The sequence below is a fragment of the Bidens hawaiensis genome, unplaced genomic scaffold, assembly GCF_021521415.1.
Source record: "Bidens hawaiensis isolate Kalapana, Puna unplaced genomic scaffold, B.hawaiensis_p1.1 tig00000904_1, whole genome shotgun sequence".
NCBI lineage: Eukaryota > Viridiplantae > Streptophyta > Magnoliopsida > Asterales > Asteraceae > Bidens > Bidens hawaiensis.
This window is the reverse complement of record NW_027491052.1, coordinates 5,016,149-5,160,327: the sequence shown is the minus strand read 5'-3', so window position 1 is coordinate 5,160,327 and position 144,179 is coordinate 5,016,149. Positions and strand designations below refer to the sequence as shown.

At 38.0% G+C, this 144,179-nt stretch overlaps 1 protein-coding gene and 2 pseudogenes across 1 annotated transcript; 1 reads left to right on the top strand and 2 right to left on the bottom strand.

The window, feature by feature from the left end:
- The first annotated feature begins 57,752 nt into the window (after positions 1-57,752).
- On the top strand, positions 57,753-58,528 carry LOC143545787 (elongation factor 1-alpha pseudogene; annotated as a pseudogene).
- A 24,726-nt stretch (positions 58,529-83,254) lies between these two features.
- LOC143545778 (uncharacterized) lies at positions 83,255-84,031 on the bottom strand. The gene is made up of 3 exons (XM_077037600.1): positions 83,805-84,031; positions 83,439-83,572; positions 83,255-83,347 (listed from the first exon to the last, which is right to left on the bottom strand). Exons 1-3 carry the CDS (start codon positions 84,002-84,004, stop codon positions 83,274-83,276), a joined length of 408 nt encoding a protein of 135 aa, XP_076893715.1. The 5' UTR covers positions 84,005-84,031; the 3' UTR covers positions 83,255-83,273.
- Positions 84,032-85,451: 1,420 nt separating this feature from the next.
- Positions 85,452-113,385, bottom strand: LOC143546315 (alpha-glucosidase-like; annotated as a pseudogene).
- Between the last annotated feature and the right edge of the window lie 30,794 nt (positions 113,386-144,179).

Here is a 144,179-nt window from a genome sequence, read left to right as displayed (position 1 = left end):
TATCGGTATGGCCCCATTTGAAGCACTTTACGGTCGTAAGTGCCGCTCCCCGATTTGTTGGAGCGAAGTGGGTGAAACTCAAATCACAGGACCCGAACTTGTTCAAGAGACAACCGATAAAATCGCCAAGATCCGTGATCATCTGCTGACTGCCAGAAGCCGACAGAAGAGTTACGCAGATCGCAGGCGAAAGCCTCTCGAATTTCAAGTTGGTGATCTTGTTCTCCTCAAAGTGTCGCCCTGGAAAGGTGTTGTCCGCTTTGGGAAGAAAGGTAAGCTTGCTCCTCGTTATGTTGGACCATTTAAGATTCTCGCGCGTGTGGGAAAAGTTGCCTACAGACTTGACCTGCCGCCCGCGCTCAGTAATGTGCATCCAACGTTCCATGTATCCAATCTCAAGAAGTGTTTAGCTGACGAGAACCTTCACATTCCACTGGATGAAGTTCAAGTTGATGAATCTATGCATTTCGTTGAGAAGCCTGTTGAGATTATGGATCGCGAGGTTAAGCAAACCAAGCGCAGTCGTATCCCTATCGTGAAAGTTCGCTGGGAGTCCAAGCACGGAGCCGAGTTTACATGGGAAAGGGAAGATCAAATGAAGATCAAGTACCCGCACTTGTTCTCTGCGCAACCTACTTCGAGATAAATTTCGGGACGAAATTTCTTAAAGTAGGGGAGACTGTGACATCTGCCCGATCCGACCCGACCCAGGTACCCGTTTCTCTGACCCGATCTCTCTCTTTTATGATTTAATATTTATTTATACTTATATTTTACTTTTAATAATAATATATATTTTCCTTCCCGCCTCTTCCTTCTCTCTTTCCGCCTTCTTTTCCCTCTTGTCGCCGTCCCGCCCTTACGCCTTGATTCCCTCTTTTTCTTCTAACTATTTGCTTGTCCTTTGTTCCTTCCCGCCTAAGGTTGTCTGCGCAGCTCCACGCGCCAGACCCCTTACAAGGAATCCTGCGTGAAGACCACCTGTTTCAGCGATACGCGAGACGAACTCTTCTCGCAGCGCGCTAAGAATTGTAATTCTTCTCGCAGCGCGCTAAGAACGGTAGTTCTTCCCGCGACGCGCTAAGGATTGTAGTTCTTCTCGCAGCGCGCTAAGAATCGTAGTTCATCCCTCGACGCGCGAAGAATTATAGTTCTTCCCGCGGCGCGCTAGGAATTTTAGTTCCTCCCGCGGCGCGCTAAGAAATGTGATTCTTCCCGCGGCGCGCTTAGAAATGTAGTTCTTTCCGCGACGCGTTAAGGTTGGTTCTGTCTGCCTTCGCGCTCGCGCTCTCTTGACCTTCTGTGTCTGCCTTCGCGCTCAAACCTTCTCGCGCTAAACCCTTTTGAGTTTTCTTCTGTTTAATCTAGCCGTTGCTTTTGAGTTGTCTTATCTTTTGAGCTGTTGACCTAATCTGCGTTATGTCTGAAAAGTTACTTTCGGCGCAGCATGCGCACCAACCCCATTGGTTGACAGATAAAGTGACTGACATAATCTTTTGAGAATCTGCTTTTGCCATGCTTGACCAGTAACTTTATCTGTCCTCTCCCATGCCTTTTTCTGAATCCTGTCAGCCTTTTTCTCTTTTTCCCTGCTACCATATCTTTTGATATCTTTACTTTTCAGAACTTTTTACTGTTGATATCTTTTCTTTTACTTTTGGAGATCTTTTCTAGGGTTTGTGTCCCCTAGGGTTTGCCTATATATAGTATTATTTTTCTTAACACTACACACACAAACACTTACTCTCTCCTGTTTTCCTTGCTCTCTACCGCCTCCCTCCTCTTTTGCCTCCGTCTTCCTCCCTGTTCTGCCCTGCTTTTCCGGTAATATATATATATATATAATAATTTACTTATTAATTATGCTAACTTATAATCAAGACTTAAAACCGATCGTTAAAACAATAATCTTTACTTATAGGTTAACTTGCTTGGTTCTTGCTTTATCTATCATCACATCTTTATCAAGTGAGTAATCTCGTACCTAATCCCTTTTTGCTTTTAATGTTTTGGGATGTTCATGTGTTCATACAAACTTAGAGTCTTAAACTTGTTTATGAGCTTTAGTCGCGCAGTATCCCATGTGTTGAGGACGTTTACTTGGCTGTTTATTTGTATGTGTGTATCATTAACCGCTTTGTTCGGCCTATTCCGCAGTTTTCATGGATCCATTTGATGAACACGGGAGACCTATCGTTTACGGTTTTCTTTGTTTACACTTGCACAGATGTTTTCTCGTTTTTGTGCTCAATTGGGAGCACGGATTGAACTATGAACTATGAGCTATGATCTATCTAGGCTTGATCACAATCTGATTGCACCCTTGTTAAACACCAGACATACACGTGTTGCGCGCAGATTTATTGTTATCTATGTATTGTATTAAACTTGATTTCTCACCAACACGCAAGTGTTTGACGTTTATTTTAACACATGTTCAGGTTTGCAGTAGCTGTTTTGGAGCTTGTGGACACGTAGGAAGTTTTCTTTATTTTTGACCTAGATTAAAATGTATCAAGACAAGTTATTGCTGTTCGGATATTATGATTTATAATATATTGATTTATGTTGATTTATATTATTTGTGTTTGCTTTGCGCGTGCGCGAATGAATGTATTTATTAAATATTGACACCCAATAGTGTCACGAGTAATGAAACAATATGTGGCGCCCCGATGTATAATCCGCCTTTGGTCGGGGTGTTACAGTTGACTGGTCTATTGCTTTAAAACCTGATAAAGGGTAAAACAGTCAACAAGTTTGACTTTGCGTTTTCTCATGCTTTTGGTCGAATTCAACGTTCGGTCCAGAAGACTTTTATTCTCGTAACATGATTTTAATGCTACTGCCCAAAACCAGACTTCCGACTCGCTGTTCGGATTCTGGTCAGTACCAGCTCGCTTAAACGTTTAATTCAACATAACTAGAGTTCTGCTCATCCGTTTGGATTGATTCCAGCGGCATTAAGTTCGTTTTTATTTATAGTTTCATATCATAAAGTTTCAGGTTCTGATCATTAATCTCGTTTGACGCGTATTGGACGACTCGCTTATCCGTTGACTCGTTTATTCTTAATTGTACTCACTTGCCTTTAATCTAATGTGAGTTTGATCATTCCCCTTTTTATACACTGTTTTCTAACGTTTTGGGGACATATGCGTACTTACTCATATTTTCTATTATATATATATATATACTCAAAATCGCAAACATAATTATTGTGTGAAGATCAGTTGAATGCTATTTGCTAATTGCTATATGTTTAATTGTTTACTTGATAACTTTTGAAGAGGTCCAACATATCCCCTTGTAGAGGGTTCTTGTTGGTATGATCATACGACCGTCTTAGTAACCGGAGCCCGATTCGCTTGGCGAAGGTAAATCGACAATTTAGTCATTGAAATCAATGCCCGATTCGCTTGGCAACGATTCATTGGCACACGAGTACAACTTGGTTTTGGTTTGTTAAGGTTTAATTGATTATTACCACATAGATTGGTTTACTCATTTAACACTTATTATTTATTATTTATTTATTATATAACTATTTGTTGTGTCAAAATTGGTGATCATCTCACTCAACATATTTGTTGACAAAACTCCATTTTCTACGCATATGCAGGTTACTTGAAGTGGAAGTATGGACACTTAGAAAGACCTTAGGGTTATATTGAAGACAAACTTGAATTTAAATGGTTGTAAATATTTATTTGAAGTATATTGTTGTTGTGACATCTGCCCCGATCCGACCCGACCCAGGTACCCGTTTCTCTTATCCGATCTCTTTCTTTTATGATCTAGTATTTATTTATACTTATATTTTTACTTTTAATAATAATATATATTTTCCTTCCCGCCTCTTTCTCTCTCTTTCTTTCCGCCGTCCCGTCCCTCTCCTTCTCTCTTTCCGCCTTCTTTTCCCTCTTGTCGCCGTCCCGCCCTTACGCCTTGTTTCCCTCTTTTTCTTCTAACTCTTTGCTTGTCCTTTGTTCCTTCCCGCCTAAGGTTGTCTGCGCAGCTCCACGCGCCAGACCCCTTACAAGGAATCCTGCGTGAAGACCACCTGTTTCAGCGATACGCGAGACGAACTCTTCTCGCAGCGCGCTAAGAATTGTAATTCTTCTCGCAGCGCGCTAAGAACGGTAGTTCTTCCCGCGACGCGCTAAGGATTGTAGTTCTTCTCGCAGCGCGCTAAGAATCGTAGTTCATCCCTCGACGCGCTAGGAATTTTAGTTCCTCCCGCGGCGCGCTAAGAAATGTGATTCTTCCCGCGACGCGCTTAGAAATGTAGTTCTTCCCGCGACGCGTTAAGGTTGGTTCTGTCTGCCTTCGCGCTCGCGCTTTCTTGACCTGTGTCTGCCTGTGCGCTCGAGCCTTCTCGCGCTAAACCCTTTGAGTTTTCTTCTGTTGAATCTAGCCGTTTGCTTTTGTGTTGTCTTATCTTTTGAGCTGTTGACCTAATCTGCTTTATGTCTGAAAAGTTACTTTCGGCGCAGCATGCGCACCAACCCCATTGGTTGACAGAAAAAGTGACTGACATTATCTTTTGAGATCTGCTTTTTCCATGCTTGACCAGTACCTTTATCTGACCGCCCATGCCTTTTTACTGTTCCCTGTCAGCTTTATCTTGCCCCCTGCAGCTGCCATATCTTTTGAAATCTTTTACTTTTTGGAGATCTTTTCCCCTTTTCTAGGGATTGTGTTCCCTAGGGTTTCCCTATAAATAATAATCTTATTTTTCCTAACACTACACACACAAAACACTTATTATCTCTCTTCCTTTGCTCTCTGCCGATTGTCCTTCTGCCGCCTCCTCTCTTGCCTCCGTTTTCTCCTCTCCTCTGCCCTGATTTTCGGTAATATATATATAATAATTTACTTATGCAAACTTATAATCAAGACTTAAAACAAATCATTAAAACAATAATCTTATTTATAGGTTAACTTGTGCTTGTTTAAAGTTGGTTCTTGCTTTATCTTACACCGCATCGTTTATCAAGTGAGTAATCTCGTACCTAATCCCTTTTTGCTTTTAATGTTTTGGGATGTTCATGTGTTCATACAAACTTAGAGTCTTAAACTTGTTTATGAAATTTAGTCGCGCAGTATCCCATGTGTTGAGGACGTAGACTTGGCTGTTTATTTGTATGTGTGGATCATTAACCGTCTTGTCGGTCTATTCCGCAGTTCTCATGGTACCATTAGATGAACACGGGAGAACTATCGTTTATGATTTTCTCTTTTGTTTGCACATGCACAGTTTGTCTTGTTTGTGAGCTCAATTGTGAGCACTGGCAGTCTATGAATCTTAGAGTTGGTCCCGATCAGATTACACCCTTGTTGAAAACCAGACATACACATGTTGCGCGCAGATTTATTGTTATCTATGTATTGTATTAAACTTGATTTCTCACCAACACGCAAGTGTTTGACGTTTATTTTAACACATGTTCAGGTTTGCAGTAGCTGTTTTGGAGCTTGTGGACACGTAGGACGTTTTTACTTTTGGACCTAGATTAAAATGTATCAAGACAAGTTATTGCTGTTCGAATATTATGATTTATAATATATTGATTTTTAATGATCTATGTTATCTTGTGTTTACCCTGCGCGTGCGCGAATGAATGTATTTATTAAATATTGACACCCAATAGTGTCACGAGTAATGAAACAATATGTGGCGCCCCGATGTATAATCCGCCTTTGGTCGGGGTGTTACAGTTGTATCTGATTATTGTGTATATTATTTGAACAAAATAATTAATTAGATATTGCCATTTATATTTATGATAGTATATTCGAGCTGTGAGCAATTGGATCACGCCCCGGCATTTCCGCCTTAGGTTGGGGTATGACAGATTGGTATCAGAGCCGAAGGTTATAAGATAGGTCGTTAGAAATTGTCCTATACATATGTTAGGAACCCTATACGTGCTTATCTGAACTGCCTTATGTGCTATTTAATAAATTGTTTATAGCTTGCTTAGATTAATTATTTTATTGTATTTATATTGTTTATTTGTTGCACACACACAAAATTCCGAGGTTATGCCTCAACTTTCAAAATATTTTTAAATCCTCTTAATTTTTGGTAGATTATATTTTATTGTGGGAAATTCCCTAAGAATTCCCGTGTTTTGCTCTTTCACCTTGAGCGTGGGGGTATGACAAATCTCGTACAACCACATAACTTCAAGTGGTACCCGTAATCGGCTAAACGCTTACGTGGTAAACATAACCGGCTAAATGGTTATACTTTCAAATTATGTTTTTAAATTATTTTAAATGCTTAGTTGGGTGAAAAATCCATGGAAATCCATGGGCACTCCAACTATTCAAAAACCATTTTCGATTTGATTTTTTTTGGGTTGGAATGTATCTTCCGGGGTGGTTCCCGAGATACACCAACTACTTATATTTGATTCGTTGATTTGATATTTAGTTGGGTCAGTTAAATTCCATGTAACGCTCATGGTCCGAACAACTCCATTGATTCGATAATTCGTTAATTAGTTGGGTCAATTAAATGTCATGTACACGCTCATGGGCTGAACAACTCAATTCTTTATTACTCGTTATTTGAATTGGGCCAACAAATTGCCATGGAATGCTCATGGGAGGCCAATTCACAAACTTTATGTTGTTTATTTAGTTGAGCCATTCAAATTGCCATGGAAAGCTCATGGGAGGTCAACTCGTTTGATATGCTTGGTTATTTTATTTTTGGAAAAATTTTATAAAACATTATTTACTTAAATTCTCCAAACTCATACTTATTATTTTAATTCTCGACTCGTCCTAGAGTCCTCACTAATACTAATGCATATATATACGCATCCCCATAATTTCATATCAACTCATTCCCACAACTTACCTATCATTTCATTAAAATTTCATCCTTGGTACTCGTAGAATGTCTTCCCTAGGAAATCATCATAATCAGCGCCGTTTACCTGCTTCTCGTGATTGCTGTTCGACTACTAGAATCGACGAAGAGGTTGCTGCTGTATTCCGTTAACCAAATGACCGCCAATCTCGACAAAACTAAAATACGCCGAACAAGAAATCTTATACTGACTCATATCCGTTAAAATATTATTTAAATTATATTATCTTATTTATATCCTCCTCGAACTATAAATATCTAAGTACATTTAAATCCGTATCCTCAACTTTAAACTATAAATATTTTATTATCTCTTGTTTTCTTCAATATTATGATGTTTTCACAACTTTCCTTATTATTAAAATTCAATTATTGTAAATTTTATTATTATTAAACTAAATTATGTATTCTCTAAATTTAATTTTCATTTTTAAATTAAAAATTTCCATTAATTAATTTAACGTTTATTATTAAATTGACTTTTTGATTGAACCTTCATAGTAAATATTTCAACTCTCTAATTTTTTGCTTCTTCATGTAACTAAATTTCCACCAACTAATTTTTTTTTGCTTCGGCACTCGATAATGCTACGACCTTCTGTTTTTTGCTTCTCCATGTAACTAAATTTTCACCAACTAGAGTAAAATAACCTGATGTTGATCTTCCATCATCTTTGTCTCCTGCCTAGTCTGCATCAGTATACAATTGAACTTTTAGGTGTTTATTTTGTTGGAAGAGAACCCCGTGGCCCGTTGTCCCTTTAAGATATCTGATAATTCTCCATACTGCTTCCATGTGAGTGTCTTGGGATTGATGCATAAATTTGCTGACTACCCCCACTGCATATGCGATGTCCGGACGAGTATGTGAGAGATATATTAATTTTACTACCAAACGTTGGTATCTTCCTTTGTTTTCCAGTTTCCCTCCTTCTTCCATACGAAGTTTATGATTAACCATCATTGGCGTGTCTGCCGGACTGCAGTCGATCATTCCTGTCTCGACTAAAAGGTCAAAAATATATATTTTTTGACATATAAAAATACCCTTTTTAGATCTTAGTACTTCAATTCCAAGAAAGTACTTAAGCCTTCCTAGGTCCTTCATTTCAAATTCTTTAAACAGATTTGCTTTCAACTTCTTCATTTCTTTATCATTGTTTCCTGTAATGATCATGTCATCAACATATATAATTAAACAAGTTACAAGGTTACCTCTGTTTTTAAGGAAGAGCGTATGATCAGAATTGCTTTGTCGAAATCCATATCCCTTCATTGCTAGGGTGAATCTTCCAAACCAGGCTCTAGGAGATTGTTTCAGTCCATATGTAGTTTTTTTAAAACGACAAACTTCCTTTGCTTTGAAATTTTCTGTGAATCCGGGTGGGGCTTCCATGTATACTTCTTCCTTTAACTCTCCATGCAGAAAGGCATTCTTAACATCAAATTGATGAAGAGGCCATCCTTCATTTGCGGCGATCGAAAAAAGGACTATGATTGTGTTGAACTTGGCAACCGGAGAGAATGTCTCTGAGTAGTCAATCCCATATGTTTGGGTATAGCCTTTAGCTACCAATCGTGCTTTATATCTTTCAATTGATCCATCTGGTTTATGCTTAATTGTGAAGACCCATCGACATCCAACAGGTTTCTTTCTGGGCGGATGATCACACTTCTCCCATGTGTCATTTTTAATAGTGCCTTCATCTCTGTTTCCATTGCGTCCTTCCAATTCTTTGATTCTAAGGCTTGTTCCACAGATGTTGGGACTTGTTCAGCGTAAAGGGAAGCATTAAAGGCTTTAGCTTATTCGGATAAGTTCCCTTCGGCTATACTTGCTATAGGGTATTTGGATGATCGAGCTTGTTTCTCTGGAGAGTATCGTTTAGGTGGGACTCCTCTGTTGGATCTTGGTGGTAACACATATCCCTCGGACGTTTCGTCTGGTGTTTCGTTTTGAATTTGTTCCTCCTGCACTGTTTGTTCTACTTCTATCTCATGGTTATTAATATTTTGATTTTCATGAGATTCTATATTTATATTTTGTATATCTTCATGAGCTTGAGAATTACTAACCTCGGGCGTCAGGGTGAGAGGATTTTGGTTACATGGAACACTGTTTATTGGGCCATCAGATTGTTGTGAAGCTCGTGACTCATCTTGGGTACTGTGATTGACTTCTTCGGACGATGAAGCCCACTTCGGAACGCATTTTAACCAACTCAGTGTGTCGTAGTCTGTCTCCCCCTGACCACTGTGTTGGGAGGTATAGAAGAATTCGGTTTCAAGGAAGTCACAATTCATAGTAATGTACATCTGACGTCTTTTTGGGCTATAGCACCGATATCCTTTTTGATTTACACCATAGCCTAAAAAAACACATTTTTCAGCACATGGATCGAGTTTGGTTCGATGAATTTTGGGTATGTGAACAAAAATAGAGCACCCAAATATTCGTGGTTGTAATGTAAGAGCTTGTGGGAGTTTCATGAATTCTGAAAGTGTTTGAAGGGGTGTTTTTAGATCAAGAGCTTTGGTTGGTAGCCGATTTATGAGGTATGTGGCAGTAGCAACGGCTTCAGGCCAAAAAGATTTGGGAACTTGAGAGTCAATTAGAAGAGCTCGAGTAATTTCTAAAAATATGCGATTTTTTCATTCAACGGTGCCATTTTGTTCGGACGTGTATGGACACGACGTTTGGTGAATTATACCTTTTGTTTGACAAAATTGCTTCATTGAATCATTTATGAACTCTCCCCCATTATCGGACCGAAGAGTTTGGATGTTGGTTTTATATTGTGTTTGTATCATGGCATAAAACATAATAAGTTTATCAAAAACATCATATTTGTTTTTAAGAAAATAAATCCAAGTCATACGAGTGTAGTCATCAACAAAAAGAACAAAAAAACGAAAATTTTGTCCACCAATAACTTCTGCGGGTCCCCATACATCGGAATGGATAAGGGAAAAAGGTGAATCAACTTTGTGTTATTTGGCTTAAACGTATGTCTATGATTTTAGCCAAAACACATGTTTCATAATTTAGTGGTTCATTGAAATAAAATAATTTTGGAAATAAAATATGCAAATAACCGATAGAGGGGTGCCCCAGTCTTCTGTGTCATAACCAAGCTTCTCTATGTGTAGTTCCGTGAGCCAGCATCACAGTACCGTGTTGAGTCACTTCTTCCACATAGTACAACCCTTGGCGTTCAGTGCCACACCCAATGATCGCTCCCGTCCTGATGTCCTGTAAGATACAAAAGGTGGGATGCATTAAAACAGTACCATTTAATTCTTTTGTTACATGACTAATAGACAATAATTTATGTGATAAAGAAGGAACATAAAGACAATTTGATAGTTTTAATGTTGGAGAAATTTCAATAGTTCCTCCTCCTTTTACGGGAACTATTCCCCCATTAGAGGTTTTGATGTGGTTAATTTTGGGTTTACTACTAAAGACTAGGTCAGATAATTCAAAAGTCATGGTATCAGTAGCATCACAATCAAATATCCATAATTTATCGATATTTTCACAAGTTTTAGCTATGTTAGCTTGTCTAACAGGTTCGGCGTTTTCATCTTCCAAAACTTTATTTTGGTTAGATTCAAAATTAAAATCTTTTGAGGTTTCAATTTTTTGGTTTTTAAGACTTTGGCCAGTATCAAAAATATTAGTATTTTTTGAGAGATTATTTAACGTTTCAAAGGAATTAAAACATTCAACTTTATTTTGATTAGAAACATAAACATGAGGGGCATGTTTGAAATTTTCAAAAACATTATTTATCAATTCAAGTTTACCTTGACTAAGTACAGAACCTTGAAGGTCATTGTCATTGCCTTTTAAAAAAGGAGTTTTGTGGTCATGAGTTATTTGGTTGTTATCAATGTTCTATACTTTGGGGTTTTCATTGATTAGTTCCAAATCAAAAAAGTTTGAGAATACAGAGGGGTTTGAGAATAGTTTCTTAACCCCGTTACCTCAATCGCTATTTTCCCCTCCATCTCCGGCTGATGCGACGCCACCAAATCCGCCGTTCCTTGCTCCGATATCGTGCTGGTTGCCGCCTGTGTTGGTGGTCTCTGAGTTGCCTACAGAAGCGGCTGTCTTTCCCCCTTCTTTTCCTTTTTTGTGGTTGTCGGTCCACCACTCGGGAAAACCAACAAGTTTGAAGCATTGGTCTTTGGTATGTTTGGTCATACCATAATGACTGCATTTCAGTTTTGATTTATCGACCAGGGATGATGAACTATTGAAGGAGTTTTTTCGCCCTTTCGACAGAAACCCTAGACCTTCGGCTTCGTGTGACCCGTTGGCAGCCAAGCCTGCCGCCACACCGTTTTGAGAGGATTCGATGGTTCCTAATATGCCTTACTATAAAACGATTACAATAAAGTGGCAGGCAAACGGGCAACAAGCTGCGCCGCAACCCCCTTTTGAACAGCAAAGCCAATCCTGCTAAAAACGAAGCTTTGAGACCTAGAAGCTGAAGAGGTTCCGTGTACGACGCGCTGAACCCTACTCAAAAATTTCACAGCCTCTGGAGCCAGAAAACCAAATGTATCAAAGGCAAATGGTAGAAAGACATGTTGATTATCTAAACAAGCTTTCTCGTGTTTAACAACTTTGCCCGATTCAGCCTTAAACGCAGCCTGACCCACAACAAACCCACGGTCCCTGAGCCCAACAAGATGAGACACTCCTGTAAGATCCACACAGGCGTGTTGTCTGTCAAGGGCGTTGAGGAATTGAAAGAGCCTTTGTTCTGACCGGATTTTGTTGTATGTTGTTATATCGTTTGAATAAGTCATTGGGTTCGGGTCTCGTCTTTCAATTTCTCCCCATACCCCTTACATAATGATCCAGAAATCTTCAAGAGGCGAGCCGTTTTGTTTGATTCCATTTGCTTTAACATGTAAGTCAAAAGTTTGTAGTTATCCTCCCCGCTACTATAAGTAACCACCAACGCATCCTACAATGCTTTAGCCGTGGGAAATTCGATTAGGTTACTTGCAAGAGCGGGTTCAATGTTTTGTATCAACCACGAGAACACGACTAAGTCGTCTTGTTCCCATTGCTCATACTTTTCGTCGCTTGGTTCCGGTGGTGCCGGGTTTCCCGATAAGTGATTCAGAATATTTTTTGATTTACCCCCGATGGCCACTCGAATCATTCGAGCCCATAGGGCGTAATTTTGACTATTAAGCTTGAGACTAATTTTCAAGCTATCCGAAAGGCTTTGTTTTTGAGTTTGGTTTTGGTTGTTGAGGCTGTGTTTGAGGAAATTGGAGATTTGTATAGCAAGATCATCATTGCTATAGTTATTATCTTCTGCCATGGAATATGGATTTGAAAGGCTTGAACAAATGGGTTTATGGGTTTGAAAGGTTGATCGGATTATTGAGTAGATAAAGAAGAAACATGCATGTAGATCCTAAGATCATGTACCATGCTTTGATACCATGTTAACAAAGAGATATGAAATTAGTTTTCTTCTCTGTAACTACTTTTTTTGATAAATTACAATAGGAAAAGGAATACAATATAAAGAAACAATCAAGCCTATACAAGGAATGCTATTAAAAATAAAAAAGGAAATCCCTTTGATCATGCTCCAACGACTCTTTGATTTATTTGCTGTCATGAATCTTCTAATATGGGAAATATATTAATTATAATCCTATAATATTTTTATTTATTTTATTTTCTAACTACAATTCTCTCTTACATTGATTTCAACCAGTTTGATTTAAATGTAATAATAATGTACCTCAGGTGGTGAGGTTCATGTTTGCGTCTACGGATTCTTAACAATGGAACTTTCCAAACCACCTTGGCTTTTGTCAAAGTTAACCTTTAGCCCAGACGCCAGTAAAAACACTAAAGGATTCTAGGGAGACTTTGAAGATTTAAACGTGACCACTCTTTCAAGCAGATCACATTGCCCACATAAAATAAATGGGAACATGGAACTCGTATGAGGAAAACACTAAATTAACCATTGATACCTTGCTCTATAGCCCTTTTTAACCCGTTTACGTTCCAAAATGGCCACCGATTGATGACAAAACTGAGGTTCTGTAAGAATAGAGATAATTTCAGTGGGAGAACCCTTTGCTTGTTTCAATAGAGAGACGAGAAATATAGGGCTTGTTTCAATAGAGAGACGAGAAATATAGGGTGAATATTGACTTTCCTGGTAAGTCGAGCTTATATGCTACGTCAATTTTAAAAGAGTCGTGAAATGTAAGGTGAATGTCTTTCTCATTTCTTTTTATGCGAACATGATCAGTGGCAATCCAAGAATTTTTTTTCTAGGGTTCACGTTTTTTAAGTGTTTGGATTTCTCAAAGCCAAACGTTAAAATTGAATCAGGTCGGGTCGTTGGTTCGGGTTGGCGGCTCATCATTTTTGGGAACCCATTTGTTAGAACTTTCGGTCAGGTCTTTGAATTCAGTTTTGATTAAAATGTTGATGATTTTCTTTGCAACAATATGTTCCATTAGCCCAAAAATTAAAGTTCTAAGAACACCAAAATCACAAATTCATATTCACAAGATTCACAAAAACAAAATTCATATTCATAAATTCAAATTCATAACCACATTCTTAGAATTCATATTCGCAATATGTTCAAGTTTACTTTAGGAAGTATATCAATATCAGGTGTGCTGAAAAATAATTAAACAAAAAATAAGTAAACATATACTGAGAAAATATTGAGAATGAGGAAAGCCTCGAGACGACTTGTCAAAAATAGAGATTTAATCGAAGAATGCAGAACTAGCGATAAAACGGTGATAGAAATCTTTATTAATTAAAATATTAAACCCAAACCAAAAATCCACCAAACCCTAGAAGATCTCACACAAAACTATTGAGTTCTTCAATGTTACAAATCAAAACTGATAACATACAAAACAAAACAAATTAAAACAAACCAGTGAACAATGTTTATTGTGTCCATCTTTTTAGTGAATTATTTCGATGGAATGATTCGTGCAAAATATGGTATAGTGACACCCAATCACAAAGGGTGCGTTCTAAAAAAATCTCCTTCCACTTAAGAGTTCGATCAATTTACGTGACATTTGTCGATTTTGTATTCATATTTGTATTTGTATTTGAAACCATTGGGTCGTTTTGTTATTATTAATTTTTTTTATAAAGTATTTCCCGACGTTCGACGTTCCTTGTTCATTCGTTTTATGTTACTTTCAATAAATCATTAAAACTTTGGGTTTAAACGCTCAAGCAAATCACGATTCTAATTGAATAAAACTCGAAAACCATTCAAGTATAATAATCCATGTCCAATCATAAAACATTCAAAGCTAAAGGTTCATTTTGTAATTATAGTTTATTATATATTTAATATGAGTTCAAAGTTGAGGGACCAAAAGTAAAATTTCAATTTAAAATATAATATTTAAAAAAAATATAACACAACCCACCCACCAGCCCCTGTATTTCCGATCTCACCTCCAGCCGCCGGATTCGGCGCCGGAAACATTTAAATAACCCCTAAATATCGTTCTTTGACCTGATCGTTTAGCATAACAAACTTTGACGACCTTATCAATCCATATTCAACTTATTAACGGCGCCAAAACGTCAAACGAATCCCGTAACCATCACCGGATTTTCGGCCAAATGTTTTATACTCGTTCAACGCCAATACGCTCCAACTACATCAATAGGACACTAATATACGACTAAACTCACTCACACCTCTCTCTCACTCTCTAATAATAATTTTAAGGTTTAAAGTTCCATTTTTCCGGCGAACTGGTTCTCGGCCAAATCATCACACTTTCGGGTAATTAATATATGCATTTTATTAGTTTTGATCAAACAAACAAAACCCCCATGTTTATTTCATCATACATGGAACAGATTCTGCTAATTGGAAACCTAGGGTTTCCAAATGAAGAAGATGAAGTCTGGGTTTATTATATAAATAAAAGTTTCATGTATTAACTAAATATCATAGTTGGTCCCACTGGTTAACTCCTTCATCTTGTAATCGAACCCGGGTCAAGCGTATGTTTTTTAAACTGTTATTATTATTATTATTGTTAATAAAAAAACATGACTTGGTTATGTTAATATATGTAACAAATTAAAACCATGACTTTCACAAACCTCCACCTTAGAGCAACTGGTTAACCCTTAGTAAAGGTAACGTGGAGAACCGAGTTCGAAACCTGGGTTAGAACTTATATTTTTGATATATTTTTTTAACTAATTAATCATGTATTTAATTATTATAATCTTTCAAAAATCATAATAAAATCATAAAAATCCTTTTTAAATAAATAAAAATTACCTAAATTAAATATAAAATATATCTCACCTTTTCACACTTAAAACCGAACTTTCGTTTTCGTAAACTGTAACATTTGTTAAATTTCGGATCCTAAAAACCCGACCTGTTTAAAATTTTATTATTCAATTTTATTATTTATCTTTATTTTATTTCACGATGCCTGAATTAGTTTCGTACTTGGGTATTTTCGTCAATAATATCCCGCAATAATTACTTTATTCCTATCTTATTTAATAAGTTATAACAAGTTTGTGTACTATACAATAATAACCCCTAGCTAAACTTTAACCATCTTGTGCATCCAACCTCAAAGTTCAAGGACTAGATTTGCAAATATCATTTAAATCTAACTTCTTTCTTCTTCACGGCCGTCTACCCCCCGCCCCCCATATGGAAACTCGTTTAATCCCTCCTAAAACACGAAATTGATATTGCAAAAATGATTCTCCATAAAAACACGATTGCACCGATACTTTTATTATAGAAAACGAATCAAATTTACAACAAATACAATCAATGTGAACCGCGGCTTAACCGACCTCTAAACGCTATATAAACATAATCATAATACAATTAATTGTGCACGCACATTCCTCTCAATCTCGCGACATAAAGCCCTAACCTAATTGCAGCTTTCAAAGCCGGCCAGACCCTAAACCAGTTCGAGTTTGAGCCGAGGAGCATAGTTCGTCGTTCCTGCAATACATTAGTGTTTCTGGTAATTAGTACATGCATTTCAAGTCGTTTTCATCAATTAACGTAAACCCCAAATCAATTGTAACAAACATAAACCAGTTAAGTCAATTCAAGATGTAGGGTTTATAATTAATTTGTGGAAGAACACACTGTCTGTATATAAATAACTGATTCCCATGGTTTTAACAAACAAACAAACTGGCCTGGTGGCTAGTCGCATACCATGTTCGTTCGAACCGGCCTGGAGGCGTGATTTCGAACCCCTCCAGGCCCGGTTTTGTATTTTATTTATTTATTTTATTTTCTTGTTTTTTTACATTTAATCAATATATAAGTTTAAATAGGCATTGTTTTAACGAAACCGAACCTCGAAAGTATTATTTTGGACGTGGTTTCATGTCATAGTTTCCTATCTATAAGTATATATATGTATGTATGTATATATATGAATATATACACACACACACACATATGTATAAAATTATCTACATAAATAATATGAAACAAATAAATTTTCTTTTTACCTAAACCGAGCTAGCTTAAAGGTCCGAATAAATTCTCCCATGACATATATATATATATGGATATATTTTTTATATAATAATTAATATTAATGTTTCATTTAAACATATATATATATATATATATATATATTAATACTTATTATCGGTTAGTTATTTATAAAAATTCAATTAGTTGAAAATATTAATATGGATAAATCGTTTACTAAATAATAATTTTAACACTAATAATAATAATAATATTTATAATACTAATCTTAATTATAATAACAATAAATAATGCATCTAAACCCTAAATGACTCCTAAGTATTTCAAACCAATTAAAATACAATAATAACGTTGAAACTAATTATACCTCATCAAATCTCAAATCGTTATTAATTCTGATCCTCATTTATTAATACTATCGCTAAACAATTAGGGCATCCTTGTTGACGTATCTCGAAGATTTGAACGTGTTCATCCTCACTTTGTATTATTATCTCATCCTCACTAATCCACTCACTAAAGGTAAGTAATTCACACCCCCTTTTTACCGTTTTACATTTTGGGGGCGTTATGCGTTAATCATTTTTCACTACAATTCCACTATTTGCGTTATATGATATTGCTCAATTAGTTATACGTGCAAATGTGACGATGTGTTTATTTTATGTTTTGGTGGTTGGTATCTCATCCTCATTAGTATGATCATACGCCGTCGGAGTAGCTCGTTATCCATGGGATTCGAGTGAAAAGACAACTTTTATATTATTGTTATGTTATTGTTATGCTAGTTGTAGTATTTCATATTTACGCAAGGAATTGTCATTTTTAATATTATATATATTCAAAAACCGTGATTACGTGCTCAACTTTATGTTAACAAACTATGTATTTTCACGCATGGCGTAGGTAGCTTTTTGGGATGAAAAAACAAGCTAAGGAATAGTTGACCTTAGGTTGCATGATGAATTAAAGACTTATTTATTTCTTTTTATTTAATTTAATATTTATTTGCATGAGACAATGTTTGTGTTTTTACGTACTTGAATAATATGAAATGAATAATTTAGATATTGACACGTGTATTTACTTTAGTGTCTTTTGAGCTATAATACAATTATATCGCGCCCCGACATATTCCGCCGTAGGTTGGGGTGTGACATAAACCGTGAATTAAAAATCATTCGTTAAAATTAAATGTAACTTTAATTTGTTAAAAATTCATTTCATTAAAACACTAATTATAATTTCGATATGTTAACATTAGTTCAAGTTTTTCGAACGTATAAGCTTTGTGTCCTTGCCATTAAAATAATTATATCATAATAATAACCAGGTGTTCGTTAGAACATAAATATTAATATAATAACTAAAAGCTATAAAATTAGTAAAATATTAACCAACTCTCAAGATAAGTTTACACGATAAATAACCTTGTTAGAATTTTCATTAAGTTTTGTATTTATTATTATTATTATAGCTTGGTTGATCGTTTACTCGGGTATATTTGACGCTTTCGTTTATTCAGTCTTTCGCTTCAAACTTCTAAGGTGAGTTTTCATAACCCCTTTTTAAACGCTTTCATATTTTGGGGTGGCATATGTATTTATTATCAAACTTCAAGATTTACAATTTTGCTTACAAACTACAATTCTTATCATGGACTTGTGTGCTTACGAGCTTTTTTGTTATATACGTGGAATTCAAGTGGTTGTCTCAATAAGTATGATCGTACGCCCCCCTTTGCACTTAGGTCCATTTGTATCCAGTGAAAAAGGGACCTCATATTCGAGCACGTTGGTAGCCCCAGCCGGAAAGGACCTTCGTTTGTTCTTTACACTCAGGTCCATTGCATCGAGTGTAAAGAACCCTTACTTGCGCATTATACGAGTTCATGGAATTGTATGGTTTTTACGTAGTATTTCAAAATGTGGAAATCTCACAAGCTATATTTATAGCTGACCGTATTTTATACATATGTTACAGGTACCGTGATTAGAGGATGAAGTAATGGAAGACATTTAGTTTCTAGGTTATTCAAATAAGCAAACTATTATTATGATTGCGATTTTGATTTGGATTTGTATTATTTCATTTGAACTAGTGTTACATGATGTTTTGAAATAAATTAATGTTATTATGGTAACCTAATAGTGTCACGTGTGTTTGAGCAATCTGTACGTTGCACTCAGACGTTTCCGCTTTAGCCGGGGTGTTACAATTTAATTTTTAAATTGTAAAAAAAATGGTATAACGATTTATCCTTAAAATGTTTATATGTGTTATGATAGGTTGTAAATTATATATAAAAAAAAAAGAATCAGAAAATGTGACTTGTAGATCGTGATTGCCCAGCAAAATATCCATCCACCAAGTTAGGTTAGGCTTTATCAATCGAAGATGACAAATCATCAACTATCATTGACAAGGTAAACGTTCTCAATAAAATTTAATTGCGCGCAACGAATTAATAAAGAGTTTTGATAACAACCAGCCTAAACTATAATTAAATATGTAATTTTAAATAATTAGAAGAATATGATTTATTAATAATCTTTTTTAACATACCTATAACTACTAGTAAATGGGTTTTCATCGAAGGACAAATCTTTGTTGGATTAGCAACGGAAAAACACAAATTAAAAAAATAACTTTCAAGGTTCGTCAGTAATTATTGACGGGTTACCAACATGAAGAAAAAAATAGTCCAAGTATAAGAAAAAAATGGAATTTTACGAGCAGTAATTTGTCATTGATTACCCATAGATTATTGATGACGGATTACCAATGTCAGTTACAGATTAGACTTTAGATAAGATTTCGCACCGGACGTTTCATTTGTTGTCCAGTGAGTTCAAATGTGTAACAAATATATCTTCGATGAATCGTTTCACTATTTGAAGATGAAATATCAAATCGTTTTCCTTCTTGGACTTTTACGTTGTCGGGAACTATCTTAATTAGATGGATGGTCCATCGGTGAACCTATAGGAAATTTTTATTGTACATATTCCTAATAATGTTATGTGTTAATTAGGGGTGTTCATGGTTTGGTTCGAAACCGTGAAACCGCCCAAACCGTTCATCGATTTGGTTTCACGGTTGGTTTTTTTCATTAACTATCGGTCAGTCGGTTTCAAAAAATTCAAACCGTAACGAACGAATTGGTTTACGGTTTACAACGCAAACCAACCGTATAAAACCGGACCGGACGAGGTGATTTAATTATTTTAAATTTTTAAATATTTATATGTATATATATGTTCAAATTTATTACTATGTATTGCTAAATTGAACAATAATGGTTAAGAAAAAGATGGGAATAGCCCAAATCCATAGGTTTTCTAATTGACAATTTGTGGCTTAAACTTTGTGTTTTGCTTATTTCTTAATGACTTGTTTATGTTTGTTAAATTATACAAACATATGACAACATTACTAAAAATATATTATGCATTAATTTGGTCATCTTGTATAAAAATCTAACAAGCCCAGACCGCGAAACCAAACCGGAACCAAATCGTTACTACCGGTTTGGTTCGGTTTGGTTTAGAAGTTCTACGGTTCGATTTTGGTTTACAAAAATCAAAAACCGTTACCAACGGTTCGGTTCACGGTTTGACCCAAAAACCTCGAAAACCGGACCGTGAACACCCGTACTAGTAGGGGTGCAAACGAGCCAAGCTATTCGCGAGCTACTCGAGGTCAGCTCGTGAAAAAGCTCGATCGAGCTGAACTTCATCGAGCCTGAGCCTAAACAAGCCTGCTATTTATATAATTTTTTATATATATTTCATAAGATTAATTAATATATATAGTGTTATGAAAAAATAACTATATATATATATATATTATTTTATGCATAAAATTATAATCGAAAATATATATATATAAATAATTATAAATATAAAAAAATTAATTAATAAATAGTAAACGAGCCGAGCCTGAGCCGAATTCGAGCTTGAGAATCTACTCACGAGCCGAGCTCGAGTTTTGAAAATAGAGCTCGAAACAAGCCAAGCTTGAGCTCCATATAAGTTAAATGAGCCGAGCTCGAGCCTAGTCGAGCTCGGGCTTGGCTCGGCTCGTTTGCACCCCTAAGCACTAGTGAGTATCTAAAAACTATCGAATATGAATAATATGTAATGGCAATGGATATGAGACATTCCTCCTTAGCTTATGCCACATCAGTGAGTTACTAACTCTAAGAAAAATCTACTTTCAAAAACCCATAATGCATAATCCTTGTTAAAAATGAAGGCCTTATAGAACTGAAGGCCTAAAGCGTTGGCCTGATTTAGCTTACTCACGAGACGGCTCTGTTAACATTAACACTTTGGAATAGATTGGAGGTTTGAAATGAATGCTTTCTAATATAGTGTATATACACCAAACTTGCCAAAGTAAAAAAAGGTTAAGTAAAAACAAAATGGGCAAATTGATTTTCTATCTTATAGTCCACTACTAAAAACAGCAACAATGTTCAGGGATCATAATTTCGTGTTATCTTTAACCTGGAATGTAAGAATACTTGGTTTAAATTTCAAAATATATTTCTAACATTGGTGTTATCGTATACACATGGTAAAAGCTCAAGAGCAGATAATCACTATTTGAGGTTGTTTTATAATTACTACCGTTTGTATAATCACTCATTTATATTCTCTACGCTATGTTTTTCTAGAAAGGACAGGAAATTGTGAATTGTGATATCTTTACAACTTGGAAATTAGCATACATAATCAATACACATGGGATTTATGGGTCAAAAAGCAAGCAGGCCAACCCATCCATGGAGCCCAAAAGCAAGCTCAAATGCAACGACAATGAGAAAACTAGTTAGAAAAGAGAAAGCCCAATAAACGTGTAATTTAAATTTTAAAACATAAAAATACATAACTTTTTAACGTCCACCTCAATTTGATAATTCAAGTGTAATATCTTAAGTCAGCTTGGGAGGATAACAAAACCTTTTTTATAACGAGACAGATACCTTTCCTACCAAGATGCATTTTGCCTGGGCAAGCAACTCATCCGGAGAAGCAAAACCGTGTGTTTCTGGATGTGCTGTATATCAAACATACTTGAATAAAATGAAGCTAAGTTACATATTTTGCAATACGGTTATGATGAGTAAGATTAAAAAATATTTCAAAAATAGAACTTACATGTAGGTATATCCATTTTCATGTTTTCAAAATTTTTTCATATAACTTAAGAAAAACGTTTTATGTATGAAAAGAATTGGCTTGATCACTTAAAAACAAAATTGATGATGCTCCTTTGTAGGAAAACATTTATGTATGAAAAGAAGAATCATCCCTTAAAACCTGAGGTTGGACACCATTTTCAACTTGATCATATGTGTATAAAAAACTTTTTCCATATAACTTAGTAAAAACGTTTTATGTATGAAAATAATTGGCTTGATCACATAAAAACAAAAGCGACGATACTCCTTTTTATAAAAAACTTTTTCCATTTAACTTAGGAAAAACGTCTTATAAAGTTTTATGTGTATAAAAAACTTTGCATTCACTTTTTATAAAATAAGATTATATGTCACGAGGCATATAACAACGTTCCGTGGTTGAAAGAAGCCAAGTCAAAAGTACAATATGATTAGACGATAAATCACATGATTCAATTACTATATTGGAAACATGGCTGATAAACCAAGATGAATATGATTATATAAGAATATAATAAAAACATCTCAAAAGTCTCACGATTTTATAAGACATAAGTCACACTACTTTTACAAGTTTTCTATAAGACAATAGTCACGCAAATTTTAAAAGATTTTAAGAATAAGCATAGATTTATTACCCAAAAATAGTATCGATTTTAAAGGAACTGAGTTTGAACTTGAAACACTCACTTCAAACAAATTTATCAACAGACAAAAAAAATATTCTCAATTTAACCAAAAAAAAAAATGATACTTCTAGCCCCCCGTTTATTTCACACATTTCTTATTTTTCTCTCCCGTTGTATTTTAACATTTTCCTACGTAACATTACATCATCATAAAAAGAGGGTGTTTTTAACCAAATCACAAACATATTCTAGCCCCCCCCCCCCAAATTTCTAAGCTGTCAATCGGAATAAAAAAGAAAGGGTATGGATAAATGGAAGGATGAGAGAAAGAAAGAAAAAGAATAAAGAATATTGATGATATAGGTATAGAATTCCAATATGTAAGGTCTATGAGTCATTTCAGAAAAAATCTGCGTAATAAACCATCAATATGGATTCATCATTAAATGGATTTGCTCATCGAACAAAAAATAAAGAGCTTCGAGCCAATAAAGACTAAGAATATTGACTCAAAAACTAATAGCTCCGTTGTAGAATTCGGACATAACCATTAATTAAGAAGCGATGGGAACGATGGAACCTGTGAATTCAAAAGATTTTAGTGAAAAAGAATTCGAATGATTCATTGATCGGGATGGCGGAACCGGCCAGAGACCAATTCATCTATTCGAAAAAATTTTACTGAACGATGTATTTTAACATTTTCATATGTAACATTACATCATCATAAAAAGATGGTGTTTTTTAACCAAATCACAAACATATCCTAACCCCCCCCCCCCCTTCCCCTTCTTTTTTTAATCTTCCTACTAGAATACTTGATATAAGAAAAAAAGATATTATAACCTTCTCTTAATTGTTACCGTTAGAGAAATAATCTTTTCCATATCTTTTGTATTATTTTCGACTTTAGTATTCTATTAAATAAATAAATAAATAATTGTTAGCACCGTCATATACAAGCCATTAAAATATTTATTAATATTTTCACCACTCAGGGCCAGAAGAGACGAGCGCCATTGCCGGCGTTTGAAACAATTTATTTACGGTACGCTTTCTCTCTTTTCTCTGCAAAAACCCTAATTGCGATCTGAATCCAATTGTTTCGTGTTTGTATCTCTTAATTAGGGTTTATTTACCTGTCGATAAATAATTTCGTGTTTGTATTTCTTAATTAGGGTTTGTTTACCTGTCGATTAATTATTTATTTGCTTACATGTTTTTTCTTAATTAATATTATAATATGGTTGGTTCGTAAGTTAGTTAAGTTCTTTGAATAGTAATTAGTTTGCATACTCTGCTCGCTGTTGATCTTCTTTTGCAATAATAGTGTCTACCTGCCAAGTATCACTAAAAGGTTATCTTTGTTTTTTTATAAATAATAATAATTTCAAGTACTTGCAAATGAGTAATAGTTTTACTTGTAGTTTTGTATGTATTTTATTTGATTTTTTAATACACAATTTGGATCATTGAAACTTGACTGATTGATATCCACCCACAATTATTAGCATCTGCCAAGTGGGTTAAGGAGTTCATTTAGTTATGAAAGCTTTTCAATCGCTTTTCGATTTCTTAAGTACCCTGAGATCATATTTTGATAGATACCCAATTTGGGTTATTGAAATTTGGCTCGTTTCTACGATTAGCATTCGCTAAGTGAATGGGTTCAGAATTCGTTTCGTTTTGACTTAAAGCTTCTCAATTATGAGTTTCTTGAAACCTTTTTGGATTCCACTTCATCTTTCAATGCCAAATTTGGTTTATGGATGTTTCTTTGACATAATTTCATAAACAGATTCCAGGGTAAAATGATTTATTTTTCTTGTAAACTTTTTTTATTATAAATTTCTTAAATACTCTTTTCATTATTCTACTGTCAGTTTGATCTATGTACCAAGGATTGCTTCTTTACTACTCAAGATCTTTGCATTGTTCGTTCCTTTGTGTTGATTTGGACTTTGTTGTTCTTTTTTTTTTGTGATGAGGTTTTTTTGGGTTATAATTAGATCAAAGTTTTTTTATTTTTTTTATTCCCTACTTTATCTAATTTTGGCTTTTTAGTTAATGTGCTGCATATGTTATTAATGTTTTCCATTTTCACTGTCATACTTATTTGATTTCGTAACATTTGATCCGTTTTACTGTTATCGGGAATAATATAACTAGAACACCCAGACACCCATTTCAAAGGGTATTGTACTTTGAGGCTTGTACACTGCCCTTGATGTGTGTGTTTAGGGTGTTTGAGTGATTACTTTCCTGATAATGGTGGTGTTTGTGTTGCTGTTTTTGTTGAGATCTAGATTGTTAATTTAATATTTTTATCATGATATTGAGATCTTTTTTTTTGTGATGAGGTTTTTCGAGTTATAATTTATCAAACCTTTTTTTTATTTGACATTCCCTACTTTATCTATTTTTGGCTTTTTAGTTAATGCGCTGCATATGTTATAAATGTTTTCCATTTTCACTGTCATACTTATTTGATTTTGTAACTTTTGATCCGTTTTACTGTTATCGGGAATAATATAACTAGAACACCCAGACACCCATTTCAAAGGGTATTGTACTTTGAGGTTTGTACACTGCCCTTGATGTGTGTGTTTAGGGTGTTTGAGTGATTACTTTCCTAATAATGGTGTTGTTTGTGTTGATATTTTGTTGAGATATAGATTGTTAATTTAATATTTTTATCATGATATTGAGATCTTTTTTTTTGTGACGAGGTTTTTCGAGTTATAATTTATCAAACTTTTTTTTTTTTTGACATTCTCTACTTTATCTAATTTTGGCTTTTTACTTAATGCGCTGCATATGTTATAAATGTTTTCCATTTTCACTGTCATACTTATTTGATTTTGTAACTTTTGATCCGTTTTACTGTTATCGGGAATAATATAACTAGAACACCCAGACACCCATTTCAAAGGGTATTGTACTTTGAGGCTTGTACACTGCCCTTGAAGTGTGTATTTAGGGTGTTTGAGTGATTACTTTCCTGATAATGGTGGTGTTTGTGTTGCTGTTTTTGTTGAGATCTAGATTATTAATTTAATATTTTTATCATGATATTGAGATCTTTTTTTTTGTGACGAGGTTTTTCGAGTTATAATTTATCAAACTTTTTTTTTTGACATTCCCTAGTTTATCTAATTTTGGCTTTTTAGTTAATGCGCTGCATATGTTATAAATGATTTCCATTTTCACGGTCATACTTATTTGATTTTGTAACTTTTGATCCGTTTTACTGTTATCGGGAATAATATAACTAGAACACCCAGACACCCATTTCAAAGGGTATTGTACTTTGAGGCTTGTACACTGCCCTTGATGTGTGTGTTTCGGGTGTTTGAGTGATTACTTTCCTGATAATGGTGGTGTTTGTGTTGCTGTTTATGTTGAGATGTAGATTGTTAATTTAATATTTTTATCATGATATTGAGATCTTTTTTTTTTGTGATGAGGTGTTTCGGGTGATAATTTATCAATTTTTTTTGACATTCCCTACTTTATCTAATTTTGGCTTTTTAGTTAATGCGCTGCATATGTTATAAATGATTTCCATTTTCACTGTCATACTTATTTGATTTTGTAACTTTTGATCCGTTTTAATGTTATCGGGAATAATATAACTAGAACACCCACACACCCATAGTACTTTGAGGCTTGTACACTGCCCTTGATGTGTGTGTTTAGGGTGTTTGAGTGATTACTTTCCTGATAATGGTGGTGTTTGTGTTGCTGTTTTTGTTGAGATTTAGATTGTTAATTTAATATTTTTATCATGATATTGAGATCTTTTTTTTTGTGACGAGTTTTTTCGAGTTATAATTTATCAAACCTTTTTTTTTTTTGACATTCGCTACTTTATCTAATTTTGGCTTTTTAGTTAATGCGCTGCATATGTTATAAATGATTTCCATTTTCACTGTCATACTTATTTGATTTTGTAACTTTTGATCCGTTTTACTGTTATCGGGAATGATATAACTAGAACACCCAGACACCCATTTCAAAGGGTATTGTACTTTGAGGCTTGTACACTGCCCTTGATGTGTGTGTTTCGGGTGTTTGAGTGATTACTTTCCTGATAATGGTGGTGTTTGTGTTGCTGTTTATGTTGAGATGTAGATTGTTAATTTAATATTTTTATCATGATATTGAGATCTTTTTTTTTTGTGATGAGGTGTTTCGGGTGATAATTTATCAATTTTTTTTGACATTCCCTACTTTATCTAATTTTGGCTTTTTAGTTAATGCGCTGCATATGTTATAAATGTTTTCCATTTTCACTGTTATACTTATTTGATTTTGTAACTTTTGATCCGTTTTACCATCATTGGAAATAATATAACTAAAACACCTAGGCACCCATTTCAAAGGGTATTGCACTTTGAGGCTTGTATACTGCCCTTATGCGTGTGTTTAGGGTGTTTTGAGTGATTACTTTCCTGATAATGGTGGTGTTTGTGTTATTGTTTTTGTTGAGATCTAGATTGCTAATTTAATATATTTATCATGATAATGAGATCTTTTTTTTTGTTACGAGGTTTTTCGAGTTATAATTTATCAAACTTTTTTTTTTTTTTTTTGACATTCCCTACTTTATCTAATTTTGGCTTTTTACTTAATGCGCTGCATATGTTATAAATGATATCCATTTTCACTGTCATACTTATTTGATTTTGTAACTTTTGATCCGTTTTAATGTTATCGGGAATAATATAACTAGAACACCCACACACCCATTTCAAAGGGTATTGTACTTTGAGGCTTGTACACTGCCCTTGATGTGTGTGTTTAGGGTGTTTGAGTGATTACTTTCCTAATAATGGTGTTGTTTGTGTTGGTGTTTTTGTTGAGATATAGATTGTTAATTTAATATTTTTAGTTAATGCGCTGCATATGTTATAAATGATTTCCATTTTCACTGTCATACTTATTTGATTTTGTAACTTTTGATCCGTTTTACTGTTATCTGGAATAATATAACCAGAACACCCACACACCCATTTCAAAGGGTATTGTACTTTGAGGCTTGTACACTGCCCTTGATGTGTGTGTTTAGGGTGTTTGAGTGATTACTTTCTTGATTATGGTAGTGTTAGTGTTGCTGTTTTTGTTGAGATTTAGATTGTTAATTTAATATTTTTATCATGATATTGAGATCCTTTTTATTTGTGATGAGGTGTTTCGGGTGATAATTTATCAATTTTTTTTTGACATTCCCTACTTTATCTAATTTTGGCTTTTTAGTTAATGTGCTGCATATGTTATAAATCTTTTCCATTTTCACTTTCATTCTTATTTGATTTTGTAACTTTTGATCCGTTTTACCATCATCGGGAATAATATAACTAGAACACCTAGGCACCCATTTTAAAGGGTATTGCACTTTGAGGCTTGTATACTGCCCTTGATGTGTGTGTTTAGGGTGTTTTGAGTGATTACTTTCTTGATAATGGTGGTGTTTGTGTTGCTGTTTTTGTTGAGATCTAGATTGTTAATTTAATATTTTTATCATGATATTGAGATCTTTTTTTTTTGTGACGAGGTTTTTCGAGTTATAATTTATCAAACTTTTTTTTTTTTGACATTCCCTACTTTATCTAATTTTGGCTTTTTAGTTAATGCGCTGCATATGTTATAAATGTTTTCCATTTTCACTGTCATACTTATTTGATTTTGTAACTTTTGATCCGTTTTACTGTTATCGGGAATAATATAACTAGAACACCCAGACACCCATTTCAAAGGGTATTGTACTTTGAGGCTTGTACACTGCCCTTGATGTGTGTGTTTAGGGTGTTTGAGTGATTACATTCCTAATAATGGTGTTGTTTGTGTTGTTGTTTTTGTTGAGATATAGATTGTTAATTTAATATTTTTATCATGATATTGAGATCTTTTTTTTTGTGACGAGGTTTTTCGAGTTATAATTTATCAAACTTTTTTTTTTTTGACATTCCCTACTTTATCTAATTTTGGCTTTTTAGTTAATGCGCTGCATATGTTATAAATGATTTCCATTTTCACTGTCATACTTATTTGATTTTGTAACTTTTGATCCGTTTTACTGTTATCGGGAATAATATAACTAGAACACCTAGACACCCATTTCAAAGGGTATTGTACTTTGAGGCTTGTACACTGCCCTTGATGTGTGTGTTTAGGGTGTTTGAGTGATTACTTTCCTTATAATGGTGGTGTTTGTGTTGCTGTTTTTGTTGAGATCTAGATTGTTAATTTAATATTTTTATCATGATATTGAGATCTTTTTTTTTGTGATGAGGTTTTTCGAGTTATAATTTATCAAACTTTTTTTTTTTTTTTGACATTCACTACTTTATCTAATTTTGGCTTTTTAGTTAATGCGCTGCATATGTTATAAATGATTTCCATTTTCACCGTCATACTTATTTGATTTTGTAACTTTTGATCCGTTTTACTGTTATCGGGAATAATATAACTAGAACACCCAGACACCCATTTCAAAGGGTATTGTACTTTGAGGCTTGTACACTGCCCTTGATGTGTGTGTTTAGGGTGTTTGAGTGATTACTTTCCTGAAAATGGTGGTGTTTGTGTTGCTGTTTTTGTTGAGATTTAGATTGTTAATTTAATATTTTTATCATGATATTGAGATCTTTTTTTTTGTGATGAGGTGTTTCGGGTGATAATTTATCAATTTTTTTTTGACATTCCCTACTTTATCTAATTTTGGCTTTTTAGTTAATGTGCTGCATATGTTATAAATGTTTTCCATTTTCACTTTCATTCTTATTTGATTTTGTAACTTTTGATCCGTTTTACCATCATCGGGAATAATATAACTAGAACACCTAGGCACCCATTTCAAAGGGTATTGCACTTTGAGGCTTGTACACTGCCCTTGATGTGTGTGTTTAGGGTGTTTTGAGTGACTACTTTCCTGATAATGGTGGTGTTTGTGTTGCTGTTTTTGTTGAGATCTAGATTGTTAATTTAATATTTTTATCATGATATTGAGATCTTTTTTTTTTGTGACGAGGTTTTTCGAGTTATAATTTATCAAACTTTTTTTTTTGACATTCCCTACTTTATCTAATTTTGGCTTTTTAGTTAATGCTCTGCATATGTTATAAATGTTTTCCATTTTCACTGTCATACTTATTTGATTTTGTAACTTTTGATCCGTTTAACAGTTATCGGGAATGGTATAACTAGAACACCCAGACACCCATTTCAAAGGGTATTGTACTTTGAGGCTTGTACACCGCCCTTGATGTGTGTGTTTAGGGTGTTTGAGTGATTACTTTCCTAATAATGGTGTTGTTTGTGTTGATGTTTTTGTTGAGATATAGATTGTTAATTTAATATTTTTATCATGATATTGAGATCTTTTTTTTATGACGAGGTTTTTCGAGTTATACTTTATCAAACTTTTTTTTTTTTTGACATTCCCTACTTTATCTAATTTTGGCTTTTTAGTTAATGCGCTGCATATGTTATAAATGATTTCCATTTTCACTGTCATACTTGTTTGATTTTGTAACTTTTGATCCGTTTTACTGTTATCGGGAATAATATAACTAGAACACCCAGACACCCATTTCAAAGGGTATTGTACTTTGAGGCTTGTACACCGCCCTTGATGTGTGTGTTTAGGGTGTTTGAGTGATTACTTTCCTAATAATGGTGTTGTTTGTGTTGATGTTTTTGTTGAGATATAGATTGTTAATTTAATATTTTTATCATGATATTGAGATCTTTTTTTTATGACGAGGTTTTTCGAGTTATACTTTATCAAACTTTTTTTTTTTTTGACATTCCCTACTTTATCTAATTTTGGCTTTTTAGTTAATGCGCTGCATATGTTATAAATGATTTCCATTTTCACTGTCATACTTGTTTGATTTTGTAACTTTTGATCCGTTTTACTGTTATCGGGAATAATATAACTAGAACACCCAGACACCCATTTCAAAGGGTATTGTACTTTGAGGCTTGTACACTGCCCTTGATGTGTGTGTTTAGGGTGTTTGAGTGATTACTTTCCTGATAATGGTGGTGTTTGTGTTGCTGTTTTTGTTGAGATCTAGATTGTTAATTTAATATTTTTATCATGATATTGAGATCTTTTTTTTTTGTGATGAGGTTTTTCGAGTTATAATTTATCAAACTTTTTTTTTTGACATTCCCTACTTTATCTAATTTTGGCTTTTTAGTTAATGTGCTGCATATGTTATAAAGGTTTTCCATTTTCACTGTCATACTTATTTGATTTTGTAACTTTTGATCCGTTTTAATGTTATCGGGAATAATATAACTAGAACACCCACACACCCATTTCAAAGGGTATTGTACTTTGAGGCTTGTACACTGCCCTTGATGTGTGTGTTTAGGGTGTTTGAGTGATTACTTTCCTGATAATGGTGGTGTTTGTGTTGCTGTTTTTGTTGAGATTTAGATTGTTAATTTAATATTTTTTTCATGATATTGAGATCTTTTTTTTTGTGACGAGGTTTTTCGAGTTATAATTTATCAAACCTTTTTTTTTTTTGACATTCGCTACTTTATCTAATTTTGGCTTTTTAGTTAATGCGCTGCATATGTTATAAATGATTTCCATTTTCACTGTCATACTTATTTGATTTTGTAACTTTTGATCCGTTTTACTGTTATCTGGAATAATATAACCAGAACACCCACACACCCATTTCAAAGGGTATTGTACTTTGAGGCTTGTACACTGCCCTTGATGTGTGTGTTTAGGGTGTTTGAGTGATTACTTTCCTGATTATGGTAGTGTTAGTGTTGCTGTTTTTGTTGAGATTTAGATTGTTAATTTAATATTTTTATCATGATATTGAGATCCTTTTTATTTGTGATGAGGTGTTTCGGGTGATAATTTATCAATTTTTTTTTGACATTCCCTACTTTATCTAATTTTGGCTTTTTAGTTAATGTGCTGCATATGTTATAAATCTTTTCCATTTTCACTTTCATTCTTATTTGATTTTGTAACTTTTGATCCGTTTTACCATCATCGGGAATAATATAACTAGAACACCTAGGCACCCATTTTAAAGGGTATTGCACTTTGAGGCTTGTATACTGCCCTTGATGTGTGTGTTTAGGGTGTTTTGAGTGATTACTTTCCTGATAATGGTGGTGTTTGTGTTGCTGTTTACTGTTGAGATCTAGCTTGTTAATTTAATATTTTTATCATGATATTGAGATCTTTTTTTTTTTTTTTTTTGTGAAGAGGTGTTTCGGGTTATAATTTATCAAATTTTTTTGACATTCCCTACTTTATCTAATTTTGGATTTTTAGTTAATGCGCTGCATATGTTATAAATGTTTTCCATTTTCACTGTTATACTTATTTGATTTTGTAACTTTTGATCCGTTTTACCATCATTGGAAATAATATAACTAAAACACCTAGGCACCCATTTCAAAGGGTATTGCACTTTGAGGCTTGTATACTGCCCTTATGCGTGTGTTTAGGGTGTTTTGAGTGATTACTTTCCTGATAATGGTGGTGTTTGTGTTATTGTTTTTGTTGAGATCTAGATTGTTAATTTAATATATTTATCATGATAATGAGATCTTTTTTTTTGTTACGAGGTTTTTCGAGTTATAATTTATCAAACTTTTTTTTTTTTTTTTTGACATTCCCTACTTTATCTAATTTTGGCTTTTTACTTAATGCGCTGCATATGTTATAAATGATATCCATTTTCACTGTCATACTTATTTGATTTTGTAACTTTTGATCCGTTTTAATGTTATCGGGAATAATATAACTAGAACACCCACACACCCATTTCAAAGGGTATTGTACTTTGAGGCTTGTACACTGCCCTTGATGTGTGTGTTTAGGGTGTTTGAGTGATTACTTTCCTAATAATGGTGTTGTTTGTGTTGGTGTTTTTGTTGAGATATAGATTGTTAATTTAATATTTTTAGTTAATGCGCTGCATATGTTATAAATGATTTCCATTTTCACTGTCATACTTATTTGATTTTGTAACTTTTGATCCGTTTTACTGTTATCTGGAATAATATAACCAGAACACCCACACACCCATTTCAAAGGGTATTGTACTTTGAGGCTTGTACACTGCCCTTGATGTGTGTGTTTAGGGTGTTTGAGTGATTACTTTCCTGATTATGGTAGTGTTAGTGTTGCTGTTTTTGTTGAGATTTAGATTGTTAATTTAATATTTTTATCATGATATTGAGATCCTTTTTATTTGTGATGAGGTGTTTCGGGTGATAATTTATCAATTTTTTTTTGACATTCCCTACTTTATCTAATTTTGGCTTTTTAGTTAATGTGCTGCATATGTTATAAATCTTTTCCATTTTCACTTTCATTCTTATTTGATTTTGTAACTTTTGATCCGTTTTACCATCATCGGGAATAATATAACTAGAACACCTAGGCACCCATTTTAAAGGGTATTGCACTTTGAGGCTTGTATACTGCCCTTGATGTGTGTGTTTAGGGTGTTTTGAGTGATTACTTTCTTGATAATGGTGGTGTTTGTGTTGCTGTTTTTGTTGAGATCTAGATTGTTAATTTAATATTTTTATCATGATATTGAGATCTTTTTTTTTTGTGACGAGGTTTTTCGAGTTATAATTTATCAAACTTTTTTTTTTTTGACATTCCCTACTTTATCTAATTTTGGCTTTTTAGTTAATGCGCTGCATATGTTATAAATGTTTTCCATTTTCACTGTCATACTTATTTGATTTTGTAACTTTTGATCCGTTTTACTGTTATCGGGAATAATATAACTAGAACACCCAGACACCCATTTCAAAGGGTATTGTACTTTGAGGCTTGTACACTGCCCTTGATGTGTGTGTTTAGGGTGTTTGAGTGATTACATTCCTAATAATGGTGTTGTTTGTGTTGTTGTTTTTGTTGAGATATAGATTGTTAATTTAATATTTTTATCATGATATTGAGATCTTTTTTTTTGTGACGAGGTTTTTCGAGTTATAATTTATCAAACTTTTTTTTTTTTGACATTCCCTACTTTATCTAATTTTGGCTTTTTAGTTAATGCGCTGCATATGTTATAAATGATTTCCATTTTCACTGTCATACTTATTTGATTTTGTAACTTTTGATCCGTTTTACTGTTATCGGGAATAATATAACTAGAACACCCAGACACCCATTTCAAAGGGTATTGTACTTTGAGGCTTGTACACTGCCCTTGATGTGTGTGTTTAGGGTGTTTGAGTGATTACTTTCCTTATAATGGTGGTGTTTGTGTTGCTGTTTTTGTTGAGATCTAGATTGTTAATTTAATATTTTTATCATGATATTGAGATCTTTTTTTTTGTGATGAGGTTTTTCGAGTTATAATTTATCAAACTTTTTTTTTTTTTTTGACATTCACTACTTTATCTAATTTTGGCTTTTTAGTTAATGCGCTGCATATGTTATAAATGATTTCCATTTTCACCGTCATACTTATTTGATTTTGTAACTTTTGATCCGTTTTACTGTTATCGGGAATAATATAACTAGAACACCCAGACACCCATTTCAAAGGGTATTGTACTTTGAGGCTTGTACACTGCCCTTGATGTGTGTGTTTAGGGTGTTTGAGTGATTACTTTCCTGAAAATGGTGGTGTTTGTGTTGCTGTTTTTGTTGAGATTTAGATTGTTAATTTAATATTTTTATCATGATATTGAGATCTTTTTTTTTGTGATGAGGTGTTTCGGGTGATAATTTATCAATTTTTTTTTGACATTCCCTACTTTATCTAATTTTGGCTTTTTAGTTAATGTGCTGCATATGTTATAAATGTTTTCCATTTTCACTTTCATTCTTATTTGATTTTGTAACTTTTGATCCGTTTTACCATCATCGGGAATAATATAACTAGAACACCTAGGCACCCATTTCAAAGGGTATTGCACTTTGAGGCTTGTACACTGCCCTTGATGTGTGTGTTTAGGGTGTTTTGAGTGACTACTTTCCTGATAATGGTGGTGTTTGTGTTGCTGTTTTTGTTGAGATCTAGATTGTTAATTTAATATTTTTATCATGATATTGAGATCTTTTTTTTTTGTGACGAGGTTTTTCGAGTTATAATTTATCAAACTTTTTTTTTTGACATTCCCTACTTTATCTAATTTTGGCTTTTTAGTTAATGCTCTGCATATGTTATAAATGTTTTCCATTTTCACTGTCATACTTATTTGATTTTGTAACTTTTGATCCGTTTAACAGTTATCGGGAATGGTATAACTAGAACACCCAGACACCCATTTCAAAGGGTATTGTACTTTGAGGCTTGTACACCGCCCTTGATGTGTGTGTTTAGGGTGTTTGAGTGATTACTTTCCTAATAATGGTGTTGTTTGTGTTGATGTTTTTGTTGAGATATAGATTGTTAATTTAATATTTTTATCATGATATTGAGATCTTTTCTTTATGACGAGGTTTTTCGAGTTATACTTTATCAAACTTTTTTTTTTTTTGACATTCCCTACTTTATCTAATTTTGGCTTTTTAGTTAATGCGCTGCATATGTTATAAATGATTTCCATTTTCACTGTCATACTTGTTTGATTTTGTAACTTTTGATCCGTTTTACTGTTATCGGGAATAATATAACTAGAACACCCAGACACCCATTTCAAAGGGTATTGTACTTTGAGGCTTGTACACTGCCCTTGATGTGTGTGTTTAGGGTGTTTGAGTGATTACTTTCCTGATAATGGTGGTGTTTGTGTTGCTGTTTTTGTTGAGATCTAGATTGTTAATTTAATATTTTTATCATGATATTGAGATCTTTTTTTTTTGTGATGAGGTTTTTCGAGTTATAATTTATCAAACTTTTTTTTTTGACATTCCCTACTTTATCTAATTTTGGCTTTTTAGTTAATGTGCTGCATATGTTATAAAGGTTTTCCATTTTCACTGTCATACTTATTTGATTTTGTAACTTTTGATCCGTTTTAATGTTATCGGGAATAATATAACTAGAACACCCACACACCCATTTCAAAGGGTATTGTACTTTGAGGCTTGTACACTGCCCTTGATGTGTGTGTTTAGGGTGTTTGAGTGATTACTTTCCTGATAATGGTGGTGTTTGTGTTGCTGTTTTTGTTGAGATTTAGATTGTTAATTTAATATTTTTTTCATGATATTGAGATCTTTTTTTTTGTGACGAGGTTTTTCGAGTTATAATTTATCAAACCTTTTTTTTTTTTGACATTCGCTACTTTATCTAATTTTGGCTTTTTAGTTAATGCGCTGCATATGTTATAAATGTTTTCCATTTTCACTGTCATACTTATTTGATTTTGTAACTTTTGATCCGTTTTACTGTTATCGGGAATAATATAACTAGAACTCCCAGACACCCATTTAAAAGGGTATTATACTTTGAGGCTTGTACACTGCCCTTGATGTGTGTGTTTAGGGTGTTGAGTGATTACTTTCCTAATAATGGTGGTGTTTGTGTTGCTGTTTACTGTTGAGATCTAGCTTGTTAATTTAATATTTTTATCATGATATTGAGATCTTTTTTTTTTTTTGTGATGAGGTGTTTCGGGTTATAATTTATCAATTTTTTTTGACAATCCCTACTTTTTCTAATTTTGGCTTTTTAGTTAATGCGCTGCATATGTTATAAATGTTTTCCATTTTCACTGTCATACTTATTTGATTTTGTAACTTTTGATCCGTTTTACCATCATTGGAAATAATATAACTAAAACACCTAGGCACCCATTTCAAAGGGTATTGCACTTTGAGGCTTGTATACTGCCCTTGATGTGTGTGTTTAGGTTGTTTTGAGTGATTACTTTCCTGATAATGGTGGTGTTTGTGTTACTGTTTTTGTTGAGATCTAGATTGTTAATTTAATATATTTATAATGATAATGAGATCTTTTTTTTTTGTGACGAGGTTTTTCGAGTTATAATTTATCAAACTTTTTTTTTTTGACGGACTTTATCTAATTTTCACTGTCATACTTATTTTCACTGTGATTACTTTCCTAATAATGGTGGTGTTTGTGTTGCTGTTTACTGTTGAGATCTAGCTTGTTAATTTAATATTTTTATCATGATATTGAGATCTTTTTTTTTTTTGTGATGAGGTGTTTCGGGTTATAATTTATCAATTTTTTTTGACAATCCCTACTTTTTCTAATTTTGGCTTTTTAGTTAATGCGCTGCATATGTTATAAATGTTTTCCATTTTCACTGTCATACTTATTTGATTTTGTAACTTTTGATCCGTTTTACCATCATTGGAAATAATATAACTAAAACACCTAGGCACCCATTTCAAAGGGTATTGCACTTTGAGGCTTGTATACTGCCCTTGATGTGTGTGTTTAGGTTGTTTTGAGTGATTACTTTCCTGATAATGGTGGTGTTTGTGTTACTGTTTTTGTTGAGATCTAGATTGTTAATTTAATATATTTATAATGATAATGAGATCTTTTTTTTTTGTGACGAGGTTTTTCGAGTTATAATTTATCAAACTTTTTTTTTTTGACGGACTTTATCTAATTTTGGCTTTTTAGTTAATGCGCTGCATATGTTATAAATGATTTCCATTTTCACTGTCATACTTATTTGATTTTGTAACTTTTGAACCGTTTTACTGTTATCGGGAATAATATAACTAGAACACCCAGACACCCATTTCAATGGGTATTGCACTTTGAGGCTTGTACACTGCCCTTGATGTGTGTGTTTAGGGTGTTTTGAGTGACTACTTTCCTGATAATGGTGGTGTTTGTGTTGCTGTTTTTGTTGAGATCTAGATTGTTAATTTAATATTTTTATCATGATATTGAGATCTTTTTTTTTTGTGACGAGGATTTTCGAGTTATAATTTATCAAACTTTTTTTTTTTTTTTTTTTGACATTCCCTACTTTATCTAATTTTGGCTTTTTAGTTAATGCGCTGCATATGTTATAAATGTTTTCTATTTTCACTGTCATACTTATTTGATTTTGTAACTTTTGATCCGTTTTACTGTTATCGGGAATAATATAACTAGAACACCCAGACACCCATTTCAAAGGGTATTGTACTTTGAGGCTTGTACACTGCCCTTGATGTGTGTGTTTAGGGTGTTTGAGTGATTACTTTCCTTATAATGGTGGTGTTTGTGTTGCTGTTTTTGTTGAGATCTAGATTGTTAATTTAATATTTTTATCATGATATTGAGATCTTTTTTTTTGTGATGAGGTTTTTCGAGTTATAATTTATCAAACTTTTTTTTTTTTGACATTCACTACTTTATCTAATTTTGGCTTTTTAGTTAATGTGCTGCATATGTTATAAATGTTTTCCATTTTCACTGTCATCCTTATTTGATTTTGTAACTTGTGATCCGTTTTACTGTTATCGGGAATAATATAACTAGAACACCTGGGCACCCATTTCAAAGGGTATTGTACTTTGAGGCTTGTACACTGCCCTTGATGTGTGTGTTTAGGGTGTTTTGAGTGATTACTTTCCTGATAATGGTGGTGTTGTGTGTTGCTGTTTTTGTTGAGATCTAGATTGTTAATTTAATATTTTTATCATGATATTGAGATCTTTTTTTTTTGTGACTAGGTTTCTCGAGTTATAATTTATCAAACTTTTTTTTTTTTGACATTCCCTACTTTATATAATTTTGGCTTTTTAGTTAATGCGCTGCATATGTTATAAATGTTTTCCATTTTCACTGTCATACTTATCTAATTTTGGCTTTTTAGTTAATGCGCTGCATATGTTATAAATGTTTTCTGCTGGTTTTCATTTTCATTTTGGAACCTATTTGATTTTCTTACTTTTGATCCATTTTTACTATTATCGGGAATCCTATAACTAGAACACCTAAACACCAACTTCATAGGGTATTTTACTTACATTGCCCTTGATGTGTGTGTGTGTTTAGGGTGTTCGAGTGATTGCTAACCATATAATGGTGCTTATGCTGCTGTCTTATTTTGAGATCTATTTTGTTAGCTTATATTAAGATCTTTTTTCTATGATTGATTGGTGATGAATTACCATATATTCGAGAACTTAGAATCCAGTTGCTAGAACACCTAAACCCTCATTTCAACGTGATTTGTACTTTGAGGCCTTGTACATTTCGGTTGATGAGGTGTAAATAGGTTGTCGTGTTGGGGATTACTTTCTTGATAAAGGTCTTTATCCATTGCTACTCCTTTTAAATTATTATTTTATTTGTTTACTTATCTTATTTTATGATTTTTTTTTATTTTGGCTTTTTATGTATTTGGCTATGTGCTGTGACTTCCAAATTTTTTGACTTTTGAACTTTTTGACCCGTCGTATTAATCTTTTTGTGCTTTTCTTGTTTGACGTTTTTTTTTATGCTACTTTCTAATCATGAAGTTTTTTTTTAAACAAACCTGTGTGGTTTTAGAACCAACTACTAAACCTCTTTTCCTTTGTGTTGATTCAGGCGTTCTTCTTACTGTTACATTAACTTTTTTCTCTCCTTGTGATGAAGTTTTTCTGAGGATAATATACCAGGTTTATTTGATTTTGGTCTTTTAGGTAATGTGCTGCATATGTTATAAATGGTTTTCATTGGTTTTCATTTTCACTTCAAACTTATTTGATTTTGTAACTTTTGATCCATATCGGGAATCCTGTAAGTACAACACTTGTTTCAAAGGGCATTTCACTTTGAGGCTTGTACATTGCACTTGATGGGAAGGATTTTGGTGGTTGTTACATGGATTCCTTTGTTAACGAGAGTGTTTATGCTGTTACTTTATTTGTGTTGATTTTGACGTTATTGTTCTTTAATTTAAGTTTTGTTTACTTCTGTTTAATTTCTACTTTCCTAATAATCGTCTTTTTTTACTTGGTTAACTTTTGTTTGAATTCTACTTTCTACAAATGGTATATTTTTGGCATTTGAGAACCTAATACCCGTTTCAAAATGCAATGTACATTATTGTTGATTGGGCTCATGTAGGCTGTTATGGTAACAAGGTTCCTTTTTTGAGATTTGTTTCTTTTGCTACTCTAGTTTTGTTGATTTAGAACTTTATATTTTTAATTTTTTTCTTGTTTACTAGCTATTTTGGGAATTTTCAAATTTTTTCTCCTTATTTCTCTTCATTTGATTTTGACTTATTATATAATGGCTGTGTTGATTTCAACGTTTTCCGTTTTTGTTGATTTTGAACTTTTTTAAGTACTCAAATTAGTTATTCGTATCTGAAATCTAAAATTTTTCTTATTACTTTATTTGATATTGACTTGTTATTGTTTTTTGTTTCTTCAATTGATTTTGGTAATTGGTGATCTTCATATAGAAAACATAACCCACAAAGTTGTGCTTTCACTGTTCTAAATGTTTTTGCTTAATTCTACTAATTAAATAAGAGAAAATCAGATACTTGGTTCTGGTATTAAGATTAATCTTTATGTCGCTGTATTGTGATGAACAATTTTAAAATGTTGGTTCCAGTTTACTGCTTGGAAAAGTGGATTAAAAATTGATTTTATTGAGTTGAAACCGAACCAAGCCGGTTTTCGGCCCGTGTCGTTTAGGTTGAATACTTGAATAGGTTTTCAGTTTGGTATTAGAATTGGAATTACCCCGTTTAATTAAAACTAGGTGGAAGGATTGAATGTTTAATTGAAAATGAAATGGGTGAGCGTGGAAAGTCCCCTTAATGCTTTACTTAATGCTTTCACGCCTCCTGGATTTGATTCAATCACACAAATTGGATAATGCTATCCTTGTTTTAATCCTGTTTTTGTAATAATATCATGGTTGTAAAAATTGCTCCTAGGTGCCGATTACTTAATGAGTAATCCCTGTATACTTCCCACTTAAGCCGAGTACTCGGTGATTATCCCCGAGTACTCCCCAACTTAGGCTGAGTCGGCAGCGCCTAATGACGTCTGCGATCAAGAATAATATTATATGCACTTATTGTTTATAGGAATCTAAAAGTGTTGGCAGGTCACCCGTCAAGGCAACGTGAAATAAGTACACAAAGCTTGAATTTATCTTCAGACCTGATAAGTCAATTGAAGCCCCTCACCATTTTATGTCTATCTAAGTTTCTTGATTATCGATTTTTTGAAGTCCCCCTTTCACTTCTGTGTCAGCTTAAATTTATTTTTTGAAGTCCCCCTTTCACTTTTGTGTCAGCTTAAATTTTGAATGTTTTACTACTATTAGATTTGCTATTTTTTAATTTGGTTTCTTGCTACAATTTGGATATAAGAATGCCTTAACTTATCCAATTTGGATAATTGAAATCCGACTTTTTTCCCCAATAAGCATCAGCCAAAGCTTCTCAATAATGGATATCTTAAGAACCCTTTTGGATTTGAGATCGTCATTTGATACTCAGTTTGTGGTTTTGAAATACGACTCAGTTCCACAGTTAGCATTTGCCAAGTGGGTCAACAATTCTTGTAGACATATTGTTGATAACAGGACAAATTAAGATACTGATAGTGTGGTTATGGTAATTTTTTTACACCTACTTGGCAGATTGTGTTTTTGAAAATATTCAGATTTTTTCAAAAACCAAAATAATTAATTCTTTATTCACTACCTGTTAATTTGACATGTTGACATTTTTAAATCTAACTCATCATCAGTGACATTGCATGTTTTAGTGCGTGTAGATTTGTTATAATGTATGCCGGGCCTTAATTATGTAACTGCTGATTCATTGTCATGATCGGCAGCCGAATTGATTCAGCTGACTATTTTGTGCAATCTTTTTAGATTGGGACATAGGCTATTCATGTGTGGTTTCTGCATATAAAAATAGTTATATGCAAACATGGTTATGTGTAATTTTTGTGGCAAAAATATCATTATGGTTGAAGAAAACTTGCATATTGTTGTTAATTTTGTTGCTAAATTGTTGTCATTTATTATATAAATATAGTTCTATTTGGTTTCTGTTTTAAGTAACGTATATAGAATTGCATAGTGATGCCCACTTCCATATTGGTTTACTTACTATCACATTAGTTTTTTTGTTACATGTATTGGTTTTCTTAGCTCATGTTAACATTGTTTTTTTAACAGCTGCAATACCTTTTAGATGCTAAATTATATCAGTTTATTATAGGTAGCTATGTGGCCCAATGGGCTTAAAGTTTGGCTTAGAAATGGTTCCTTCTATAAAATGATGCAAGCATAATCTGCAGTCTTTGTTGCTTTACCTTCTTATATGACTTTTTTGCTTTCTAGTTTTTAATTATTTGTAACTGTTTGTTAATATGTGTTTACATTGCTATTCTTGATGCTTATAAGTTGCATTTCATTTCGGTGATGTTATGTAGATGCTAAATTTTTTTTATGTTCATTTTGGTTTTTGGAATATGAATAAAAAGATTTCTTTTACTACTTCTTCCTTGTGTCCTTTTGATTTGTGAATATGTTTTACTACGTTTAGTTTTATATGTTCTTCAAATGATTTCTTTGGTTTCAGCTACCATTTTGGTTAACAGCTATTATTTTGGTCATTGAAATTCAACTTAGTTCCATAAGTAGCATCAGCCAAGTGGGATATATTCATTTTGTTTTGCTAGCTTCTCAATAGTTGAATTCTTAAGTACCCTTTTGGATTTGAGATCATATTTTGATAACCCGATTTGGGTGATTGAAATCTGAGTGATTTGCACAATTAGCATCCGTCAAGTGGGTCAAGAATTCATTTTGTTTTGTAAGCTTCTAAATGATGAATTTCTTAAATACCTTTTTGGATTTGAGTTCTATTTTTTATGTTCATTTTGGTTTTGAAAAGCTGACATTTTTAAGAGCAAAATCTGCCAGGCAGGTAGGGGTGAAAGGTTTTCTTTCTTTTTATTTTTTTTTTAATTTATTACTTTTATATGTTTTAGGGGTGAAAGGTTTTCTTTCTTTTTTTTAGCATACATTTAAGTTTCTTGATTTTGGATTTCATTATTGTGCCTTTTTGATTCTACTTTTATATGTTTTTCAGTTTGATTTCTTGGTTTTCTTAGTACCTATTTGGATATGATAACACCTTGGCACACCTGAATCGAATCATTGAAATTGGATATGTACCAAGGATTGCTTTCTTATTACTCAAGATCTTCGCCTTGTTTTTCCTTTCTGTTGATTTGCACTTTGTTCTTTTTTATTTTGGTGATGAGGTTTTTCTGGTTATAATTTATCTGTTTTTTCTTCTTCTTTTTCTTCTTTTTTTTTTGTTGATGACATTCCCTACTTTAACTGATTTTCGCTTTTTAGTTAATGTACTGCATATGCTATAAATGTAAATGTTTTCCATCGTTTTTTTTTTTGACATTTCCTACTTTATCCAATTTTGGCTTTTTTGACACCCCCTAAGAATGCCTTCTTATCCAATTTGGATAATTGATATCCGACTTTTTACCCCAATAAGCATCAGCCAAGCGTGGTATGGAATTCATTTTGTTTTGCAAGCTTCTCAATAATGGATATCTTAAGAACCCTTTTGGATTTGAGATCGCCGTTTGATACTCGGTTTGTGGTTTTGAAATACGACTCAGTTCCACATTTAGCATTTGCCAAGTGGGTCAAGAATTCTTGTAGACACATTGCAACTTTCATAACATGAAAAATTAAGATACTGATGGTGGGGCTATGGTAATTTTTTTACACCTACTTGGCAGATTGTATTTTTGAAAATATTCAGATTTTCAAAAACCAAAATAATAAATTCTTTATTCACTACCTGTTAACTTGACATGTTGACATCTTGGTTTTAAATCTAACTCGTCATCAGTGGCATTGCATGTTCTAGTGCGTGTAGATTTGTTATAATGTATGTCGGGCCTTAATCATGTAACTACGGTTTCATTGTCATGATCAGCAGCCGAATTGATTCAGCTGACTATGTTGTGCAATCTTTTTAGATTGGGACATAGGCTATTCATGTGTGGCTTCTGCATATAAAAATAGTTATATGCACACATGGTTATGTGTAATTTTTGTGGCAAAAATATCATTATGGTTGAAGAATAAATTGCATATGCTTGTGAAATTTGTTGCTGAATTGTTGTCATTATTTATAGTTTCTGTTTTAACTAACGTATATAGAATTGCATAGTAATGTCTACTTCCATATTGGTTTACTTACTATCATATTAATTTTTTTGTTACCTGTATTGGTTTTCTTATCTTGTATTAACATTGTTTTCTCTTTTAAAAGCTACAATACCTTTTGGATGTTAAATTATATCATACTATAGGCAGTTATGTGGCCCAATGGGCTTAGGGTTTGGCTTAGAAATGGTTCCTTCTATAAAATGATGCAAGCATAATCTGCAGTCTTTGTTGTTTTACCTTCTTATGTTACTTTTTTGCTTTCTAGTTTTTAATTATTTGTAACTGTTTGTTGCATAATCTGCAGACTTTGTTGCTTTACCTCCTTATGTTACTTTTTTGCTTTCTAGTTTTTAATTATTTGTAACTGTTTGTTAATATGCGTTTACATTGCTATTCTTGATGCTTATAAGTTGCATTTTATTTCGGTATTGGTATTATCATGTAGATGCTAAATTTTATGTTCATTTTTAGTTTTTGGAATTTTTAAGTATTATCAAAAAATAGGATTTTCCAAGTATGGATAAAAAGATTTCTTTTACAATTTCTTTGTTGTGTGTATTTGATTTGTGAATATGTTTTACTACTTTTAGTTTTATATGTTTTTCAAATGATTTCTTTGGTTTCAGCTACCATTTTGGTCATTGAAATTCAACTTAGTTCCATAAGTAGCATCAGCCAACTGGGATATATTCATTTTGTTTTTCAAGCTTCTCAATAGTTGAATTCTTAAGTACCCTTTTGGCCTTTTGGATTTGAGATCATATTTTGATAACCCGGTTTGGGTGATTGAAATCTGAGTTGTTTGCACAATTAGCATCCACCAAGTGGGTCAAGATTTCATTTGTTTTGTAAGCTTCTAAATGATGAATTTTTTGAATACCTTTGAGTTCTATTTTTTATGTTCGTTTTTTTTTTTGAAAAGCTGACATTTTTAAGAGCAAAATCTGCCAGGCAGGTAGGGGTGGTAGGTTTTCTTTTTCTTTTTAATTTATTACTTTTATATGTTTTAGGGGTGAAAGGTTTTCTTTCTTTTTTTTAGCACACATGTAAGTTTTTTGATTTCGGATTTCATTATTATGCCTTTTTTATTTTACTTTTATATGTTTTTCAGTTTGATTTCTTGGTTTTCTTGGTACCAATTTGGATATGATAACACCTTAGCATAGCTGAATCGAATCATTGAAATTGGACTTGTTTTCACAAATGTTTTGTTAGTTTCTTGATTATAGATTTCTTCAACACCCCCTTTCATGAATGTTTTACTATTTTTAGTTTCGTATAGTTTTCTTTACACCAATTTGGTAGAATTACCCTTTAGGATTTGTTTAGAATTCATTTTGTTTAGCAAGCTTCTCAATATTGGATTTTTTTAATTATCCTGAGATCGTCTTTTGATACCCAGTTTGGGTTATCGAAATCCGAGTCATTTCCACAATTAGCATCTGCCAAGTTGGGTAAAAATTCTCCTTTTGTTTTGCAAGCTTCTCAATAATGAATTTCTTGAATACCTTTTTGGCTTTGAGTTCAGTTTTCATCGTCCATTTTTGTTTTTGGATGCTTGACATATTCTCAAAAATACAATATGCCAGGTAAGTAGGTGTAAAAAAATACTATAACCACACCATCCGTATCTTAATTTCTCCTGTTATTGTTAGGATTAAACGCACACGAAACCGAACACGACACGAAAGCAATAAACGAACACGAGGATTTAACGTGGTTCGGTCTAAACTGACCTACGTCCACGGGTGGCAACTAGGTATATCTTTATTGAGTGACCAATATTACAAGTACATAATGTTGTTTATATAGAGACTGAACTAGGATTAGTAAATTATTATGCAAGAAATCTAAACCGGGCCGGGCTTGGGCCCGACCGCCCACACCCGTCTCCTCTTTTGACTTCATATAATAAACCGGGCCAACAAGGCCTACGAACCCAACAGTTATGAATGTTGCAAAACTATTTAAATATTTAGTAATGGTTTTTAATAGCAAGTTTCCTCCAAAGTTGAAACTGTTTTGGATGCTCTTCTTGACCTACCTGTTTGGATCATTGGTGAGTTGACAATTTTTGGTTATATTATCTTAACTCATCATCAGTGGCATTGCATCTTTTAGTGCTTGTAGCTTAGCTCACTAGCTTGTAGGTTTGCTATAATGTATGCTCAACCTTAATTATGTAACTGTGGGTTCATTGTCATGATCAGCAGCCGAATTTATTCAGCTAACTACTACTGTGTGCAATCTTTTTGGATTGGGACAGGTGGTTATTCATGTGTGGCTTCAGCATGTAAAAGTAGTTATATGCAACATGGTTATGTGCAATTTTTGTGGCAAAATATAATTATGGTTGAAGAATATCTGCATATTTTTGTTAAATTTGTTGTCATTATATAGTTCTATTTGGCTTCTGTAATTTAGACCTAATGTATACAGAGTTGCATAGTGATGTCTACATCCATGCTTCTTCATTGTCCTTAAAACTAAAAACAATTAAAAACTAACTGAAGCAATGGATAAGAACCTTATAATAAAGGAAGGTGGGTAGTATAGAACATGTTTGGGATTGAGTTTGAAAAATGTTTATTGGCTTATTGGCTTTTCAAGAAGCCATTTTGAAAAGCCAGGATTTGGGGCTTTTGGGAAAATGATTTTTAACCCTTTCAAAACACTAAATAAAAAAGATTTTTGTGATTGCCAAACACATTTTAACTTATTGACTTTTTGAAAACACCAATAAGCCAATAAGCATTTTTCAAACTCAATCCCAAACACCAAACATGCTCATCATATTAGTTTTTTGGTTACTTATATTGGTTTTCTTAGCTCGTGTTAACATTGTTTTTTTTTTTAAATTGAAATACCTTTTGGAAGTTGGATTATATCAGTTTATTATATTTTTGTGCTTTTTGGCTTCTGATCATAACACATTGCTACTACCTTACCTTCTTATGTGGGCCATTTTGCTTTCTGTTTATTAATTACTTGTACCTTTATGTTGGCTTTTAGTTAATATATGTTTACATTGCTGTTCTTTGATGCTTAAAAGTTGCATTTCTTTTCGGTATTGATATTATGTAATTATTATATTATTGGATTGTTCATTTAATGAGTCCAATCAGTTTCTTACAGATTTATTTAGCAAATCATATATAGACAAGGCGAGCACTTGTTGAGATTCATTTCTCGTTATGTTAACAGTGCTTCTGTTGATGCTTAAGAGTGGCTTCCCATTTTCAGGTTAGTATAAAGTTGACAATGCTTCTGTTGATGGAATCTATTATGGTGTCATAATAGATTCCATCTTATTTGGGTTTTTTTCTTAATTTTTTTATTTTCATGGCTTGGCTTGTAGATCTAGTACTAACATATGTTCAAGCTAGCTGTATAAGGCAAAGCATTTCCTGGGCTGACTGGGAAAGACCCGAAATTTCCTAACCCAGTTTGTTCCTCGATTTGTAGAAATTTGGTTTTGGGTTGGTGCCGGACTTAACAGATGGCCAACCCGAAAAGAACCGCTGAAACCCAATTCCATTTAAAAAAGCCCTATTACAAGGGTGCGCAAGGTATGAATTTATTGCAATCCATTTTCGGGTTCATTAATGAATTTGAACCATTTTTTTTATATTTATCCACTCAACTAACAAACGGTCGACTTTTCTATATTTTCAATTTGAGCATAGAAGTTGCAATCCATTTTGGATTCATTAATGAATTTGACCCGTCTGTTTTCAAACCTACGAGTATATAAAGGCCCAACTAACATTTAACTTTTCTCGTAGGTTTCTCGTAAGTGGTTGACTTTTATCTATTTTCGATGTTAGGAAGCCTTAACTTCAGTACTTATTCTATAGTTGGAAACTATGCAGCTAACTTAGTGGGTGTGCTTGCCAAAACCGAAATTTGGGTAGACAAACATGCTCACAAGGCTCGTCGCGCGGGCACAAAAACCTTGCTTAATTTAGACATAGATATTTTGATCTTCATATACTTTGGTGATCACTTATCATGTTATTTTATTCACCTACTAGGTTAATAACCCGTGTATTACACGGGCTGAAAAATGATATAATGTCAATAAAAAAATATTTACATATTTAATACAAGTCATAAGTGAAATCAAGCATATAAAACAATTATAATTATTTTAAAAAAAAATCATAATGCCAATTTCTCTTAAATTAAATTATATATTACACTAATTATAATAGTGATGGAGGATTTAAACATAAATTGTTCATATAGGAAATAATTCAATGGAAAAAGTTTCCATCGGGTTTGAAAATACCGGTTGTTTCAACAAACTATTTTGAACCATATATAAAAGAAACACATCACCAAATACAAACTGATTAATCGTCACCAAAGACAGCCCGGCCACCAACTATAAACCCCAAGTTACAAAACATTAAACCTCCACCCCTCCTCCCATCCGATAGATAAGCCTTTCGAGCACTTCACAATCAAAAAGAAACCAATGGACTTAATGTCTTCCACAACTTAGTGAGAGACATGAACTTAATGTTAAATACCAAATCTGCAAAACATTACAAGCCTTCCATAAACACCATAAAGTCGTGAAGATTATAGCATGTACATCCTTTGCCTTCTTTCGTGGAACCTTTAGGAACTTGAGTAACTTTGGTTGGTAGCTAATACAAAAACATATATTGAGGATATTTTACATTTTTAAGATATAGCATGCCAAGTAGACTAAGCAAAGAGACAATACAAAAATATGTTCCGCCTAATAACTAACTCCACATAATTTACATAAACCCGAATGTCTGATAATGTTTCTTGTTGCTCGCGAAGCCACGATAGGTAATCTTTCAAGTTATGCTCTCCAAGCAAGAATACCCACCTTCTTAAGAGCCCAATGCATTCAATTTCATCACATAAATGAATCTAAGGTATTTTAACTCTTGAATCGTTCCTTAATGCTACTAACTTAAAAAATCCCGGACCCCACCAAGGCAGGGTCCATTTTTTTCCCACTACCTTTGAGATGGGAAAATAATCAATGAAAAGAAAATAAATCATTAAACTCTGAAATCTCCTCCAAAGAGAAAGGCAATCTGGACAATCCCCATCAACATGAAGTACCAATCGCAACCAACTGAAATTAGCAGATGGCGTTTTGGGACACCAACTTACAATCCAACATTATCTAACACGGACTCAGTAACAGGTCCATCTAGGAGACAAAAGATGAGGGTAATACAGCCTTAGGAAGGTTTAGTTTCTAGATGGAAGTAAACATGAATGATGTAGAAACTACTTTTGAGGAAGAATCAGAAGAGGATCTAGAAGAAGAAACGTCTAGTTTCTAGATGGAAGTAAACATGAATGATGTAGAAACTACTTCTGAGGAAGAATCAGAAGAGGATCTAGAAGAAGAAACGTCTGAAGAGAAAAGTGATGATTATGAATGCCCCTATATCAAGAATAGCATGAAGTGTGAATTTTCTGAAGATTCTAGTTTTTCCGATCAATTTTCCATTTTACACTTGTGTCATTCTCACTATATCAGAACAAGCTGATGAGATAAGGCAATTAGAGGATGCTGTTGAATTACAATTTACCTTTTGAAGTAAGTCTCCCCACCGCCATAACCAATAAATCATTATGATATTGTTATGATGGTTTAAAGAGATTCACCACCATGGTACGGATATACCAGTTTCATACCGCAGTTACAAGAGGAGCATTTGGATCGAGACTTGCATGAAACTGACAATTTAAGGAAGAAGGTAGCTACTGACGGTAGCAAGAAAAAGAAAGAAAGAAATTACTATAGAAATGTAGTAAAATGAAGAAGATGATCAAGGATTTCATGAAGATTAGGAACCATGATCTTTTGTGTTTTTATCATTTAATGTCGGATTAAACAACCCTTCGCAAAATAGGGAAGCTTCTGATAAAAAAAGTAATCAAGACAAAAACAAATCTAAACCTGCTCAAGAAATACCTGAGCAATTGATAATGAAAATTCAAGAAATGATAACTCATGCAATGTACCCGTTGATCCAAGCAATGAGAGACGCATCAGTTCACAAAAATGAGACTAACAATCAAGTAAAACTGTTAAATCACGATCCCGACCAAATCCTTCTGTATGACAAGAGGAAAGTGTTCATATTTTGAATGTGGATGACAACTTCAACAAGAACATTAAGAAGAAACTAAGAATTGAATGTTGTCTTTTTAAAGATTTCAAGGCATACGGACCGAAAGAATTTTATGGCGACAAAAGCGCTATTGTTGCCCTTAGATGGTTGGAAGGGATGGAATAAGCAAGAGTACTGAGAAGGAAAAGATTAAGTATATGTCTCAATTGTTTAAAGGTGAAGTATTAAAGTGGTGGAACATTTAATAATGCCAAGAAGAAGGAAACCCATGTATCAGTTGACGTGGAAAGAATTAAAAATTTTGATTTTACAAAATTTCTGTCCAATACATGAGACAGACATGATTCAAACAAAGTTCCTGAACCACAAGGTGGTTAAAACAAACTTGAAAGACTACAATACGAAGTTCCAAGAGTATTGTAGGCTTGTTCCGCAGTTGGTTACACCAGAATCAAGCAAGGTAACCCACTATATTTGGGGGTTACCTAGAGAAATACGAGACATGGTGAGGTCTCACTCGCCACAAACTATCGATTCCGCAATGGAAATGGCCGGTTTTTTAATGAATTGTCTTATTCGAAACAAGGAGGAATATGAAGAAGGAAAGGACACCCCTTCTAAAGGTAAATAAGTGGAAAGAAAGAATGGCGGGTTTACCCTAACAATTCCACTTTGTAATACTTGCAAAAGACGTCATTTAAGGCGATGCATATGCATATATGAAGCTTCTAATTCAACAGCCAAAGTCTATGATTCATGTAAACGATCGGGTTATATAGCGGCAGATCGGGTTATATAGCGGCAGACTGTTGGAAAAAGAATGTGATGCCGTAACTGCAAGGAGATGATCGTGCCCTAAAAGGAATATTGTGGGAGGAGAGGTGCTGGACGAAGCAACACCAAGAATAATGAAAGAAAGGAAGTGCTTGAGTCTTTGTACTCGACACCAAACAGGCTGCAGACATACCGGACACCATCACCGGTATATTCTTAGTTAATAACGATTATGAAAGAGTTTTTATTTGATTCAGGTGTAAACCAAAGTTTTATAGATTATAATTTTGTAGTCTATTAAACAAACCTCTGACAAAATTAAATAAAACCAAATTAAATAAAACCTTAAACGTCGAAACAGCCAATGGTGTGGTAGTTAAATTTTAGAAACCTTAGAAAATGGAAAGATCTTGTTAGTAGGATATGCCATCCATGTCCAATCATTTCCTATGAGATTAGCTGGCTTTGACATAGTCCTAGGTATGGACTGATTATCCGATAACCATGCATGTATCACCTGTAACCAGAAAACCATAGAACTTCAAGCTCATGATAAACAAACAATTCAGATTGCCGGTGATAAGGATGTTGGACAAGTTAGCGTAATCTCCATGGTTAAAGCTAAAAAATGTCTAAACCAAGATTGTTTAGAATTTATGGAGTACATTACTGAAGAACCAAAGCTAAAAGAAATTAAGGATGTCCTAGAGTGGCCGAATGTCCAGACGTCTTACATAGAATTGACAACCTATTCGATCAATTGCAAGGAGCGAGTTTCTTTTCTAAAATAGACTTACACTCTGGATACCATCAACTGAAAGTTCAAGAGGAAGATATCCCAAAGATAGTTGTTTGCAAAGGTATGGAAATTACGAGTTCATCCTCATGCCATTTGGATTTACTAATGCTCCAGCCGCTTTCATGGATATGATAAACAAAATTTGCAAGCTTTATTTAAATAAATTTGTAATCGTATTCATCGATGATATACTCATTTATTCTAAATCAAAAAAACATCAAGTCTTGAGGTTCTAACAATTCAAGTCTTCCAAATACCCGACAATAAATAGGAGTGATGCCCGCTTTAAGCCTAGGCATTTCATCAAAAGTGCTCGTATGGGTAGAGGTTATGCGCGATTATTTTATTATATTTGGCTTAGACCCTAGTCGGAGGTATAGCCCATACCTTAATCAAGCTAAATATACTTTGCATAAGCCTTAGGGTATAATTATAATAATGTTTCTTTATATACTAAAAACATAAAATATTATATGTGAAAAGTATAGTCAATATCAAAATAACGTTTCTTCATGAGCAAGAAACCTAATATATACTTTTCTGTATGAAGAAGAAAAGTAGCATATAAATGGTAAATAAACAAAAGAGGATATTTATGCAAGGTAAATAAACGAAAGTTCTGAATGTTTTATAAAACAAATGATTTATCAAGGTAATGGTTATGCAAAACAAAATAAAGGTCTGAAGCTAGATCTTTTGAAAAGATCTAGATATTTATGCAAGGTTAATCTCATACTATAGGTATGAGGTAACTTCAGAATATAATCAGTGAAAGCGTGATCAAAACAAAGGTGAATACACTCATATCTATAAAACTCTTTAAGCGAGTCATTTACCCAGAAACCAAAGTTTACATGGGAAAATGTATCCCTGAAACTTTAGTATCTGCTGGCATTCAGGCTAGGCATACCCTACCACGCGTGGTACCAGGTCCCCGTCTCATTGAGTCAGTCTATAGAGCTGGACTAATGTGATATAATTGGGACTTTAGTTTAGAGGGCCACTGATTGTTTTGAGTATGAACTAAAGGTTTTCATAAATGTTTTAAATTAGCATGTTCACTATTTTATAAAACTGTTTTACAAATAATCATGAATAGATTATTTATAGATATAGTAGCCATTAGATGATCTGATGGCTCGGGTGAAGTTTTACTATTAAAATAATGTAAATTATGGTTTTACAAGTTAAAATACTTTTGTATTAATTATCGGGTGTTTAATTCCTGACCTTTCGAAATATAATAATATTTTAATCAAGACTTCTGCCTTACAACCTTAAACTATTAAACATGTACAAACTATTAGTCACACTCCCAGGCCCTAAGTTGGGGTGTGACACAGAACGCCCGCAGTGATGATCTCATCAGTTATTTAACTGGTCGAGATGGAATGCCCAAGTCTTGGGACACGATAATGCAATCGCAAAAGTTCTTACAGAAACCTAGAAAGTTTTGGGGAGAATGTCCCGCACCAGATGTATCAAGGAGAAACGAAGAACTTCAGAGCTAATAAACAAGAGAAGTCTTCTATCTAGTCGCAGATAGAGCCACTGAAAATTTCCACGAACCTATTGCACGAGCGTTGATTGGGCAAAAGAGTAAACATCAGAACCGCGAGCGTGGAGAGCGCAAGTGGACTCTTCTTAAGAAGACTCCAATTGAAATTCCGACTATTGAAAATGTCAAGTTTAAAGCTTGCTAAGCCGATGACAAGAGAAAGAACCTTAATCCCAACAAACATTGTATATTTCATGATGACATGAACATCACACATGACTGCGTTAGCTTGAAGGACGAAATTGAGTTAGCGATTTAAGTCAAGAAAGTTGGAACACTTGCTTAAAACCGTTAGGCATGGAGCCGGAAATCAACTCGTCCGCATTGACAGGGGTCCACCGAAGAGACAGATTAAAGATTTTAAGGTGCGGGAGAACTCGCAGCCATAAAAAGGTCAGTGGTAAATAATGATGATTGGCGGGGGAACCTATCATATTTCCAAAAGTAAAAGGCGGTCCCTATTTGAAAAACCCATTGATCATCACAACTTTGATTGTCATTATCGGTCCCAATACGTGTTTTTCAACACAGGAAGCACCAGCGAAGGAGCTAGAAAAATTTTTATATGGGTTCGGCATTTTCCGGTGCTTAATTTTTTTTCGACGTCACTTTTCGGGCTCAATGGGTCGGATCGGTTAATTGATGAGATAAATAAACTGCAATATCACGATAATAATAAATGTATCATAAGTATTCATTAAAATACAAAGTCATATTTAATAAAAAATACATATATTATAATTGTTCCTTACGTATTTTTATGTTTTGAAAATGATTTGTAGCATCTTCAATCGTGACTTTAAAAAAGAATCCATTTTCAATATAACAAATGTAACCATAATACATAGTCGCCATCCATCTGATTACGCAAAATCAAGAATAGATTCGTCGTGAGATCAGGATCGATTGAAGTTATGTTAAAATACAAAGTCATATGTAATAAAAAAATACATATTATAATTGTTCCTTACGTATTTTCATGTTTTGAAAATGATTTGTAGCATCTTCAATCGTGACTTTAAAAAAGAATCCATTTTCAATATAACAAATGTAAGCATAATACATAGTCGTCATCCATCTGATTACGCAAAATCAAGAATAGATTCGTCATGAGATCAGGATCGATTGAAGTCATGAAGCAAATAAAGAAAGAGTCGATCGACCATCTTAGTTGTCGTCTGGTTGATGTCCGGTAGGTAAGACGATGGTGAAGCCTTGAGGTGAACTGACAAAGACGATGGGGCGATGGCCGTCTGGTCGATAGAAACATAATTTATCGGTCGCTGAGGCGATGAATGTTATACTTGTTCTTTTATTTAATTCACTTGGGTATTATAGTTGAGAATGTTAATTGGGTTTGGTTTATTATCTACGAATAGTTTGGACTCTTTTTTTATATATGGATTACTATTGGCTCATTTTTTATGTCTGTTAGCAATTTTTAAAGTATTCATATTTTACAAAACATATATATATACACTAAAATTTTCATAACTAATGGGTTTGAATATATATTTTTTTAAAATGACATTGGGTTCGCTCACCGAAAATGAACGGGTTCACTCGTTGGTTCGACACTGTAGGTTATATATAAAACCAAAAAAAGCCCAGGTTCGACCGAACCCGGTGGCTACAATGTGGCTTCGCCACTGGATGGGTTACGATTAGACTAAGGCGATGAACGAACAAGTATAAGACCTGTTAAATGGGGGACCATCCGTGGGTAGCAAACCCAGTCATGGTGGCCAAGAGAAATGGTACCTGGAGAATGTGTATTGACTTTAAGGACTTAAACAGATAAGGCAGCCTTTTGAACAGATCAAGGCACCTTTTGTTACAAAATAATGCCATTCAACCTCAAGTACACGGGAGCTACTTATCAGCGTCTTATGGATCAAGTCGTCAAAGGAGTAGACAAGTAACAATTTGGAGGTTTACATGGATGACTTAATAATCAAAAGTGTTGAGGACAATCAAATGTTCCGGGATATCGAAGAAGCGTTCCAAAAGAAATCAAATGTTCCGGGATATCGAAGAGGCGTTCCAAAAGCTTAAACAAATTTGTATGAAACTCAATCCAAGTAAATATTCTTTTGGTTTGAAGGAAAGTTTTTGGGAGTTATGATCACACGTGATGGTTTCAAAGCTAACCAAGAAAATTCAAGCCATCGCAAGGATGCCTTCACCTTCCTCCCTTAAAGAGGTCCTATGGCAAGCTGGTTGCACTAAATCGATTTTTGGCTAATCACGCGTCAAAATCATTTCCGTTTGTGACAGCGCTTCGCAACTACCTAAAAAATCTCACTTTAAATGGACGCCAGAGGCAGAGCGGGCCTTTCAGGAAGTGAAGAATTGTCTAACGGAGCTACCAACTTTAACAGCGTCGCGCACGAGTGAACCATTAACATTGTACCTTTCTGTCTCACATGGTAATTGAGGAAATTCTTGATGGATAGGAAGTTAGTCCAAACTCCTATTTATTATATCAGTAAAACATTGGAGAACGCGGAGACCAAATAATCCATGTTGGAAAATTGGTGCTAGCACGGGTTTACGCATCTCGTCGCCTCCGCAAATATTTTCAAGGGCACCCAATTAATATTCTAACATATTACAAGTTAAAAGAATGTCCTCAGTAAGCCAGAAGACGATTGGCCAAACGGGCAATCGAATTGGGAGAACACACGTTGGAGTACAAGCCCCGACCCGCCATAAAAGGTCATATCTTGGCAGCCTTTTTGGCAAAGGTCCCAGCCAAAAAAAAAGTAAAAGAATGTCAAGTTAAGCAAGAGCCTGCCATCGCGCCAGTACATGACCAAGCTCACAGATGGCGTGTCAAGCGAGGAAGGTTTGGGCACAAGGTTAAGGCTGGTGAACCAGGAAAACATGACTTCAAAAGTACGAATAACGAAGCGGAGTATGAGGGCTTCTTGGCAGGCCTACGCTTACCCAAAATCTAGGCATTCACCATATCGAAGCGCACGTAGACTCCATGTTAGTCTCACGGACAGATCAATGGGTTGTACAAGGCAAAAAGTGAAATGTTGGCTTCCTACAACAAAGATCTCATTCATCAATTTGACTCTTGTAAAGTGATTCACATCAAGCGCGGTGAAAACAAACCGATTAATGCAGCAAGTAATATTGGCTTCTAAAAGAACATTTAGCAAAAAAAAAAAAAAAGGAGGCATTGAGGTGTTGGAGCAACCATCAGTTCCGCAGGATCGAGAACCGGCGGATGCTCCCAAAACAGACGAGCCTTTGCTCATGTTGGAGCCTCTCGTTTTTGTGGGATAGTGATGGGCAGGTTCCAGGATTGCTGGCGTCTCTTCTTGAAGAAGAGGAAGGAGTTGCCCCACCAAGTTAAGCCAACTAATGTCGATTATATTTTAAGTGTATTTTCTCATGTTGTTCAAACTAGTGTTCCAAAAGGGATGATTGAATTCTATAGTTCTGATTTGGTTATTATTAAACTATTTCTCATATTGTTAGTTTTATTGTTCAAGCTAGTATTCTAGAAGGGATGATTGAATTATGTAAAACTGATTTGGTTTTTTATTAAACTAATGTCATATTTAGGTGTATTTTCTCTAGTATTCTAGAAGGGATGATTGAATTCTATAGTTCAGATTTAGATAAATATAAATTACTTATATGTAATGTATCGTGCATATGCGGCCTATGCTAGACTCGTAGTGATTAAACTTTGCAAAATTTAATAATGTGGGAATTGACGTTAAGAAATCATGATTAAGCATCGTACTAAAAATTGACCTTTTTAGCGGGTTGTCACACGTAAGCTTCTTGAGTTCTTGTTTTAAGCCAAGAAATTTTAATCATATTTAGTCAATTATATTTAAGTATATTTTTCTCTTGTTGCTTAGGTGTAGCTTCTCATGTCGTAAGCTTCTTGAGTTCTTGTTTTAAGCCAACTAATGTCAATTGTATTTAGTCAATTATATTTAAGTATATTTTTCTCTTGTTTAAGAGAGTATAACTACTGTCAATTATATTTAGTCAATTATATTTAAGTATATTTTTCTCTTGTTTAAGAGAGTATTCTAGACGAGGCGATTTAAACAAGATGTTTTAATTATTTAGTCAATTATAAATTTAAGTATATTTTTCTCTTGTTTAGGTGTACCTTCTTATATTGTAAGCTTCTTGAGTTCTTGTTTTAAGCCAACTAATGCCAATTATATTTAGTCAATTATATTTAAGTATATTTTTCTCTTGTTTAAGCGAGTATAACTAATGCCAATTATATTTAGTTAACTATATTATACTATATATTAAAGAGAAGTGCTGCTACAGTACAAAGGGTATGTTTGTAATTTCCTTTTCTTTGTCAGGCTTATTTGGACAATTCACAGCCTTCATCGCAAATTCCTCTGCCTGAGATTCGATTAAGGCTGAAGACTTGGAATTGATGAGTGATTAGGTGATTTGTTGGCTGCCGCTACTTCCGACAGGCATGGGGAAGCGGGTGGTGGTGGTTCAGGTTGATGCTATGACGGCGAAGAGGTAGGCTGCGTTGGTTACGGCTGTTGTGAGGTTCGTTGCTACTACTTACACTGAAACGCGGAAGGTGGGCGGTGGCAATTCCTTTTTGCATTAGGTATTTTTCTTATCCCTTACTATGAATTTGATTGACTTTGTCTACTTATTGCCGATATTCTTAGGCTTTTTATGTAAATAAATTGGGATATTTTGAGTTTTCCTACTTTGTTCTTGATTGTCAAGCTGTTATTTAGGGTTACTAATTGGGGGTTCTCATGTACTAATGTAATGTTATAAAAAACATTGCAGCCTAGGTCAAGGTTTGGAAGTTGTGATCAGTAAAGATCACACCTCAGACACGCACGGTTTCGGTTTTGTTGTCTTTGTCCTGCTGTAGATGTTACAAGCGCTTTATACGAGTTCAGTTTGGGTTTATTCATGATGGTGATGCTGTGGTTAAGGTGTTTGGACTTTGTTGACTGCAGCATATGACATTTTTGTTAGTTTCTTATGATGCTTGGTATTAATTATTATGTGTCTAAATTTTGTAGGAGAATGGTTAATAAGCACGGGAGGCTTAGCAATAATTATTCTTGATGCAGATTAACATAGGTATCAATAATGGGATAATATGATTGAGAGGTCAACAAATCTAGATTGGTATAAGGGTCCAACATTGCTTGAAGCACTTGACAATGTGAGTGAACCGAAGCGGCCTTCGGCTAAGCCACTTCGTCTCCCGCTTCAGGATGTGTACAAGATAGGTGAGATTGGGACTGTGCCCGTGGGACGGGTTGAGATGGGTGTTATTAAGCCCGGAATGCTGGTGACTTTTGGCCCGTCAGGGCTTACCACTGAAGTGAAATCAGTGGAAATGCATCATGAAGCGCTTCAGGAGGCGGTTCCTGGGGATAATGTCGGGTTTAATGTGAAGAATGTTGCGGTGAAGGATCTTAAACGCGGATATTTTGCTTCTAACTCGAAAGATGATCCGGCTAAGGGTGCTGCAGGGTTCACTTCCCAGGTTATTATTATGAACCGCCCGGGACAAATTGGGAATGGGTATGCACCGGTGCTCGATTGCCATACTTCTCATATTGCTGTTAAGTTTGCTGAGCTGCAGACCAAGCTTGATAGGCGGTCGGGTAAGGAACTCGAGAAGGAGCCTAAGTTTTTGAAAAATGGTGATGCGGGTATTGTGAAGATGGTTCCAACCAAACCTATGGTGGTTGAGACGTTTTCTGAATACCCGCCTTTGGGGCGTTTTGCGGTGAGGGATATGCGCCAGACGGTTGCGGTTGGTGTGATCAAGAGTGTGGACAAGAAGGACCCGACGGGTGCGAAGATAACCAAGGCTGCAGCTAAGAAGAAATGAATCGCAATGTTTATGAACCTTGGATTTGGTGTGATATGTTTTTTTATGTTTTGTGATTATCTTTGTGCCATTGTTTATTGCTGTTCCTAGGAATGGTGGTTCTGTTGCGTTTTCATGGTGGTGATCATACATGGGTGCTTGACATACGGTGCTGTAGACCAAATGAAAGGGATGTAGCGCAGCTTGGTAGCGCTTTTGTTTTGGGTCAAATCACGGGTTCCAATCCTGTCATCCCTACCTATTCTTCTCCTCTAGGCAGTCACGAGGGATCCATTGATATCGATTCGGAAAAATAGAGTTTCTTTTTGCAAAGCGATGAAAAAGGCTATAGAATTAACTGAACAAGCAGATACAAAAGGAATTCAAATGCAAATTGCAGGACGTATCGACGGAAAAGAAATTGCGCATGTTGAATGGATCAGGGAGGGTAGGGTTCCACTACAAACCATTCGAGCTAAAATTGATTATTGTTCATATACGGTTCGAACAATCTATGGGGTATTAGGCATAAAAATTTTGATATTTATAGAAGGTGGATAATAAACCTTTATTTCCCTTTTCTATCCAGCGATGAAACAAAAAATAGTGTTTGTGTTTGTTTGTAAACTTGATGAATAAGATTTTATATTTGAGTATATATCTTGCAAAGTGGTACTGGGTGGGTTGGGCTACAGGTTAATACGAATTTGAGTTAAAATCAGTTGTTTAAAAAAGATTTTTAAACGGTTGGATTTTAGTAACTTTAAACAAGTAAATTGATTGGTGATGTGAATTATCATGTCACTAAGGAAGATATTTTTCTCTATTTCACGCATACTTAAATTTTTGAATGAAATCGAATGAAAATCAAAAGTAATTCTAATGTAAATCTATGATGATTATCCGAATGGATTACCCTTGGTAGTAAAAAATGAAAGTTCATAGTGAAAAGAAATGTTTCAACGACTATATCTATTGTAATAATATGCAAGTTCATAGTGAAAAGAAATGTTTCAACTTTGAATGACTATATCTATTGTAATAATATGCACGGGTTATATTTTATCTATAACGGGTCATTCGAAAAGTATTATATATCTAACGGGTTGGTTTGCGTTATATTTTATCTTTTAACGGGTAGATTAGAGTTATGCTTTATCTTTAACGAGCCGAACGTGTTATGTTCTCTCTCTAATAGGATGAACCCGGGTCATTTATTATCTCTTAAAGGGTCAAACTCAGGTTATGTATCATCTCTAACAGGTTGACTCGGGTTATGTTTTATTTCAAACTGATACCGACCAATTTTCCTTTGCGTACGTTTTGGACACACGATAGAAAAAAGCACACCTTGAACGGCTAAGGCGCAATGCGCCGGGGATCCTCTAGTTTAATTTATATTATATATTATTTTCTTGTTTAAGAGAGGGGGAGTTATAATTAGTCAATATTTAATTTATATTTTCTCTTGTTTGAGAGATTTAATTTAAATTTCTCTCTTGTTTAAGAGAGGGGCGATTGAATTCCGTAGGCTTTCTTGAGTTCTTGTTTTAAGCCAAGATATTTAATTATACAAACTAGGTTGTTACCCGGCGCGTTGCGCGTGGTTTACGGTATCAAAACTAAACCAAAAAAATAGGTTGTTTCCGTAAGTTTTCAAAACTAAACAAGAATTCGGTTGGTATCGGCAACGTTCTTTACGGTATCAAAACTAAACCAAAAAAATAATTCCTTAAAACTAAACCAAAAAAATAATTCCTTAAACTAACGTATTTAAAAAAAAATAAAAACCAAAATACCACATCACCTTACATTTCATTTCTTGATTAAGTATATGTAATTATACAAAACTCTATTTCTGTTTACAAAAAACAACAAAACAATACCACAACAGCAGCTTCCTTTTTTTTTTTTTTTCTTTTTATTACTTTCAAATAAAGACAATGGTCTCAAGAAGGCTCGAACTCGGAACTTGCAATTTGCAACAACAAAACAATACCACAACAGCAGCTTCCTATTTTTTTTTCTTTTTATTACTTTTAAATAAAAACAAAAACAAAAAAAAAACGCCTCAAAGAAGCTTGACCTCAAGACCTAAATCTTGCAATAAGACAACAAAACCAAACCATTTTTGTTATTTCTCTTAGTTTCAAATCATAAATTCTCAAAACAGATTTCGAAAATAAAAAAAGAATAACAAAACACATAGCAGACACTGATTGGACCACAATCCTTTTTATTGTAGCTATAGATTTCCTTTTATAATCTTACTATTCTAATAACGTATATGGACACGTGCCAGTTTGTGGTTAAAACTCATAACTTTTTTTTCCCTCCAAACTAATAAATAAATATGTTATAGATCAATAATGAATCACCTTCCTTTTGCACTCCATTTATTTTATATTTATAAAATGATTAAATTATTAATTTCCCTTTAAACTTTATCACACTATATATACTACTAGAGATGGCCAAAAAAACCGGTTGGGGAACCGGTTTACCGGTTTAAACCGGAAACCGGTTTTTACGAAAACCGGTTTTTTAAAAACCGGTTTGACCGGTTTAGAAACCGCCGGTTCGTCTTTCGGTTACAAGTTCTAGATCCAAAACCGGTTAACGAACCGGTTAATGGAAAAACCGGTTTTTTTTATTAACCGGTTATGGAAAAACCGGTTAACCGGTTTATAAAAAAACCGGTTTTTTTTATTAACCGGTTATGGAAAAACCGGTTAACCGGTTTATAAAAAAACCGGTTTATAACGGCTATATGACCGTTTTTTTTGTTTTTGGACCGTTTTTTTTTTTTACCATTTTACCCCCACAAACATCTATATATAGTTTAGGTTGGGTATTGGTTAGATCACACTCGATTATAAAACTCCAAACGCTCTAAACGTTTATTTCATACGCGATTATTTTGTTATCTCACGCTCAATTATACCACATTACCACTCCATACGCTCTTATTTCGTAGTCGTTTATTTCATACTCGAGTATACCACTCTTATTTCGTAGTCGATTATCATGGCCTCCCAAAGTGCTGCTTCATCCGTCAACATGGGTGCCTCGAATACGAGAGAAACGGTCGTTCGGGTCATCCCCACGAAACGAAACCATGATGTTTGGCAACATTTCGACCTATGCGAAATGTCTAACGGTAGCCAAAAAGCTCGATGCAAACATTGTTTGAAGTTTTATGGCAAAGATGCAAACTCCACTTTAAAAGCGCATGTACAAAGGCCCTTTTGCAAGGCCTTGAAGGACGAATCGGGAAGTAGTTAGCAGCCGGAGATGACGAATCAAGGAGCGGTGTTTACGTACGACGTTGAAGCGGTACGTCAACAGTTTTCAAACTTTGTGATTCAACAAACACTTCCTTTCAACCACTTCGACAACCCTCAATTCACGGAGATGATGCAAAACTATGTTCAACCACGCTACCAACACGTAAGTCGTTCGACCCTTAGAAGAGATTGTCTTAAAGCATGGAAAAACGCTAAATCCGAACTAACTTCATACTTTTCAAACTTACAAACTGGTGTAAACTTAACAACGGATGTGTGGTCGGTACCTCATGGTTCGCCCGACTCATACATTTGTGTGACGGCTCATTGGGTTGACCCCGAGTCGTGGCAAATGATGAAACGAACCGTTGCGTTTCAATTGTTTGATTACCCGCACACGGGTAGAAATATTTTTCAAATCTTGGATAAAGTCATTCGACAATACAAGATTGAACATAAAATCTTTTCAATTTCGTTTGATAACGCGTCCAACAATACGGCCGCGGTTGGCCATTTAAAATTAAAGTATAAACCTATTTGTGATGGAGCGTTTTTTCATAGCCGATGTATTGCACATATTATCAACTTGGCCGTGCAAGATGGGTTAAACGTGATCGAAACGCAAAGAAACAATTTTAAAAGAATGTTACGAGATGTTTTTAGCAACAATAAAACATTTTCAAGATACAAAAAATTTTGTGTAGAAGCTAATTGTCAATGGTTGGGGCCAAATTGGGATTGTCCAACAAGATGGAACTCGACTTGTAATATGTTTGAGAAAGCCATCCAACAAAAAGAATCATTAATTGGGGTTCATCAAATTTTGTCAAGTAGGGGTAAATGTGCACCGTACTGTAACATCTGCCCCGATCCGACCCGACCCAGGTACCCGTTTCTCTGACCCGATCTCTTTCTTTTATGATCTAGTATTTATTTATACTTATATTTTACTTTTAGTAATAATATATATTTTCCTTCCCGCCTCTTTCTCTCTTTTTCTTTCCGCCGTCCCGTCCCTCTTCTCTCTTTCCGCCTTCTTTTCCCTCTTGTCGCCGTCCCGCCCTTACGCCTTGTTTCCCTCTTTTTCTTCTAACTCTTTGCTTGTCCTTTGTTCCTTCCCGCCTAAGGTTGTCTGCGCAGCTCCACGCGCCAGACCCCTTACAAGGAATCCTGCGTGAAGACCACCTGTTTCAGCGATACGCGAGACGAACTCTTCTCGCAGCGCGCTAAGAATTGTAATTCTTCTCGCAGCGCGCTAAGAACGGTAGTTCTTCCCGCGACGCGCTAAGGATTGTAGTTCTTCTCGCAGCGCGCTAAGAATCGTAGTTCATCCCTCGACGCGCGAAGAATTATAGTTCTTCCCGCGGCGCGCTAGGAATTTTAGTTCCTCCCGCGGCGCGCTAAGAAATGTGATTCTTCCCGCGGCGCGCTTAGAAATGTAGTTCTTCCCGCGACGCGTTAAGGTTGGTTCTGTCTGCCTTCGCGCTCGCGCTCTCTTGACCTTCTGTGTCTGCCTTCGCGCTCGAGCTTTCTCGCTAAACCCTTTGAGTTTTCTTCTGTTTAATCTAGCCGTTTGCTTTTGTGTTGTCTTATCTTTTGTGCTGTTGACCTAATCTGCTTTATGTCTGAAAAGTTACTTTCGGCGCAGCATGCGCACCAACCCCATTGGTTGGCAGAAAAAGTGACTGACATTATCTTTTGAGATCTGCTTTTGCCATGCTTGACCAGTACCTTTAACTGACCTGCCCATGCCTTTTTACTGTTCCCTGTCAGCTTTTTTTTCTCTTTTTCCCTGCTGCCATATCTTTTGATATCTTTTGCTTTTGGAATCTTTTACTTTTTGAGATCTTTTCCCCTTTTTCTAGGGATTGTGTTCCCTAGGGTTTCTCTATAAATAATAGTATTATTTTTCCTAACACTACACACACAAAACACTTAATCTCTCCTGTTCTCCTTGCTCTCTCTGCCGCCTCCCTCTCTGCCTCCGTCTTCCTCCCTGTTCTGTCCTGCTCTTCCGGTAATATATATATATTATAATTTACTTATTAATTATGCTAACTTATAATCAAGACTTAAAACAGATCGTTAAAACAATAATCTTTAATTATAGGTTAACTTGTGCTTGTTTAAAGTTGGTTCTTGCTTTATCTTACACCGCATCGTTTATCAAGTGAGTAATCTCGTACCTAATCCCTTTTTGCTTTTAATGTTTTGGGATGTTCATGTGTTCATACAAACTTAGAGTCTTAAACTTGTTTATGAACTTTAGTCGCGCAGTATCCCATGTGTTGAGGACGTTTACTTGGCTGTTTATTTGTATGTGTGTATCATTAACCGCTTTGTTCGGCCTATTCCGCAGTTTTCATGGATCCATTATGTGACATCTGCCCGATCCGACCCGACCCAGGTACCCGTTTCTCTGACCCGATCTCTTTCTTTTGGTGATTTAATATTTATTTAGTATTTTTACTTTATTTTTAATATGTATTTTATTTAGTATTTATTTCCCTCCCGCCTTTCGTTTCCTTCCCGCTGTCCCGTCCCTCTCCTCTCTTTCCGCCTTGTTTCCCTCTTTGCTTGTCCTTTGGTCCCTCCCGCCTAAGGATGTCTGCAGCTCCACGCGCCAGACTCCTTACATGGAAGCCTGCGTGAAGACATCTTGTTCCTGCGATGCGTGAAGAGAACTCTTCTCGCAGCGCGCTAAGAATGCATGTTCTTTCCGCGATGCGCTTAGAATTCTTGTTCTTCACGCAGTACGCTAAGGAATTGTGATTCTTCCCGCAGTGCGCTAAGGAATTGTGATTCTTCCCGCAGTGCGCTAAGGATTTTTGTGCCAGCCTTCGCGCTCGCGCACTCAGCCTTCCCGCGCTTAACCCTTGTATCTTCTGTTTATTCCAGCCTGTATGCTTTGTGTTGTCTTATCTTCTGTACTGTTGACCTAACCTATCTAATGTCTGAATAGTTACTTTCGGCGCAGCATGCGTACCAACCCCATTGGTTGGTAGATAAAGTGACTGACATTATCTTTTGAGATCTGCTTTTGCCATGCTTGACCAGTACCTTTATCTGACCTGCCCATGCCTTTTTACTGTTCGCTGTCCGCTTTATCTTGCCCCCTGCAGCTGCCATATCTTTTGATATCTTTTGTTATCTTTTGTTTCGTCTTGTTCTGTTTGTCTTGGAACCTTTTCCCCTTTTTCTGGATTTATGTCTCCTAGGGTTTTCCTATAAATAATAGTATTATTTTCTTAACACTACACACACAAAACACTTAATCTCTCCTGTTCTCTTGCTCCTTGCTCTCTCTGCCGCCTCCTCTCTGCCTCCGTCTTCCTCTCCGTTCTGCCTTGCTTTTCCGGTAATATATTATATATAATAATTTACTTATTAAATTATGACTTAAAACAAATCATTAAAAACAATAATCTTTATTTATAGGTTAACTTGTGCTTATTTTAAAGTGGTTCTTGCTGTATCTTTCATCGCATCTTTATCAAGTGAGTAATCTCGTATCTAATCCCTTTTTGTTTTAATGTTTTGGGATGTTCATGTGTTCGTACAAAACTGAGTCTTAAACTGTTTATGGAGTTTTAGTCGCGCAGTATCCCATGTGTTATGGATATTTACTTGGCTGTTATTTGTATGTGTGTATCATTAACCGCTTTGTTCGGCCTATTCCGAAGTTCTCATGGATCCATTGGTAGACACGGGAGAACCTATCGTTTATGTTTTCTCTTTTGTTTACACTTGCACAGTTTTCTTGTTTTTGTGCTCAATTAGGAGTACGGATTGAACTATGAGCTATGAATCTAAGGCTTGGTCACAATCTGATTTCACCCTTGTTAGATACCAGATTAACATATGTTGCGCGCAGATTTACTGTTATTATCTATGATTAACTATGAATATCTATTAAACTTGATTTCTCACCAACACGCACGTGTTTGACGTTTTATTTTAACACATGTTCAGGTTTGCAGTAGCTGTTTTGGAGCTTGTGGACACATAGGACGTTTTTACTTTTGGACCTAGATTAAAATGTATCAAGACAAGTTATTGCTGTTCGAATATTTTGATTTATAATATATTGATTATGTTGGTTTATTTATATCTTATGTATACGTTGCGCATGCGTGAATGAATATATTTATTAAATATTGACACCCAATAGTGTCACGAGTAATGAAACAATATGTGGCGCCCCGATGTATAATCCGCCTTTGGTCGGGGTGTTACAGATTGGTATCAGAGCTCGTTGACTTTAGGATAGGTGGTTAGACGTAACGGCCTAGAATACCTAAGAGTCCCTTCTCGCGCATGAGAGAAATCTCATGTTTGCGCGCTTATTGTTAATTACTCGTTATTTATGAATATGCTCGCACTTGCGCAGTATATGATTTTATGTTTTATTTCGCGATATTTCGATTTTTGTCGAATTTCGATTTTTATTGATTTTTCTTACGTATTCGTTTGTTGGGTTTGAAAATCCGAAAAGTCATGGTGATACATGAATAGTTGATTTTCAATTTCCATTTACGATTATGTTCTGAGGTTGGAGACTTGAAAAGTCATGGTGATACATGAATTGTCAACCTCCAATACTCATTTTCTTGTATATTTTATATTGAAGATTGAAAAGTCATGGTGATACATGAATCATCAATCTCCAATACTCGTTTGCTCGTATATTTTAAATTGGGAATTCGGAAAGTCATGGTGATACATGAATTATCGATTCTTGATTCGAATTTGTTACCTTTATTAAGTCTGCATTTAGGGTCATTTATTTTACTTTAACTTTTGATAGTATCTAACTCCGTGAAACCAAGCTTTTCTTAAACTTTGTGCTAAAACTAAGATATTAACTAAAATTAAAATTTTTATAGAATGCCTCCGCTATCTCGCCGATTTCAGAGAAGAGAAGCCTCGCGCATGCGTAGACAGCAACGTTCCCAGGAAATGGCCGCCGCAATAGCCCAAGCCTTGAGCCAAAACAATGCCAATACCTCCAGTTACAACATTAAATCCTTCAACGCGGGTAACCCTCCAAAATTCACAGGTCTTGAAGGAGCCACCGTGATGCTCCAATGGCTTGAGAAGATTGAAAACACTTTCCTCCACACCCAATGCCCCTCAGACAGACGAACCCTGTATGCTTCCAGTGTCCTGGAATCCAGAGCGCTTACATGGTGGAATGGAGTAGCTCATGCGCGTGGCGCAGAGGCTGCTTCAAGCATGACATGGGAGGAATTCAAGGAAATTCTTACGCGAGAATTCTGCCCTCCCAACGAAGTTAAGCGCCTGGAGGAGGAATTTTGGAATCTTAAGCAATACAGCGGTGAAGCGCGCGAGTACGCGACGCGCTTCCACGAGCTAAGCTTACTGGTCCCTCACCTTGTTACCCCTTCCCGCCGAGCCATAGAGAAATTCCTTGGGGGTCTCCCCATGGAAATTCAAGATTCTGTATGGGCCAGAAACCCAGTAACCCTCTCTGACGCCATCGAGTTGGCCGCTGTGCTCAGCGACAACCATGTCAGAGCAGGAACCCTGTTCCTGCGGGGAACTGAGAAGACCAAACCCACCAAGACTGTCCCTGAACCCGCAGAAACCAAACCTGAACCCTCAAACCATAACCAGAAACGTAGGCGCAGACAAGCTTACGCGCTTACCAACCCGCCCGTTGTCCAGCAACCCGCATACCAACCTCCAGTTTACACGCCTAACCCACTGTCAACCTACCCAGCACCTCCTGTAGTCCACAACTATGCCTTAACCAATCCAGCACTTCCTGCCCCGCCAACTAAGAAACCTTACACAGGAAACCAACCCTTTTGCCCAACCTGTAGACTTCATCACCCACCTCAAGTCCCGTGTCGACAATGTAACCGATGTGGCCGTGTTGGTCACTCTGCTGAGTTCTGTAGAGTCCTTCCCGCCAATCCAATTGCGCCAACACCACCAGTTTACCCGCAGAACCCACAACCAACCTACCAAAACCCACGACCCAGGTCGTGCTTTAACTGCGGTGATCCCAGTCATTTCCGGAACGCGTGCCCGAGACTACAAGTGCAAATCACACAAGCGAATCCGGTGAACCAGATTTCGAACCAAGTGACGCGTGGACGAGCTTTTAACATAACCGCGCACCAAGCGCAAGCGAATAATGATGTAGTTAATGGTACATTTTTACTTAACGGATTTTATGCCTCTGTACTTTTTGATACTGGCGCCGATCGAAGTTTTATCTCTCGCGCCTTCGAGCAGAAGCTTGCGCGACCGCGCAGCGATTTAAAAGAGGATTTTTCAGTTGAATTGGCTAACGGTGAAACTATTTTAATTAACTCGGTGATTAAAGATTGCACGCTTAACCTTAACGAAAACGATTTTCTGATCGACCTCATCCCTATGCCTCTTGGAAGCTTTGATGTTATCATTGGTATGGACTGGCTCTCGAAGAATCGCGCCGAAGTTATTTGCGCCAAGAAATTGATTCGCATACCTCGAGAAAATGGTGATCTTCACATTTACGGCGAAAAACCCTCCAGTGGTCTTAAACTTATGTCTTGCGCCGAAGCCCAAAGACTCATGCGGAAGAAGTGTGTTGCATTTCTAGCCCATGTGGTTAAACCTGCTGAAGAAAAGAAGCTTCGCGATATCCCTGTCGTGCGTAATTTCCCTGAAGTTTTTCCTAATGATCTTCCTGGTATCCCTCCCGCTCGTGAAGTCGAGTTCCGTATTGATCTTGTCCCTGGTGCTTCCCCCGTAGCTAAATCTCCTTATCGTCTTGCACCCGCTGAGATGCAAGAATTGGCAAGCCAACTTCAAGAGTTGACAGCTAAAGGATTCATTCGCCCTAGCTCTTCGCCCTGGGGTGCTCCGGTGTTGTTCGTTAAAAAGAAAGATGGATCGTTTCGCATGTGTATTGATTACCGCGAGTTGAACAAACTCACCATTAAAAACCGGTATCCCTTACCACGTATTGACGACCTCTTCGATCAACTCCAAGGTGCCTCTTGTTTTTCCAAGATCGATCTCCGCTCTGGCTATCACCAGTTGCGCATCCGCGATGAAGATGTTCCGAAGACTGCTTTTCGAACTCGCTATGGCCATTTTGAATTCTTGGTCATGTCCTTCGGTTTGACCAACGCACCCGCCGTTTTCATGGATCTAATGAATCGGGTGTGTAGGCCTTTCTTGGATAAATTCGTGATTGTGTTTATCGATGATGTTCTGGTGTATTCTAAGACCAAGGCCGAGCACGAGCAACATCTCCGATTGGTATTGCAAAAGCTTAAAGCTGAGCAACTCTATGCTAAGCTTTCCAAGTGTGAATTCTGGTCTGATGAAGTACAGTTTCTTGGTCATGTTGTAAACAAGATGGGTATTCATGTCGACCCATCCAAGATTGAAGCAATCAAGAACTGGATTACGCCATCCTCTCCTTCTGAGATCCGTTCCTTTCTGGGCTTAGCTGGTTATTACCGGCGCTTCATTTCGAACTTCTCGAAGATCGCTTTGCCTTTAACAGCTCTAACGCACAAAGGTAAACCGTATATTTGGGGCTCGAAGCAAGAAGAAGCCTTTCTGACGCTCAAGCGTCTGTTGTGTGAAGCTCCTGTTCTTGCGCTACCTGAGGGTAATGATGATTTTGTCGTGTACTGCGATGCCTCCAACCAAGGTCTCGGTTGTGTTCTTATGCAACGAGGCAAGGTTATCGCTTACGCATCGAGGCAACTTAAGGTTCATGAAAAGAATTATACAACTCACGATCTCGAACTTGGTGCAGTTGTTTTTGCCTTGAAGATCTGGAGACACTACCTTTATGGTACTAAGTGTATCCTCTACACTGACCATAAAAGCCTTCAGCATATCTTTGATCAAAAGGAACTTAACATGAGGCAACGCCGATGGAACGAACTCATCAGCGATTACGATTGTGAGATCCGGTATCATCCTGGTAAGGCTAATGTGGTAGCCGATGCGCTCAGCCGAAAACCCTGCCAGCTTAACTGTATCTTGCCGCGCACTCAGCTTCACTTCGCGCCGATTCAGAACAACCTTGAATCGCGTATTCGTGACGCACAGCGCGCATCCATCAGTAATGGTAACCTTCGCGCCGAGTTAGCGTGTGGCGCGGAAGCGCACTTTGTCCCTAATCTGAGTGGAATACTCTGCTATCTCAATCGCATCTGGATCCCTTGTGATGAGAATCTTCGCGCTGATATCCTGTGTGAAGCGCATAAATCTCGGTATTCTATTCATCCTGGCGCTGATAAGATGTACAAGGATTTGCGCATTACTTATTGGTGGCCTGGCATGAAAAAGGATATTGCTGTGTTCGTAGCTAGATGCCTGACTTGTTCTAAAGTAAAAGCTGAACACCAACGCCCATCTGGTTTGCTCGAACAACCAGAAATTCCTACGTGGAAATGGGAATGTGTAGCGATGGACTTTATTACCAAGTTACCTTTGACAGCAAGCAAACATGATAGCATTTGGGTAATAGTGGATCGATTGACTAAGTCTGCTCACTTTCTGCCCATTCGTGAAAACTACCGTGTTGAGCAGCTCGCGCAACTTTATGTCAAGGAAATTGTCTGCCGCCATGGTACTCCTTTGAGCATCATATCCGATCGCGATGGCCGTTTTATATCTCGCTTTTGGAATTCTCTCCAATCTGCGCTAGGAACTCGCTTGGACATGAGTACGGCATATCATCCTCAGACTGACGGTCAGTCTGAGCGAACTATTCAAACTCTTGAAGATATGCTCCGATCTTGTGTTCTTGATTTTGGAGGAAATTGGGATTCACACCTGCCTTTGATCGAGTTCTCTTATAACAACAGCTATCATTCCAGTATCGGTATGGCCCCATTTGAAGCACTTTACGGACGTAGGTGCCGCTCCCCGATCTGTTGGAGCGAAGTGGGTGAAACTCAAATCACAGGACCCGAACTTGTTCAAGAGACAACCGATAAAATCGCCAAGATCCGTGATCATCTGCTGACTGCCAGAAGCCGACAGAAGAGTTACGCAGATCGTAGGCGGAAGCCTCTCGAATTTCAAGTTGGTGATCTTGTTCTCCTCAAAGTGTCGCCCTGGAGGGGTGTTGTCCGCTTTGGGAAGAAAGGTAAGCTTGCTCCTCGATATGTTGGACCATTTAAGATTCTCGCGCGTGTAGGGAAAGTTGCCTACAGACTTGATCTGCCGCCCGCACTCAGTAATGTGCATCCAACGTTCCATGTATCCAATCTCAAGAAGTGTTTAGCTGACGAGAACCTTCACATTTCACTCGATGAAGTTCAAGTTGATGAATCTATGCATTTCGTTGAGAAGCCTGTTGAGATTATGGATCGCGAGGTAAAGCAAACCAAGCGCAGTCGCATCCCTATCGTGAAAGTTCGCTGGGAGTCCAAGCGCGGAGCCGAGTTTACATGGGAAAGGGAAGATCAAATGAAGATCAAGTACCCGCACCTGTTCTCCGCGCAACCTACTTCGAGATAAATTTCGGGACGAAATTTCTTAAAGTAGGGGAGACTGTGACATCTGCCCGATCCGACCCGACCCAGGTACCCGTTTCTCTGACCCGATCTCTTTCTTTTGGTGATTTAATATTTATTTAGTATTTTTACTTTATTTTTAATATGTATTTTATTTAGTATTTATTTCCCTCCCGCCTTTCGTTTCCTTCCCGCTGTCCCGTCCCTCTCCTCTCTTTCCGCCTTGTTTCCCTCTTTGCTTGTCCTTTGGTCCCTCCCGCCTAAGGATGTCTGCAGCTCCACGCGCCAGACTCCTTACATGGAAGCCTGCGTGAAGACATCTTGTTCCTGCGATGCGTGAAGAGAACTCTTCTCGCAGCGCGCTAAGAATGCATGTTCTTTCCGCGATGCGCTTAGAATTCTTGTTCTTCACGCAGTACGCTAAGGAATTGTGATTCTTCCCGCAGTGCGCTAAGGAATTGTGATTCTTCCCGCAGTGCGCTAAGGATTTTTGTGCCAGCCTTCGCGCTCGCGCACTCAGCCTTCCCGCGCTTAACCCTTGTATCTTCTGTTTATTCCAGCCTGTATGCTTTGTGTTGTCTTATCTTCTGTACTGTTGACCTAACCTATCTAATGTCTGAATAGTTACTTTCGGCGCAGCATGCGTACCAACCCCATTGGTTGGTAGATAAAGTGACTGACATTATCTTTTGAGATCTGCTTTTGCCATGCTTGACCAGTACCTTTATCTGACCTGCCCATGCCTTTTTACTGTTCGCTGTCCGCTTTATCTTGCCCCCTGCAGCTGCCATATCTTTTGATATCTTTTGTTATCTTTTGTTTCGTCTTGTTCTGTTTGTCTTGGAACCTTTTCCCCTTTTTCTGGATTTATGTCTCCTAGGGTTTTCCTATAAATAATAGTATTATTTTCTTAACACTACACACACAAAACACTTAATCTCTCCTGTTCTCTTGCTCCTTGCTCTCTCTGCCGCCTCCTCTCTGCCTCCGTCTTCCTCTCCGTTCTGCCTTGCTTTTCCGGTAATATATTATATATAATAATTTACTTATTAAATTATGACTTAAAACAAATCATTAAAAACAATAATCTTTATTTATAGGTTAACTTGTGCTTATTTTAAAGTGGTTCTTGCTGTATCTTTCATCGCATCTTTATCAAGTGAGTAATCTCGTATCTAATCCCTTTTTGTTTTAATGTTTTGGGATGTTCATGTGTTCGTACAAAACTGAGTCTTAAACTGTTTATGGAGTTTTAGTCGCGCAGTATCCCATGTGTTATGGATATTTACTTGGCTGTTATTTGTATGTGTGTATCATTAACCGCTTTGTTCGGCCTATTCCGAAGTTCTCATGGATCCATTGGTAGACACGGGAGAACCTATCGTTTATGTTTTCTCTTTTGTTTACACTTGCACAGTTTTCTTGTTTTTGTGCTCAATTAGGAGTACGGATTGAACTATGAGCTATGAATCTAAGGCTTGGTCACAATCTGATTTCACCCTTGTTAGATACCAGATTAACATATGTTGCGCGCAGATTTACTGTTATTATCTATGATTAACTATGAATATCTATTAAACTTGATTTCTCACCAACACGCACGTGTTTGACGTTTTATTTTAACACATGTTCAGGTTTGCAGTAGCTGTTTTGGAGCTTGTGGACACATAGGACGTTTTTACTTTTGGACCTAGATTAAAATGTATCAAGACAAGTTATTGCTGTTCGAATATTTTGATTTATAATATATTGATTATGTTGGTTTATTTATATCTTATGTATACGTTGCGCATGCGTGAATGAATATATTTATTAAATATTGACACCCAATAGTGTCACGAGTAATGAAACAATATGTGGCGCCCCGATGTATAATCCGCCTTTGGTCGGGGTGTTACACATTAGATGAACACGGGAGACCTATCGTTTACGGTTTTCTTTGTTTACACTTGCACAGATGTTTTCTCGTTTTTGTGCTCAATTGGGAGCACGGATTGAACTATGAACTATGAGCTATGATCTATATAGGCTTGATCACAATCTGATTGCACCCTTGTTAAACACCAGACATACACGTGTTGCGCGCAGATTTATTGTTATCTATGTATTGTATTAAACTTGATTTCTCACCAACACGCAAGTGTTTGACGTTTATTTTAACACATGTTCAGGTTTGCAGTAGCTGTTTTGGAGCTTGTGGACACATAGGACGTTTTTACTTTTGGACCTAGATTAAAATGTATCAAGACAAGTTATTGCTGTTCGAATATTATGATTTATAATATATTGATTTATGATGATTTATGTTATCTTACTTTTACTTTGCGCGTGCGCGAATGAATGTATTTATTAAATATTGACACCCAATAGTGTCACGAGTAATGAAACAATATGTGGCGCCCCGATGTATAATCCGCCTTTGGTCGGGGTGTTACAGATTGGTATCAGAGCCAGGTTGACTTTAGGATAGGTGGTTAGACGTAACGGCCTAGAATACCTAAGAGTCCCTTCTCGCGCATGAGAGAAATCTCATGTTTGCGCGCTTATTGTTAATTACTCGTTATTTATAAGTATGCTCGCGCTTGCGCAGTATATGATTTTATGATTTATTTCGCGATATTTCGACTTTTGCTGAATTTCGATTTTTATTGATTTTTCTTGCATATTCGTTTGTTGGGATTTGAAAATCCGAAAAGTCATGGTGATACATGAATAGTTGATTTTCAATTTCCATTTACGATTAAGTTCTGAGGTTGGAGACTTGAAAAGTCATGGTGATACATGAATTGTCAACCTCCAATACTCATTTTCTTGTATGTTTTATATTGAAGATTGAAAAGTCATGGTGATACATGAATCGTCAATCTCCAATACTCGTTTGCTCGTATATTTTAAATTGGGAATTCGGAAAGTCATGGTGATACATGAATTGTCGATTCTTGATTCGAATTTGCTACCTTTATTAAGTCTGCATTTAGGGTCATTTATTTTACTTTAACTTTTGACAGTAACTGACTCCGTGAAACCAAGCTTTTCAAGGATATACTTTGCGATAAAACTAAGATATTAACTAAAATTAAAATTTTTATAGAATGCCTCCGCTATCTCGCCGATTTCAGAGAAGAGAAGCCTCGCGCATGCGTAGACAGCAACGTTCCCAGGAAATGGCCGCCGCGATAGCCCAAGCCTTGAGCCAAAACAATACCTCCAGTTATAACATTAAGTCCTTTAACGCGGGTAACCCTCCAAAGTTCACAGGGCTTGAAGGAGCCACCGTGATGCTCCAATGGCTCGAGAAGATTGAAAACACTTTCCTCCACACCCAATGCCCCTCAAACAGACGAACCCTGTATGCTTCCAGTGTCCTGGAATCTAGAGCGCTTACATGGTGGAATGGAGTAGCTCATGCGCGTGGCGCAGAAGCTGCTTCCAGCATGCTCTGGGAGGAATTTAAGGAAATTCTGACACGAGAATTCTGCCCTCCCAACGAAGTTAAGCGCCTGGAGGAAGAATTCTGGAACTTGAAGCAATACAGCGGTGAAGCGCGCGAGTACGCGACGCGCTTCCATGAACTAAGCCTGCTTGTCCCTCACCTTGTTACCCCTTCCCGCCGAGCCATAGAGAAATTCCTTGGGGGTCTCCCCATGGAAATTCAAGATTCTGTATGGGCTAGAAACCCAGTTACCCTCTCTGACGCCATCGAGTTGGCCGCTGTGCTCAGCGACAACCATGTCAGAGCAGGAACCCTGTTCCTGCGGGGAGCTGAGAAAACCAAACCCACCAAGACTGCCCCTGAACCAACAGAAACCAAACCCGAACCCTCAAACCGTAACAACCTCAAGCGCAGGCGCAAGGCCTATGCGCTTACCAACCCGCCCATTGTCCAGCAACCCATCTACCAACCTCCAGTTTACGCGCCTAACCCACTGTCAGCCTACCCAACACCTCCTGTAGCCCACAACTATGCCTTAACCAATCCAGCACTCCCTGCCCCGCCAACTAAGAAACCTTACACAGGAAATCAACCCTTTTGCCCAACCTGTAGACTTCACCACCCAACCCAAACCCCGTGTCGACAATGTAACCGATGTGGCCGCGTTGGTCACTCTGCTGAATACTGTAGAGTCCCTCTCGCCAACCCAATTGCGCCAACACCACCAGTCTACCCGCAGAATCCACAACCAACCTACCAAAACCCACGACCCAGATCGTGCTTTAACTGCGGTGATCCCAGTCATTTCCGGAACGCGTGCCCAAGACTACAAGTTCAGATTACGCAAGCGAATCCGGTGAACCAGATTTCAAACCAAGTGACGCGTGGACGAGCTTTTAACATAACCACGCACCAAGCGCAAGCGAATAATGACGTAGTTAATGGTACATTTTTGCTTAACGGATTTTATGCTTCTATACTTTTTGATACTGGCGCCGATCGAAGTTTTATCTCTCGCGCCTTCGAGCAGAAGCTTGCGCGACCGCGCAGCGATTTAAAAGAAGATTTTTCAGTTGAATTGGCTAATGGCGAAACTGTTTTAATTAACTCGGTGATTAAAGATTGTACGCTTAACCTTAACGAAAACGATTTTCTGATCGACCTCATCCCCATGCCTCTTGGGAGCTTTGATGTTATTATTGGTATGGATTGGCTTTCGCATAATCGCGCCGAAGTTATTTGCGCCAAGAAGTTGATTCGCATTCCTCGAGAAAATGGTGATCTTCACATCTACGGCGAAAAACCCTCCAGTGGTCTTAAGCTTATGTCTTGCGCCGAAGCCCAAAGGCTTATGCGGAAGAAGTGTGTTGCATTCTTAGCCCATGTGGTCAAACCTGCTGAAGAAAAGAAGCTTCGCGATATCCCTGTTGTGCGTGATTTCCCTGAAGTTTTTCCTGATGATCTTCCTGGTATCCCTCCCGCTCGTGAAGTCGAGTTCCGTATTGATCTTGTCCCTGGTGCTTCCCCCGTAGCTAAATCTCCTTATCGTCTTGCACCCGCTGAGATGCAAGAATTGGCAAGCCAACTTCAAGAGTTGACTGCTAAAGGATTCATTCGCCCTAGCTCTTCGCCCTGGGGTGCTCCGGTGTTGTTCGTTAAAAAGAAAGATGGATCGTTTCGCATGTGTATAGATTACCGCGAGTTGAACAAACTCACCATTAAGAACCGGTATCCCTTACCGCGTATTGACGACCTCTTTGATCAACTCCAAGGTGCCTCTTGTTTTCTCGAAGATTGATCTCCGCTCTGGCTATCACCAGTTGCGCATCCGCGATGAAGATGTTCCGAAGACTGCTTTTCGAACTCGTTATGGCCATTTTGAATTCTTGGTCATGTCCTTCGGTTTAACCAACGCACCCGCCGTTTTCATGGATCTAATGAATCGGGTGTGTAGGCCTTTCTTGGATAAATTCGTGATCGTGTTTATCGATGATGTTCTGGTGTATTCTAAGACCAAGGCCGAGCATGAGCAACATCTCCGGTTGGTGTTGCAGAAGCTTCGAACCGAGCAGCTCTATGCTAAGCTTTCCAAGTGTGAATTCTGGTCTGATGAAGTACAGTTTCTTGGTCATGTGGTTAACAAGATGGGCATTCATGTCGACCCATCCAAAATTGAAGCAATCAAGAACTGGATTACGCCATCCTCTCCTTCTGAGATCCGTTCCTTTCTGGGCTTAGCTGGTTATTACCGGCGCTTCATTTCGAACTTCTCGAAGATCGCTTTGCCTTTAACAGCTCTAACGCACAAAGGTAAACCATATATTTGGGGCTCGAAGCAAGAAGAAGCCTTTCTATCGCTCAAGCGATTGTTGTGTGAAGCTCCTGTTCTTGCGCTACCTGAGGGTAATGATGATTTTGTCGTGTACTGCGATGCCTCCAACCAAGGTCTCGGTTGTGTTCTTATGCAACGAGGCAAGGTTATCGCTTACGCATCAAGGCAACTTAAGGTTCATGAAAAGAATTATACAACTCACGATCTCGAACTTGGTGCAGTTGTTTTTGTCTTGAAAATCTGGAGACACTACCTTTATGGTACTAAGTGTATCCTCTACACTGACCATAAAAGCCTTCAGCATATCTTTGATCAGAAGGAACTTAACATGAGGCAACGCCGATGGAACGAACTCATCAGCGATTACGATTGTGAGATCCGGTATCATCCTGGTAAGGCTAATGTGGTAGCCGATGCGCTCAGCCGAAAACCCTGCCAGCTTAACTGTATCTTGCCGCGCACCCAGCTTCACTTCGCGCCGATTCAAAGCAACCTTGAATCGCGTATTCGTGACGCGCAGCGCGCATCCATCAGTAATGGTAATCTTCGCGCCGAGTTAGCGTGTGGCGCGGAAGCGCACTTTGTCCCTAATCTGAGTGGAATTCTCTGCTATCTTAATCGCATCTGGATTCCCTTTGATGAGAATCTTCGCGCTGATATCCTGAGTGAAGCGCACAAATCTCGGTATTCCGTTCATCCTGGCGCTGATAAGATGTACAAGGATTTGCGCATTACTTATTGGTGGCCCGGTATGAAAAAGGATATTGCTGTGTTTGTAGCTAGATGTCTGACTTGTTCTAAAGTGAAAGCTGAACACCAACGCCCATCTGGTTTGCTCGAACAACCAGAAATTCCTACGTGGAAATGGGAATGTGTAGCGATGGACTTTATTACCAAGTTACCTTTGACAGCAAGCAAACATGATAGCATTTGGGTAATAGTGGATCGTTTGACTAAGTCTGCTCACTTTCTGCCCATTCGTGAAAACTACCGTGTTGAGCAACTCGCGCAGCTTTATGTCAAGGAAATTGTCTGCCGCCATGGTACTCCTTTGAGCATCATATCCGATCGCGATGGCCGTTTTATATCTCGCTTTTGGAAATCTCTCCAATCTGCGCTAGGAACTCGCTTGGACATGAGTACGGCATATCATCCCCAGACTGACGGTCAGTCTGAGCGAACTATTCAAACTCTTGAGGATATGCTCCGATCTTGTGTTCTTGATTTTGGAGGTAATTGGGATTCGCACCTGCCTTTGATCGAGTTCTCTTATAATAACAGCTATCATTCCAGTATCGGTATGGCCCCATTTGAAGCACTTTACGGTCGTAAGTGCCGCTCCCCGATTTGTTGGAGCGAAGTGGGTGAAACTCAAATCACAGGACCCGAACTTGTTCAAGAGACAACCAATAAAATCGCCAAGATCCGTGATCATCTGCTGACTGCCAGAAGCCGACAGAAGAGTTACGCAGATCGTAGGCGGAAGCCTCTCGAATTTCAAGTTGGTGATCTTGTTCTCCTCAAAGTGTCGCCCTGGAAAGGTGTTGTCCGCTTTGGGAAGAAAGATAAGCTTGCTCCTCGATATGTTGGACCATTCAAGATTCTCGCGCGTGTAGGAAAAGTTGCTTACAGACTTGACCTGCCGCCCGCGCTCAGTAATGTGCATCCAACGTTCCATGTATCCAATCTCAAGAAGTGTTTAGCTGACGAGAACCTTCACATTCCACTTGATGAAGTTCAAGTTGATGAAACTATGCATTTCGTTGAGAAGCCTGTTGAGATTATGGATCGCGAGGTAAAGCAAACCAAGCGCAGTCGTATCCCTATCGTGAAAGTTCGCTGGGAGTCCAAGCGCGGAGCCGAGTTTACATGGGAAAGGGAAGATCAAATGAAGATCAAGTACCCGCACCTGTTCTCTGCGCCACCTACTTCGAGATAAATTTCGGGACGAAATTTCTTAAAGTAGGGGAGACTGTAACATCTGCCCCGATCCGACCCGACCCAGGTACCCGTTTCTCTGACCCGATCTCTTTCTTTTATGATCTAGTATTTATTTATACTTATATTTTACTTTTAGTAATAATATATATTTTCCTTCCCGCCTCTTTCTCTCTTTTTCTTTCCGCCGTCCCGTCCCTCTTCTCTCTTTCCGCCTTCTTTTCCCTCTTGTCGCCGTCCCGCCCTTACGCCTTGTTTCCCTCTTTTTCTTCTAACTCTTTGCTTGTCCTTTGTTCCTTCCCGCCTAAGGTTGTCTGCGCAGCTCCACGCGCCAGACCCCTTACAAGGAATCCTGCGTGAAGACCACCTGTTTCAGCGATACGCGAGACGAACTCTTCTCGCAGCGCGCTAAGAATTGTAATTCTTCTCGCAGCGCGCTAAGAACGGTAGTTCTTCCTGCGACGCGCTAAGGATTGTAGTTCTTCTCGCAGCGCGCTAAGAATCGTAGTTCATCCCTCGACGCGCGAAGAATTATAGTTCTTCCCGCGGCGCGCTAGGAATTTTATTTCCTCCCGCGGCGCGCTAAGAAATGTGATTCTTCCCGCGGCGCGCTTAGAAATGTAGTTCTTCCCGCGACGCGTTAAGGTTGGTTCTGTCTGCCTTCGCGCTCGCGCTCTCTTGACCTTCTGTGTCTGCCTTCGCGCTCGAGCTTTCTCGCTAAACCCTTTGAGTTTTCTTCTGTTTAATCTAGCCGTTTGCTTTTGTGTTGTCTTATCTTTTGTGCTGTTGACCTAATCTGCTTTATGTCTGAAAAGTTACTTTCGGCGCAGCATGCGCACCAACCCCATTGGTTGGCAGAAAAAGTGACTGACATTATCTTTTGAGATCTGCTTTTGCCATGCTTGACCAGTACCTTTAACTGACCTGCCCATGCCTTTTTACTGTTCCCTGTCAGCTTTTTTTTCTCTTTTTCCCTGCTGCCATATCTTTTGATATCTTTTGCTTTTGGAATCTTTTACTTTTTGAGATCTTTTCCCCTTTTTCTAGGGATTGTGTTCCCTAGGGTTTCTCTATAAATAATAGTATTATTTTTCCTAACACTACACACACAAAACACTTAATCTCTCCTGTTCTCCTTGCTCTCTCTGCCGCCTCCCTCTCTGCCTCCGTCTTCCTCCCTGTTTTGTCCTGCTCTTCCGGTAATATATATATATTATAATTTACTTATTAATTATGCTAACTTATAATCAAGACTTAAAACAGATCGTTAAAACAATAATCTTTAATTATAGGTTAACTTGTGCTTGTTTAAAGTAGGTTCTTGCTTTATCTTACACCGCATCGTTTATCAAGTGAGTAATCTCGTACCTAATCCCTTTTTGCTTTTAATGTTTTGGGATGTTCATGTGTTCATACAAACTTAGAGTCTTAAACTTGTTTATGAACTTTAGTCGCGCAGTATCCCATGTGTTGAGGACGTTTACTTGGCTGTTTATTTGTATGTGTGTATCATTAACCGCTTTGTTCGGCCTATTCCGCAGTTTTCATGGATCCATTAGATGAACACGGGAGACCTATCGTTTACGGTTTTCTTTGTTTACACTTGCACAGATGTTTTCTCGTTTTTGTGCTCAATTGGGAGCACGGATTGAACTATGAACTATGAGCTATGATCTATCTAGGCTTGATCACAATCTGATTGCACCCTTGTTAAACACCAGACATACACGTGTTGCGCGCAGATTTATTGTTATCTATGTATTGTATTAAACTTGATTTCTCACCAACACGCAAGTGTTTGACGTTTATTTTAACACATGTTCAGGTTTGCAGTAGCTGTTTTGGAGCTTGTGGACACATAGGACGTTTTTACTTTTGGACCTAGATTAAAATGTATCAAGACAAGTTATTGCTGTTCGAATATTATGATTTATAATATATTGATTTATGATGATTTATGTTATCTTACTTTTACTTTGCGCGTGCGCGAATGAATGTATTTATTAAATATTGACACCCAATAGTGTCACGAGTAATGAAACAATATGTGGCGCCCCGACAAGAGGAGACACTCCTGTAAGGTCCACACAAGCGTGTTTCTCAGTTTTTTTTTATCAATGACTGTTTCAGGTTTTTTGTGGAACTTAAATTTAATTGTTACGGGTCAAAAGTTGGTAAATAGATGCTATAATATACTTGAAAGAATTTTGACTATGAACCAATTTCAGAAAAGACTTTTAATACAATAATAGTGTTGAGCTACACCATGAAAATGATAATTTTGAGGGGGCTTTTCAACTTTGCCATAATGACAACATATAAAAATAGCACGTTAATCTGTTTAATTTTGTGAATGTTTTGCTTCACTTGAGCATAATTTTATATGAGATGTTTCACACACTATGTTTCCTATCAAAATATGAAAATCACCATTAAAGGAAAAGTCAATGCTGACACAAATGTTTCAAATTTGATAAAAGTTAGAAGCATTGATAGGCTTGGAAGTAGCATGTCGAAAGTGTTCGCCGTTTTTTCTTAAATTTTAATAGTTGTGATAAAAATAGTCAATTAGCCAAATCCAGAATTTTTTCATTATTTTCAAAAATGTCACTAAAAATAAATCCGAAACCTAAAATCACATTTAAAATTCTAACTTTCATTTGCATTTCAATTCATAACTTTAAACCCGTAACAAATTTAATAATAAATCTACTTGCACTCTCAAACTTTTAAAAATACTCATATTACATCCTTTTGACCCGTAACAAATTTTGAGCCAAATGCAATGTTGTAAAACTTCCGAGTAGCCGGTCGAGTACTCCCCGCCTAGATCGAGTATTCCGGCCTCGGCCGAGTACTCCTTAGGTATTTTCCGAGTAATCCCCGACTACTCACGACTACTCCCAACTCCCCAGTCGACCGCCTAGGATCGCCTAACGACTTTTACAACATTGACCAAATGTAGTTAACTTGTATATATATTGATACTAAGAATCAAATTTCCATAGATGGTCCCTTCTCAGATATGTTTTTTGCACTTGCGTTATTGTTATTATATTTTTATTAAGTTCATTTCTTTTTTGAAAAAATCATTTTTTATATAAATATAATATTAATTTATGTACATATAGTATATAATAAGCTTAGATATATACAATACATAGTATATAATAAGCTTAGATATAAACAATAACTTATTTGTATGTTTTTAGCTTTATTATTTGAATTATTATTTGGATCATCTCGTGTGTTACACGAACTCTAAAGCTAGTGTAGTATAATTTTAATTATATTTAGTCAGTTATATGTAATTATATATTTTCTCGGTATTCTCTAATGTTGTAAGCTTCAATTATTTATTCTCTTATTGTTTTAAGTATCTATATTTTAAGTTATATTTCTCTCTTATTGCTTAAATAAATATTCCAGAAGGTGTATTTTCTTATGTTTTAAGAAAACTAATGTCAACTTTTAGTCAATTATATTTAAGTATATTTTGTATATTTTTCTCTTGCAGTTTTAAGAGTGTTCTAGACAAGCATATTTTTCTCTTATTGCTTAAATAAGTATTCCAGAAGATGTATTTTCTTATGTTTTAAGACAACTAATGTCAATTTTTAGACAATTATATTTAAGTATATTTTTCTCTTATTGTTTTAAGAGTGTTCTAGATGGGACTATTGAATTCCATAAGCTTCTTGAGTTCTCTCAATTATATTTGAATATTATTTTGTTTTGTTGTTTTTAAGAGCGTACTCTAGAAGGGACGACTTGAGTTCTCGACTGAATTCAAGTAAGCTTCTTGAGTTCTTGTTTTGCCTTCTAGAGTTTTGATTTGGTTTTCAAATAATTAAAGCTGTTCAAACCAATAATCAACCGTAACTGTTTAATTTGAAATGAACTATATAAAAACCTGGCTTATGATTCATCAATCAGCCGTAAGCTGTGCGTAACTTATGATTTAAGCTGGACTATAGAATATATATTATAAGCTGGATTATAGATTAATATTATCATCCGAACAAAATCAGAAATAATGCATGTTCATAGATACACGAGGGGAAGAAAAACTAGATATATACCGATTTTAATACTTGCACAATCTAAGCATTAAGGATCACCCTAGAACAACTTATTACACCAAACGGCGTAAAATGGAATGATAATGAAACTATAAAAGCGGCATATTTCAACCTTTCAAGTTGAAAACCCCATCAAAACGAAAACGAAAACTAAAACAAATTAATAAAAAGTTTCGAAACACAAAACAAACAGTGTGGTATGACATCCTCCTACCTCGTCTTCATGAGTTGGCACTCGTCTGGTGTCGAGCCTTTTCCTTCTCTTTCACCTCGCTTCCTTGCGTCTTGTCGTATTCTTCAAAACGATCGAGTACACAATATCAAAATCTCCTTTACACATATATCTTAATATATACATGATCCAAAATCTAATTATACAAATGTACCAGGAGAATTGCCATGAATGATCTTATCTTCATCTTCATGAGAAAGCGACTGATTGCCTCCGTATATTCCTCCGAAACCTTCCTCGTCTGATCTCGTCGCGTACCCTTCCCCGAAGGAATGTGACATCACGTCCCTACCAAAACATATATTCATGTCACCATAATGTTACACAAAATCAAGAGAACTAATTAGAGCATAGCTTTCAACATTTTATGTTAAAACTTCTATTATTTTTTAGGTGTCAATTTTTCTATTTACCATTCAATTAATTACAATTAAACGACATGTAAACAAGCAACAAGTTATGTTACGCCTCAAATCATTTGAATAGTAAAGCCGACTCTACTAAAAAACGTAATTCATACCCTTTTTTTTCAACTTCCTTAGCTTCTTCTTTCTTCTCCATGTTATCGGTGTCAGGCTCTTGGTTTCCCGCGGACGTCTGCTGGAACCTCACAGTTCGGGTGATCGGATATGCTTTGCCGGCGAAGTTGTTTGAGCTAGCGAAGAGAGTTGAAACAGCTGGTTTAGTTTGAGTCGGAAGTGATTTGATGGCGCTGAACATGTCTGTTTTGCTTGGCTTTTTAAACTGGACACGGGGACTCGAGGATTTATGATGATGGCAATGGGGATACGTGTGTGAAGATACTTACACGTGTCATTAGGAGTTTGACGCGTGTTATGCCTTGGAAATGGTGGATGAGCCTGCACATGTCATGGCGTGGTTTCTATCATCAAAGATGATTGCCAACCTCCTCAATCATATATGGAAAAATTACTAAAATAAGTACTGATTATTCCCGTATGAATTTGAATTGAGTAAACATATTAGAAGAAGATTCTTATTCTAAGAGAGCATGTTAAACTCAAAAAAACATAGAGGGAGCGGACAATGTATATGTTGGTTGATAAGACCAAATTTTAAAAAAATATTGAGAGAGCATGTTATTTCTTTTTTAACCTTTTTTCTTAAAATATAGTCACCCCAGGCCGTTTTATTGTGTTTACTAACTGAGCCTTACAAATTTTCAAATTCTTGGAAAATGTGTCTTTTTAATTTTGTCTTCTTAGAACAAATTTATCTGAAATGCGTATTTTAAGAAGAAATTAAAAAGACACATTTCTCAAGAATTTGAAAATTTGTACAGCCCAGGTAGGAAACATAATAAAATCATAGAAATTGACAAATCAGCTATTTTAAACAAAGATAAAAGAAAATTTCTATGTTGTTTTGCTTTATAACGTAAATTTTATCGTCTCTCTCTAAATAATCTTTCACTTGTGTCTAGTTAACACCTTTCCTCCTCGTTGTCATGGAGTCGCCTTTTAGGAGTTCATGAGACGTCTTTTGTTGCTAGTTTTGTTCATGAGATATCTTTTGTTGCTAGTTTTGTCACTCTATGGACTCAATAAGGGAGTGACCCTACTTCTAATCACCGATATAGCCAAATGTGTAAGCAATTCTTGAGTACGCACATTCCATTTGTAGAGACCACTCCTAGCAATTGAGAGAGATTCAACATAGCCAAGTAGATTCAATCCGTCGCATGCTCTCCTTAATGGTACAATAAACATTCTTACATCTGTTATCAATTTACATGATGGTGTATTAACTTTTAAATTTAAATATTATTACTATTTATAATTTATTGATAAATCCGTGTAGTGCATTTATATAGTTTGTTGTAAAGGACTTAAAGGTATCATTTTAACGAACTTTATCTTGACATTTCTATGAGTGAGATATTAGAAGTAGATAACCCACCATTCCATCAAAATGTACCTATATCGTATTGAGAGTGTTATAGTCGAAGTCCACAAAATATTGGTTAAGTTCAAATCAACCCTTTCCTTAATATTTGTTATTTAGCATCAGTTTATATAAAACAAAATAACATAATACTCATAGTCAAGAGAACAAACTCCTTATGAGACGTGTTAAGTTCCAACTTATTAATAACTGATTCTTGTTCTTCAGCATATACTCCATCTTCAAACTTATCAAGGACACATCAATACTTGATATCAAACTTTAACTCAAACTCTTTCCCTATCAACACAGACAAACCCGAAATCTCAGCCATACCAAACCGTCCACCACCACCACCAACCTTCACTCCACCATGTACTTTCGCCCCCACAGTAGCCAACTCATAACTAGTTGCCCTTGAAGGATTTTTCAACCCGATAAACGTCACCTTTTTGATTACCCACTTTTGACTCAATTCAAACCCACCATTCTCGACCACCGATCTCAACACCGCTCGTTTCCCCACAACTTGGCTAGACAACTTAACCAAAGTCCACTTCCCACTTACTCCACCAAACTCCATCTCCTCACCATCATCCAAAAACACCTCACCCGTGCTATTCTCACCGCCACTAACCACCACCAATATGTGAAACGGGTTCATCCTAGCGGCTTTCGTAGTCATGGCTTCCTTTTGTAAAATCAATATATTCCCTTCACGAATATGAACATTTATATGGTCAGCAGGTGCACTGAGGCTAATGTGAGCCCCCGAGCTGACACTAACCGAACGTGAATAGTTAAACAGATCGAACCAGTTTCCAGATGGGAAGTATGCATCAACCGGAACTGCTCCCGGCTTTAAGACAGGGGACACTAATACGGCTTTTCCTAAAAGAAACTATGTGCTGATATTATAAGTGTTGGTGTCTTGAGGGAATGCGAAGAACAATGGCCGGGCGATTGGAGTCCCCTTTGTATGTGCATTGTACATTAACGTGTACAAGTAGGGAAGCATTTGGTAACACAATCCGAGCACCTTTCGAGATATAGCGGCTACTGAATTCCAAAGGTAAAGTTCTTGGCGCATTGATGATTTATCGGAATGGTCCCGTGCAAAAGGATAGAAAGCCCCTAGCTGAGATTAAAACAGGTGAAATCAACGATACTTACAAACTTTTGGCTTAATAAAAACAGAAGATCATCCTACATATGATATTTGGTAACGAGCCAAAACAAGTCATCTCTAGAACATATCAAAATGATTGGACCAATTTAGGGGTTTGCAAAGGCTAGCTAGTTTGAGCCGGTTTCGGGCTCAAATCAATCAAAAACAGAAAAGTTTAGCTTTTGAGATTTTGAAAATCGTTCAGTTTCGGTGCGGTTTTTACAATGGGTTTGACTCGGTGTGGGTTTCTTCGTTTTATCGGGCTTAATTTTTTGCGTCAAAAAATATTGGTCCAAAATAATGATCAATTGATTATTACACATTAGGGCTTAAAATTTTGGTTTGCACCAATATTAATTCCTATTAAGTTACTTAAAAGTAAAAATAAAAAATTATAATTCATCATTCAATAAGAAAAGTTGAGTTTTTCAGGTCCGATACAGTTATAAAAGTTGGTTTGTTTTTTACAATCCGGTTCAGTTTTTTTTAGTTTTCGTTACATGCAAAACTGAACTGGAAATTCATTTTTTTCTTTTTAAATAACAGAAACCAAACTGCCAGTTTTGTTTTGGTTTTGCTTATTTTGGTTCAGTTATTTTGGTTGATTCGGTTATGGGTTGCGTATTTTGATTGTGTGCACACCCAGGCCAGCCTACCTGGAAACACACATTTATTCTTCTTTTTTCTTAGTTTTATATATAATATTTGTGTTAAATATGATTGAAAAACTATTGTCACAGTTCAAAATCTTAGAGATTTTATACCTGGATCCAACGCTGGCAAAGTTCTTCGACAGTATTTCCACTAAAACCACAAATAACGGACCTACCATTGGAATTCCAAATAACCCAAAGTTCAAGATACTCGGGACAGAATAAGCCAAGTCATCCCACGTGGCAGCATTATCCCCAGTCCAATGTGCCGTATATCTCCCTGACCCCACAAAAGTCGATCTAGAAAGTATGAATGGTCGCTTAGCCATTATATTATGCAACACTTCATTTGTAGCCTCCAAATACCCATACAAATTATGTGCATCATAAGCAGTCACGTTACCATAATGCATAGCACTTGCAGGCACGGTTCTATCATTAATAGACTTTTGATCTCCAACATTGTTACTATTATAAGGAGGGTTATCAAGTGTAGATGATGACAATGGAGGTGATGATATGAAATTTGATGGTTCGTTCATATCAAGCCAAATGCCATCAAATGGTAGCCGATCATGAAACCGTTTGATCTCGTTGCCCTAAAAGACCACTCCTTTCGGATTTAAAAAAATCCGGATAATTAACAATACCTGGCCAGACCTATCCTATGTAAGGTTTACCGTCACGCTTTATGTAAATATCCGCTTGCAATCCTCTTATATAAGTTTCATATGTTTTGTTCACACTAATACCTATTCATAGAAGACGAAAATGAGTATTTAAAAGGAACCATTTTTTTGAAAAAATAAATAAATCATGGTTTTGTATGTGAAAATAATAAGTTAAAGACGGTTACCAGGATCTAATATGAGCACATATTTCTGACCGTTTTGGTGAAGATTATGAACAAATGCTGACATGTTTGTCAATGGGAAGTTGATGGGATCTAATGTGAAATCTTTGAAAGCATCCATGTAGTCTATATCTGTCCACATAACCTCTAATGGGATCTTGGCTTTTGCATAGCCAGCAACAACGTCTTCAGATCATGAACATCTTTGTAACCCCATCTACATTGATGAAACCCTATATACATAAAGAAATAAATATCAACAAGATCATGACCATTTAATCGAAAACATGAATAAAACAAAATTTTACAAATGAACTCACCAAAGGACCAATAAGGCATGGGAGTCGGTCTGCCGATGAGCTGAGTATACTGATCCATGACTAATTCGGGTGACGGTCCAGCAAAAAAATAGAAATCTAGCACACCTCCGATTACTTTATACTTAATACGGTCACCGGTATATACAACATCCATTCCATTGCTATTAAGCAATAGTACACCATGAGTGGTACCCGCCAACACTTTTCCATTAGAATCCGACGATCTAACATCGATATAATACGGATGTGATCCATATAGATTGAGATCAGGATTCGTGCTTGCGATAGCAGCATTCCAAAGGGTGAGGGTTTGATTATGGGTTAGTTTAAACGAACGTTTGGTATGCTCTCCAAGGCCGTAAATGGAGGAGCGGTGAATACGGAGTGAAGATGTTAGTTCGAGATACTGATCCTTGAACACGAGAATAGTGTTGGAGGTGTCGAATAGTATATCGCCAGTAGAGCGACGAGCGACTGTGAAACCGAACTGAGTGGTTGTTTTGGTGGTGGTGTTGTGGAGGGTTAGGATGAGATCGGAGTTTGGATCGGATAGAAAGAGTTTGGGTCGAATATTTGGGTGAGATTTTGGCGGTAAAATGTTGGGTTGTGACTGGCGAGGAAGAGTTTGGGATTTCCCATCTTTGGTGTTTAGTATCAGTGATTCGAACCCTCAATCGATCAGGTGTTTCGAGGCTTTACAATAACATTCAAATACTTATTACATTAATCATCTAAAAAAGCTATATTATTTAGAACAAACAAAAGCAACAAATTGTTCTAAAGATTGATTAAAGAATCTAACCCTTCTAATTTGTTATTGTAAATATTGTATGTTTTCCTTTCTTTGGTTTCATTTAAGCTATGGTTTGTACATGGTAAATGAAGTGAATGAACATGAATATACGAAGTTCTTTCGTTTGATTAACTTTTAACTGAACAATAAATTAAACGTTTGGGTTCTTTGTGTTTTACGCTAATTTATGTTTGGATTTTACAATGATCAAGGGTTATTTTTCTTCTTTCTCGCTGTTCTTTTTACATCTTTTGGAATCAAGGAGAGCTTTTCTTAAATTGTTAAACTGAAAACATATTGCATCTTCATTTAAGGCTTGGTTGGGTTTGCACCACTTAGGGTTCAGTTTTTAGCTTTGGTTTTGGTTTTACGTTGTTTGGATTAGGGTATTCGTGTGCAATGTCACATAGACATATACAATGACATGGTGCTTACAACCTATCGAATTGTGACATCCCTCGATTTCGGGTCAAATTGTATTTATTTTGTATTTGTTTTTATGTTGTAAACCAACCCGATTTATATCCCGAACATTTCAAAAATATAAAATATTGGATTTTATGTTACTAAAACATTCCCACTTGTCTAATTTGAAAAACCCCTTTTACGAATTCGAAAACGGACTTAAAACGCTCAAGATACATCAAAAACGAACTTCCGGACGCGAACCGACGTGCTGACCAGCAGCAGATCAGCAGCAGCCCCATTTTTATTTTTTTGTTGTTTTGTGACTTGTCTTGACCCCTCTTGCATGCAAACCTTGATATCACACCCCATGCTTGACCCTTTCAACCCACCCTATATATACACCCCTATCCCCTTCATTAATCCTTGCTCATTCATCTATTTCTCTTCATATTCTCAAGCATTCAAAGGTGTTCTTCATATTTTTTTTTGCAGTTTGACTTTCCAAAGTCAAACTGACCATAGTCTTACATTATAATCAACTTGTTAACACTTATTTATACTTGAAGATTGTTATACAACATATATATAATAGCACCCTTTGTACCTTCGGTGGGCATTTCTCCTGTCTCGGTCGGTTAAGTGTCCGGCCTATAAGACAAAGCTACATGGAGGACTCGTAGTAGTCCTTGATTATATATATTTTCCGCATCTAACTATCAAACTTGTTATACTTGTTTAACTTCTGCTCATCTTAGTTCTATTTTACATTTTGAGTTCCATGGTTATGGGTTTGTAGAGACTAGCCTCGGTTATTCCGTACATAGCTCCAAACCGGAAGCCGAACTCTTGTTTACTAGTTTGTTTAAATAGTTGTATAAACATGTTTTATGTAAGATTTGAATTTCTATAATCATTTTAATTAGTTCCATGGTTATGGGTTTGTAGAATCTAACCTCGGTCTTATCCCGAAACAAGATCCGAACCGGAAACCGAACTTTCGTTTAAAGACTTTGTTGTTGACTTTTTGTATGTAAAACTTTGGTATTATTATTTATAAATTATTTTACAAGTTCTATGATGTTTGGACATGTGGTAACCATTCTTGGCCATATTCCAAGATAAAAACCGAACCAAACCAAACCAAACTAAACCAAGTTTACTCGCTTAAGACACACAAGTGTGTTTTTAACCATTAAAGCTTATATATTTCTTTGAAAATACTTTATAAACTAATTTTAATTATTTTCACAAAGTACTCGGAATGTTGAATCCAACTTGATCTTATAACAAAGTTTGGACCGATTAAACCGAACATTCGCTTAACGGACGTTGTTAGTTCTAAAACAATAGAACTACATACTTGGTTAAGTCTCTTTAAGATTTATTGAGTTATCTCGTACATTTATTATTTTGGAAAAGTTGACTTTGGGTTTGGTCAAGTCACCAAGACCCGAACCGACCACCCGAACACTCGTTAAAACCCGTTTTAGTATCTATATTATAAAGGGACTTGCTTTCTTGCATTTTTACCCACCTTATTACTTAACATAGGTTGAGTAAAATTAAGGGCTAGATACTTTAACCCGGTTTCGAGCAAACTTACATTTTTAAAGGACTATTATTATAATTTCTTAAATATTTACATTTTAAACCTTAAACTTTAAATTGTTTACATTTCTTATCATTTATTTTCGTTTAAAGACTTCCAAGACAACTTTTCTAATACAAGACTTCTTCTCCTTTAGGTTTCGTTCGTTAAACTCATCGTTTCGGTTAATCTCCAAATCATCAAATCTTTCAAGTTTATTTCTTGAATGTGAGTACTTTCATCCCCCGTTTTCACTCTTTTATATTTTGGGGGTGACATTGCAAACTTATTCAAATCAAAATGATTTATACTTGAGTCTTAAACCACAAACTTTATTGTATACTTTACTTAAACAAATGCTCGATTTGGTGATTATATGCTTATATGCTTGAGTGCTAATGTGTTTACCGCTTTTGGATGGTTGATTCATAAATCCGAGTATATCTAGCATCCCCTTATAGAAATGTGTCGTTAATGTATTCTTATTAACGATTTCATACAAAATCCGAGTATATTTGGCATCCCCTTATAGAAAGGTGTCGTTAATGTATTCTTATTAATGATTTCATTTATCTAAATTGTTGCTATTATTTATTGTTTTGTATACAAGTTGTGGAATTTCATATTATATATCTATTGTTCAAAAACTATGAAATTGCTCACCAATCTTTGTGTTGACAAAATCTATTTGTGCAATGTTACAGGTTTGACTTTAGGTTGACTCGAGGACTTGAAGAAAAAAAAACGTTATCGAGGCTATTAGGATATTAGCAAAACGAACATTATATTATTTACTATGATTTGAATTCGGTTATTGTATGAACAAGTTATGTGACTCTTTGTGTTTTTATGAATTTAAATGAGTTGATTAAATATTGTCACTTAATAGTGTCGTGTGCGATGAACAATCGGTTGCGCCCCAACGTTTCCGTCATGGTCGGGGTGTGACAGATTGGTATCAGAGCTCATCGACTATAAGATAGGTGGTTAGACGTAACGACCTAGTATAGTTTAGGCTTTAGGGTCCTTATACGTGATGCTTATACGTGTTTACCCTACTTGATTGTTTATTGCACTTATTTATTTATAAACTCGATTAAAATTCATTTTTAAATCATAAATGTACACATACACACACTTTTATAGTATTCTAAGGTATCCTTACCTTAAAACGCAAAACATTAGTTTTTTTTATTATGTTTTATGGATCACAAGCTTAACTTGGATTCCGTTGTTTAAAATCTCCTTAAAGATCGGCTCTATAATATTCGTTGCGATGACCGTAGGGACTGAACACTTGGAAACGGCCTTTTGACAAAAAGATTCCAAGAATCGAAGGTGATATACTTACCTGGGAAGGTCGAGTTTAAGTGTCTTTTCTAGGCCAAACGACTTACGTTATATGAGACGACAACTTTAAGTAGTCGAATGCAAGCGTTCCGGTTGCCTCCATATTTTGGTGTTGAAAACATGAAAGCCACGGTGATACGTGGACTAGTGTTTTTGACATCTCGTTGTATCTCCGTTTTATTATTTGTTATTATCGCAATTTGAGTCAACGACATAAAAGACGCGGTGATACGTGCATATGTTCGACTCCATATATATATTACATTTATATACAAATTTTATTGTCGGGATATCAAATCATGGTGGTTCATGTACGTCTGCCCCGACTATATATAAATTTCTATACTTCAAAACCTCTCAATTTTTAAACTCAAAAACTTTGAAACATATACTTATACACATTTTATCATTTGGTTTATGTACAAACTAAAAAAATAAATAAATTAATTAATTAATTAATTAAAAAAAATTCTTACTAACATCTCATCCTCACTAACTCTAGGAATTCACAATCAAAAATCGAAATTTTATTTTATCTTTATACACCCTCATATTTATTTCCAATTACTTCAAACTCATTCTATTTTCTTTATAATTTTTTTTAGAATACCTCCACTACAATGTCAACCACGCAAGAACTCCGACCGGCGTATGGCATCTTTCGTCGTCAAGCAAATGGCCGCTGTGATTCCCGAACTACTAGCGCAACTTCAAGCTACCCAACCTCCTCCCGTTGCACCTTCCATTGTTGTACCCGTTGAACCCAAACCCGCATCCTATTCTTATAAACAATTTACCGGTGCTAACCCAACCAAATTCGTAGGCACGAACTGTGCAACTACCTTGTTGCAATAGCTTGAGAAAATGGAGAGTGTGTTCCGACACAGCGAATGCCCCGAAGCGAAGAAAACTAATTTCGCTTCAAGCACGTTTGAGGAAACTGCTCTTACATGGTGAGTAGTGTTATGCATCTCCAAGGGGCGGAAATTGCCATGGCGCTTCCATGGACTGAACTTAAGGAACTCATGATGAAGAAGTTTTGTCCCAAACACGAGCTCCAAAAGCTTGAAGCCGAATTTTGGGAATTGAAACAAGAAAGTGATGATAATGCCGCTTACTCGCTCTGTTTTCATGAATTGAGCACCCTTGTACCTCATTTGGTTACCCTGCTCGAACGTAAAATCGACAAATACATCGGGGGTTTACCCATGCTAATTCGGGACTCAGTCATGAGTAGCAAACCCGAGAACCTTGAGGATGCAATTACTCTAGCCTGTGCGCTATCGGAGAACGACGTTAAGGCTGGTACCCTAACCATCAAGAAGAAAAGTGATAAAAGCAAAACCGAACCCGCACCCCAAGCCAAAGTTGACCCACCACCTCAAGCCATCAACTACTCAAACTCTTCCCGCCACAACAACAAAAAGAAACCCAAACAAAACCACCGAAACTATGCCGTTACCCAACCGCAACCGCAACAACAACCCCAAACTCCCCCACAAAATCGAAAACCCTATACCGGTACTTTTCCGCTATGCAACAATTGTCAACTTCATCACCCATCTCACTTACCTTGTCGCCATTGCACCATTTGTAACCGTTTTGGCCATCTAAATAACACTTGTTGTTCCGCACAACGTACTCACCCCAACCAACCAAGAACCACTCCACAAAACACCAAAAACCGCTTTGCACCTTACCCACAAAACCCTCCTCAACAACCCCGAGCTTGCTTTAACTGTGGTGACCCAAATCATTTCCGCAACAATTGCCCACGACTCACTTTTGTAACCCAATCCCAAACTGTAACCATACCCTACTATGCCTACCAAGTCCAAACCTACCAACCTCAACTTCCCCAACTCAATGCACCACTCATCCAACCCATGCAAGCCATCCAAGCACCCCCTCCTCCACCACCTCATGCACCTCAAGGAAATCCTGGTAACCAAGGACGATCTTTTATGATGAATGCTAATCAAGCTCAAGTGGCAAACGATGTTGTGAATGGTATGTTTTTAGTGAACGAGCATTTGGCTTCTATATTATTTGATATGGGTGCCGATAGAAGTTTTATTTCATTAAAGTTTGAATCTACTCTTGCCGTACCTCGCACTAAGCTTTCTCGACCCTTTTCTGTCGAAGTCGCCAATGGAAATTCTATCACCATAAACTCGGTCCTTCGTAATTCTTCTCTCACTCTTTGTAAGCGTAAATTCTCCATCGATCTCATTCCGATGCAAATGAGAAGTTTTGATGTCATAGTAGGCATGGACTGGTTATCTTTGCACCGTGCCGAAGTCGTTTGTTATGATAAATTCATTCGGATTCCGCTTTTCAACTGTAAAACTCTCAAGGTCTACAGAAAAATGTTTCCTAAAAGGCTCAATCTCATGTCGTGTTCTCAATCGCAAAAATACTTACGCTAAAAGTATGTTCCGTTCCTAGCCCAAGCGGTGGTAAAAGACCACAAGGAAAGAAAAATCCAAGATATCTCCATTGTTTGTGATTTCCTCGACGTCTTTCCAGATGATGTTACCGGTCTTCCACCCATTCGTCCGGTTGAATTTCGAATCGATCTTATGCCCGGCGCAATGCCCGTGGCCAAGGCTCCTTACCGTTTAGCCCCGTCGGAAATGCAAGAGTTATTAAACCAACTCGAAGAACTTTCCAACAAAGGCTTTATTCGTCCAAGCTCCTCTCCTTGGGGCGCTCCAGTCCTCTTCGTGAAAAAGAAAGATGGCTCGTTTCGCATGTGCATCGATTATCGTGAACTCAATAAACTTACTATCAAAAATCGTTATCCTTTGCCACGAATCGACGACCTCTTTGATCAACTCCAAGGCGCAACGTGTTTCTCCAAAATCGATCTTCGATCGGGATATTATCAGTTGTGTGTTCGCGAAGAAAACAATCCAAAAACCGCATTCCGTACTCGATATGGACATTTCGAATTTTTGGTCATGCCCTTCGGGCTAACCAATGCACCCGCGATATTTATGGATCTCATGAACCGCGTTTGCAAACCGTTTCTAGATAAATTCGTTATTGTCTTTATTGATGACATTCTCATCTTCTCTAAATCCAAAGCCGAGCATGAGCATCACTTGCGTTCCATTCTTGAACTCTTAAGGCAAGAACAACTTTATGCCAAATTCTCCAAATGCGAATTTTGGTTGGAAGAAGTTCAATTTTTGGGACATATCGTAAACGACAAAGGTATTCATGTTGATCCCGCTAAAATTGAGGCCATTAAGAATTGGAAGACTCTATCAACTACCATGGAAATTCGATCCTTCCTCGGTTTGGCCGGATATTATCGGTGTTTCATTCGGAATTTTCCAAGATCTCTTTACCCCTCACCTCCCTAACTCATAAAAGAAAACCATTCGATTGGGGATCCAAACAAGAAGAAGCCTTTCACACTCTCAAGGACATGCTTTGCAATGCTCCCGTTCTAACTCTTCCCGACGGAAACGACGATTTTGTTGTATTTTGCGATGCTTCTCATCAAGGTCTAGGGTGTGTTCTCATGCAACGAGGTCAAGTTATCGCTTAAGCATCAAGGCAACTAAAGGTCAACGAGAAGAACTACACGACTCATGATCTCGAACTGGGTGCTGTTGTTTTCGCTCTCAAAATCTGGAGACACTACCTTTACGGTACCAAATGTGTTGTGTTTACTGATCACAAAAGCCTCCAACATATTTTTGACCAAAAAGATCTCAACATGAGACAACGACGTTGGGCCGAATTACTTAGTGACTACGATTGCGAAATTCGCTACCATCCCGGTAAAGCAAATGTTGTCGCCGATGCCCTTAGTCGAAAGGTTAATGTCAAATCCGTTTTGCTCCTTAGCGTCATTATTCAAACCGATCTTCAAATTCGTATCTTTCAAGCTCAGCGTATCTCCGTTGAAGAAGGCAACATGTATGATGAAATGTCGTGTGGAGCTGAACTGCAACTTGAAACCAAACCCGCTGGTCTTTTGTACTTTCTCAATCGTTTGTGGGTTCCCGATCGCGATAACCTTCGTACTTGTATACTCGACGAAGCTCACAAGTCGCGGTATTCTGTTCATCCCGGTGCGGATAAGATGTACTTCGATCTTCGTGCTACCTTTTGGTGGCCGGGTATGAAAAAGGACGTAGCCTTGTATGTATCTAAATGTCTTACTTGCTCAAAAGTCAAAACCGAACATCAAAGACCTTTTGGTCTACTCGAGCAACCACCGATTCCCGTTTTGAAATGGGAAGACATTGCTATGGACTTTATCACTAAACTACCCAACACCTAAAAAGGAAACGATAGCATTTGGGTGATTATCGATCGTTTAACCAAATCTGCCCATTTCATTCCGATCCGCGAGAAGCATTCTGTCGAGCAGCTTGCTCAAATCTATGTTCGGGAAATTGTGTGCCGACACGGTTTACCATTGACTATCATTTCCGATCGCGATGCTCGTTTTACTTCTCATTTTTGGCGATCTCTTTAAGAAACCTTGGGAACACGTCTCGATCTTAGCACCGCTTATCATCCTCAAACGGACAGACAATCCGAACGTACGATGCAAACACTCGAGGATATGCTACGAGCGTGTGTTCTTGATTTCGGTGGGAATTGGGATTTCCACATCCCTTTCATTGAGTTTTCTTACAATAATAGTTTCCACTCTAGCATTGGCATGGCTCCCTTCGAAGCCCTCTACGGTCGAAAATGTCGTTCCCCGATTTGTTGGAACGAGATCGGTGAAGCTCAAATCACTGGTCCTGAACTGGTTCAAGAAACCACTGACCGTATCGATCAAATCCATAAAAATCTTCTAGCCGCTAGAAGTCGTCAAAAGAGTTACGCCGACAAACGACGGAAACCTATCGAGTTTAATGTTGACGACCTTGTCCTTCTCAAAGTATCTCCTTGGAAGGGGGTAGTTCGTTTTGGAAAGAAGGGAAAACTAGCTCCTCGATTTGTTGGTCCTTTTAAAATTCTCTAACGGGTTGGAAAGGTGGCTTATCGACTCGAATTACCGGAAGAGCTTACCGGTGTTCATCCAACTTTTCATGTTTCGAATCTCAAAAAGTGCTTAGCCAAAGGTAATCTCCATATACATCTCGACGAAGTACATGTCGATGAAACGATGATCATGGTTGAAAGACCCCTATCCCCTTCATTAATCCTTGCTCATTCATCTATTTCTCTTCATATTCTCAAGCATTCAAAGGTGTTCTTCATATTTTTTTTTGCAGTTTGACTTTCCAAAGTCAAACTGACCATAGTCTTACATTATAATCAACTTGTTAACACTTATTTATACTTGAAGATTGTTATACAACATATATATATAATAGCACCCTTTGTACCTTCGGTGGGCATTTCTCCTGTCTCGGTCGGTTAAGTGTCCGGCCTATAAGACAAAGCTACATGGAGGACTCGTAGTAGTCCTTGATTATATATATTTTCCGCATCTAACTATCAAACTTGTTATACTTGTTTAACTTCTGCTCATCTTAGTTCTATTTTACATTTTGAGTTCCATGGTTATGGGTTTGTAGAGACTAGCCTCGGTTATTCCGTACATAGCTCCAAACCGGAAGCCGAACTCTTGTTTACTAGTTTGTTTAAATAGTTGTATAAACATGTTTTATGTAAGATTTGAATTTCTAAAATCATTTTAATTAGTTCCATGGTTATGGGTTTGTAGAATCTAACCTCGGTCTTATCCCGAAACAAGATCCGAACCGGAAACCGAACTTTCGTTTAAAGACTTTGTTGTTGACTTTTTGTATGTAAAACTTTGGTATTATTATTTATAAATTATTTTACAAGTTCTATGATGTTTGGACATGTGGTAACCATTCTTGGCCATATTCCAAGATAAAAACCGAACCAAACCAAACCAAACTAAACCAAGTTTACTCGCTTAAGACACACAAGTGTGTTTTTAACCATTAAAGCTTATATATTTCTTTGAAAATACTTTATAAACTAATTTTAATTATTTTCACAAAGTACTCGGAATGTTGAATCCAACTTGATCTTATAACAAACTTTGGACCGATTAAACCAAACATTCGCTTAACGGACGTTGTTAGTTCTAAAACAATAGAACTACATACTTGGTTAAGTCTCTTTAAGATTTATTGAGTTATCTCGTACATTTATTATTTTGGAAAAGTTGACTTTGGGTTTGGTCAAGTCACCAAGACCCGAACCGACCACCCGAACACTCGTTAAAACCCGTTTTAGTATCTATATTATAAAGGGACTTGCTTTCTTGCATTTTTACCCACCTTATTACTTAACATAGGTTGAGTAAAATAAGGGCTAGATACTTTAACCCGGTTTCGAGCAAACTTACATTTTTAAAGGACTATTATTATAATTTCTTAAATATTTACATTTTAAACCTTAAACTTTAAATTGTTTACATTTCTTATCATTTATTTTCGTTTAAAGACTTCCAAGACAACTTTTCTAATACAAGACTTCTTCTCCTTTAGGTTTCGTTCGTTAAACTCATCGTTTCGGTTAATCTCCAAATCATCAAATCTTTCAAGTTTATTTCTTGAATGTGAGTACTTTCATCCCCCGTTTTCATTCTTTTATATTTTGGGGGTGACATTGCAAACTTATTCAAATCAAAATGATTTATACTTGAGTCTTAAACCACAAACTTTATTGTATACTTTACTTAAACAAATGCTCGATTTGGTGATTATATGCTTATATGCTTGAGTGCTAATGTGTTTACCGCTTTTGGATGGTTGATTCATAAATCCGAGTATATCTAGCATCCCCTTATAGAAAGGTGTCGTTAATGTATTCTTATTAACGATTTCATACAAAATCCGAGTATATTTGGCATTCCCTTATAGAAAGGTGTCGTTAATGTATTCTTATTAACGATTTCATTTATCTAAATTGTTGCTATTATTTATTGTTTTGTATACAAGTTGTGGAATTTCATATTATATATCTATTGTTCAAAAACTATGAAATTGCTCACCAATCTTTGTGTTGACAAAATCTATTTGTGCAATGTTACAGGTTTGACTTTAGATTGACTCGAGGACTTGAAGAAAAAAAAACGTTATCGAGGCTATTAGGATATTAGCAAAACGAACATTATATTATTTACTATGATTTGAATTCGGTTATTGTATGAACAAGTTATGTGACTCTTTGTGTTTTTATGAATTTAAATGAGTTGATTAAATATTGTCACTTAATAGTGTCGTGTGCGATGAACAATCGGTTACGCCCCGACGTTTCCGTCATGGTTGAGGTGTGACACGAATGAACACTTGTTTTGCTAATTCACACAAATTATTACTAGTTTGATTAGTCAATCATTCTTATGAGATAAACGTTAATATGTTCTACGATATCAATTAGTTTGCATACTTTTATCTTATAATTATAACTTGTTATCGTACTTGACCTTTCAACAATCATGATTCATTAGGAAGGAGGGACCGGCCGGTTGGACCAAGAATTTGGCATGCCAGTACCTTTATTTACCTTTTGGTATTTTGTTTAATTATATGATAAATCTTTTCCCTAGCTTAAATGAGAGAAGATTAAACGGAATTATAATTATTAGTTTATTATTTTAGTTTGATTTTCATAATTTTTTAAAAAATTATACTTAAAAAATTAGATTAATTTTTTATTATTATTTTGGAATTTTTTGAAATCGTGAGAAGCATTTGTGAAGAAACACTAAGTGACCCGGTACAGATTATAGATAATCTGGGGGTTAAGTAATGTTTCCCACGAATGAGGTCTAGCTGAGAAGGCTGTTCTTCAGGAGACCTGCAAAACAAACACCGTAAGCTCGTCACTGAGAAGGGGGGGGTTCCTCCTTGTGACCACCCTCCGGCGTGAGAATCAGACCAGGTTGCTCTGAATATAAGTGTATATTAAGAGATTCCTAGATAACTGGATAGCAGATGATCTTACCATTCCAAGATGTTGGAGTATTTATAGCCGAAGGTAGGTTTTCTAGAAGGTACAGCCGGCTGAATAGTATTCCTGTTCAACCAACAGTAGATTACGCACAGGCCATACTGGTTGGTGGGTAGGTTACGGCCAACAGTAACAAAGTCGGCTGCACTATTCCACCAACTGTAGACTATGCACGTCCCACTTACTGTGGATTGTACGCAGGCCATGCTGGTTGGTGAATAGGTTACGGCCAACAGTAACACTATTCCACCAACTGTAGGCTGCGCATGCTCCACAGTAAGGGTTGGTGAGTAGGCAGCGGCTAATAGTGAAACAGTACTAGAGGGTGCTCCTCCTCGCACTGTTGTCTGTGAGCTGTCACCCTGTGATTGGCTCATGGGCTGTTCTGGTCAGATCGTCTGTCCTATCCATACCTTGGTAGGTATGGTACAAAAGATCTTTCAGAATCAGACTGGCTCATTTGGGCGGGATTGTTCCCGCCTTGCTCATTCCTTCACGTGACTGCTGAAGTAGCTAGTGTCTTGTGCGTGTAGCTCTGCTGTCTGCGGGTAGCCTTCCCTGATGGCTTGTATCCGCAACTGCGGGAACAGGCGGGGTACTTCACCATTGGGAGGCTTTCCCTGCGTGTACAGCTTGCGTACTGCGCGTAAGATTCTATGAGCATGGTGGGTCCTGCGGGAGCAGATGGCCTTTGCGCAGACGTACCTGTTCAAGGTGAGTCTTGCGGGACCAACTGGTCTCTGCTGGGACCTACCTCTTCAAGTCCCCCCAGTCCAATGTTCTTCTCACGAATGTTTAATAAAGTGAGGTGAACTTTTGGACTTTAAGCAAGGGGTTTTGAAAAGGGTTTAGTTTTAAGGTTCTCCGTGGGGATTCTTCCCGCGGGTTTCCTAATGTCACTTGCAAAAATTCCCGATTTTTTTGCTTGATCTTTGGGTATGATGCGGGTAGGTATGTAACCTTCTCGCAAGTCAGGAGCGTTGAGTCTCACTTGTGTGGATTCTCCTTGAGGTTTTAGTGGTTTTGAACATAGTGATCAATTATGTTAAACCACCAATTCCATCCTGGAGCCTCAAACAATGTAGTTCTCGACGTTCCCGCTATGCGGGGATGTTATTTCCGTTTCCGCAAGCATTGCCCAGAAGATCCTTCTTTGTTTCAATTCCCTGCGGAGCGCTAGGTACGTGAAGGGTTGACTGAACACTGTACCCGCGCTTGTCTTACGGTTACTTTACTTTCAAGGTGCCTCTGGCATCAATTCCCTGCGGGTGCTAGGTATGTGAAGGGTTTTGCCTTAACACTGTACCCGCACCCGTCTTATAGTTACTTTGTTGCCGGGGTATTCTTGGCTTCAATTCCCTGCGGGTGCAAGGTATGTGAAGGGTTTTGCCTTAACACTGTACCCGCGTCCGTCTTATGGTTACTTGGTTGCCAAGGTAAGGGGTGTTTTCCCGCTTACTTTTGAATCTTTTTGAATTTTGAAATTCAAAAGGTTGGTAAGGATAAGAACAATCCAAACATCTGAAACGTCGTGCGACAGTTTCTTCTGACTGTGTCAGGACGTGCAGGAAGTTATGGTGACGTGACAGAACATGGTCATTCCAGTCGCTTTTTCAGGCGCGTGGGCGTGTTTTTTCGGGCGCGTGGCCGCGAAGTTACTGGCACGTCCTTTCAACAGCTGTTGCCAGCTTGCTTTTTGCCACGTGTCATAGTTTCATTGCACTGTCGATTTCTCTCTCCTCCGCATTAAATTCACCGCATTAATTGCGATTACTATATAAAGGGGAAGAGGGTTATTTGCAATTCACACTTTCACCTCTCTTCTTCTTCTTAGTGATTTCCGGCAAATACTCCCCTTTTTCAGGCAAGCATTTTCCCGAAATCACTCTTCTTTCTGCAAAAATGTCTTCTCATGATGCTGAAGCTGTAGCCGACGATAGGAGTACTGCTGGCAAGTGCCAGTGTGCTCTACCTATCGATCAGTACCAGTACATCGTCAGGAAGTTCATGCTCGAGTCCCTCGAGCCTGAGTTTCCTGAATCTCACCAGACTGTGTACGATGCCCCCAGTGGCAAGATCGGGGTATATGCTGCATTCTTTGTGTATGGAAACCTTAGGTTCCCATTGACAAAGTTTATGTACCGTGTCCTGGAGAGGCACGGGGTGCACCTGACCGAGGTGCATCCGATGGCGATTGCCAAGGTCCGGCACTTCGAGTGGGTGTGCCGGATTCTGGGTATTGAACCCTACGTGGACCGCCTGATGACCTTCTATACTTGGAGGTGCGTCCAAGGGTGGTACACCCTGACAACCCGTATTAAGGGTTTAAAGATCTGCGTGACCGAGCGCAGTCTCCGATCGTGGAAGCGGGAGTTCTTCTACATCTCTGCCCGCGCCATCCCCATTGCTATGAAGTTCAAGAAGGGTCAAGCGCTTCCGAGCCTTCACGCTTCCAGCTACCAGGAGGCGGGATGGTTCGCGAAGATATCCCGGGTCCAATCTCCGGTTTACCGGTTTGCGGAGTCCGGGATGGTGCTGCTGGGGATGAGCCGGGTATGGAAGGATGCGTCTCGGTTTCCTATCCTTCTCGAATACGGTTTGAACTCTATTCCTTATGGTATGTCTTGTCTTTCTTGCTGATATTAGTTTATTTTCTAACTCTTTTCTTTCAGAGGGGAATAATTTGGAGTCGCTCCTGTTCCCGCGGGAAGCTGACAGTCCCGTGCGGGTGGGCACTCGTGCTCTGGACGACAATGAGTTGCCCATCCTGGAGCAAACGGCGGATAGGTTTGTGGAGGTCTATCCGCCGGGCCAAGAGATCCTGAGCCACCGGCGGCCAGGTAAGGAGATATTTTATCCCGAACCCCTCAATGCTGTACCCGCTGTTGGAAATCCTTACATCCTATCTTCTTCTGAGGAATCCGCAGATGGTCCTCCCCTTGTGCGGAAGAAGAAGACTGCTGCCGGCGTGAAGGGGAAGGAGAAGGCCCCCACAGCTGATCCAGTGGTTCTATCTGACACGGAGTCAGATAGTGAAGAGGTGGCGGGGAAGCCCGTTGGTGAGAAGACCACTGCTCCGGAGGCTACGACCGTTACCTCCGGAGAACCAACGAAGACGACGGTGACCGGTACCAAGAGGCCGGCTCCATCGGGTTCCTCCCCGCCCGTCCGTACGTTCAGGGTCAAGAAAACCCGTAAGTATAATCATAATGCCTTTGTAGATTTGTCACTTCGTAATTTTCTTTTAACACTTTGTTTGTGCAGGCGTGGATGTTGACGCAATCCGTGGTGAAATGCAGGGGAGTACCTCCTCGCCAATGACGGTAGGCTCGGTCAGCCTTCCTGAGGCGTCGACCCAGTCGCCTGCGCCTGCATCCGCTGGTCCAGTTGCTCATTCCGTCGAGCCAACTGTTCCGGCCGAGATGACGTCACCGCCGGCCGTGAGTGCGATTTTTACAGCATCCTTCACGGAACCGGCGGTTACTGCTGCTTTTGAGGAGGCGGCGACCGCGGCGGAGACCACGACGGCGACCACGGCGGCTGCCACCATGCCCGCGCCACCGGCACCGACAGCCGGACCATCAGGTACGCGCAGGGCTTCCTGCCGATCTTTGCCACCTTCCCATCTGCCTGACCTGTTGGATGGATTTCCTTTAGGTTCAGGTGATGGGTTTGGCGGATATCGGCCTGTCATTGACCCTACAGGTGCGTAGGGTTCCTTTGTTTTTCCCCTTTTTTTTTATCATCTTTTCCTTACTGTCTTTGTTTCTTTTGCAGTGTCGGATTCCAATGAAGTGTATGTTCCACGATGGAACATACGCCGAGGAACAACCCTTCGTACCCCTGTGGAGTGCGTGGACTGGGCCCGCCACGCTGCTCCTCATGGTGCGTTGGGGGAAGCCATGGCTAGCTACCAGGAGGGTAGGCTAACCAATGAGCTTCGGGTTCTCCAGGCCCGGATGCAGCCGCGCATCGAGCTGCTTTGTCGTGAAAACGACAAGTTGAAAGCAGCTCGCGCCAAAGACGTATCTGAAGCGCGTGCTCTCCGGGAGGAGAACCAACAGCTGGCGGCAGCTGCCGCCGCCAAGGAGAAGGCCTTCAAGGCCCTCGAGGTTGAAGTTCAGGCGCGACTCGAGGCCCGTTCCAAGGCTGCCCAAGCTGTGAATGAACAGCTTCGGCTGGCCAGGGAAACTGCGCGAAACGCAACCGAGAGGGCTGCCCAGGCTGAAGCCGTTGCTGAGCCTCTGCGTTTGGAGAATGAGGAGCTGAAAGGCAAATTAGAGGCTCTCCAACGCGCTCATGATGCCTTGGCAATGGAAGATGCCAAGAAACTCCAGGAAATCCTGGACCAGAGAAGGGTGCTTGACCAAACCGAGCGGAAGCTTAAGGGCGTCGAAGAGGCTGCCGCTAAGGAAGTTTTACTTGCCAACCTTAACAAGAGCGAAGCCGAACGCGCCCATACCGAAGCTCAAGCTGCCCTCCAATGGCTTCTTCGAGAAGCGTTGCCTCAGGTATGTTTAGATTTATCTTCACGCATTTCTTTTGTAAGAAAAGGTTCTAATACTTGTATTTTTTTCTTTGTAGGTTGTGCGTCGGGTCTTTTCAGAGACCTCCTACGATGATGCTATGACCGCAGCCCTCAACGCTTCTCATGATGATGGGGAAAAGGCCGGCTTCATGCTTGGTCTAGGGTTTGTTGAGAAAGGCGTCCCGCCTTCCAACTTCCCTTTGTTCGATGTGGATACCGAAGCCATTTACGACCAAGCATTGAACCAATACGCCGCCTTCCCGCATCCAGTGGTGGAAAAGGTGGATGAAGTAGCTGTTGCTGATGATGGGTTAGCTGTCCTCAAAGCTTTCCTCGAACCACCCCGTTCTTCTGACGGAGCGGGTCCTAGTGGAGGCGGCCCTGAAGCTTGACCCCGAAGATCCCTTTCCATTGCTTAGACTTGTATAGATTCTCTTCTAGGCGGGTAGTAACCCGGCCATTCTTGTAATGTATTATTGAAATATAAATCTTTTTGCGTATAAGATTGTTATTTCCTTCTTTGGATTCCTTGCTTTATAAACTCATGACTTGCATACTTATTTTAAGTTAGCAATTTTCCAAGTGTTCTAGAATAAGTTAACCTTTTGAACGTGGTTGATGATGGGTTAAAGTTTCGCTTCCTCTTTCGTGATTGTGCGGGTAGAACCGTCACTTGCACTTGGTAGGATGGCTAAACTTTAACCTTTATCTGAGCTGCGTGCAGGTTTTCCTCATTTCTAAGTATTTAGGATAAGTTAACCTTTGAACGTGGTTGATAGTGGGTTTAAGTTTCGCTTCCTCCTTCGTGATTGTGCGGGTAGAACCGTCACTTGCACTTGGTAGGATGGCTAAACTTTACCCATACCTGACCTGCGTGTAGGGTTTCCTTTTTTCCTTGTATATATATATATATATATTTTTTTTTAGGATAACCTTTGAACGTGGTAAATGATAGTTTAAAGTTTTGCTTCCTTATTTGTGATTGTGCGGATAAGACCGTCACTTGCACTTACAAGGATGGCTAAACTTTACTTACATCATACCTGCGTGTAGGTTTCCCTTATTTTTGACGTTGTGTTTATGCGGGTTTTGCCGCCTTCCACACGTAACGACTTACTTCTCCCCCTTTGTGTTAAACACCGGTACCAGTGGGGAGTTCATAAGAATAAAGGTAAACACATTATGAAAGGAGAATCATTTCCATTAGAAGTGGCTCTTGGCCTTTTCTTTACAAGTTTTGGAATTGATCTACATATAACATTTGCGTAATTGAGCTCCATTCCATGTTCTTGGGATGGGAGTGCCATCGAGCCTTTCGAGCCGGTATGCGCCCTTTCCCAGAACTTGTTTGATAACATATGGCCCTTCCCAGACTGGGGCCAACTTTCCTGGGCGTTCTTGGTTCGAAGCCTCGTTGTTACGCAGTATGTAGTCTCCTTCCTTGAAGTTGCAGAGTTTTACCCGCGTGTTGTAGTACTTTTGCATTTGTCGTTTGTAATTCTCTTCACGCACTGCGGCTAAGTCTCTGCGTTCCTCGGTTAGCATAAGATCCAACCGTCTTTCCGCATCATTGTCTTCTGGCTGACTCAAGACCCTTGGTGAGGGTAGACCAATTTCGACCGGGACCATGGCTTCCGTGCCATAAGTGAGGCTGAACGGGGTTTCCCCCGTACTAGCCTTCCTTCAGCGTTCTGTTTGCCCAAAGGACGTGCGGAAGCTCGTCCACCCAGCCGGATCTGTGTTTCAAAAGTCTTTTCTTGATGCCTTCGACGATGCTCTTGTTTGCTCTTTCCACCTCACCATTACCTTGCGGGTGTGCCACTGAGGTAAAGGTGTGGGTGATTTGAAGTTCTTTCAGCCACTGTTGTAGCTTCTTGTCAGCAAAGTTGGTGCCGTTATCGCTCACCAAATTCTGTGGAAGTCCAAAACGACAAATTATAAATTCCCAAATAAATTTTTTGATATGCTTTGCGGTTGTTTGGGCTAAAGGTTTTGCTTCTATCTACTTGGTGAAGTAGTCGATGGCTACCACTAGGAACTGAACATTTCCTGCTGCTGTAGGAAATGGGCCTGTCACATCGATGGCCCACTTCTGAAATGGCCACGAAGAAGTGACTGGAACCAGTTCGTTTTTTGGGCGATGCGTGTTAGGTGCGTAAAGCTGGCAAGACCTGCATTTTCTGATGTATGCCAGTGCATCCGTATGCATCCCCGGCCAAAAGTATCCCGCGTTGTTTAGCTTGGCTACAACAGCGCGGGGGCCTGCGTGTACCCCACAGATGCCTTCGTGTACTTCCCTTAGGAGGTAGTCGGCATCTTGGTTGTCCACGCATCTCAAGAGTGGGCCAAGAAAGTTACGTCTGTAAAGGATGTCATTGACGAGTTGATAATTCAGTGCTTTACAGCGTAGTTTTCTTGCCTGTGTTTTTGACTCTGGTAGTATTCCTGCTGCAAGGTAATTTATTATTGGTGTCATCCATGTTTCTGTATTGTTCTGGATGACACAAATTTCCTTGTGCGGGACTGATGGTGCTTCGAGGAGTTCAATGCGGATGTCCTTTCCCAAGTGGGTGAAGGCTAGTGATGCAAGCTTGCTTAACGCATCCGCAGATTTGTTTTCGCTGCGCTTGACGTGTATGACTTTACAATCACTAAAATCACGCATAAGGGTTTTTGCCTGGGCGAGGTACAGGGCCATGGTGTCATTCACAGCCGTGTATGTTCCATTTATTTGGCTGGCCACCAGCATGGAATCCACGTGGGCTTCTAAGTTTTTCACTCCCATCTTACGCGCAATTCTTAAACCGGCCAAGAATGCTTCATATTCGGCTTCGTTATTCGTACTTGGAAAGTCCAGCCGAATAGCGTAAGTATATTCTTGGCCTGCTGGGTTGGTTAATTTTAACCCTGCGCCTGAACCCTCGTTATTGGCTGCTCCATCAGTGTAGAGTCGCCAGACATCATTGACGTCCTGTGCTGTGGAGGGTTGAGCCTCCTCCTGGCACTCTTTTTCCCGCGAAACGGGGACTTCTGCAATAAAATCGGCCAAGACCTGGCCTTTTATGGCTGGTCTTGGTTTGTACTTAATTGCATATTCTCCCAATTCAATTGCCCATTTGGCTAGACGTCCCGATAATTCGGGTTTGCCTAGAACATTTGAGAGTTTGAAGTTGGTGAGAATGGTGATCGGGTGGCCCTGGAAATATCGTCTTAACCTGCGTGAAGCGTGTATAAGTGCTAAGACCAATTTTTCGAGGGTAGAGTACCGGGTTTCTACGTCTGTTAGTATACGGCTAACATAATAGATTGGCATCTGGATGCCCTTTCGTTCTACTAGCAAGACTGCCCCGGTTGCTCTATCTGTTGCGGAAAGGTATAGGATTAACTCCTCTCCTGCTTGTGGTGCTGTAAGCGTTGGGAGTTCGATCAGGCGTGACCGAATCTCCTGAAAAGCTGCTTCCGCTTCTGGTGTCCAGCGGAAGTGCGTTTTCTTCAAGCAGTTTCTCAGTGTTGACACGAAAGGAAACGACTTATCCGCATGGTTTGCCAAGAAGCGATTAAGTGCGACTAGTCGCCCATTCAGTGTCTGAGCCTGTTTGATGGTGGTAGGTGATTCCATTTTAACAATGGCTTCGACCTTTTCAGGGTTCGCTCTAAAGCCATCTTTAGTAACAATGACTCCCAAGAACTTCCCTTCTTCCATCCCAAATGAACACTTGCTCGGGTTGAGCTTCATGTTTATCTTTCGGAGCGTGTTGAAAGTTTCTTCAATGTCTTTCAACATCGCCTCAGGCTCGAGGCTTTTGATGACCAAATCATCCATATAGACTTCCAAGTTTCTCCCGATTTGGGCATGAAACTCTTTGTCCATTAGTCGTTGGTACGTGGACCCTGCATTCTTAAGTCCGAATGGCATCATTTTATAACAAAATGTACCATCGGGCGTCCGAAATGCGGTTCTGTCCTGGTCATCAATGGCCATGTGGATTTGGTGGTACCCCTTATACGCATCCAAGAAGCATTTAAGGCGAAATGGCGCCAACGAATCCACTTTGAGATCAATTTCTGGTAACGGATAACAATCTTTGGGGCATGCTTTGTTCAAATCTTTGAAATCTATGCACATGCGCCATTGTTTGTCATTCTTCGGTACCATTACGGGATTTGCAACCCATGTTTGATATCTACTAACGCGTACGATGCCTGCGTCAAGGAGTTCCTTGACTTGGGTTCTACACGCGTTAGTTTGTTCAGGCCCCATTACCCTGCGCTTTTGTACGATTGGCGTAACAGCCGGATCGCATTTGAGCTTATGCTCCGCCTTACTTCGGGGTACACCAGTCATGTCAGCTGGTGTCCACGCAAAGATGTCAGCGTTTTTCTGCAGTAAGCGCTTGAGTAAGGTGCGGGTGGGATCAACAATTGTTGGTCCAATGGTAACGGCCTGGTCGGGGTATTTGCCATTGAAGGCCCATTTTTCTGGTTCAGTGACGGTTGGTTTAGCCTTCTTCGGTTTGGGTTTAGATGAGACAGATGCAATGCATACCTGGGGAATGCCAGAGATCATTGCTACACCCTCAGCTGTTGGCCATCCCATCATGCCGTGGACTGAAGATACCACGGCGTTGAATCTTGCCATCCCATCTCTTCCGAATAGGATGTCGTATGTGTGGTGTGGCTTTTTCATCACGACAAAATCCACGTCTTCTGTGCGTGAATGATTCCCATCAGTAAGAGTAACGGGGAAAGATAGGATACCCAGGGGTGTTTCTGTACTGCCATCAAACCCTTCCATTGAAGCGTAGACCGTTTCCAAGCGTTCCTTGTCTTCATCATCCAGCTTATCAAAGAACTGCCTGTACATCACTGTCGACGAAGCGCCGTTGTCAGCAAGAGTGCGGGAGGTGATGTAGTGCCCCAGCTGGCTTCTGATGACGATGGGGCCTTCTTTGCTGGGGCCTCCTGGCACTCGCGGGAAGCGCACCTCAGCTTCCTTCCACGCGCATGGTTCTATCACCCGTCTTTTTCTTCCTCTGACCTTGCCATGAACCATGTTGATGCTGATGTCGACGGGCTTTCGTCCGTTACCTCTGTACCGGTTGTCATTCCTTCCTCCCTTCCTGATCGATGCCACGAGATGTGCAAGCCTTCCATCCTTAACAAATGTTTCAATAATATCTTTCAAGGATGTGCACTCTTCAGTACCATGACCCTTTGTCCCGTGGAAATCACAGGATTTGCTTTGATCCGCATTAGGTTTCTGCCGGATCGATGGGGCTTTGGGCCATGGCAATTTTTCCGTGGCAAATATCTCCGTGACGCTCTTTGTGAGTGGCGTCCACCGGTGTTTTCGATTTGAAGGGTGTGTGTTGTCCCTTCCGCCAACAAGAGGGCGAGAGCTGGATGAGGTGTCAAAGTTTACCCTTGACTGCCAAATACCTAGCCTCCTCTTTTTGTTCTGCCGGGCGATCCGGACATTGTTCTCTCTTGTCCTCTGCGTGTAGAGGTGCGTACTCTGGGGAAGGTCACTTCCCAGTTGCTTTTCCGTCTCGGCAAAGCGCTTTGCCGCCGTCATGATGGCATCCCATGTGGATGGCATGCCATCCTTACCCGTCAACGTGCGGATAAGTTCTGGGTATTCGGCGCCTTGGATGAAGGCGGCGCGAACCAGATCCTCACTTATGTTACCGAGACTAAGCTTTTTGGAGTTGAAGCGAGTGATGAAGTCTAGTAAAGATTCATCCTCCTCTCTCACGCAGTTCAGGATCGTCCACTGCTCTTCAGTGTACTTCCTTTGTTGGCTGAAGTGCTGGCTGAACTTGTTCTGAAAGTCCGCCCAGTCATATATGTGGTGGATCGGTAAACGATCGAACCATGCCCTGGCTGCTCCGACCAGAGTCATCTGGAACATGTAGCACCACGTGGGTTTCGTCCAGTTGCTGACGGTAGCCCCCGCAATGAACCTGTTCAGATGGTCGTCTGGGTCGGATAGACCATCATAAGTGCCAATGTTTGACATTTGTTTGGCACTTCTCGGGGCGATTGCCTCCGCAATGTCTCTTGCGAATTTTGACCTTCCTGCATTTGTGGCAGTTGGTCTAAAGGTTTTGGAGAAGTCACGCGGGTTTCTCTCCGCGATTGGTTTAAAAGCTTCCCCAAAATTCCTTTTTGGTTGGACGTCCGTGTCCTTACGCTTCCCTTTCGCCTTATGGCGAGGGTTCGCGTCGGTATCAGACTCCAACTCGTCTTCTGAGTACTCACAGTCACTGCTCATATTGAGGTGTTGGCGAGTACTGGTGAATTCGTCAGCCTGTTGAGCTGAACGCAAGCGTTCATCCAATTCGGCTTGGAATTCTCTTTGCCGTGCTTCGGCCCACGCCTTCACTTGATCTAGTGTTTGGCGAGGGACCTTCGTTCGTTTTTCCAGTTGGGTATCGGTGAACCCCAATGGAATATTTACTCCACTTGCCCCGGCTTGGGTAGTCGGGGTAGTGTTCGTAAGGATTGTATAACCGCCGGTGTTCCCCCCAGTTGCTGGGGTGGTTACCGGGGTTTCTTGGTCAGTTACAGGCCTTTGGACCGGAGTAACGTTAACCATTTCTTCAGAAATTGTGAAAACTAAAATAGTTCTAGCTTTTATGCACGGATGGCGCCAATGAAGAAACACTAAGTGACCCGGTACAGATTATAGATAATCTGGGGGTTAAGTAATGTTTCCCACGAATGAGGTCTAGCTGAGAAGGCTGTTCTTCAGGAGACCTGCAAAACAAACACCGTAAGCTCGTCACTGAGAAGGGGGGGGTTCCTCCTTGTGACCACCCTCCGGCGTGAGAATCAGACCAGGTTGCTCTGAATATAAGTGTATATTAAGAGATTCCTAGATAACTGGATAGCAGATGATCTTACCATTCCAAGATGTTGGAGTATTTATAGCCGAAGGTAGGTTTTCTAGAAGGTACAGCCGGCTGAATAGTATTCCTGTTCAACCAACAGTAGATTACGCACAGGCCATACTGGTTGGTGGGTAGGTTACGGCCAACAGTAACAAAGTCGGCTGCACTATTCCACCAACTGTAGACTATGCACGTCCCACTTACTGTGGATTGTACGCAGGCCATGCTGGTTGGTGAATAGGTTACGGCCAACAGTAACACTATTCCACCAACTGTAGGCTGCGCATGCTCCACAGTAAGGGTTGGTGAGTAGGCAGCGGCTAATAGTGAAACAGTACTAGAGGGTGCTCCTCCTCGCACTGTTGTCTGTGAGCTGTCACCCTGTGATTGGCTCATGGGCTGTTCTGGTCAGATCGTCTGTCCTATCCATACCTTGGTAGGTATGGTACAAAAGATCTTTCAGAATCAGACTGGCTCATTTGGGCGGGATTGTTCCCGCCTTGCTCATTCCTTCACGTGACTGCTGAAGTAGCTAGTGTCTTGTGCGTGTAGCTCTGCTGTCTGCGGGTAGCCTTCCCTGATGGCTTGTATCCGCAACTGCGGGAACAGGCGGGGTACTTCACCATTGGGAGGCTTTCCCTGCGTGTACAGCTTGCGTACTGCGCGTAAGATTCTATGAGCATGGTGGGTCCTGCGGGAGCAGATGGCCTTTGCGCAGACGTACCTGTTCAAGGTGAGTCTTGCGGGACCAACTGGTCTCTGCTGGGACCTACCTCTTCAATTTGCCTTCTATCTTTTGTTCAATTATTGCCGAGAAAACGACATCCATAAGTAAACAAGAGAAAATACTTTTTGCATCTTCTCTCATCTCATCAAGGATAATGTACCTGTCTTGAGGGGTCTTCGATATATATACTTCTATTAAAGTACATAACTATTTAGTAGAGACTTCAATATTTGAGGACTTATATACTTATAGTTTGATAAGAGTATCTAATGTTATAATTTCTTATAGTTTGATGCAAACAAGCAAGAGGCTATCAATCGGGAAAAAGTAAGAAAAAATTAAAGAGAAACTCTTAATTAATTAAATTTTCTGATTCATCAATGTATTCGTGTATTTTGAAAAATTTTGTACATGAAAATACCCGAGTTTAAGTCAATATTATGAAAATCGCATAAACATATATGGTTTTAATGCGTAAAACGGTATAATCGCCCACTATATCCTAGGAAACCAAGTACAAGTGTGTTTACGCGACTATTTTAACTTAAAATTTGTCCCCTAAAACGTGCCTAACAAACATAATAGATCGTTAACTTTCAGCACACTAACATTTTGGATTTCATTACTAAAACGAGAAAAAAAAACTCAAAAGGAGGTAGAGTTTCGAATTTGAAGGACATATACACTTGATTCGTAAAACATATTAAGATTTGAGAAAATCAGAAGTACCTCGCCACGAGCCGGAGTTCACTGATATCGGGTCCAAACAAGGAAGACTTCTTGTTGAGTTGAAGATCGGCGGCCAATGATTTCCCAGATGAACTGAAGCCAACAGATCGGATAGAGCACCCGTGACCAATTGTTTTCGGTTGCTTATTTATATTTGCGATGGTTTTCTGATCAATTGAGAGTAATAGTAATATTATAACTGCCATTGACCACATTGTTTGCAATGGAGTCTACTAACATTCACATGGATCTTCATTGCCAAATCCCGCGTATTTAACAATTGTCGAAACGTTTCTTTTGGTCTAGTACAAAAATTCAACTTTGAGTCAACTGAAGTGTGAACCTTGGCCCACCCACTCATTATTTTCATATGCACATAAAAGTCTTTTGAAAAGAGTGGTAGAAATTCTATCAAGATATAAAATGTTTCAGAAATATAATACTCAGGTGAATTTTATCACAATATTATCTTTTGAACCGCATCATACATAATTAAAAACAATCCTAATGTCATGAATGAACAATAATATGGTGACTTTCCACATACATAATTAAGTTCAAGCCCTATAAATAGTGACTATTGTATTTGGTATTATAGACATCTCAATGAATAAGAACCTTCCTCTTTCTCTACTTCTCACTTTCTCTCTATTCTATAATTACATGCATATTTGATGTAGCTAATAGATTATTGTTTTACGACACTTCTAAAGATTTATGATCTTAGCTCATTGTAGCATGGTTTTTGTGAACTAGTCTTCTAAATTTCCTACCTAGGACAATTATTCAACTTGCATACATGACTTGTATTGAATGAATATATTTTGTAGAATAACAACCAATTTAACTTTTTTATCTGTCTCACTAAAGCTATTTAATTCCTTCTTTTATATGTAAAGCAAGTGAAGTTTGATTTAAAGTTTAGATTACCTTGTTACCTGAGGTGTCAGATTATAAACTTGTTTATTGATAGAGGCTTGCTTGAGCATTCTCTATCATTTTCCTTGTCTTCAAATCTAAAATTACAATAAAAATCACTATTTTTTCTCTCCCATATTCAATTAAATAATATTTTTCAATACCTTTGTCATTACTTTTAATCTTTTCTCCACACACGGAACAAATATTAAAAAATTATATGAGGATTTAACAGTAACTTTTCAAATACACAAAAAAATCACTGGATTTTCTCTCTTCTTTACTAATAACTTTCTAAACCACTCTCTATGTTATAAAACAAAAAATAAGAGAGAGGATGTGAATGCTATAATGATATAAATAATGAGGTGGCTTTTTTAGTTAAGAAAATAAAATCAATATCTTTTGTTTATTTAATTTAAAATTTGGCCGTGTTTCAAGTCTAAAAAGTAGTGAACTTCTGTTACTTAAATTACAAATATACCAAAGCAATGAATCATGGGTGGGTTTTAACAAGCCAAATACGTTTTAAGAAAACCAAATTTTCACGAGTCATGTTAAACGATTCTAAGGCTCTCTCTTATTAATACAATATAAGATTGCCAAACAACCCCTTACGCGATAGGTTGAATTGTCCAAAACACAATTACTAGTTTAGAAAGAGGTTATAAAATAAGTTGGACGTTAGATGCATTTACTTATATATTACTTTTGATCACTATCGATTAAGATGGTAGTTAGGCGGAAAAAAAGGTTCGAGCACAACAAATGTTCATTGAATTCTTGTATAATTAGGATATAATGCAATAAACACGTTGGTGCACATATATTTTGTGCATATGCATAAATGTGTTTGAAAAAGAAAAAAAGAAAAAAAGAAAAATATGTTTTATATTGTATATATTTTATACTAGGTTTTATTCCCCGAGGTTGTTTTAAATTTTTTGTTTTTAATATTTATTTTTTGGATTTTAATTTTCTTTGTTGTAAGAAAGAGTTTGATGATAAAAGAGTTTTAAAAATAAATGATATGTTATAACTCGTTTAAAAGCTATTCGGATTTGGAGACCTATGACTTGCTTATTTTTTTTCTATAAAAATTGTTTCTTAATTATAAATGCATATTTTTTTTTTAAAAAAAAATCGGATATTAATTTTTAGTATATCCCTATTTTATAAGATTTTCATATCAAATATTTGGTAAGATTAATTTTTTATTTAATGAGATGTTATAACCCGTTTAAGAGATATCTGGGTTTGGTGAGACCATACCCGTGAATTTCCGTCAAATGCATGAGAAGTCTCTATTTATAAATAAAGTAATCTGATGGCTTGACAGAATTTTTAGAGTAACCAGAGAGCTATTAAAGTTTACTTTATATATATTATAGATTAAAAATATGACCGGTGACGGGCACATTTCATTCAAAGGCATGGATGAAATGAAGATGGACGCATACCTAACCGAGCAAATACGTATTTATAAAATTACTAGGCGTGTGTCGTATTTATAATGGGGGATGGAGTGGCCATGGAGTGGCTTCGCCCCTGCCGGGAACACCACCCAAACTATGTTGAGCCCAAAAAAAGGAATCCTGATTGGGGTGGTCACGTCGAAGATGCCGAGTTTTCTTTCTTTCTTTTTTTTTTTACTTAAAATAGTCAAGTGACCGTTTCCACGGTCAAATTCTGAAGAAAAAAAAGATATATTATTTTTAACTTATAAATTTAACTAACCATTCAACAATTTTTTTTTAAAAAAAAAAAGTTCAATCACCTCTTCGCAAATCTCAATTCATTCAAAACACCTACACCTACAGCAATAACCAAGTAAATCTCACAAATAGGCAAAGCTGTTAGTAAGGTGTGGAGATGATGGGATATAAACAGACATTGGCTCTACCCCTAAGAATAAAGAGGTTGCTTCCAGTAAGACCCCCGGCTCCAAAACAAACAGCATAGCAGTAAAACGAGTAAACTATGAGGTAGAGTTTAAAAAAGTTTAATATATAATACGGGGTTATGTTCAAATAAGAAGTTTGATTTTCCTGAGAAGTCTAGGAAGGAGGGTATTTTAGTCTAATACTTTAATATCAAACCCACTTACTTTGATCTCAAAACCTACTTAAATTAATTTCAAAAACCCAATTACATCTTTACTCATCTCTTACAACCACCACCACTCCACCGCTACCACAACCGTCACCCACCGCCACCACCTCGCCGGAAAAGTCCAAAAAAACACAATGAAAAACACAATGAAAAAAACACAACGGAAAAATACACTATGAAAAAAAAACACAATGATAAAAACACAAAAAACACAATTGTATGACACAATGTAAATAACACAATTGTATGTCACTCCATTATAAAACTTCTCGACAACCGGCCAATCTTGCAAGCCGTGGTACGGGCACAACGCTAAAAGATTTTAAAAACGCTCCCATGCCTCGTAGAAACTCTCGGTGTCCTCCATTTGAAAAGAATGAATCTGATTACGTAGATGAGCGGCCTTAGCCGGAGGATCGTATTTCTAAAGAAATTGGGTCTGCATGGCAGCCCAAGTAGCTATGGAGCCCTGTGGGAGGGACTCGAGCCACAAACTCGCATGGTAGACAAGTGAGAACGGAAAAACGCGGAGTTTCACGGCGTCTTTGGATACGCCGGCAAGATAGAAAGTGTCACAGATACGCGCGATACGAGTGAGATGATGATGCGGGTTTTCGTGAAGTAAACCGTGGAACTGAGCAAAATGAGAAATGGTATCCAGAATGTTCGACGGAATCTGCCAGTTCGTGTTAACTCCAATGGCGGGTGGTGCGATGCTGGATCTCGCGCCAGCATTGGCCGGTCGGGCTCGGTCTGCAACTGTCCTCCTCAGTGGTGGATTGTCGCCCATGATCCTATCCCTATCGTCGATGTCGGAAAACGTAGGAGAAGAGGATAAACTGCCAACAGATGACGAAGTGGACGATGGTGAAACGGTGCGACGTCTCTCATGAAACTTTCTCTCAGGCTCGGGAAATGCTTCAGTGTCAGGTGGTCCACGAGATCAAGTCTGTCGCATACAACTATACAAATCAATAAAAGAAGCCAAACTATCCTAATAAATAAACCAAACAAAAATAATTGCAAGTAGCACACAAGGTAAGTCCTAACTCGAGTCGCTCTCAAAACGCCTAAAACCGTGTCCCCGACAACGGTGCCAAAAACTTGATGTGCGTCGGATATGTCTAAAAGAATGACCCTCACAACTAAGCTTTAAATATAAAATGAAAATCCTAAACCATACACAACCGGCAAGTGTACCGATCGCAAGTAGTATAGACCTAGGAAGTCCGAGTATCGAACACGAAGACACGTCAGAATGCTAATGATTACTAACCCTAGACAAGACCTACCTAAGAATAATATTTAATTGATTTTTAATTACTTAACTGGACTAACTAGACTGACTGACAAAATTTACCAAAAATAGAAAACTTAACGACAAACTAACTGTGTTGACTTTGGATGGAGAAAAACGTCTACCTAGGTTTGAATCAAACTGTAGGCCTAACAAGTAAATGGATTGGATGACATCAAGACACCGGTCCCTAAAGATGACACGACTAAGGATCGCTCGGGCTCACTGGATTACCTCTCGGTCTCACTCAACAAACCCTAACTACTTAAAATCAACTAAAACGACCAAACCGGGAAAACAATTGTTAACGTGTTCTAATGTTGACTCACCTCTCGGTCTCACCAACACTCTACCCTAATGGCAATGAATACTACACAACCAAGGATAAAGAAACAATTTAACTTAAACCAAAATAGATCAACTAGTCGCTCAAAACACCTAAACCTGACAAGAAACAAACTCGCTCTCGCGCAATTCTTATTCTAGCATGCAAAGGCAATGAGACAACCCTAACTTCTTATCACCTCTCGGTCTCTAAGAAGGTGTCTAACTGCTGTACTTTAACCAAAAATTCACGCAACAAAACCCTACGGTTATACCTACCGCAAACAAACCCTAAACACAAAGTCTATAATCAAACAAGCACCGATCAATCAATACAAAACTAATCAACCAACGCAAGAGGTTTAAGCAATGAATTACCAAAATTTCTAGCCCTTAAACACAACCTATTTCATGTCTAAATCAAACTTTACAATAACAATTAACATCTATCAATCAAACAATCCAATAAACTCATCAAACACTAACAATAATAATCATTCCTATGTAGAACTAACAAGATTAGCCTAAAATCATATTTGGACAGCAGCTAATCATCAATAAAATCATCATAAAACTCATACCAATCATCTTAACAATCATTCAATGATCAACAAAGTCAATCTCTAGCATTATTGCAAAACTATGTATCAATTGAACAAGTAAAATAAGATGATGAACAATGTTATGAAAAGAAAGGATATGGATGAAATCCAGGCTGCTCTTGGCTGTAGAAACTGATGGAGCACGATCCCGACACTTTGTTCTTGCTTCTTCTTCCTTCCCTAGCCGCCACAACACTCAACCCTAGCTGCAAAAAACTTTCTTCCCTTGGTTCCTTGGCTGCCTGGTCCGATCGGCCTGCTTGCTGCCCCCTTAGGGTTTTTTTTCTTTTTTTATATTATAATATAATGTATCTTGGGCTTTTATAACATGTAATCGGGCCGGGCTTTGAGCTTCGTCTTGAAATCGTATGCGTAAAAGACCCGTAAGCTCCTCGAAAAGTCCGGTTTCTTCATTCTTTTCACCCAAAACCTACAAGATAATAAAAACCATGTAAAACCTATATAAAACAAGTTAAAATACATAAAAAAATAATATAATAATGTAGATAAAAGGTGCGGAAAATAAGTGTGTTTTACAACACATCAAACATCCCCATACTTAAGACTTTTTCGTCCCTGAAAAAGAATACTACACAGGATCATAACCGAGTTCAACAGACAACTCTTGGTTTTATTTATTTATTATTATTATTATTATTATTATTATTATTATATATTTATTTATTTTTCATTTTAAAGTATTAGAACAAGTGACCCGTTACCCAAATATTTCTTCCAACTTTCACCTAATAAGCTAGATCAGGTCGATTGCCGGTATTGCTATCCACTTAAACCCATGCCCCTAATACTTACCGAGGCAAATAAGGCATGACAATTTCATTTATGACTAAGCGGGACCCACACTTGAAAGCCCTACCGACACTTCACCACGTTCCATTATGGTTTTACCAGGCTGGATCATCCCAATTTGACTTAAACCTATTGCCACATGATCAAAACATTTTCGACCCAAAACCTATAAACTCTAGCTTGGTCCTTGATCGATCGACAGTAGTTTCCTTCATGGTGGTTTTTATTTGAAATATATATATATATATATATATATATATATATATATTTCTTACTTTTGGCTTTTTTCTTTGCCTTTTGGCTTTTTGAATTTTTTTTTTAATTTTTTATATACACCATGTTGGAAGACTGCATCAAGGCTTAGGTCTGCGCCACCGCGCAACAAAGGGCCAAGCAAAACTGTCTTCTGCTATTTGCAGGAATAGATACGTATACATAAGATTATACATATAAGTACGTATACAAAAACTAGGTTTTTATGTGACATCTGCCCTATCCGACCCGACCCAGGTACCCGTTTTCAAATCCGATTCTTTTTATGATTTAAAATTTGATTATTAATCTTTGTAAATTTAACATTAAATAAATCATATATATATATATATATATATATATTTATATTATTTACTAATAATAATAATAGTATTAATTTCTTGTCGCCGTCCCGCCTCTTTCTCTTCTTGTCGCCGTCCCTTTCTTTCTTCTTGTCGCCGTCCCGCCCCTTTTTCTCTCTTGTCGCCGTCCCGCCCCTCTGCTTAACCCTTAAGCCTTGAACCCTTTTTTTTTCTCTTAACTCTTTGCTTGTCCTTTGGTTCTTCCCGCCTAAGGATGTCTGCGCAGCTCCACGCGCCAGACTCCTTACAAGGAAGCCTGCGTGAAGACCAGCTGTTCCTGCGTTACGTGAGGCGAACTGTTCCCGCGACGCGCTAAGGATTGTAGTTCTTCCCGCGGCGCGTTAAGGATTGTAGTTCTTCCCGCGGCGCGCTAAGGATTGTAGTTCTTCCCGCGACGCGCTAAGGATTGTAGTTCTTCCCGCGACGCGCTAAGGATTTGTAGTTCTTCCCGCGACGCGCTAAGGATTGTTCTCTGTCTGCCTTCGCCCTCGCGCGCGCTCGAGTCTTCTCGCGCTAGACCTAAAGTCTTTTCTTCAGTTTAGGTCAGCCTCTATGCTTTTGTAATATCTTATCTTTGGTTTGAGCACTGTAGGTCAGTTCCGACATCTGTCCGAAAAGCCACTTTCGGCGCAGCATGCGCACCAATCCTATTGGTTGACAGATAAAGTGACTGACATAATCTTTTGAAATCTTCTTTTGCATGTCTTGAACAGTGCTTTATCTGACACCTCCCATGCTTTACCTGTAACCTGTCAGCTTTTCCCCATCCCCTGCAGCTGCCGGCATATCTTTTGATATCTTTTGCTTTTGTTTTCTTATGCTTTTTAATATCTTTTGCTTGATTTGATAAGATCTTTTCCCCATTTTAAGGGATTGTGTTCCCTTGGGTTTTCCTATAAATTAAGCTATTTTCTTGTTTATTAACACTACACACACTACACTTAATCTCTCTCCCTTTGCTCTCTGCCCTAGTTCCTCAGCAGCTCCAACTCCTCTCTTTGCCTCCGTCTTCTCTTCTGTTCTGCCCAGAATCTCGGTAAATATAAATATATATATTTAGTTTTAATTTGTTTAACTAACAAAAATCGATACTTACTGCATATATTCAAGACATAAAAACCAATCGTTAAACCAATAAACTCTTATTTATAGGTTAACTTGTGCTTGTTTAAAAGTTGGTTCTTGCATTATCTTTCATCGCACCGTTTACAAGTGAGTAATCTCGTACTTAATCCCCTTTTATTTTTAACGTTTTGGGATGTTCATGTGTTCGTACAACTTGAGTCTTAAACTTGTTTATGAAACTTATGTGCGCAAAACCCCATGTGTTATGGACGTTTACTTGGCTGTTTATTTGTATGTGTGAATCATTAACCGCTTTGTTCGGCCTATTCCGAAGTTTTCATGGATCCATTAGATGAACACGGGAGACCTATCGTTTACGGTTTTCTTGTTTTGTTTACACAATGCACGTATGATTTATTCGTTTTTGTGCTCGATTGGGAGCACGGATTGAACTATGAGCTATGATCTATTTAGGCTTGATCACAATCTGATTACACCCTATGTTAAACCCCAGTTAAGCACATGTTGCGTGCAGTGTTTGTTATTATCTATTTATATCTATTAAACTTGATTTCTCACCGACACGCAAGTGTTGACGTTTTATTTTAACACATGTTCAGGTTTGCTGTAGCTGCTTTTGGGAATCTCAAGGACACGTAGGATGTTTTCTTTTTCTTTGGACCTAGATTAAAATGTAACAAGACAAATTATGTTATTTGAATATTTTAAGTTATGATATGATTTATGTTACTTTACGATTTGTGTTCTGCGCGTGCGCAATGAAAAAGTATTTATTAAATATTGACACCCAAATAGTGTCACGAGTAATGAAACAATACGTGGCGCCCCGATGTATAATCCGCCATCGGTCGGGGTGTTACAGATTGGTATCAGAGCTCCGTGACTTTAGGATAGGTGGTTAGACGTAACGACCTAGAATACCTAAGAGTCCCTTCTCGCGCATGAGAAATATCTCATGTTTGCGCGCTAATTGTTATTTACTCGATATTTATAAAATATGCTTGCGCATACGCAGCACATGATTTCGTGTTTTATCCGCGATCATTCGATTTTTATTGTTAAATTTCAATTTATTTCTTTACTTACATATTCGTTTGTTGTGGGGATTGAAAATCCGAGAAGTCATGGTGGTACATGAATAGTTGATTTTCAATTACCATTAACTTTATGTTTTAAATTGAAGATTTGAAAAGTCATGGTGATACATGAATTGTCAATCTCCAATATTCGTTTACTCGATGTTTTAAATTGAAGATTTGAAAAGTCATGGTGATACATGAATTGTCAATCTCCAATATTCGTTTACTCGATATTTTAAATTGAAGATTTGAAAAGTCATGGTGATACATGAATTGTCAATCTCCAATATTCATTTACTCGATATTTTGAATTGAGAATTCAGAAAGTCATGGTGATGCATGAATTGTCGATTTTCAATTCGAATTCATTACCTGTATTAAGTTTGCATTTAAATTCATATTTTACTTCAAAATTTGATAGCATTTAACTCAACGAAACAAGCTTTACGACGATATACTTTGCGCTAAAACGATTTCCCATACCAAGATATTAACAAAAATTAAAACTTTTATAGAATGCCTCCGCTATCAGCTCGTCGTCATCAGAGGAGAGAAGCCGCGCGCAGACGAATGCAGCGTCGTTCTCAGGAAATGGCCGCCGCAATAGCCCAAGCCTTAAACCAAAATAAAACCAACCCCTTCGGATACAATATTAAATCCTTTAATGCGGGTAACCCTCCGAAATTCACAGGGCTTGAAGGAGCCACCGTAATGCTCCAATGGCTCGAGAAAATTGAGAACACCTTCCTCCATACCCAATGCCCTCCAGACCAACGAACCTTATACGCCTCAAGTGTCCTAGAATCAAGGGCGCTTACTTGGTGGAAAGGAGTAGCTCACGCGCGTGGCGCAGAGGCTGCTTCTAGCATGCTCTGGGAGGAATTCAAGGAACTTTTGACTAGAGAATTCTGCCCTCCCAACGAAATAAAGCGCCTTGAGGAGGAATTTTGGAACTTGAAGCAGTACGGTGGCGAAGCGCGCGAGTACGCTACGCGCTTCCACGAATTAAGTTTGCTTATCCCGCACCTAGTTACCCCTTCCCGCCGAGCTATCGAGAAGTTTCTTGGGGGTCTCCCCATGGAAATTCAAGATTCTGTATGGGCCAGGAACCCAGCAACCCTCTCTGACGCCATCGAGTTGGCCGCTGTGCTCAGCGACAACCATGTCAGGGCAGGAACCCTGTTCCTGCGGGGAGCCGAAAAGACCAAACTCACCAAGACTGTCCCAGAACCAACAGAAACCAAGCCAGAACCCTCAAACCGCAACAACCTCAAGCGTAAGCGCAGACCCAATCATCAAGCCTACGCGCTTACCAACCCGCTCGTTGTCCAGCAACCCGCCTACCAACCTCCAGTATACGCTCCTAACCACTGTTAACCTACCCAACACCCCCTGTAGTCCATAACTATGCCTTAACCAATCCCGCACTCCCTGCCCCATCAACTAAGAAACCTTACACAGGAAACCAACCCTTTTGCCCAACCTGTAGACTTCACCATCCAACTCAAGTCCCGTGTCGACAATGTAACCGATGTGGCCGTACTGGTCACACTGCTGAGAACTGTAGAGTCCTTCCCGTCAACCCAATCGCGCAAACACCACCAACTTACCCGCTAAACCCACAACCAACATACCCTAATCCACGACCCAGGTCGTGCTATAACTGCGGTGACCCCAGTCATTTCCGGAACGCGTGCCCGAGACTGCAAGTACAAATTACGCAAGCTAATCCGGTTAACCAAATTTCAAACCAAGTGACGCGCGGACGAGCTTTTAATATAACCACGCACCAAGCGCAAGCGAATAATGACGTGGTTAATGGTACATTTTTACTTAACGGACAATATGCATCTATACTTTTTGATACTGGCGCCGATAGAAGTTTTATTTCTCGCGCATTTGAACAAAAACTTGCGCAACCGCGAGTAAACTTAAACGAAAACTTTTCAGTTGAATTGGCTAATGGTGAAACTATTTTAATAAACTCCGTGATCAAAGATTGCACGCTTAACCTTAATGAACATGATTTTCTAATCGACCTCATTCCCATGCCTCTTGGAAGTTTTGATGTTATTATTGGAATGGACTGGCTCTCCCAAAATCGCGCCGAAGTAATCTGCGCCAAGAAGTTGATTCGCATTCCTCGGGAAAATGGTCAAGATCTTCATATCTACGGCGAGAAACCATCTAACGGTCTTAAACTTATGTCATGCTCTGAAGCCCGAAGACTTTTGTGGAAGAAATGTGTCGCGTTCTTAGCTCATGTGGTCAAACCCGATGAAGGAAAGAAGAAACTTTCTGAAATCCACATCGTGCGTGACTTTCCTGAAGTCTTCCCCGATGATCTTTCTGGTTTACCTCCCGCTCGGGAAGTCGAGTTTCGTGTTGACCTTGTCCCTGGTGCATCCCCCGTAGCCAAATCTCCTTATCGACTTGCACCCGCTGAAATGCAAGAATTAGCAAGTCAACTTCAAGAGTTGACCGATAAAGGATTCATTCGCCCTAGCTCTTCGCCATGGGGTGCTCCGGTGTTGTTCGTTAAGAAGAAAGATTGATCGTTTCGCATGTGTATCGATTACCGCGAGCTGAACAAGCTCACCATTAAGAACCGGTATCCCTTACCACGTATTGACGACCTCTTTGATCAACTCCAAGGTGCCTCTTGTTTCTCCAAAATCGATCTCCGTTCTGGCTATCACCAGTTGCGTATCCGTGAAGAGGATATTCCCAAGACTGCTTTTCGAACCCGCTACGGTCATTTTGAATTCTTGGTCATGCCTTTCGGTTTAACCAACGCACCCGCTGTTTTCATGGATCTAATGAACCGGGTGGTAGACCTTTCTTGGACCAATTCGTGATCGTGTTTATCGATGACGTTCTGGTATATTCCAAAACCAAGGCCGAGCATGAACAACATCTTCAGTTGGTGTTGCAAAAGCTTCGAACCGAACAACTCTATGCCAAACTCTCCAAGTGTGAATTTTGGTCTGATGAAGTACAGTTTCTTGGTCATGTTGTAAACAAGATGGGTATTCATGTCGACCCATCCAAAATTGAAGCAATCAAGAACTGGATTCCACCGACCACTCCTACCGAAATCCGTTCCTTTTTGGGCTTAGCTGGTTACTACCGGCGATTCATTTCGAACTTCTCAAAAATCGCCTTGCCTTTAACAGCATTAACGCACAAAGGCAAACCGTATATTTGGGGCTCTAAGCAAGAAGAAGCCTTTCAAACGCTCAAGCGATTGTTGTGCGAAGCTCCTGTTCTAACGTTACCAGAGGGTACTGACGACTTTGTTGTTTATTGTGATGCCTCCAACCAAGGTCTCGGTTGTGTACTTATGCAACGAGGCAAGGTTATCGCTTATGCGTCTAGGCAACTCAAAATTCATGAAAAGAATTATACGACTCACGACCTCGAAATTGGTGCAGTTGTATTTGCCTTAAAAATCTGGAGACACTACCTCTATGGTACTAAGTGCATCATTTACACAGACCATAAAAGCCTTCAGCACATTTTTGATCAAAAGGAACTTAACATGAGACAACGCCGATGGAACGAACTCATCAGCGATTACGATTGTGAGATCCGATATCACCCTGGAAAGGCTAATGTGGTAGCCGATGCGCTCAGCCGCAAACCCAGTCAACTCAACTGTATCTTGCCGCGCACGCAGCTTCACTTCGCGCCGATCCAAAACGATCTTAAATCGCGCATTCGCGACGCGCAGCGCGCATCGATCAGCAATGGCAACCTACGCGCCGAGTTAGCGTGTGGTGCAGAAGCGCATCTAGTCCCTAACCTGAATGGAATTCTCTGTTATCTCAATCACATCTGGATCCCCAATGATGAGAATCTTCGCTCTGTCATACTGAGTGAAGCTCACAAAACTCGGTATTCCGTTCATCCTGGTGCTGACAAAATGTACAAAGATTTGCGCCTTTCTTATTGGTGGCCTGGTATGAAAAAGGATATTGCTGTGTTCGTAGCTAAATGCCTAACTTGTTCTAAGGTAAAAGCTGAACATCAACGCCCATCTGGTTTGCTCGAACAACCTGAAATTCCTACGTGGAAATGGGAAAGTATAGCAATGGACTTTATCACCAAGTTACCCTTGACCGCAAGCAAACATGATAGCATTTGGGTTATAGTGGATCGATTGACCAAGTCTGCCCACTTTCTGCCCATTCGTGAAACCTACCGTGTTGAACAACTTGCGCATCTTTATGTCAAGGAAATTGTCTGCCGTCATGGTTCTCCCTTGAGCATCATATCCGATCGCGATGGCCGTTTTATATCTCGCTTTTGGAAATCTTTCCAATCTGCGTTAGGAACTCGCTTGGACATGAGTACTGCATATCATTCTCAGACTGACGGACAGTCTGAGCGAACCATCCAAACCCTTGAGGATATGCTTCGATCTTGTGTTCTTGATTTTGGAGGTAATTGGGATTCACACCTACCTCTGATCGAGTTCTCTTATAATAACAGCTATCATTCCAGCATCGGTATGGCCCCATTTGAAGCACTTTACGGTCGAAAGTGCCGCTCGCCGATTTGTTGGAACGAAGTGGGTGAAGTTCAAATCACAGGACCCGAACTAGTTCAAGAGACAACCGATAAAATCGCCAAGATCCGTGATCATCTGCTGACTGCCAGAAGCCGACAGAAGAGTTACGCAGATCGCAGGCGGAAGCCTCTCGAATTTCTAGTTGGTGATCTTGTTCTCCTCAAAGTGTCGCCCTGGAAGGGTGTTGTCCGCTTTGGGAAGAAAGGTAAGCTTGCACCTCGTTATGTTGGTCCGTTCAAGATTCTTGCGAGGGTGGGAAAAGTTGCCTACAAACTGGACCTGCCGCCCGCGCTCAGCAATGTGCATCCAACTTTCCATGTATCCAATCTCAAGAAATGTTTAGCTGACGAGAACCTCCACATACCACTTGATGAAGTTCAAGTTGATGAGTCTATGCATTTCGTTGAGAAGCCTGTTGACATTATGGATCGTGAGGTAAAGCAAACCAAGCGCAGTCGCATCCCTATTGTTAAAGTTCGTTGGCAGTCCAAGCGCGGAGCCGAATTCACTTGGGAAAGGGAAGATCAGATGAAGATCAAGTACCCGCACCTTTTCTCTGCACAACCTACTTCGAGATAAATTTCGGGACGAAATTTCTTAAAGTAGGGGAGACTGTGACATCTGCCCTATCCGACCCGACCCAGGTACCCGTTTTCGAATCCGATTCTTTTTATGATTTAAAATTTGATTATTAATCTTTGTAAATTTAACATTAAATAAATCATATATATATATATATATATATTTTTATATTATTTACTAATAATAATAATAGTATTAATTTCTTGTCGCCGTCCCGCCTCTTTCTCTTCTTGTCGCCGTCCCTTTCTTTCTTCTTGTCGCCGTCCCGCCCCTTTTTCTCTCTTGTCGCCGTCCCACCCCTCTGCTTAACCCTTAAGCCTTGAACCCTTTTTTTTTCTCTTAACTCTTTGCTTGTCCTTTGGTTCTTCCCGCCTAAGGATGTCTGCGCAGCTCCACGCGCCAGACTCCTTACATGGAAGCCTGCGTGAAGACCAGCTGTTCCTGCGTTACGTGAGGCGAACTGTTCCCGCGACGCGCTAAGGATTGTAGTTCTTCCCGTGGCGCGTTAAGGATTGTAGTTCTTCCCGCGGCGCGCTAAGGATTGTAGTTCTTCCCGCGACGCGCTAAGGATTGTAGTTCTTCCCGCGACGCGCTAAGGATTTGTAGTTCTTCCCGCGACGCGCTAAGGATTGTTCTCTGTCTGCCTTCGCCCTCGCGCGCGCTCGAGTCTTCTCGCGCTAGACCTAAAGTCTTTTCTTCAGTTTAGGTCAGCCTCTATGCTTTTGTAATATCTTATCTTTGGTTTGAGCACTGTAGGTCAGTTCCGACATCTGTCCGAAAAGCCACTTTCGGCGCAGCATGCGCACCAATCCTATTGGTTGACAGATAAAGTGACTGACATAATCTTTTGAAATCTTCTTTTGCATGTCTTGAACAGTGCTTTATCTGACACCTCCCATGCTTTACCTGTAACCTGTCAGCTTTTCCCCATCCCCTGCAGCTGCCGGCATATCTTTTGATATCTTTTGCTTTTGTTTTCTTATGCTTTTTAATATCTTTTGCTTGATTTGATAAGATCTTTTCCCCCTTTTAAGGGATTGTGTTCCCTTGGGTTTTCCTATAAATTAAGCTATTTTCTTGTTTATTAACACTACACACACTACACTTAATCTCTCTCCCTTTGCTCTCTGCCCTAGTTCCTCAGCAGCTCCAACTCCTCTCTTTGCCTCCGTCTTCTCTTCTGTTCTGCCCAGAATCTCGGTAAATATAAATATATATATTTAGTTTTAATTTGTTTAACTAACAAAAATCGATACTTACTGCATATATTCAAGACATAAAAACCAATCGTTAAACCAATAAACTCTTATTTATAGGTTAACTTGTGCTTGTTTAAAAGTTGGTTCTTGCATTATCTTTCATCGCACCGTTTACAAGTGAGTAATCTCGTACTTAATCCCCTTTTATTTTTAACGTTTTGGGATGTTCATGTGTTCGTACAACTTGAGTCTTAAACTTGTTTATGAAACTTATGTGCGCAAAACCCCATGTGTTATGGACGTTTACTTGGCTGTTTATTTGTATGTGTGAATCATTAACCGCTTTGTTCGGCCTATTCCGAAGTTTTCATGGATCCATTAGATGAACACGGGAGACCTATCGTTTACGGTTTTCTTGTTTTGTTTACACAATGCACGTATGATTTATTCGTTTTTGTGCTCGATTGGGAGCACGGATTGAACTATGAGCTATGATCTATTTAGGCTTGATCACAATCTGATTACACCCTATGTTAAACCCCAGTTAAGCACATGTTGCGCGCAGTGTTTGTTATTATCTATTTATATCTATTAAACTTGATTTCTCACCGACACGCAAGTGTTGACGTTTTATTTTAACACATGTTCAGGTTTGCTGTAGCTGCTTTTGGGAATCTCAAGGACACGTAGGATGTTTTCTTTTTCTTTGGACCTAGATTAAAATGTAACAAGACAAATTATGTTATTTGAATATTTTAAGTTATGATATGATTTATGTTACTTTACGATTTGTGTTCTGCGCGTGCGCAATGAAAAAGTATTTATTAAATATTGACACCCAAATAGTGTCACGAGTAATGAAACAATACGTGGCGCCCCGATGTATAATCCGCCATCGGTCGGGGTGTTACAGATTGGTATCAGAGCTCCGTGACTTTAGGATAGGTGGTTAGACGTAACGACCTAGAATACCTAAGAGTCCCTTCTCGCGCATGAGAAATATCTCATGTTTGCGCGCTAATTGTTATTTACTCGATATTTATAAAATATGCTTGCGCATACGCAGCACATGATTTCGTGTTTTATCCGCGATCATTCGATTTTTATTGTTAAATTTCAATTTATTTCTTTACTTACATATTCGTTTGTTGTGGGGATTGAAAATCCGAGAAGTCATGGTGGTACATGAATAGTTGATTTTCAATTACCATTAACTTTATGTTTTAAATTGAAGATTTGAAAAGTCATGGTGATACATGAATTGTCAATCTCCAATATTCGTTTACTCGATGTTTTAAATTGAAGATTTGAAAAGTCATGGTGATACATGAATTGTCAATCTCCAATATTCGTTTACTCGATATTTTAAATTGAAGATTTGAAAAGTCATGGTGATACATGAATTGTCAATCTCCAATATTCATTTACTCGATATTTTGAATTGAGAATTCAGAAAGTCATGGTGATGCATGAATTGTCGATTTTCAATTCGAATTCATTACCTGTATTAAGTTTGCATTTAAATTCATATTTTACTTCAAAATTTGATAGCATTTAACTCAACGAAACAAGCTTTACGACGATATACTTTGCGCTAAAACGATTTCCCATACCAAGATATTAACAAAAATTAAAACTTTTATAGAATGCCTCCGCTATCAGCTCGTCGTCATCAGAGGAGAGAAGCCGCGCGCAGACGAATGCAGCGTCGTTCTCAGGAAATGGCCGCCGCAATAGCCCAAGCCTTAAACCAAAATAAAACCAACCCCTTCGGATACAATATTAAATCCTTTAATGCGGGTAACCCTCCGAAATTCACAGGGCTTGAAGGAGCCACCGTAATGCTCCAATGGCTCGAGAAAATTGAGAACACCTTCCTCCATACCCAATGCCCTCCAGACCGACGAACCTTATACGCCTCAAGTGTCCTAGAATCAAGGGCGCTTACTTGGTGGAAAGGAGTAGCTCACGAAACATCCTGAAAAATATATAAAACAGATAGCACAAACAAAGAACAAAAATATAAACTCTACAACTCGAGCAGTCTCCCGAGTGATGCATCCAACACGTCTACGTCTCGGGGAGCGAGTCAAGGTAGAATACCTCGACAGTCTGATCAGCCATCGGCTCGTCAATGTAGTGTGTAACACCCTAGCTAAAGCGGAATATGCCCGGGTGTGACGTACAGATCACTCATAAGCTTGTAACACTATTAAAGCGACAATAATTATATTCATTTCATTTCATTACATCACAAATACATAATACAATAACTTTGAAATTTCATTATGATATGTTTCTAATAACCTAATGGTCCAACTAATCTAGTCTTCAATCCTTAAACTTTAACCTGCAGCACGATTAAAATAATATATTTTTTCAACAATAATGTTGGTGAGAATTCATAAGTTTTGCATATATATAATACGACAAGAGTAAAAATTCACAAGTCAAGATGTATCGTTTCAATCATAATGCAAAAGAAAAGTAAATACATGATATTTCCGTTCGCTTGACATAAGTCAAATTTACTAAGGAACCCCCGTTCGCCGAGCTACTTGGAGTACAGAATAATGATAATGATACCGCCATTTAAAAATGGACGGCGCAGGTACGTCCCGTCGAACCCTCCCATTATGAGTATGTGTATGATACCGCCACTAACAAATGGACGGCGCATGTACGTCCCGTCGGACCCTCCCACTATGAGTATGTGTATCCACCAACAAAAAACAATAAACAACTAGCACATAATCACATAGTTTACAAGCAATATGATACAAAACGAATACATACAAGACACGCATGTGAATTTTAGTTTGACACAAGAAAACCAAGTTTGGAAGTGCTACACCCCAAAACGTGTAAAAGTAAAAAGGGGTTATGAAAAATCACTTACTAAAGTAAGCGAGTGAAGTGAGGTAAGCGTTTAGGTGAGCTAAACCGGACAAGTTCGGTTCCGCAAACGGTCCTACGAAATAAATTCAAGATTCAAAATAACGGATATGAAACAAAATATCAAAGGCGACGATAGGTTTTGTTCAAAGTTTGGATTTTTAGAGTTTATAACGAAAAATATATTTTCCCTCTATAATTGGTTTAGTAATGTTTTTGACGTAAAAATACCCAAGTTGGTAAAATTTATTAAGAATTTGGGTTGCGATATTTGTTAATCAGTTTTTATGAGTTCGGCCGTTCAAGAAAGTTAGACAGGCCTAAAGAGTAAGAAAACAGTTTAAGCGAGTGGTTTGTCTTTAGTTGGACCCGAACCCCCTTTTATGTCGGGTTAGTTTCCATCATTGTAAAAATATTATTCATTGGTTAGAACTTTTTATGTTTCAAAATTTATATGTACAAAAATAACCAAACTTTGTCCAAAATGAACATAAGCGAGTTGAGTTTGTCTTTAGGGACTAATGTCATTTAAAATATTTTTAATATAGCATAATATCCTAAACAAACTAAACTCGCAGAAAAATCAACATACTAACCCGAGGAGTGAACACAAGACAAAACGAATAAACTTGAACTTGGGCGGTTTGACTTTCTTTGGTCAAACTTGAACTTTGCACAAATTATAGAGCTAGAACATAATTGGGAGTGAAATGGGTTGTGATGCAAGATTTGTAGAAGTAGAGGCTAGTATATATAGGCAAAGAATCATTAAACACAGGGTCAAACGAATTAAATTGATGGCTAGTCATAAGGTTAGTCTTATGGAGAAAATCATGGAATTGACTCAATTGAATGAGTTAAATGATGAATTGACTATGGAGACATGTCTAGGTTCATGAAATATCTTCAAAAAGAGTCAAAAAAAAATAAAGTTTGATTTTTGAGAAGTTTAAAAAAATGGACTATGATAAAATAAAATTTGGGAATAAAATACATGAAAAAAGAGTTTGCGATCGGTTCTGTAACATCGTAAACATCAGAAATAAAAATCATAACAATAAAATATTAAACATGAGTTATAAATGATATGAAATTTAATACTTTCATTAATAAATGCCGACGAATTATATCAAAATTTTGAAACGGGTCGGGTTTTCGGAATTGAAAAGTAACGGATGTTACATAGTGCTTCAGTCTATGACCGTTCACCTTAAAGTTCCCACTTTTATCCTCTATCTCAACAGTGCCATACGGGAAACCACCGTGAACGGTCCCAACCATCGGGATCTCAACTTTCCTGGGAATAACCTCAACCGGGAATTATACAGTAAGACCAAATCCCCACACTTGAACTGCTTGTTACCCTTCAACTTCCTATTGTGCAGTTCCTTCATCCGCTTCTTATACCTAAATGACTACGCGTAAGCGTGATCTCTCAGCTCCTCTAACTCATGCAACTGGTGGAAACGAGTCCTCTCTGAGGCAGACATATCAAAATTGACCCTCTGTAGGGCCCATGAAGCATGGTGCTCCAACTCGACAAGCAGGTGGCAGGCCTTCCCATAAATCATCCGAAACGGTGTGGAACTGGTCGGAGTTTTGTAGGCTGTAAAGAAGGCCCACAACGCATCATCCAACTTGTCGGACCAATCCCGACGATTCGAACCAACCGTTTGCTCAAGAATACGTTTGATTCCCTGATTACTCACTTCTACCTGCCCACTAGTCTGTGGGTGGTAGGCGGTTGCAAGCCGATGGGTGACCCCATAGCGTCGCAACACCTTCTCCATCTGCACATTGCAGAAGTGAGTACCTCTATCACAGATCAACGCCTTCGGGACACCAAAACGAGCAAAAAGGCTCTTGAGAAAACGGAGTACAATTTGGGCATCATTTGTGGGTAAAGCCTTGGCCTCAACCCACTTCGAAACATAGTCAACCGCCACAAGTATGTACTTGTTTCCACGCGAAGATGGAAACGGTCCCATGAAATCAATGCCCCACACATCGAAAACCTCACAAACCTAAATAGCAGTTTGGGGCATTTCATTTCGAGACAAAATGTTGCCAACACGCTGGCAACGATCACAACTCCTCACAAACGCATGCGCATCCTTAAAAATTGAAGGCCAATAAAAACCGCAATCAAATACCTTCTTCGTTGTCAAACTCGCACCGTGGTGACCTCCTGTCGGTCTAACATAGTAATGGCTCAGAATCTGCCATCCCTCCTTATCGTTAACACACCTCTTGATCAACTGGTCAGCACCTATACAGAAGAGATACGGGTCGTCCCACAGGTAAAACTTAACATCAGCAAAGAATTTCTTATTTTGCGGGTAAGGCATCTTCGGGTAGTACCCGTTCGGAAGATAGTTCGCGAAGTAGGCGAACCATGGAAAACCCTCATCCTGAGCTGAAACAAACATGAGACTCTCTATCGAAAAATGGTCATTAATCCTGACCCCTGGCTCTCCCAACTCAGCTCCCTTAAGACACGAAAGATGATCGGCCACCACATTCTCGACCCCCTTTTTATCACGGATTTCAATATCAAACTCTTGAAGCAATAGGATCCATCGGATAAGGCGTGGCTTAGCGTCCTGTTTTTTAAAGAGATAACGAATGGCAGAATGATCCGTGTACACAATTGTCTTGGACAGAACAAGATAGGACCTGAATTTATTGAATACAAACACCACAGCAAAAAGCTCTTTCTCGGTGGTGGTGTAACTCTCCTGTGCACCATTCAAGGTCCGGCTAGCGTAGTAAATCGGATGGAAGTGCTTATCCTTCCGCTGTCCAAGAACCGCTCCGACTGCGAAGTTGCTCGCATCACACATAAACTCAAAAGGAAGCGACCAGTCAGGAGCAATCATGATCGGGGCGTTAACGAGTTTGTCTTTTAAAAGATCAAACGCCTCGATACATTGCTCAGAAAACACAAACGGGGTATCCTTCTCCAGAAGTTTGGTCATGGGTCTCGCGATTTTGGAAAAATCTTTAATGAACCGACGGTAGAACCCAGCATGACCCAAGAAACTCCGGATGGATCTCACAGAAGTGGGCGGGGGAAGATTAGAAATGGTCTCGACCTTCGCACGGTCGACCTCTATCCCAGCACTCGAAATACGATGCCCCAAAACGATACCTTCACGTACCATGAAGTGACACTTCTCCTAGTTAAGGACTAGGTTGGTGTCAACGCATCGGGCCAACATCCTCTCAAGGTTGGAGAGACAATGATCAAAAGAACTCCCAAACACAGAAAAATCGTCCATGAACACCTCCATGGAGTCCTCGATCATGTCATGAAAGATAGCCACCATGCATCTCTGAAATGTGACTGGAGCGTTACACAATCCGAACAGCATACGTCTATAGGCAAACGTGCCGTATGGGCAGGTAAACGTGGTTTTCACCTGGTCATCGGGGGCAATCGGAATTTGAAAGTACCCAGAGAAACCATCTAATAAGCAGTAGTACTGCTGACCTGCCAAACGCTCCAGCATCTGATCAATGAAAGGTAAAGGAAAGTGGTCTTTCCTCGTGGCATCATTCAGTCTATGGTAATCAATGCAGACTCTCCAACCGGTCACAGTCCTAATGGGAATGAGCTCGTTCCTCTCATTGGTAACGACAGTGTCACACCACGATTCAGGGCCTAGGCGTGTGACTACCAGTTGGTACCTGTTTTGTAAATATATCAGAGTTGCGGATCTATTTTAGTGGAAGTCTTAAATATTAAAATATTAATTTACATTAACAAAAATTACTCGGAAATTAAATACCCAAGTTTCCGTTTTACAAACAGTGATATTATTAATACAAGGATTTAATCTTCATAAAAAAAAACGAGGCATCCATAGCGATCTTCTAAATGACTCCAATCCCTATATATCATCTAATTACCTGCACGGGTGGGAAAAACACGTCAGCTATATGCTGGTGAAACGTTGACTCGATAAAATAGTTATAACAGTCGTTAAATACAATCATAGTTTTCTATTCACAATCTCAGCAAGAATGCCTGTCCATTCTCGGGATTTGTACCACTGCCCTACACACACAATTCAAAGGTTCTCCGAGTACATAGCCCCTGTTCGGGGACAACCTTCCCCTAGACTATGTAACCTAGTTGGAGAACTAGTTATGACTGACTTGGTTTTGTATGCCAATTATCAGTTATGTTTGGATCCAGACACATGTGTATTCGGTCTGAGTTGCTTTTATTTTCTATATTGTATTATAACGGTTTTAGAGATTATATATCATACAAACATTAATCAGACTCTTCGTAATAAACAACCAGTTTATTACAAGAGTAAAATCAGTTCAGACAGTAAAAGGTTAACGTGTTCACCTTGTATTATCAGTTGGAATTATCATAACTTTCCCCCTCAGTATTCTTATCAACCTATATTTATAATAGGCAAGCATAAGTATCCAGTCGATACTATTCAGCAGACTTTAAGTCTGTTTCAGTTTCAGCAGACTCAAGGTCTGATCGGCAGACTCGAAGTCTGACTCAGTTCAGCAGACTCTTAGGTCTGACCTAACCTTAGTATAGTTATAGTCGTTTTATGAAAATACTTTGGATTTACGTATGACGTTTGGAATAGCACGCTTTGGCCTAATAAAGGATATCACATTGGTAAACTTCTCCAGGTAAGCAAACGGGTCTCGCGGTTGATTGGGATTTGTACGAATTGCTTTCCTTAGGCAAGAAGAGTTTACTAATGATACTCCCCTTCCAGTTACTTCATGCCCGTCAAAATAATAGTTTTGATAACATTACTTCATGTGGAAGCAACGTCTTTGCTTTATAAAACATTACTTGGAAAATAATTACAGTTTAATGACTATACCCTTAACTAAGCTATATATTATGTATTTAATGTAACTAGTAAAGTAACTTAACCTTAATCCTACCTTAATCGGCTCGAAAGGACTTAAGAACTTAAGAAATCAGCAGCACTTCGACTTGCACTTCGTTTTCAAGATTAACAGCTCGCTTAGTAGCGTAACGACACTTGTTTCTTCACGAAAACAACCCTCGGCACCTCGGAACGTCCTTGGCACGAACCCCTAGGTTAAATGTGTGAAAATGAATGTGAAAATGGGATGAATGGGCTGAGTTCGTGGCTGCTCTATTTATACTCGATTTTGTGCATCTTCACGATACACGAAGATGTTTGCCTGAGCATCTTCGCGATACACAAAGTTGCTTGAGTCGGCGCCACAATTCTGCATGTCAACCCCAGGCTGCCACGTGTCACCACGTCACTGGATAACGTTAAAATATGTGCCAGCAGTTTCGCGATACGCGAAGATGTCCTTCTTTGCATCTTCGCGATACGCAAAGATGTAAAATTTTAGTTTCAGTCCTTCAAGTTTCAAATTTGACAATTTTAGCCCCTTTAACTTCTAAACTTTACATTTTTGGTCCAAAACAAGATGGGGTATTTTCCCGGTGTTACATCCTCCCCACCTTTAGAAAAATCTCGTCCTCGAGATTTATGTAAAGAGATGTGGATACTTTCGTTTCATCTCGGATTCAAGTTCTCAAGTAAATTCCGGACCACGTCGGGAATTCCCTCTTACTTTTACCAATTTCAGTCTCTTACGCTTTAGGAACTTGGTTTGACTATCTTCAATTTGTATTGGTTCTTCCACAAATTTAAGCTTTTCATTTACTTGCACATCTTTTAAAGGCATAGCGAGTGTTTCGTCAGCTATACATTTACGTAAATTTGATAAGTGAAACACGTCATGAATTCTTTGCATTTCATCAAGAAATTCTAATCGATAGGCTACAGGACCTATTCTTTCAATAATCTTAAATGGTCCAACAAATCGCAGACTCAATTTCCCTTTCTTTCCAAAACGTACAACACCTTTCCAAGGCTATACTTTTAGCAACACTTTATCTTCTTCTTTGAATTCTAACGGTTTTCGTCTTATATCAGCATAACTCTTTTGTCTATCACGTGCTGCTTTTAGTCGTTCTCGGATTTGAATAACCTGATCAGTTGTTCTTTGAACATTTTCAGGACCTGATAGTTGATTATCACCAATTTCAGACCAACATACGGGCGTTCTACACTTTCGTGCGTATAATGCTTCATATGGTGCCATCTGTATACTTGTGTGGTAACTGTTATTATATGAAAATTCCATTAGTGCTAGGTGAGTATCCCAACTACCACCTAAGTCTATAACACAAGCACGAAGCATATCTTCCAACGTTTGAATTTTCCTTTCACTTTGTCCGTCAGTTTGTGGGTGATAAGCAGTACTTAAATTTAAGCGTGTACCCATTGCTTTTTGAAAACTTTTCCAAAAGTTGGACGTAAAACGACTGTCTCGATCTGAGATAATAGATAACGGTACGCCATGTAAAGATACAATATTTTCCACATATAACTGTGCCAACTTATCCATGCTAAATGTTTCTTGAATAGGAATGAAATGAGCAGATTTGGTTAGTCTGTCAACAATAACCCAAACAGCATCATTTTGTCGGGAAGTCCTTGGCAACTTCATTATAAAGTCCATAGTAATCATATCCCATTTCCATATCGAAATCTCGGGTTGTGTCAACAAACCCAGAGGTTTCTGATGCTCAGCCTTGACTTTAGAACATGTTAAACATTTTGCCACATACAAGGCAATTTCTTTCTTCATCCCAATCCACCAGTAATCATCTTTAAGATTATGATACATCTTGTCACTTCCAGGATGCATCATATATTTTGTCTTATGTGCCTCCTCCAGTATCTTTTCTCGTAAACTTCCAACCATTGGTACCCAGATCCTTTTTCCTAATTTGAGTATATCATCATCTCCTTTAACTAATTGATCTATTGTCCCATTTTCTTTTTCAGCTCTTATGTTGTTTTCTTCTAGTGCTAACTTCTGAGCTTCTTTAATTTCAGTTAATAGATCAATCTTAAGTTCTAGCCTTAAAGCTCGAACTCTTTTCGGCTTATCGTGTTCCTTTCTACTCAAGGGATCAGCTACAACATTAGCTTTTCCTTCATGGTAGATGATTTCACAATCATAATCGTTTAGTGTCTCTATCCATCGCCTTTGTCTCATATTCAACTCTTTTTGATCAAATATGTACTTCAAACTCTTATGATCAGCATAAACAGTAAACTTTACACCATACAAATAATGTCGCCATAACTTTAATGCAAAAATTATAGCTCCCAGCTCAAGATCATGAGTGGTGTAATTCTTCTCGTGAACCTTTAATTGTCTTGAAGCATAAGCAATCACTTTTTTTCCTTGCATTAAAACGCACCCCATTCCTGTATGTAAATCATCACAATACACAATGAAGTTATCTTGCTCTTCAGGTAAGGCTAAGATAGGTGCATTTGTTAGCTTCTGCTTCAAAGTTTCAAATGCTTCTTCTTGCTTCGGTCCCCATTCAAACTTAACAGATTTTCGGGTTAGTAAAGTCAATGGAACTGCTATCCTTGAGAAATTCTGTATAAATCTTCTATAGTAACCTGTTAACCCCAGAAAACTTCTAACTTGTGTCGGGGTCTTGGGTTTCTCCCATTTGATAATAGCTTCAATCTTTGTCGGATCAACTTGAATTCCTTTTTCATTAATAATATGCCCAAGGAATTGCACTTCGGACAACCAGAACTCACACTTCGAAATTTAGCATACAGCTTCTCTTTTCTTAACGTTTCCAATATAGTTCTTAAATGGGCTTGATGATCTTCTCTTGTCTTTGAATAGATAAGAATGTCATCAATAAAGACAATAACAAACTTATCCAAATGAGGTTTACAGATTTGGTTCATCATATCCATAAATGTTGCCGGAGCATTAGTGAGTCCAAATGGCATAACGGTGAACTCATAATGTCTGTATCTGGTTCTGAATGCAGTCTTTGATATATCTTCTTCTTGAACTTTCAATTGATGATACCTAGATCTTAAATCAATCTTTGAAAAACAACTCGCCCCTTGCAATTGATCGAAAAGATCATCGATTCTTGGTAACGGATATCAATTCTTAATCGTCACCTTATTCTGGAAACTAAAACCAAATAAACCGAATCGATTAACTGAAAACCGATTAGCTAATTTGATTGAGACTAGTAACCTAACTGACCACAATTGACAACAGAATAGAATGAACGTGGTAATGGATGAACAAAAGAAATGGAATGAGTTATTACCATTCCAATGAGATGTTTGGTTATCACATGGGGAATGAAATGAATGATTACTTTGCATTGTTTGGTAGTTAGGAAAAAAGATAATCAATCAGTCAATCATACCCAGTATTTCCCACAAATAGCCTAAGCTATCATAAGTAAGGTCTGGGGAGGGTGAGATGTAGGCAAACCCTACCTCTATCCCTAAAGATAGAGAGGTTGCTTCCGGCGAGACCCCCAACTTGAAAGTAGATAGATATACAGATAAACTACAACACTATGATATTAGTCAGTTTAATTCAATATTTCATTATAAGAAATAAAGATAATATAAAACTAAAATGATAGTGAGTGGCAGTGGTGGTGGGAGGTGGGTGGCGATCGTGGCATTGGTGGGATGTGATGGTGGGTGACGGGAGATAAAGGTGGTTGGAGGTGGGTGGGTGGTGGCGATATTGGTGTTGGGGGTGGGTGGGGTGGTAACGGTGGAGGTGACAACCTGTGGTGGGCAGCGGTGACGGTGGGCAGTGGGTGGTGGCGGTAACGGCGGCGGTGGACGGCAATGGTGGTGGTGGTGGTGGTTGTGGGAGGGTGGTGAAGATGATGTAGGATGAAAGAGGAAATGGAATGAAAAAAAAACATGGAGTATGGATGGAATGAAATTGAGGTATTTTAGAGGGAATGAAATGGACTAGGTAATGAGTCATTCTATTCCTTTGACCAACCAAATACAATTTTCTTCATTCGCTCACAATGGGTTATTCCATTCAACCATCCATTCTTACATACCAAACACTACCTAATAGATAATGTATGTGGAGAATAAAATGTTGCGCTTGACTTTTCTCTAAACGCCATAATTCAAGTTATTTGGTTATGCTCATTAGGGGTGTTCACGGTTCGGTTCGAAACCGTGAAACCGTCCAAACCGGTTAGCGGTTTGGTTTTATGGTTGGTTTTTAATCCTAACTTTTGGTCGGTCGGTTTTACAATTTTCAAACCGTAATGAACGGTTTGGTTTACGGTTTATGTCGAAAACCAACCATATAAAACCGGACCGTGTGATTTACTTATGTAAATATTTTATATTATATGTATATACACAGGTATATTGCTATTCATAATTAAATCATAGTTGTTAAATGTTACAAAATTAAACTAACAATTATTAAGAATTAATGGCTAAGCTCCAAAATTATACTAGCAGCTTGTCTTTAAACTTGAATGTGGACAAGTTGTGTATAAACTTATCAAAATCTGCAAATCATTTATAACTTTACTATAACTATATCAATCTTTATCTTTGACATATTGTATAAAAACCTAACATTCCTAAACCGTGAAACCAAACCGGAACCAAACCGTTACTAATGATTCGGTTTGGTTCGGTTTAAAAGTTCTACGGTTTGGTTTCGGTTTACAAAATCGCAAACCATTGTTAACGGTTTGGTTCACGGTTTGACCAAACAACCATGAAAACCGGACCGTGAACACCCCTAATGCTCACTTTTTACTGTATAAAGAAATAAGGTGTAAATAAAACAAGTAAAAGTTATGATAAAACTCAGGTTGCTTAATTATGGGGAAATTATCGGATATACAAAATGAAGGTATAAAGGTTGTAAAATGACTAGAGCCCATGTGTTTAACATAAGAACGAACAATGATACAATCATCATATTAGGGTGGTGGGAGTAAAATCGATTGGTATGTACCGGTATTTAATTCGGTACCATCCAAGTTTTGAGTTTTCGGTACGGTACCGGAATTTCCCGTATTTTGCACGAAATACTGGTACCGTATCGATACCGAACCGAACATTTCGGTACTGGTACCAAATATTTCAAAATTTCAGGATTGGAAACCTTCGAAATCGGTACAGGTACCGTCCCGAGCTCATCCCTAGATGGGAATTGTCATTCCAAACCATCTTTCATCTCATCCCTCTTCCAAATCATCGCCACGTCAGTTTTTCATCATACCATCTCAATCCATCATTCAAGCGCGTAAATAGTTATCGTTAACCACAATCTAATTTTCACTCATTTATAAATAAGTGAAATTATAAGAATAAAATAATAAAAGTAAATTAACACTATTTTATGAAACTTAAAAATTCATTAATAAAATAATAATTACATCAATTTAGAAATTAATAAAAATACCATGAAACGCAAGTTAAAATCCTAAATTAATAAAAAAAAATGAATTAATATATCCTCAGCATCTGGCTCATCTCGTCGATGTCAGAACGGTGATGTTGAACCGAATTTACAAAGCTGGGATGAGTTTTTTGAAACGTCACATGCGCGCGATGTGATTAAATCATAGGTATAGATGCTTCTGTACTGACAAAGTACCTTGAAATATGCTCTTGTTTCGGGTTGCATGACAAGTGCTTTATTGTATAGTTGGTTGAAATTTGTGACTGTGGATTTCAAATCACTCTTCTTTGAAAAGATTTGGTGTTTTGTGCTACTGGCTACACCAAGATTATGTTGAAACGCTGCTAAAACTTGTGGCCAAAACTGGTTCTCCGATAGTGCGTTACTTGCTGACACATCCATCCAAGTCGTTCGTTGTCATCGGTTCACACCATCGATTCTACTTTAGGAGCCATTTGTTGGAGAATGAAAGAATGAGATTTTGAGAGATTTGTAGGTTTTTTGAATATAAGATCAGATAGGGGGAGATTGAGATGGTTTGGACACGTAAAGAGAAAACAAGCGACAAATTCTGTTAAATTGATAGAAACATTACTATAAATAGGGCTGCACATGGTGCATTACCCGACCCGATCCAACAAGTACCCGACCCGACCCGAAACCGAAAATGCAAAGAACTGAGGATCGAAGGCCGGACCTTGTACTGAAATCGGGTTTCGGTTGCTTTCGGTGTCGGTCGGTCGGGTAATAAGTAGAGGACCGAGACCGACGAGCAGATAAATGGGTTGGCCTACTATATGTAAATCCACGTAGTTATGTAATTTATCAGATGATGAACTGAATGCGATCTGAAATGTGTTGAGGTTTAGCTCCGACGGTTCGAGAGAGAGAGAGAAATCTGTCTTTGGGTTTTCAAGTTGTACTATGATGATTTTAAAGAAAGAGGGGGACATGTGAGGGGTTTTACTTTAGAAGGTTTGAGATAGATGTGTTGGGTTTTGCTCCACAACAAAACCTTTTGGTTCTTCTAGAAGTGGCACATTCTTATAAAATTATATAAAAAAAATAGGCTTGAGGTTATGCAAAATTGTAAATAACTGAACGTGATACAATTCTCAAAGTCAAGACAATCTAGTTTATTTTAACATTTATAATACAAACTTATTTTAACATAGGGATGAGCTCGGTACCGACCAGTACCGGTACCGAAAATTCCGATCCTGAAAATCGCAAATTTTTTGTACCGGTACCGAAATGTTTGGTACCGGTATTTAAGATAAAATTCGGGAAATACCGGTACCGTACCGTTCCCGAAAACTCAAAACCTTAGTACCGATTCGATACCGACGGTACCAAATCGGTACCGATACCAATCGGTACCATACCGATTTTTGCTTATCCCTCTTTCAACATTTATAACTTATATTGTTTATTTTTTTAACGCATTTAAAAAAATGTTAATGTTGGGTGTCAAGGTTTTCAAAAACTTTTAATTGACTTTACGTTCTTAATAAAAAAATATTAAGATTAGTTCTAATTAAAAATGATGGCAAGCAACTGATTTTTTTTCCAATATATCCATAAAATATACTCTTTTTTTTATAATCTATAATTTTATTAAAAGTGTTTAATAATTAAAAATAATGAATTTCTAGAATGATTAATATTTATAACTTTAAGTTTAAATTTACTAAATTATTATCTCAATTCAAAACACGAGTTTAATTGAATGAATTTGAGAAAAGTCACACATGCTAAGTCAACATCTACTCTACTAGCTGGTACAACACTCAGCAGCTTTATTTCTATTTATCTTTTTAGTTGTCTCTCTCCCAAAAATTAAAAATACAAAAGGCTTTTGCATGTCTTCAAGGTACAAACAACACTCTGTTTCATCTTTGAAGAAACGTGGATCTACTCACCGGTAGCAGATCTACTTTCCTCGGGTGTGATTATACTATTTCACCGATGGTTCTTCTGGATCAGTGTTCTTCCACCTACAAAATGAACAGCGCCGTTACTTACCCCTCAGAAAGGGACAGAGGGGTCCTCTTTGGGGTAACCCTCCGGCGTGAGAATCAGTATATTTGTGGAGAAGATAATAATGTGTGTCAGAGAATCTCAAGAGTATTGCTTCATTGCTCAATACCCTCTGATTGTGAGACTGTCTGTTTTGTATGTAACTGACTGTGAGTGAATGTGATTCAATCTGATTGAATGTGTTATCACTGCTTGTAACTGTCAATGATTGAGTATGAATGTGTCATCAAAGTGGAGTTGATGCTGTATTTATAGTGCTAAGGTTACCACCGGTTGGGCTCAACCTCGTTGGCTTCCTCCAATCGCACTGCGCCACGTGTCCTCTGGGACACCTGGCGCTTTCTCGTTGGTTGTAATCACGTGGTAACACATGTGTCATGCTGAGTTGTCGACCTTTCATTTGGCAGCTATCAACATCAGCATATTCTTTCTCCTTAAAAAGATGCCTTCTGGAAGGTTGTCTGACGTGCACAATCAAGGTTGCCCTAATCCTGATTTGGATAAGGACGAGGTTGATTATGCGCACGTGTG

Bases quoted from the DNA above. Each gene is read 5' to 3' on its own strand.
- LOC143545778 (XM_077037600.1), bottom strand. From the start codon at position 84,004: ATGTTCAGCGCCATCAAATCACTTCCGACTCAAACTAAACCAGCTGTT. The intron at 83,573-83,804 runs GTATGAATTACG...ATGTTTTGGTAG, and splicing joins AAGGAAGTTGAAAAAAAAGG to GGACGTGATGTCACATTCCT. The intron at 83,348-83,438 runs GTACATTTGTAT...ATCGTTTTGAAG, and splicing joins CATTCATGGCAATTCTCCTG to AATACGACAAGACGCAAGGA.